The 108,761-nt window shown below is 43.3% G+C and overlaps 8 protein-coding genes and 1 long non-coding RNA gene across 14 annotated transcripts in view; 5 read left to right on the top strand and 4 right to left on the bottom strand.

Annotated features, from left to right (window-relative positions):
* Positions 1–1,894: 1,894 nt before the first annotated feature.
* On the top strand, positions 1,895–3,334 carry LOC308121834 (polyubiquitin-B; the record flags this gene model as incomplete). The annotated part of the gene is made up of 2 exons (XM_080483360.1): positions 1,895–1,976; positions 2,585–3,334. 2 exons carry the CDS (start codon positions 1,895–1,897, stop codon positions 3,280–3,282), a joined length of 780 nt encoding a protein of 259 aa, XP_080339486.1. The 3' UTR covers positions 3,283–3,334.
* A 2,368-nt stretch (positions 3,335–5,702) lies between these two features.
* p2rx5 (purinergic receptor P2X, ligand-gated ion channel, 5) lies at positions 5,703–14,067 on the top strand. The gene is made up of 12 exons (XM_080483177.1): positions 5,703–5,860; positions 6,904–7,054; positions 7,238–7,309; positions 7,422–7,497; positions 7,648–7,732; positions 7,888–7,968; positions 9,968–10,109; positions 11,500–11,633; positions 11,746–11,839; positions 11,925–11,990; positions 12,429–12,517; positions 12,615–14,067. Exons 1-12 carry the CDS (start codon positions 5,730–5,732, stop codon positions 12,883–12,885), a joined length of 1,392 nt encoding a protein of 463 aa, XP_080339303.1. The 5' UTR covers positions 5,703–5,729; the 3' UTR covers positions 12,886–14,067.
* On the bottom strand, positions 13,551–17,404 carry emc6 (ER membrane protein complex subunit 6). Its single transcript, XM_080483178.1, has 2 exons — positions 15,712–17,404; positions 13,551–14,707 (listed from the first exon to the last, which is right to left on the bottom strand). Exon 2 carries the CDS (start codon positions 14,671–14,673, stop codon positions 14,341–14,343), a length of 333 nt encoding a protein of 110 aa, XP_080339304.1. The 5' UTR covers positions 14,674–14,707; positions 15,712–17,404; the 3' UTR covers positions 13,551–14,340.
* Positions 17,405–18,328: 924 nt separating this feature from the next.
* Positions 18,329–24,456, top strand: shpk (sedoheptulokinase). Its single transcript, XM_080482701.1, has 7 exons — positions 18,329–18,545; positions 18,621–18,762; positions 20,108–20,282; positions 20,388–20,540; positions 20,830–21,005; positions 21,139–21,339; positions 22,880–24,456. Exons 1-7 carry the CDS (start codon positions 18,408–18,410, stop codon positions 23,275–23,277), a joined length of 1,383 nt encoding a protein of 460 aa, XP_080338827.1. The 5' UTR covers positions 18,329–18,407; the 3' UTR covers positions 23,278–24,456.
* A 491-nt stretch (positions 24,457–24,947) lies between these two features.
* On the top strand, positions 24,948–38,424 carry trpv1 (transient receptor potential cation channel, subfamily V, member 1). 4 transcript variants are annotated; one of them, XM_080483732.1, is made up of 18 exons: positions 25,215–25,289; positions 25,470–25,524; positions 25,637–25,773; positions 28,949–29,167; positions 29,276–29,430; positions 29,517–29,669; positions 29,736–29,873; positions 30,801–31,099; positions 31,725–31,901; positions 31,993–32,148; positions 32,228–32,323; positions 32,411–32,481; positions 33,380–33,545; positions 33,625–33,691; positions 34,383–34,714; positions 34,803–34,924; positions 37,034–37,146; positions 37,236–38,424. In XM_080483732.1, exons 4-18 carry the CDS (start codon positions 28,971–28,973, stop codon positions 37,319–37,321), a joined length of 2,328 nt encoding a protein of 775 aa, XP_080339858.1. In that variant the 5' UTR covers positions 25,215–25,289; positions 25,470–25,524; positions 25,637–25,773; positions 28,949–28,970; the 3' UTR covers positions 37,322–38,424. The 4 variants fall into 4 exon arrangements, with proteins under 4 accessions (XP_080339857.1, XP_080339859.1, XP_080339860.1 ...); XM_080483731.1 differs by lacking the exon at positions 25,470–25,524 and having other exon boundaries at positions 24,948–25,289; positions 25,585–25,773; XM_080483733.1 differs by lacking the exon at positions 25,470–25,524 and having other exon boundaries at positions 25,132–25,293.
* Positions 38,425–40,762: 2,338 nt separating this feature from the next.
* On the bottom strand, positions 40,763–73,878 carry fam222ba (family with sequence similarity 222 member Ba). The gene is made up of 3 exons (XM_080483176.1): positions 73,751–73,878; positions 53,376–53,503; positions 40,763–43,391 (listed from the first exon to the last, which is right to left on the bottom strand). Exons 2-3 carry the CDS (start codon positions 53,455–53,457, stop codon positions 41,668–41,670), a joined length of 1,806 nt encoding a protein of 601 aa, XP_080339302.1. The 5' UTR covers positions 53,458–53,503; positions 73,751–73,878; the 3' UTR covers positions 40,763–41,667.
* Positions 73,879–80,832: 6,954 nt separating this feature from the next.
* eral1 (Era-like 12S mitochondrial rRNA chaperone 1) lies at positions 80,833–89,740 on the top strand. 2 transcript variants are annotated; one of them, XM_080483503.1, is made up of 11 exons: positions 80,833–81,083; positions 83,695–83,853; positions 83,987–84,114; positions 84,205–84,282; positions 84,357–84,403; positions 84,495–84,556; positions 84,627–84,739; positions 85,047–85,352; positions 85,427–85,576; positions 85,778–85,858; positions 88,431–89,740. In XM_080483503.1, exons 1-11 carry the CDS (start codon positions 80,978–80,980, stop codon positions 88,551–88,553), a joined length of 1,353 nt encoding a protein of 450 aa, XP_080339629.1. In that variant the 5' UTR covers positions 80,833–80,977; the 3' UTR covers positions 88,554–89,740. The 2 variants fall into 2 exon arrangements, with proteins under 2 accessions (XP_080339629.1, XP_080339630.1); XM_080483504.1 differs by having other exon boundaries at positions 80,852–81,083; positions 83,780–83,853.
* LOC308121953 lies at positions 89,697–90,303 on the bottom strand. Its single transcript, XR_013936122.1, has 3 exons — positions 90,252–90,303; positions 89,994–90,064; positions 89,697–89,922 (listed from the first exon to the last, which is right to left on the bottom strand). It is a non-coding gene; the product is annotated as an uncharacterized lncRNA (long non-coding RNA).
* A 2,841-nt stretch (positions 90,304–93,144) lies between these two features.
* LOC308121951 (flotillin-2a) overlaps positions 93,145–108,761 on the bottom strand; it is a 17,133-nt gene continuing 1,516 nt past the window's right edge. Inside the window, exons 2-11 of one of the 2 annotated variants that reach the window (XM_080483501.1) lie at positions 106,641–106,722; positions 103,350–103,440; positions 98,490–98,613; positions 98,238–98,356; positions 97,997–98,110; positions 97,745–97,864; positions 97,446–97,660; positions 96,727–96,910; positions 96,491–96,640; positions 93,145–95,795 (exon numbers count right to left, since the gene is read on the bottom strand). In XM_080483501.1, the coding sequence (XP_080339627.1) occupies positions 95,745–95,795; positions 96,491–96,640; positions 96,727–96,910; positions 97,446–97,660; positions 97,745–97,864; positions 97,997–98,110; positions 98,238–98,356; positions 98,490–98,613; positions 103,350–103,440; positions 106,641–106,722 (1,250 nt within the window). In that variant the 3' untranslated portion in view covers positions 93,145–95,744. Of the gene's footprint in view, positions 95,796–96,490; positions 96,641–96,726; positions 96,911–97,445; positions 97,661–97,744; positions 97,865–97,996; positions 98,111–98,237; positions 98,357–98,489; positions 98,614–103,349; positions 103,441–103,978; positions 104,070–106,640; positions 106,723–108,761 lie in introns of both variants that reach the window. The other variant, XM_080483502.1, reaches the window with a different exon arrangement.

Genomic DNA, 108,761 nt, shown 5'->3' with positions numbered 1-108,761 from the left:
AAAACCGGTTCATACATCTAGTAAATGATCACTGCAGACAGTGGTTTATTTATAGACATTGTAATGGGGAAGTTTCATCCAACATAAGTGGATGTAGCCATGCAGTGTTTCAAAGTTAGGAACATAATCACTTCCTTATTTCAACTTTAAACTACTTCCTGCATTTCCTCAAAGTCAAGACTACATTGTCTCTGGCTCCTAACACATTCTGGTCAAGATGTGAATAAATTGTGGGCTAAGCGATGGATTGCTGTATATTTTTTAGTATATTCTCATACAGTCTTCCTATAGTAGCCAAAATGAAACACAAAGAGCATGCATGACACTAAAGATTAAACACTAAATCTGAACTTTATAAAGTGTAGTTCTGTCACTACTCACACAAAACATGTTGCAGCGCCCTCTTCTGTTCAATGCAGCTCGGTTATCAGTTTCATCCAGGCACGTTTCATTTTCATCCCATGCTGAACTTAATCACAGGCCAGTTATGAATAACGAGACAAAAAAATAGTGAGACAAGCACTGATTGACACATATTTTTACTATTATTTTAAGCTAAATTCTAACAAACATTTGCATCATCTAGTTTTCTGTCATCTGTTGACCCCATCCCGTTTATCTTAGGGTGGCAACCAACCATGATCCTCTCTTCACGTTTCCTGCACTAAGGGCCCAGTGTTGATTCGAGGCTGCACAAGAATTGTGTTGCGGTATTACTCACCTTATACAAAGCTGAACAGGCTCAACAATATCATCAGCTCTTCATCCTTTTAAAGGTATTTCTCTCACAGGACAGCGTACTTAACGAGAAGCTTTTAGTTTTCTTCACTGAATTTAGAAGAATGCAGAGCAAATAATTTGATACACACAGAACCGTTTCTCTGATAAACACAGAAGACTATGTGTACAATTTGTTTTCTTTCTGGAATAAGACGAAGCAACAAGTAAAGCTGTTTTGAAAAAACGAGCACTTTTCCTATTATAGCAATGACACTTTTATAATATTGGCCTGTTTGATCAAGCTTGGCGATGACAGTTCAACAACCTGGTTGCACAACTTGAGAGCATTAATTCCCTCTGACATGTATTTTGTTTCTTACGAATGTCCCAACCGTTTGACCAGACAGCCATGAAATATGTTGCATATTGTCACAGCATTTTGATGACAATGTAATATTTACATCAAGGTATACAATCTATTTACAGTTTCCCCCAGGTATGATATTCATTATTTGAGTTATCTGCTTCAGTACAATTGCCATTGTTTTTCTTCACTTACAGTCAAAAAGTCAAAGTCTGTTCCACCCACTGATTATTTGATTGTGTGCGTGTGTTTGTGTTGTTATAAACTCTCAGGTGAAGCCAACACTCAATTTTTCTGTTAGTTTAACTGTTTTTAAAAAAGTACTAAACATTCCTAAAATGCAATTTTTTCAGAAATTTGTTTATTTACTTTAATAGTATTTCAGTGACTATGGCATGTAGAAATAATCCCTCTTTAAACAGAAATAGGCCTGTTTTCATCAAAACTGTCTGGGATTTTTATTTATTTTTTAATTAACAAGATTATTCTTGATATGAAAAAAGAATTGGCGAAGTGGATGACGGGGCTTCGAAACGCATACGCCCGATTAGAAACTCGCTTTTATACCTTAATTTGCAGTAATTATATACACTATTACAGGCAAACATACAACTCGAAATTACCTAATCCGCTCGGGTAATTTAGGAAGTAACACGTATAGATGTAGAGTCACATATTTTATGAATTAATATGACGACTCGTACTAGTCTGAAAAAGCAAATTGGGTTTATTTTTAGATTTGTGAAGCCTGGTAAACGGACTATTTCCCGTTGCGGATGATTATCAATCCGTGACGTGTCTCCAATATAAATGCCTCTGTCCCCTTGGCAACAACAGTCAGACAGACAGAGGCGTTTCTACTCGATCTCACAAGACAAACCTGTCAATAATTGTAAGTACGAATGCATTTTGTTTTTTAAAAAGCTTTTACATGGAATATTTCGCGTTGTAAATTAGTCGTTCTTTCACCATGTCACATTTCTAGGGTTTGACTCTCTTTATTTGACAGCTTCATGAAGAAAAATGGCAGGGAAGTGTAGCCTAGCTAATCTAAAAAAACAAACAAACAAACAAACAGCGGCTCTGACGTTTGAGAAAGTGATACTACATAAATATGCTCGCTGTCTTTATCGATCGGCAGTTTGAACCAATTTTATATACGCAGTTTTTTCAACGAGGACACAGTATTTAGCTGTGTCGTCCAGTAGAGGGGGACGCTAACTATGGAGAAAAAAACGAAGGCAAACAACAATAGCACTGTTTAAAATGGCGCTGATGCTCGAATGACCGGCAACCTACCAGTATGTTCAGGTCAAAGGGTTTCCTCTTGTTTGCCATCCCTGAAGGGATAGTAACACAAATATTACCTGATTTCATTACCATTGTGAATTACTGACAGGAAGGAGACAAAAGCTTGAATTCAAAATCTTTTAGTAGCTATTTAATACTCATATGATTCTTTATCTGTGTATAATCTAGTGAAATGTTTATGTTTCACAGGTGCAAACATGCAGATCTTTGTAAAGACCCTCACCGGCAAGACCATCACCCTTGAGGTGGAGCCCAGCGATACTATTGAAAATGTTAAGGCCAAGATCCAGGACAAGGAGGGCATCCCCCCAGACCAGCAGAGGCTGATCTTCGCCGGCAAGCAGCTGGAAGATGGCCGCACGCTGTCTGACTACAACATCCAGAAAGAGTCCACCCTCCACCTTGTCCTGCGTCTGAGGGGTGGCATGCAGATCTTTGTGAAGACCCTCACCGGCAAGACCATCACCCTTGAGGTCGAACCCAGCGATACTATTGAAAATGTTAAGGCCAAGATCCAGGACAAGGAGGGCATCCCCCCAGACCAGCAGAGGCTGATCTTCGCCGGCAAGCAGCTGGAAGATGGCCGCACGCTGTCTGACTACAACATCCAGAAAGAGTCCACCCTCCACCTTGTCCTGCGTCTGAGGGGTGGCATGCAGATCTTCGTCAAGACCCTCACTGGTAAAACCATCACCCTGGAGGTGGAGCCCAGTGACACCATCGAGAATGTGAAGGCCAAGATCCAGGACAAGGAGGGCATCCCCCCAGACCAGCAGAGGCTGATCTTCGCCGGAAAGCAGCTGGAAGATGGCCGCACCCTGTCCGACTACAACATCCAGAAAGAGTCCACCCTCCACCTTGTCCTGCGTCTGAGGGGTGGCCAATAAACAACATGTTTCTAATGGGCTTTTACTTAAAGTAACCCAATAAAAGCTGAACATATAATGTTTTTTTCCCTTCATTTTCTTCAATATAAACATTCAGTGCTCAGATTAATACTGTATTACAATGAGCTGTGTTCTGGTAAATCTTCAAAAGCTTTTTAAAATCATTTGAATCAGTGCACATAAAAACTACAAGCTATAGTTTTATCCACACTCTTTCATTTGTCTCATATAATGATTATTCTTTCACAGCTGTACAAAATGCCCCAATCTTCAAAATATGATGACAAGGTAATTAAAGATAACTTGGCTATACGAAGTCCCCGGCTAGCTCAGTTGGTAGAGCATGAGACTCGCAATCTCAAGGTAGTGGGCACCACCTCCCCGTGGGCTCACCACCCGCAGGGAAGGTTCTTAATCGGTGTAATGTGATCTGGGTGACAGAGCTCAGACTGCCACCCCCGTGAAACGGATAAGCGGGAGAAGATGGATGGCTATATGAAAACAAATAGGACAATTTATGTTGTACTTGCCTAAAGTGTTTCTCCTAAACTGGTATTGGGTATAAGAGGAGAATTTTCCAAATAGCTGTGATGTGAAGCAAAGAACATTTACGTAAAGTTCACATGCAGATGTTCTCGAAGCTGGGAAAGGAGAGTGTTCATGTTGACCAATTACACCCAGTCATATCAAGGCAATAATGAGAACTCTTAAAAGTTAGCTGCTTCGTTTACACAATCCAAATAATGAAATAAGGGATCGTCAGTTTGAGAGGATATTGAATTTAAAATAGTGTCCATTGGCACCACTAGATGTCACTGTCCTACAAATGTTTAACTGAGAATGAGCCAAAACAAACTAAAACAACGAGATGACTTGTAGTAATTTGAGTGATTACTTCCCACATAATGAACTCAGTTTGCTACTGTGATATCTAACTGTACCTCAGATGTCAAAAAAGAAAAAATAATAAAGAATGATTTTTCTCAAATCACAAAGGAGATGGGAGGATAGAAATTGAGACGGGAAAAAGGATGCTCAGCGAAAACTACAATAACCAAAAAACTGTCGCAGAATTTTATTCTAATATTTTTTAATTCAACTTGATTAGATCAATGTGTGAAATGTGGAAACTACACATTAAATTATACTGTCAAAGAAATATTCTTCATGAAGCTGTATGAGGGTTGATGAATGGCTTTAACATTTGGCTTCTCTGCACAATAACCAGGATACTTTTATACATGCATAGGGAAAAATACAATGACAAAAACCAATTACTGTGCAGTTAAAAGACTTCCACTTTAATCCCTTGCAGGTTCATTCTTTTCATGCTCTCTGCTCCCCCTCTCTCAGTTTTGATGAGTACCTTCCTCCTGTCATGTGCAGCTCTTTCCATAGCAGTCCAACGGACTGAACAGCAGATATTCTATCAGGCTTTTTGTGTTTCATCCTAGTCATTTTCTGGCTGCTTTGGGTCATTATCCTGTTTGATTAACCATGACCAGCCTCAGAGATTAAGCTGTCTGACATACAGCCAAGAGTTCATGTTCTCCTGTGGCTGCAAAGGCTCCAATTCAACAAATCAAACTTTTATGCGTTTTAATAAGACAATCGACACGATGAGGATAAAATGACAACAAAAACTGTCAATAAATAAAGGCTGTACTGAGAGTGATTGTAAAGTCATGTTAAAAACTGAGTACTAAATGTGACATAAAATAAAACAAAGTAAAAGGCAAGAGAGATAATGTTTAATTTATTAACCTTTAATTAACCGGGAAAGTATAAACGCATTGAGATCAAGATCTCTTTTACAAGGGTGACCTGGCCAAGAGGTCCCCAGCACACATCACGTCGTTGCATTTATGACAAATAAAACTGAGTTAACATAATACAATGGTTAAAGTGCGATAGTGCATAATCAAAATTTAAATGACAAAATGAAGAGTTTAAGGCAAATAATAATAGAATAAAGAAAATAAAGAAATTCCTTATAAACTGGCTGAAGTATTGGTAAGTACCTGTATAGGTAGAGAGGAATTATTGAAAGTGAAAAAGTGTTTTGCCCCTGTCTCAGTGTGTTTTACCCACCTGTCTCAGTGGGTTTCACCCCCGTCTCAGTGTGTTTTGCCCCCTGTCTCTGGGTTTTTACCCCCTTGTCTCACTGTGTTTTACCCCCTTGTCTCTTGCTTTTTACCCCGCTGTCTCAGTGTGTTTTGCCCCCTGTCTTTGGGGTTTTACCCCCTTGTCTCAGTGTGTTTTACTGTCCTGTCTGAGTGTGTTTTACCCCCTTGTCTCTAGCTTTTTACCCCCCTGTCTGAGTGTGTTTTGCCCCCTGTCTCAGTGTATTTGCCCTCCTGCCTCAGTGGGTTTGCCCGCTGCCTGTCTGTATATATCAGCTGGAGCCTGAGCTGCTGGCTCAGTCGGTCTGACTGTGTTGGGGAGGAATGGCTGGCTGGGGGGGCTTCTGCATTTCTCTCCTCAACTACAAGACAGAGAAATATGTCATCGCCGAAAACAAGAAGATCGGAATACTATTCCGACTCTATCAGCTGGCTGTGCTGGGATACATAATCGGGTGAGGCGCTTTGAACCTCAAACTTTCTATTTTCCTCTTGCAATAACAGAATAGAGAGTGATTCACACAGTTAAAAATAGGCTTGACAAAGGTTTTCACTTTTGTTGGTGGTGTTAAAGTGGCAGTGCTGTGGTTGGGGAGGTGTGTAAAGGCTTGAATCATACATGCAGCTTTATCATGATGTGTGTAAAGGAAATGAGAACCCAGAAGCAGACTGCGTGACAGTATGTTCAGGGGTCAGTTGACCTCTTTTGTATGAAAGTTAAGACAAAATGTGACAGTCAGTCAGTGTCTGTGGTGTCACCGTTGACTAGTGGTCACTCACATGAGCCTCTCATGTTCATATTGTGTTCACTGCCACACCACCTCCCAGACATGGTGATATTTTGGTGCATTTCACTGGATCTTTATATGCAACACAGTTCAGGAATAGTTGTCTGATATTAAAGGTACAATATGCAGGATTTGAGTAATGCCACTATTGTGCCTGATGTGGCAGTAGTGAGTCACTGTAGCGTCTATTGTAGGATCCATTCTTCAGTTTTGCTGTGTGTTGTCAGTTTCTTGTGAGTTAATCGATTCCGAGGCCTTCCAAAATCAGTAAGATAGAGACACAGATACATCTGTGTGTTAGAAAGGTGGAATCGGTTTTGGTTCGATGGTGCAAAATCATAAACTCATAATGTTACTTAATATACAGTATTTTTGCCATGTAGAGTCTTGGCCAGTGGTTTCCAAACTAGGGTCTCGAGGCTTTGCCTATTCAGAGTTTGGCAAAATTAGATAAAAGCGAAAGCGAAAGCGTAATCAGACCCAGTGAACCTGGCCGGGAGTGGGTGTGTCCACCAGTGTCTGTCTTCACTGTATTGTTTTGGCAAATTAGAGATTGGACAGAGCGGTCCGCAACTTTTCCTGGAGACAATTTGTAGGGGGGTCAAGAGAAAATGTCTGGGATCATCAATGTTAATCCCACAGATCTGTTAAATGCTGGTTGATGAGTTTAGAAGAAATGGATTTTATTGATACGTCCTGTCACGTCTCAGGTGGGTGTTTGTGGCGAAGAAAGGTTACCAGGAGAAAGAGGAGGCCATACAGACATCAGTCATTACCAAACTGAAAGGAGTGACACTGACCAACAGTACCGACGCAGGGCCTTACCTATGGAGCGCCGAGGACTACGTCATACCTCCTAATGTGAGTCTATCTATCTATTTATCTATCCATCCATCCGTCCCTCTCATTATGGTCAGGAGACATCGTGAACTCATTCAGCGTCCCTGCTGCCTTACGTCATTAGCTTCAGCAATATTGAGCTTCTAATTTGTTTAACCTTTTCGCTTCCCAATCTCACTGTTGGCTCCTAATTTGATTTTCCAGGGTGAGCAGGTGTTCTTCATAGTGACAAATTACATAGAGACCCCCAATCAGAGGCTGGGGTTCTGTGCCGAGGTGGGTATATTCATGGGGGATGAAGAATTGATTTTATATTTTTTGGGGGGAAGGGGGGGGAGGGGTGTGCTGCTTCTTTTATAAATAACTGCTTTGATTGTGAATCACACAGAGCTTCAAGGTGCCAAATGGACGATGCCAGAGTGACGATGACTGCCTGGAGGGGGAGAGTGTAGCTGCGGGTCACGGTGAGGCCAGTTCCTTGCACCGGAGTCATGTGGTTACCAGGGTTTTGCCTCACTCATAGAAGCAGATGTTCATCAGTGAGGTTAAGGTCGTCTGCTTTATTTTGTTTTGTGTTAGAATCAATCACACTCAATCCCACCTCTCGCTTTCAGGAATCAAAACCGGCTCGTGTTTAAATAGCACCGGGACCTGTGAGATCCATGCTTGGTGTCCCGTTGAAAACAGCAAGAGACCCACGTAAGAAATTTGGAGATTTGCCATATTGTCCTCCCATAATGACACTCACAGTGATCCCTCACCCCGACCGAGACATTTTACAGGTTCTATTTATTACTGTGGGCTCAGTTTGTGTTTCATTTTTCACCGAAGCTGCCTGTTCCTTTCGCTTCCAGAGAGCCCTTACTGAATGAAGCAGAAAACTTCACCATCTACATCAAGAATTTCATCCGTTTCCCAAAGTTTGAATTCTCCAAGTAAGTGGCCGAAAGTGGCTGCCGACTGCTGCAGTCTACGGCTGCAGTCTACGGCTGCTGTCAAGGCGTCGCGGCATGGAGCGAGCTGCTGGATATACATGTTCCAATGGCCGCTTTAAATAGCTTTTAGGGTGCAGAGCACCTTCTATTTATACCGGCCTGTGCATTGCGCTCGGTGAGACAGTGAACCAGTCATCTGAGACGTCCTTGACAGCGTGCCTTGCCCTGGACAGGTGTCAGATCAGATGGGGCTAGCCCGGGGAGCTGCAGTGCTGCCTTCCCCTCTCTGCTGAGTCCAGCAGCAGAGCAGGGAGATGCCGCACGCCGGGGCTAATTCATCAATCACACTCCCGCTCTCATTACATCTCCCCTATGCTCCCTCACTCATCTTGATACGCTTATTGTTAATGAAAACCGAGTCGACACACAGCCCCTCGTAATGGCGGTGATTTGAAATGGCTGGCAAGGCTGCGTGTCTTTTATTGTAACGTATCTAGTTACTCTCTGTGCTTGAAGCCAGATGGTGTTACTGTACGGTTTGAGTGACACTCGCACGCTGCAGCTGAAGTGTGCTGAGAGGAAGCCTTCAAGTCCCAACACTTCAACCCTGAAGAGGGTACAAAGTTTAACACCGACGGATGTGAATGTGTGATTCGATGAGAGACCATGTGAGCCAAGATCAACTATCACATGCACACATGCATGAAGGGGATCCAAACCAAAGTGTGGCACTGTTCTCATTTAATGAAAACATGGGGACAGTCAGAATGTGTGGGGAAGCTCATATAAACATAAAGGGTTCTAAAAGGTACTATTATATATCCAAGCTGCAGTATATAGTACAATATAGTATAATATAGTACAAGAAACAAACAAAAACAGTAATAATTATTGAAATTGCAGGTTAGTCACTTTCTACTATATTTGGGCTGTTGTTACTTCTAAGCGGGCAACATGAAAAACAAGGACTTCTGAGCAATCGAAATATAAATATAAATATAGTATATTTCAGTAAAGTTCTTGTATTTCTTTCTTTGCTTGATTTAACTAAATATGGTGGTTCAAATTGTAATCTTCCAACACAGCAACAAGGTACGTAATACAGTAGGTACACTTAAAAAACAAACAAAAACAAAAAACCCTCTAAAAACAGCTGTTTTTCATGCTTTATGTGAACTAATTGTTTTGGTAATTGATGGTGGATAATTTATTGATCTCTTGTCAGTCTAGTCAGCCTGCACGGTGTCCAGGTCTTTTATAGAGTCTGATTCCTTCTATGTGTATTGAAAACAGTTTTACCTATAACGTGTCTCGGATTTTCTGTGCACACATCAACAGATTTATTTATTTATTTATTTATTTTGCCTTTACTGTCCTAGAATTCTTTTTGAATTGTATGGAATCGAAAAATAATTATTTAAAAAGAGAATTTCAATAATTTCAAGAAGTATAAAACGTATTGCAATATTGCCATTTAATGCTTACATATACATTTATTTATATATTTTTTTTTTTAAATAGTAGCTATTGTCTGTTAAAATGGTTTATGCTGATTACACAGTGAAATTCCTTGGACCTTAAATATTTAATAACAATAAAAAGTAAACAGAATATTGAGGTTATTTAAGATACATTTATTATTATTATGATTATTATTACAAATTCAAGAGACATTTGGTAAAAGAATATCATTTTACTGGAGTTTTTTTCATTTAATAACCACCTTGATTGAATTCATCGAGGATCAGGATGGAAGGTTTGCTGCCAGATTCTGAAACTAAGAAGAAGCAGCATGCCCTCCTTCCAGACATGCTCCATCTCCTGTCTGATTATTGAAAGACTCAGTGCAGCAGGAAAATAAGCGAACACACACACTCACACGCTGGCCTGCCACAACTGAGCATTCACACTTTATTGGTGAGCACAGAGACTAAAATGTCGAACAAGCCATGACAAAATAACTTGTTTCACAAACATATCTACGTTTTTCACTTTTAAGGTCCAACGTTCTTGAAACGTCTGATGATGGATACCTGAAAACATGCACCTATGACAGCGAGGAGCATCCGTACTGCCCCATCTTTCACCTTCGGGATTTGGTCGGCAGGACTGGACATGACTTCCAGGACATGGCCAAGAAGGTACAAAGTCTGAAAACATGTGACAGAGATCTAAAATAGTGCCATAATAACCTTTAGATTTAAACTTTAAAGTTTCCCTTTGTTGTGGCGCAGAGTGTACAAGATCAAACTGTCTATATTTTCATGAAACCAAACAATTGCTACTGAAAATGACCACAATGTCAACATAAAGCCAATTTTAATGAAACCTTCTGGTGCAAAATACAGTGAAATGTCAAGAAACACTTTTCCCATAACTGTTGCTTTATGGGTGTTGTACGAACTCATCCTGGCAACGTGGCTTTCGAGCTACTTTACTTGCAATTTGTTAAAATCTGCGTTTTTGTGGTAATTCTTACAATTTGCTTGCTGGTGGTGCGGGCCATGATTGCAGCTCACTGCAGGTTGGTCTGAGCCCACAGGTTTCATGTTCGATACCACTGGTTTACTTATTTTCCATTGATAAAACGTCCCGATGTCTGGGAGGTCATTTCAGCACTCATCTTTTATGAAGCCATACTGTGGTGATAAGGTACATTTTTCCAACAATGTCTCCTGGATGATCTTTCAATGAGTAAATCATTTAATAAAACCTCCTTGTTCAGTTTAGATGGAAACATTCCAGATGTGTAAGTTGTACACACTGTCGGTACTAATGATGAGAAATCCCTCTCTTTAGAGCCTCCTCACATACTATTTATTTAAATGAATCTATCAATGTGAGATTGTGTGTAAAATGAATTTCTATGGTGTAAAACAACTCTGGCTTGGTTTGTATGGTAAATTATTGTTAATCCACACTTTAATAAACTGAACTCCAAAATGAGGTTGAGAAACAACTGGTGTGAGAGAAGTGTTAAGAGTAATATCTATTTATTATTTATACGGTGTAATATAGTCAACATGAAACAGAGGACGACCAAAGAAATTGAATTATTTACAGTGAATCTACATACACAAACATGGCGGACCCGTAGTGGTATGACTCGCGGTCCGTACTGAAGTTTTATCATCCATATCAGTAGTTTTATAGTTGCGACTCACCCCTGATAGCAGCCGATGCGTCATCAGTCCATACGGAAGTCGTGTTCTCTCCATTTTCTTCCACGTATATAGCGTATTGTTCTCTGGACACATCTGTGTAGTTTCATTACAGAATCAAGCAACAGCGCCCTCGGGTGGCTCGGCAGACTGACTACATCGTTGTCAGTGTAAACGCACTCCTTTTTTTTTTTTTTTTTTAAGGGATTAGGTGTCACGTGAAACGCGGCCTAAATATAAAATGTTATCCAGGTTTTATGAGAATCACATGCCATCATTGTTGCCAATTCTTCATCAGTTGTCTTCCGTTTTTTTCTGGGGTCGGACGGCCAGAACCCTGTTTTTAAAACCCGCTGGTTGTTTCCTTCAGGGCGGCTCTGTTGGGATTCTCATCGAGTGGAACTGTGATCTGGATAAAGACTCTTCTCAGTGTAATCCACAGTACAGCTTCACCCGTTTGGACCTGAACCTGAACAACTCCATCACATCAGGATACAACTTCAGGTGAGTCCTTCTTCAATATAGGAAACATTTCTTTGCTTTCAATTTGCTCTATGTTTTATTGTTTTGGACCTTTTTCTTTGTTTTTTTTAATCAAGTCTTCATCCCATCACAGATATGCCAGATACTATAAGGATCAAAATGGTGAGACCTACCGCACTCTGTATAAAGTGTACGGGATTCGCTTTGACATCCTGATCAATGGGCGGGTAAGAGCAGTGAATTCAGCAGCAGGTCATCAAATCATGTGATTCTGCTCAGACACTCGCAGTGATTTTTATTGTTGATTTACAGGCTGGAAAATTCAACATTGTTCCAACAATAATTGCCATCGGCTCTGGTGTTGCTCTTCTGGGTATAGTAAGTAATTTATGTCAACGTTGTGTGAGAAGATGATCGATGCTTTATGGCAGACGTGACTCAAAGTTTGAAAAATGTATGTAATATCACTAATGAAACAATATAGTAGAATACAGAGAATGTGTACTCAGTGATATATATGTATAATTTATTTTTTTGCTTCAAAAATAGGCTCTTTTGATTAGCCTTTCATAAATTCAATTATGTTTCTCTTCCATTTTTCCCGTGTTAACATTTGGGATACCCAATCATGTATTAACACTCAATGTTAAATAAAACTTAATCTTCTGTTGGTTTTTAATGCAACTTCTTTAACGTAATCACTTGGATTATTGGAATAAAGTAAGTACGATACGGATTCAAATATTCTATTAAGTTATGTTATTGGCCATTAGTACGTTATTGGTTGCTACTGATACTTGTGATGTTTTCTTCCAGGGAGCCTTCGCCTGCGATATGATTCTCCTCTACATGATGAACACGAGCTCCTTCTACCGAGAGAGGAAGTTTGAAATCATCAACTTTAAGTACGACTCACTGTGTTTGCGCAGAACGTCCGCGGCGGAGATTTGAAATGAGTCCCGTTGAGTCACGCTGGTTTGTCCGTCTGTCCGGTCGCAACAGGCGAGATCGGACCAAACACAAGGACGGGAAAGCAGGACACCGAGACAGGCGATCCAGGAAGCCAGCCGCGGAGAAAGACGCCGCCAACTCTGTGAGGAACGCGGACGAAACCCAACTCACCGTGGAGTCGTCCCCCGGAGACGAGGGCCAGCCGTCCGCGGGGAAACGGGGTCCCACCATTCCACGCAACACGGGACAGCGATACTCTGCCCACATCCCCCAGCAAGGTGCAGAGACGAAGCCACACATCACTTTCTCCTCTCTCAACTAGGCTCACGGGCAGATGGGAGACCGATCACCCAGGAGGGTCACATGACTGATGGCAGGTTTCACCAGCATGAGTGACACGTTGGCCCAGACTGGAGATGAGCTGGTCCAGGGACAGTGCAGGAGGGACGGCAGTCCGCTGGGTCGTCAGTCACAGTTGGGATGTTTGTGGTCCACTTACGGTGAACATTGTTTGAATTAGCAGCAGAAGTTTATTATGGCACAAAGTTAATATTAGATTTAAAAAGAAAAAAAAAACGGAACCCTGGATGTTACCTTCTAAACACAAACATCTCATTCTCACTGTTTCATTGGTCAAAGACTTTCCAAACCTAATGAGAATAATAGATCAGAGATCATATCGGCTGCTGGGTGAAGTTGTTTCTGCCTTTCATATGGTCGTATGAACATGATCCCGACCGTCACCTCATACGGACATTTTGTATAGTTTAGTTGTTCTATTGTCAGATAAATATTGAAATGATTTACATCATTTTTATTAACATGTAACAAAGCATCCCAACTTCTTTAGAAAAAGATAGACGCAAGATAGATTTCTAATTTTTGCCATTTCAACACAGCAAATATAACACAAAAATCTATTATTCTGAGTCGTATCCACACTGGATGTAAATTAAGGTTTTATATTGAAAGAAAATTCAAACGAATGTGAGACGCATCAACCTGGGATCATTTTAGGTCCCGAGAGAAAAGCTTTTATGAGCAGGAGCGTCTCAAACAACTAAACTCTCAAGCAATATGTATGAAACTGCGATTGGACACATCAGGTGTTTGTGCTGTGAGGTTACCAGTAACCACCGCTGCCATGTTTCCCCATCTACTGCCATGTTGACGGCTCACGCTCAAACTAACTTGTGACCGTCTCCTCGTGTGATGCAGAAGTCTGCGGTCTGTCACGTTTCATTCAGGAGTCTCTCCCTCCTGTGAGCCGGTTTGCTGCGGCCGCGAGACGATTCACTGTAAAGGACTTTGAAGTGCAGGGACTCGCTTTCCTGTTTGCAGTTTTTATTTATTGAATGTTCTTCATTGTTGAAAACTAATGTATGTGACGTGTCTTTAATTATATTAACACATGACGACAGATTAATAATGTACACACAAGACTTGTACAGAGGCATTTGTTCTGATCAAATGATTTGTTAAAATGTCAAAGTGATGAACATTGAATGACATCAATATTTATTAACTCGGGCTCATATCCAGAAACCCAGGAGGAGAAAGGAGTTGAAGGTTAGAGGGGGTTATAATCACAGACATTTGTGTTAAAGGAGGACATTTAATTCATGTAGTAACTATTAACATCCTCCATCGTATCTTAACCCTACAAAGGAAAATCAAACATCTTACTATGAGCGTATCTACAAACAGCAGGGCAGACAGTATTCATATCATGTGTAGAATTGGACAAACATTTCTATGTTATTTGGGGTCAGCCGTTTCAGTACACATGAACCATCCCGTACAAGAAAGTCCAGAACAGCACGTAGGTGAAAAGACCTCCAACAAGACCCCCGGTGAAGAGCAGCCGCCGCGACTTGAAGCACTTGTTCCACCGGCGCCCGGCCTTGAAGATGAGCAGCACGGACAGGAGAAATGCGGAGAAGAAGTAAAAAACGAAGCCGTACAGTCCCGTCAGTCCGAGGATGCCGGCCGTGGCTCCGGACAGGGCGGACACGGAGGTGCGGCAGTAGTCCAGCACGGCGGCGTTGCCCCGGACGGCCACCTCACTGATGAACTGTGGGCCTTCACGCTTGGCTCCGACTCCCGCCATCGTACCTCTGGTCACCTACTTCAGAAAGGTGTTTCTGCAAGAGAAGAGACGAGGAGTTCTTTATATAACCTTAGAGTTCAGCTTTCTCTAGAGCTTCCAAACACATTCAGGTCAGGACTCGTTGCTGGTAACATCCAGAGATGTGTTTCCCCCAACAGACATCAATGCTCTACATTCCTCAGTCAGATTAGCACTATAGCTCAGCTTGAAGCTCTCTGACTGCATCCTCTGATAAACAGGAGACTGACAAATATCAACATCCTAAAAAAAAAAATACCTTAAGCTATTTTACTGATGCCTAATTACTTTTAAACCTAAGAGAGATTATCTTGTAGCCTTTCGATTCTACATGTTTTAAAAATAACTACACATGTGAGTTATCAGATACCACTCATGTCTACACCACAGAGGAAACAATCAGCTTGTTGAAGCAGTGAAAAGATAAATAAAAAGTTCATTAAATTAATTTAGTTCATTGAGAAAAACACAAAGGTGACAGTTGCTTGTTTTATAGTTCAATTCAGGAACCCATGTCAAGCATTAGATCTACACTCGCGTGGTTATTAACCTGGAGCACCAATTTAAGTGATGCTTTATTGTACTTTGCATTTATTTACGAGCATTTTCAACACAATCTATTGACATCAGGGGGAATTAATGCTTAGCACGAATGTAGGTCAAAGGTTAACAAATATTCAACAGAATCTAAACGTCTTCAAAGGAAAATGCCAACAACAGCCACACTAAAGAGGCAGTGAAGGCAGTAACAGGGAATCATAATATTTCTGTGTCTGTTTTGATGAGAAATAATCAGAATTTTCATTAAAGATTATGCCTCGCCTCGGTGATGGCAGGATCGAGAGAGAAACACATACGATGTATGATCACGGTAAAAAACAACAACAGCATAAGCACACCCACGGGAGCGTCCCATGAATTAAAACTTTTATCAAAAATGTACTTTAAATTGTCAGAGATTTTCTGTCTCCGCTATTGCTAACGGGCTTAGCATCGTTAGCTGCTAATGGAAGCTCTCACCGGAAGTACACGTCGGCCCGTCTGTGCTCCTCGCAGTGCGGCTACACGAACATGACGCGCAGCAGTCTCTTCTTCAACTGGAAGGTTTTATAATGTTTTCGGTGAATATTTGCACGGAAACAAACAAGTCATCCTCGTTTTGAATGACCGATGTTAGCCGTGGACAGCCATGCAACTTGCGCGGTGCATTGTGGGAATTGGACAGTCACCCAAGGAGTCCGCGTGGTGTGTTTGAGGCGCTTCAGAAAATAGGAAATTATAATACTGTAACAAAGAAAGGCCTAGAATAGAATAATGGTCAAGTCACCGGATAACCCCTTATACAACACTTACTCAAATAATTTGAAATACCAGGGTGTTGTTCAGTGGTATTTCTGTTCAATAGATTCTTGATTTTCATTGTAACATGTGCAATAATAATAATACTTCTTCAGCGCTTCACATCCTGGGGTAATTTAAATATGATACTTGGTGTGCTGATATTTAGCAATACAGAAATCCACAGCTGTTTCAAATGTTATTGAGACAATTATTCACTCTGCCTCGTTTGTCATGACACAAATGACAAGGTTATTTTGTTTTGTTTTTCTCTGGTGGTACACAAAATAGAAATGTACAAATACATGATCATGGTTCAAATGAGTGAAACATACAGTGAAGAAAAAACTTTCTAAATATTATCAAAACAATATCAAACAAGTTGAGGTTTAATAATGGCACTATTTATGTTGGTGGAGACAACACATATTCAAAACTTAGTTTTATTTTCTTTTAATAATGTCTACCAACCAATATGGTTACTTTAACTATTTTACTAAACTATATTACAGCTGAGGCCATGATGTACCACTATTTAATACAACATTTCCTCTTATGTGATAAAGTTAAAGCAATGTAACCAATTATTGAAAATAAAATATCAGGCAATTTATAAAATTTCCTATACCCTTCAAATATATTGAACGGATACTTTCAGACAACTGGTGTATTTTCTTTTGCACATTAGTGAAAACAATCAGCTCAAGTTAAACCAACAAAATCAATGGTTTACTCATCAGCACAGAAAACAGAAATATGAATCTTGATGTGTTACAGTTCAAATACAGAAACAATGAAAACTGAGATCTCTGTCCACTGTATATTTTCTGCATTTCTTTTCACTCGAGAGAAATGTTATTGTCCGCCCTTTTGATATCTTATGGAATACTTTGATTATAATAGAAAATGGCATGGTTAGCATTTGTTTTCTGAGGCCAGTCAACATTATGGAAATAAAGGTATGCTTAACACAGAAGTGACAGATGGAGAGCCATAAAACACAACTTAGGTGATCTGTGTCAACTCTTATCAGAATTCAAGGAAGCACCTTTTCGGTTGAAAACAAATGAAGAAACAAGGACAAGAACACAACGAGGCTGATATCTGCACATCGTAGTTTGATTAATATTACTCATTTGTTTACATTTTTTTCTGAGTTTGCTCATTCAACTAAACTAAGCAATGTTAGCTGTCCAAGCTAACTCAGGGCAAACTCTCACCGTATGTAAACAACGGCACGTCTCAGCTCCTCTTAACACTGTTCGTAAATATGTTATCCTATGAACCTGTTTAATTGCAGCATTTAATGAATATCTGTAATTAAATTGCGGAGTTGTTTTGGCTTTGACGACTCTCCATCAATAAATTCAGCCATGACACCTGCGCAGTGCATTGTGGGAACTGTTTCGTCATCGAAGTTAACAGATGGGGCGTTTGGTGATCTTTAAAAAGTAGGAAATTCCAAATTCCAAAATATTCAAACGAAAATCCCTTTTAAAACACATAAAAGCCACTATAGCTCATATCACAACAAAATTGATTTGAGATGTTTTGTTTTTTTTATAATGTGACATGTGCAAGTTAAGAAGTAAAATGATTTAGAAATGTGTGGCTGTAGCTCGAGGATGTCAAATGTAAGGCCCATTGGGCAAAACATGCCTACCAGAGGCTCTAGTCTGACCCACCAATCTACCAAACAGACTGTGGAAATTTCAAATCAAACATGTATTATTTAACATATTTGCTCAGAGTAGCAGATAGGACACAACACCTGAGCTGAGTTATCGGTGATGCTGCCATAAAACATAGAAAATTAGCATTTGCCTGAAAGCGATGCTGTCAGGGCGAGTTTGTAAAAACATCCATAATACAACAGCTATAGAAGTTTTTTTGGGACATTTTACTGTACATTGCAGCAGGAGGTGTCATTGAAATTGGATTTATTATAGCTTGTGGTATTTTTTGATAGTAATTGATTGGGTTTTTTTGTGAAAATATAGCCATTTTCATATACTCATCAAAAAAAAACCTTTAAAATTTAAATTTAAAGGTTATTATGGCACTGTGACACCGGTCCAGCCCACCCAGGATCATCTTGGGCTGGATGTGGCCTCCTGAACTAAAGTGAGTTTCACAGCCTGGCTCTAACTATAACAGGTCATCCCATTTCGCGGGATTCGTTTGAGGTCAAATCTGGTTTAATCTGGAATAACTAAAGAGAAACCCTCAATATCAACATTTAAATTCTTCTGGGGTAGCCAGATTTCCTATATGACATGAACGCAGCAGCATTACAACAACAGGGACCAGAGTCTATCCGCACGCGCCGCCAGCGGCTGGTTCGCGCCTCCATCCACGTTCGTGCAGCTGCAGTCATCATGTCCTCCTTCATCCTCGGTGTGGATCTGGGCACCACGTCGGTCAAAGCCGTGTTGTTAGACACGGCGTCCAGAGCCGTGGCGGCCAGCCACTCGTTACCGACTGCCGCGGATCTGAGCGACGACAGCGGGATTAAGGTGCGTGCAGGTGACGCTTTAACTTTAACACACTGCGGATCAGCTGATCCCCCCCTTGTTTGTGTGATGACTCAGGCCAAAGAGCAGCACACCGGGCGGATTATAGACACTCTGAACCGGTGCATGAGCCACCTGCCCCGGGAGAAGCTGCAGCAGGTGCGCAGCGTCGGACTCACCGGACAGATGCACGGGATTCTATTGTGGAAGGAGAAGAGCGGTAAGAAGTGCGTGCAGGAGAATTTCATCATGAAGTGGTTCACTTCACAACGGCGGCTGACTGGAGGCTCAGACCCGTCTGTCATTAATCAACCAGTGTAATAAAGTAGATCCATGTTGCAAGATAATAGTTGAACTTAGTGGAGTAATAAAATGTAATTCAGATAAATCAACCCAGTAAAGGATAATGTCCCCACATTTGTTTATGATTTTTTCTGTATTATATGATCTGTATCTTTGATCTCGACGGGATTTTGAGGATTCAGAACAAGTTGCATGAGATCTTAATGGAAGAGTGACTGGTCACTTTTTCTTTCTCGGGTATTAACACCTTATCACGTCATTATTGTAACCCAACTCATTTTGCAGTGACACACTAGCACCATTATATAATAGTACTGTAGTTACAGTTACTAAAGTCTCCATCTGCTTATTACATCGGTCTTACAGCAACTCTAAAAGCTCTGCTGCCGTCTTAACATGAACATGGACATTAGTCCTCAGTAGCCGTGATGTTTTAGTCCTAAATGAACATTAACTTCCTGTCTGTAGGAGCTGTATGCTCATAAATCTGTTATTCAAATCTGCGTTCATAATCTGACTCCAGTGCCATCCCTCCCTGAACTGGATAAAGTGATACAGAAGGATTGATAATTAACTTAAAAATACCAAAATGCTTTGCCATGTGTTATGAAAACAGGCAACTTTTATCACTGTCTGCACAACAGAAGGCCCAAACGGTGGTCAACCACATTTTACCACAAGAATATATGAGAAATAAGGATATTGATATAATTTTCATCCAGCCACTGTGGACGGAAACAAAAGTACCCAGAGAAAACTCAAGCCTGCAGAGGAAGAACGTGGAAACACCACACAGAAAGACCCAGATTCAAGTTACATTTATTCATTTTGTGGTGTTACAAATGCTTTTGAAAACTTTAAATATCTACCCAAATGGGCCGTCTAATTCATTTTATACACCTACTGAAACTGTGACCCACATGTCTCTGAATCAATCAGTGTAAATAGAAGCGACACACTCAGTGCAGATACAACTGTAACAGTACAGTTGTGCAGGCATGTAAGACGTGTATAAATGAGAGAGACGGCTAAAAGAATAATGTCTGGAAATAGTGAAGAAACCAGAGAGCGCCTTGCTTCCACACGTATCAGATTACAACGGAATACTTGGTACAAGGTGTCCTAAAGAGAAATAAAAGTCCTCACCAGTCATGATGTAAAGCCTTAACCTTTTTAAATGAAGTCAGGATCACGTTATCTTTGATCCAAACACACGTTTGGATCAAAGTTCCATTGTGTATTTTTGTCTCGTGTCGTCGCAGGCTGCGTCTGGTCCAACAGAGACGTCTTCACAGCCGGAGACACCAGTCAGCTGATCACCTGGCAGGACGGACGCTGCAGCAGCGACTTCCTGTCGTCCCTCCCGCCGCCTGACTCCCACCTCGCCACCGCCACGGGCTTCGGATGCGCCACAGTCTTCTGGTACTTGAAGCACAGGTCAGCAGACACGCAGGAGTAGAAACGCGCCGTCTGACTATGTGCCGGGGAAAGTGACGACGCATCTTCTTCTCCTCTTTTTTTTTTTTTTTTCTTGAACCGCAGACCCGAGTTCCTCGGTGACTTCACAGCGGCTGGTACCATCCAGGACTATGTGGTGTCCATGCTGTGCGGTCTGGACGGGTGTGTGATGACGCCGCAGAACGCAGCCAGCTGGGGCTTCTTCAACACCTCATCCAACCAGTGGAATGAGAACGTGTACGCAGAAAAGCTCAAACTCTTGCTCTTACTGACACATTAGAGACGCTGAGCGCACGAACAAATGTGCGGCTTGTGCGTGTAGTTTGGATCAACTGCAGTGAACTAACACTCTGTGTGTTTTCAGCTTTTAAATTTGAGCTGTGTGTGTGTGTGTGTGTGTGTGTGTGTGTGTGTGTGTGTGTGTGTGTGTGTGTGTGTGTGTGTGTGTGTGTGTGTGTGTGTGTGTGTGTGTGTGTGTGTGTGTGTGTGTGTGTGTGTGTGTGTGTGTGTGATTGTGCCGGTCCAGTCTGAGGAGTGCCGGCTTCCCGGTGCACCTGCTTCCTCGGTGTGTGCCATCTGGTGGCTTGGCGGGAAAGACGCGCTCTGCCTGGCACGGCATCCCGGCCGGTACGCCCGTAGGGGCCGCCCTCGGAGACTTCCAGTGCTCCGTGTACTCCTGCATGAGCGCCCGGACGGACGCAGGTGACGTCCAGGGATACACACCTCACACACTACGCCGTGACTCCGCTGCGTGTTGCACCGGTGTGCCTTTCACCCTCCAATGTTCTTTCATGTCTTTGCAGATTAGAATCTACTCTGCTCTTTTGTTTTCCAGTTCTTAACATCAGCACCTCCGCTCAGCTGACCTTCGCCATGCCAGCTGACTTCACGCCGCCGGATTCTCCCCAGCCTGACTCGTCCATCGCCTTCTACCCGTACTTTGACTCCTCGTTCTTGGCTGTGGCGGCGTCTCTCAACGGAGGAAACGTGGTCGCTACGTTTGTGGAGATGCTGACTGCCTGGATGAAGGAGCTCGGTACGCATTTATTCAACTCGTTCAAGTCAGTTTAGTCGAGGCGTGGGGTAAAGAGTACGTTTAAAAAAAGAAAAAAAAAAGGCTTTTCCATATTGCAAATGTCATCCCAGCTCACAGTGACGGCAGGAACAGGGCGCCGAGCCACAGAGAGACAAAACCACACACATATTTACAGGCGGTTTCACATTTAGCCGCTGGCTTTAAATGTGTTTTTAAGCTCTGAGAGCAAAACACTGACACTTAACAAGAACGTGCCGTCCTCCACACACAATAAATGGGAAAAAAACCTCAATAAAGTATCAAAAGACAGACATGACGTGTCTTTTAGACGCTTGTTCCAATAGTTTTTGACTTTGACCTTTACCGAACATTTTCCTTCAGCCTCTTCAACGCACTTTATCTCAGCCCTCTTGTGAAAATAAATGCACGACTCCACTTAACTCTCAGTCCTTATAGAAGCTGGAAAAAACACCCTTGAGCTTCTCCTTCTGCCTCCGTATCATTGACCTAAATAAAAAAAAACTAAAAAAAAAACTCCTTCACTCAATATTCTGTCTGAGGGGATGTTGTCAGTCTGAATTTATGCTGAGAGATATTTACTCAGTTTTTCAGAAAACAGAAATGATAAAACCGAGGATCTGTCCTATAGCCTCCAACTAGCCACACGTCTGATAATGCTTTTTAAACACGACGCTGAAATTCCCTAGAAAGTCACTTGTGAGAGATTTGTTCGTTTGTTCATTCATTTAATTTAATTTCAGACATAATGGACGAAAACAAACCAGTAAATACGATCAAAATGAAACGTTAACATTCTGGAGAAGGAGGTAGGAAGAAGCATATGCTTGTTGAATCTTGTCCAGTCAGCCTGTTTGGCTCCTGTGTTTTCTCTTTCAACCAGTCACATACTTAGAAACTTAAATAACCACAAAATGATCTCTGTCACTGCTGATACGAATGATGCTTGTGGCAGTTTTCTGCAGTGTAGATGGTGAATGTAGTGCACGTTTGCAGGTTTTGCCCCAAATCTCTGCTCAGTCATTTAAATATGGTGACCTGAGTAAAGACTGGAGCATATAGAAAATAAACTGTATTGAGTATTTATTTTTTTAACTTCGTACTGAAACATTTGGTGACGGTTTGATTAAACATGAAGTTGTTTTGTTCTTGTTCACCTTCACTGGCTGATAGTTGCAGATCTGCCTCTTCGCTACTTGAAATATTTGACGCGTTTTCTCCGGTTCTGTGTGAAATCCCTTAAAGTTCCCGTCTTAGAAACTTTTCAGGTGTTTTCTTTTCAGCGGTGACGTTCATAAGAAGTCCTTCTTCTGTTCTTCTGAGCTTCTAATAATAACAGGCTCCACTCTGTCCTTCGTGCACATCGATGTAAACGACTATTTCTTATCTGTGGCTTAAGTTGTTCTGAGTGACTCACCTGCAGGCGACCCGCGGGTTCCCTCGGGTCTTGCAGTTCTGCTCTGCTGCCGTGTTTTCTCCTGCGTTAAACGGTGCGTCACATCTCCATCTCCTCGTCTTGCAGGTGCCGAGCTCGGAGACTCGTGCCTGTATGAAAGGCTGATTCACTGCGCCCTGAACCAGGAAGCCAGCGACCTCCGGGTGAGTCCCACCATCCTGGGGGAGAGACACGACCCCCTCCGCCTCGGTCAGGTCACCAACATCTCCGCCTCCGGCCTCTCCCTGGGCCACGTGGTGCGGGCCCTGTGCCGCGGCGTCCTGGCCAACGTCACCGCCATGATGCCCGCCGAGCGCCTGCGGCAGGCGGGGGTCACCAGGATCGTGGGCAGCGGGAGTGCGCTTGCCCGCAACGAGGTGCTGAGGCAGGAGGCGGAGAAGGCGTTCCCTCAGCAGGTTGTGTACGGACAGACCGCCGACTCTGCGGCCGGCGTGGCCATGGTCCTCTGCGACCGCAGGATTTGAATGAAGAAACCGTGAACCGAGGCCAAATGTTTACATGCTGGATTGAAGATTTAATCACATTTCTGATGACGTTCATCAGAGGGTGTCTTGCACAGGCAAACTGCAACGCTGCTCCATAATTTGCTAAATTAAGCGAAGAGGAATCTTATTGTTGCCGCCGATCAGGGAAAACTCAAACGCTTCTCTCACACACTCGCACTTCCGAGCGTTCACATTCTCTAACCAGCCATATTGGCTTAATAGGTTTTGACCATTTCGTGTTTTATGATTAGCTTTGTTGAGTTAATCACTGCTTTTTTTTTTTTCTTTCTTAATTTTCAAAGCTCTCTCTTCAGAGGCTTTCACTTTATTTTTAATTAGATAAATATTCAAACTAATTTCGATTCGCTGGCCACATGCGGACTAATTTCAACTTGATTATGTTGGATTATTACATACATGGTGACAATAGGAACGTTTTCCACAAAAGGTTGAACTTTAAAGCACTTTGTCACGGGCAAATATCGACCTTTCACTTCTCCATCAGTGGACCAATTAACATCAGTTACTTATAATGAAATATTTGTAGTTAAAGTAGTTTATTTTTACACTTTACAGGGTTTACCCACAGTGGGCTTCAGGACTGATGCTCCAGAAGTAGGCAGTCACATGACATGAAGTCATTGACTCATCTGTCGAAATGATGAATATATTGACACCGACGTGCCTAAAATGTGGTCGTACACATGAGAAGGCAAACAGGCTGCCTCAGACATTACTTGATATTGAGCAAACAGAGAATAATCAATTATATAGTGATGTAATATTTGTAATTCGTATTATCTTAAAATGACATTCACATCCAAACATCAGTTTTTCAAGCATTTCTGAAGCTTCATATTTAAAAATATATACCTCAAACGCTCCCACAGTTATGCTTCCAGTTGAGCTTCTTGACTTCGCTTCTTCGCAGTCTTCCGCTTAGCGAGACCTTGAAATCATCAGCGAATACAAAAGTCAGAATAGTCTTCAGCATTAACAGGATTTTAGTGGTCAGTAGTGGTTGGTTCACATTCTGTACTCATGTTTCCATTAGAGATCGTCCTCAGTTCCTTCAGGCATTTGCTTATTCTGTTTTCTGTGGACCAGGAGTTTGCACAAGAAGTTATCATGGATCAAATAAAACTGTATTAATTATCTAATCTGGACTCTTTTCATCAAATGTTCCCTCTTGCCATGTCGGGTAAAGTTCAGACTTCAACCATCCATCAATCTACTGTACTGAGTCGTCCAGATTAAGGATTCAAGACCCCCTGCTGCACTCCTCACACTTACAGGCAATTGAAGTCACTAATAGCCACAGGCGCCATGCAGGCACAAGGAAAATATGTAAATTCTGCACAGAAAGGCCCCGAAACTCAAACCCAGACCAGAGACGTTCTTGGTGTGAGGTCAGAGGGTTAGACCGCTACGCCACCAAATAGCTTTTCATGGTGAAAATGTTTGATGGGCAACAGATAAAGCAGTACTGTGCCGCACGCGGTCACCGATGAATTTTGTTCGGTTTAAAATCGGTGCCCTGATCTGTCAGTTGCTCCATTTTGTGCCACCAACAGTCGCTTCACCCACGTGTGCCAAATTTGACTGAAGCAAAAGACATAAAGGAAGTGACCTCAACAAAGGAAATCATCACATCTGTAGAACGTAGAACACACACACACACACACACACACACACACACGCAGTCACACACACACACACACACACACACACACACACACACACACACACACACACACACACACACACACGCAGTCACACACACACACACACACACACACACACACACACACACACACACACACACACACACACACACACACACAGTCACAGTCACACACACACAGTCACAGGACTGCAGCTGCACTGAAAACACAACAACCCACACCCACTCACATGAAACACAAAACGACGAATCAGACGGGAAGTCAGAAGAACAGAAATCTGGAAGTATGAGCAGAGTATCTTAGTGGGTGAGTCTCTCTTTATGTGTATATTTGATCTTACATTTTGCTTTCTTCATCTGATCGATCAGACTGAATGAATTAGATTTGATGAATCTACAAGCAAACTGTAAAAGCTCCTCAGTTTCTGCTGAGCTCATCATTAAAAAAAACATTTACGTCCTCACTGGATTGGTTTCTGACACTCAGCTTGTTGTCCATGTATGTGGAATCCTTTGTGGTGCGCTTTGCCTCAGCAGTGGTGGTGAGTTCAGCATCCTTTCAAGCACTCAGGGCTTCAGTAATGAGCTCTAATGTTCTCCAGGGCGGGTCACTTTATCTCCCCCACCGTCTTCCTCCCGCTATCTCCATTCCAGTATGTTGAAGGAGCATCTCAGGACAAGACACAGTGTGATGCACACTCTGCGGGACACTGATGGGAGTACTGCCGTTTTCCTTTTGGCTTGAAGATCTGCCCTTTCTATCAAACTCGGAAGAGGACCATCTACATTTGGTGGGTCAAATTTTACATCATCTCTCTTTTCTTTCCTTTCATCAGTTTCCATTGATTATCTTGAATCTGTAGCACCGTGCACACAACCCTTTGTCTCAGAATACGTCGATCTCTCTCTCTTTAATTGTTTTAAAGGATGTCGAGTCGATGTTTGTAACCTTCACCATGTGTTCTGTTAGAATAAACAAGGCTCGCATTACCTCATGTCATGAATCAATACATCCATAAATACTGCAGCAGGACATAATGTTTGACACTGTGAAGCTGCAAAAAGGTTCACAGCTCACTTTAAATTCTTTAAAACTGAAAATCTCGGTTTATTTCGGTGCGGCTCTGTAATTTCACAGAATATAAAAACATGCTCCCTTTAGGGTAGAAAACTGTTGTACGTCTGTTTTGTTTAGTTTTTTTTTTAATTCTTGCCGTTTATTCCACATGATGTTCATGGTGTCTTAGTTTGAACTGAGTCACCAATTCCTTTTTTTTTTTGTTTTGTTTTCTGGCTGAATAAAAGAGGAAACGAGGAGCAAACAAAAGATCTCTGTCGGTTCCCATGATCCTCCACATGTCCCTCTGAATGTAAAATAAGAGTTATTTGTTTAAGTTTGGAGCAATACTTTCTTCTCATACTTGCTTAAGTATTGTTTTCGTCAACCTTGCGAATACATAACATTTCTGCAGAGAAGCAAGTGATCGGCGAGGACGGTAGCCATGGAAATCTTCTAAATAAACGCCTTTGTTAGTCACCGGGGGGGTGAAACATCACATGTCTGTGGCCTCGGTAGCGAGTCGTGAGACGAAACCCTGTGGTAAAGACGTTTCACACCCGCCTGAAACACACACGCACTCTGTCCCGCCTTCTTTACAGCGACGGCCGGCAACCACTTCTGGCTCGAGACCAATTCAACCAAAGTAATCATGCATATGTGAGCTGCGGACGCAGGTCACTGAAAGTGTGATGGTCGCTTCCCCAAACAGTTTGATCGACGACTAATTGAAGATGCTGGTGGTTAAAAAATGACTAAGATGATGATTTTAATCTATCTTAATTATTTAGTTTTTGTGTCAGTGAAACTGTAAGAAACAAAGTATGAATGTAGTTTTTGTAAGACGAAAAGCAGTGGTTCACAACCTTAAATCTCCCTATATTGTCTCTAATCGAGGCTGTGGACCTCGTCTTTAATGCTCAAGTTTAAGTTTATTGTCATGCTGTATGTACAAACACAATGGAATTCTTCCTCTGCTGTCCACAGAGGATGCAAACATTAAAATAGCAAGTACAATATGTAAACAAAAAGTAGTGCAGCGTAAATAAGCGTTTATACAAACATGACAGCAGGAGTAATCCGGGCAGCAGGGAAAGTGTTTTATCAGTCTGAGACAAGCACTGCTGGACAAATCCGATCTCACAGACACACAAGAGTTTAACAGACTTGACCATGGGGATGTGAAACTAAAATCTTTTTATGAGCCTAATTTCATCTCCAGAGGTCTGGACCAGTAAAATAACAGCATAATCATCTAGTATTAACCACAATTTCCCCTTTGTGTTTCTGTTTCAGTGCAACGAAGTAGCCGTACATTTTCTTTTTCTTCTTTTTTTTTTTTGAACAAGACCTGGAAATGTTAAAATTTTACAAAGAAATATAATAATAAGAATGACATCTTCTTGTGCAATATATTGAGAAATGTCCAAAAAAGCATTGCATATCTTCTAAAAATGCAACAGTATTTGTCTTCAACGTAACATTAGGAAAAGAATGACGCTGCTCAAAAGGCCATATGTTTTTAAACCAAGTGTCTTCTGTTCAGTTTGAATGTACAAAGTTCATTTTGACGACCTCAGAGCATTAAAAGCCACAAATCCCTGTTGCGATCCCACCCAGAGTGGCCCGTCACCCCAGATTGGGAGTCTGCAGTCAGATGTGACCCCCTCGACCCTGCCCGGGTCTGATTATGATACACAAATATCACAACATGAATCATTATCACAAAATAAGTATGTATTTACTTGTTGGTAAAAAGATTACTTAAAAAATATATATAAATCAAACCCAGTGGTTATGATTGATGTTGTCTCCATCTTTTACCTCCGGCTGAGCACACTGATCATCCAGAATAAAAACCACTGACAGTCGAGGTGAATCGCATTGATTTTCCCGTTTCAGTGACATCAAGTGTGGGAATATGACACGCTGCGCATCAACACCAATGATTGACATTCAGTAATTTGATGTGAAAAACAAAAAAGGAGAAGTCTTAGAATAAGTGATGAATACAAAAACCACACCAAAGCTGATGATTGAATATGTACATTAAGAAAAAAAATGTAAGATTGAAACTTAAAGCAGATATTGTGATCATCAGCACTGATAGCAAAGTTTGGACTGAACGGATAAATCCTATTTCCTGTCGCAGAATCACCAGTGAACCTTGAGATTTTAGTGGTCGTGACATTGAACCTTCCTATTGGTCTGTAAGTTTCTCAAATCGGAATCTGATTGGAAATCTGAGGAAGGTGCTGTATAAACACACATGCTGCAACCTGCAGGTCTACAGACAGTAACACAACGGGACCTTACGACCAGTTCACTGGTTCAAATCCCGCTGCTGCCGGGTTAACACTGTGAGTGCTGCTCAGGTTGCCAAATTTAAAAAAAAACAACCTGTGGATCACATGATCGCAATTCGATTCACTTTTGAACCACATTTCAGTTGTAATGTTCTTTATGTATTTCAAGCAAAAACACGACAGTTCAGTTGTGGAATCGCACTTGATTGAAAGACTCAAAGCGTTTTGATGTAAGTTGTTCATAATATGACGTGCAGGACAGACCCGGTCCCATCATGAACAATTCTTCCAGCAATAAAAAAATAAAGAAGCTATGCAGGGACTGTTTTACTTTTTTTTTTTGTTTAGAATCGTAGTAATAGTGTGACACAACACTGTGGCTCTGAACTGGACCACAGATGGCGGCCATTACTGGGCTCAAAGCTGCTTCATTATGAGAAATAGCATAAAAGTCTTGAGTCGCCTGGATTTGTTTGTCGATTTCACTTTAGGAATAAAGAATCTCAGAACACAGTTGAGCTTGTGGGATGTGAAACTGGTTTAATATTCCTCCTGCCTTTTCCACTCTTGTGTTTCGACACTTGCTCCACATGTTCTGTGCAGATCGCTGAGATCACGGGTGAAAATGAAGAAGTCAGAGATGTTTGGGTTGGATCTGGAGGCCGACGACAGGACGCCGGACGATATATCGAGAAACAGAGCGGCGCAGAAGAAAAGGGTGGGGAGTAGCCAGGAGGCCCCCAACGCCCCCATGGACACTGATTACCTGGAGGAACCGGTGGACACTGCAACCAAACCCTCCTTCAATCTCAACTTTGACAAGTGAGCTTCCCCATGCCAGGGATAAATCGTCTCCGTGGCAACGGGTGCTGTGTTTCATCAAGCCTCATTATGTTTATTGAAGCGATGCACTGTAACCCCGCTCCACAGAATTATTCGAGGCGAGCCGCTGGACGGGAAGAGGGACAGCAAGAGGTTCAACATGGAGAGGTTGTTTGAAGCGGCGGCCAGCGGGGACGTCAGGAAGCTGGACGGCCTGCACCCGTACCTGCACCAGAACATGAAGAAACTCTCCGACTCCTCGTGTGAGTGTGCGCCTCACTCCAGCCGGTTCCCTCGGCCCGAGAGCTGCCGCGTTTAAAACCCTCCGAACGTTTGGTCGCTCCCACAGATCAGTCCCTCGGTAAAACGGCCCTGATGAAGGCTCTGCTGCATCTCAGGGACGGCAAGAACGACACGGTGGAGCTCCTGATCGACATCTCGGAGAAGATAGGCGACGTCAAGAAGTTTGTGAACGCAGCTTTCACCAACAGCTACTACGAAGGTTTGTTGGGAGATAAAACATGACAAGATCTGGTCTGCATCAGTGATTCTAATATTTGGTTCACAGGCCAGACCGCGCTGCACGTCGCCATTGAGAGGAGGAGCCTCTCCTACGTCCGGCTGCTGGTCAGCAAAGGTGCAGACGTTCACGCCAAAGCCTGCGGGTTTTTCTTTCAGCCACACGACGGCCCCAGCTTCTACTTTGGTGAGTCTGGAGGAGGGGGCGTGGCCCTATCTGCGGCCTCATGCGCAGGTCACAGAATCAGCTGTGATTGGTGCTGTGCAGGTTACAGGAAGGTTCCTACACAACGTAGTTACTTTACATTCCCTCATTAAAAACAGCTGGTGCTCTGTGTCTGGCAGAAATAGATTTCCGAGTTTCTAACAGGAAGAACAGGCTGAGAACACGTAGTGCATTTATTATGTAAGGTAGTGGCCTGCAACCTGTGGCGACATGGCGCTTTTAAATTTAAATATGCATCAGACTTCAGAAAGCTATCCTTAAACCCCCGACAGACTTACAAACACTTTTCGTTTCCCCATTTTCAAATTTGAGGCCAACGGCCCTGTGCATCAAATGTCAGTGGATATCTGTTCATTCTTGGTCTCAATTAGAGTTTGGGGTTTGTTTTTACAGCTAAAAGCATTCCACAAGTTCTTCTTTCAGTTTTGGTGTGAGTAACATCACTGTATCAAACACGAGGCCCGTAGGCCAAAACGGTTCTGGTCCGGCCCACACAACCGCCAAGCAACTCGGGAAAATTTAAAAGAAAACATCGATTTTTTTCAACAAATTACTTTGGAGACATTTTTAGACATTTCACAGTATTTTACATTTTTGATTGGAATTAGTTTTATGTTGCATTTGTAGTCATTTTCAGTAGCAATTGTTTGGTTTGGGGAAAATATAGACATTTTCATCACATGCACTCTGCACCATAACAAAGAAAAACATTCAAGTTCAAATTTAAAGGTTATTCTGGCACTATTTTACTACTCAAGATGACGCTGGGCTGCATGTGCTGCATGAACACAGAATAAAATACATAGAGCAATAAGAACAGTGAAATAAACCAAACCAAAACGTTGTCTCGGCTGTGCAGTGACGCGAGCGTCTCTACGCTGTGTCCAGGTGAGCTGCCTCTGTCTCTGGCAGCCTGCACCAACCAGCCCAACGTGGTGGAGTTCCTCATGGTCAACGAGTACCAGCGGGCGGACGCCAAGATGGCCGACTCTCACGGCAACACCGTGCTGCATGCCCTGGTGGTGATAGCCGACAACTCTCAGGACAACACGGCCTTCGTCACCAGCATGTACGACCGCGTGCTCAAGATCGCGGCGCAGCAGCATCCCAAGCTGAAGCTGGAGGACATCGAGAACCGCAAAGGCCTGACGCCTCTGAAAATGGCTGCTAAAACCGGAAAGATTGGGGTGAGTGCTGTTGAGTTGATATGAGAAGTACTGGAGGACTGAAGACCTGTGAGGGCTCACTGGCAAAACACTTATTATGTATAATTCACTTTCTAATGGTTTTCCAGCAGTAATAATCGTCCCCATACCTGGAACGACGCCCCAGAAGTGAGACAGTCTGTCCTCTCTCTCCCTGGCTTGTTTCAGTTTTTAAAAAGTGTGTTGCTCCAACCAGCCAATCAGAAATCAAACCCTATATAGTGTCATCGGGGGTTTAGCCAATCCCAATCAAGGTAGGCCCTCCCTTTGACTCCTCCCACAATCAGGCAGCTCTGTTTAGGCACATGGCACCGCGAGAGGAAGTACTTCCTCCTCTTCCCAAGATGGGCATGTGTGGGCGGAGCCAGTCCAGCTCACACAGACACAGCAGATTCTGAATGCAGCTCCTATGATCCAATATTCAAATGGAGCAAAAGCTGAATTTGGGGCAATAAACTTTGTATACTGTATATCGTTTTTGTACCAACGACGCCGATGTGAAAGTGTTGAGAAGCTGGATAATATGACCCCTTTAAAACAGGTTCTGTTGGATCAGAACCCCCCCCCTGAATCGACTTGTTGTAACTCGTCTCCTCTTCTCGTGCAGATTTTTTCCCACATCCTGCAGCGGGAGTTCCACGAGACTCACACCAAACATCTGTCCCGGAAATTCACCGAGTGGGTTTACGGGCCGGTCCACTGCTCCCTGTACGACCTGGAGTCTGTGGACTCCCACCAGAGCAACTCGGTCATGGACATCCTGGTGTACGGCAGCGGTATTCCTGTGAGCTCAGCGCCGCCGCCGACCCGTTCGACGCTGCTGCGGTCTGCGACGCCGTGGAATCAAACCCGCGTCTCCTCCTGTCTCCCCTCAGAACCGCCACGAGATGCTGGAGACCGAGCCGTTGAGCCGACTGCTGGAGGAGAAGTGGAGGAGGTTCGCCGGTCGAATGTTCTTACTCAACTTCCTGGTCTACGTCGCGTACCTGGTCATCTTCACCATCGTGGCCTACAACAAGAAGAAAAAAGAGGTGCGCCGGAGGCTTCAGTGGAGCTGTCTCCATGCGGACTCGTGAGGATGTTCCTGATGTTTCCTCCCTTGTTCCACAGCCTCCGTTTCCACTGGAGCACGACGTGATGGGCTACCTGTACGTGACAGGCCAGCTGTTCCTGCTCCTGGCAAACTGTTACTTCTTTTTCATTGGGGTAACTTCTGGGTTTGAGTTCATTGTTGACTTTGCCGTTGTCTGTTGTTGCATCTTTGAAAACCTTAAGCTCGATCTGAATCCACAGATCGTCGACATGAAGAGGAAGCAACCGAAGCTGCAGACCCTGCTGATCGATGGATATTACGAGATTCTCTTGTAAGTAGGGAAGTTCTGTAAAACAGTAGACTCGACGGGCTCAGAGACCCTCCAGCACTCGTCGATGGCAATTAAAAAAAAAAAAAAAAAGGTGTAAAATTCTTTAGATTGAAATAAGGTGCAGTTAGAACCTGAGAATATTTAATAAAATGTTAGTATAAGTATGCCAACAAACATTTTTTTTAATGGAAAGTATAGAGGAATATAGTTCATTTTATACAAAAATGAAATGAAATTGATTTCTACTGAGCTGCATTTGGAAATTGTAGCTTCATGTGCAACTTTTATGGCTTCAATTGTTCACTTGTCTATTTACTAACGTCCATATTGTCCCTTTTTGGGTGAAATTCTTTCTGTGTTTAACCCGTCCTTAACCTTACACTACACTAAACTACACTCAGAGCCGTTTGCTGACACGGTGGGCGTCCGTAGAGCTGCTGGGGGGTCAAAGGTCCCGGTCAAGGAGCCACAGTGTTGACCTGCTGGTCACGGTGGGATTCAAACCTGCGATTAAAAAAAAGTCCACTTGTGTGACCTCAAGGCCGCCGCTGCCTAGAGCGGGGGGGGGGGGGGGGGGGGGGTCAAACGCGTTTCAGTTCAGGGGCCACGTACAGACCGATCTCATCCTGAGTGGGCTGGGCTTGTAAAATAGTGCCGTGACAACCTTGAAATTGAACCTTAAAGTTTTTCTTTGCTGAGTATAAGAATGTCTAAATTTTCACAAAACCAAACATTCACGACTGAAAACAACTAGAATCTCAACATGAAGACAATTTTAATCAAAATTTGAGTTTGAGCTCATATAGAACCAACAATATTAAAAAAACCACGGGAACAGTACGGAGATTTAGAGGCAATAACTAAAGACGTAATTTTAGCTTCTGGGTGTTTGTGGCAGCTTCGTGCAGGCCATCCTCTTCCTGGTCGCCACCGGGCTCTATGTGTGCGGGCAGCAGGAGTATCTGGGCTTCCTGGTCATGTGTCTGGCGTTCAGCTGGGTCAACCTGCTCTACTACTCCAGAGGTGACAAGCACATGGGCGTCTACAGCGTCATGATACAGAAGGTATCCGTCCTACCGACGCCGCTATTCCAGAAAGCCCGACACGATCCCTGAGACGCTCTCCTTCTCTTCTTCTTTGCAGATGATCCTCAGCGACATCCTGCGATTCCTTTTTGTCTACATGGTCTTCCTCTTTGGATTTTCTGCAGGTGATTGATTTGTCTTTAATCTCCTTTCAATACAAGATAAGTAAGTGATTTAACCTTTGACAAGCACAGTAAGAATAACATTTTCAAACAATTATTAAAGGGTAAGATGTGTTTTTTTCATATTACGCAAAATACATGTTTTCAAAAACTTTACATTTTAAAAGCTTTTTTTTTTCCCCAGTAGATTTTGGTTCTACCTTTTAGTTTTGTCGCTGTTTAGAAATTTTAAGTGCTTTTAACCGTTTTTATTCTTTTAGACAATCTCTGTTGACAATGCTCTGTATTCTTTTTAAGCAGGACACACGCGTCGTTTTAAAATGAAATTTATAAAATGAAAATAAAAATATAAATGTTAATTTTTTTTTTACCTAGAACTTAGTGGAAGGAGCCACTATGGGCTGAAGAGCCACAGGTTGGGTTCTCCAATTTTTTGATTGATTCAGTGAGATAATATCTATATTATTGTGTGAAAACGTTGTGAGTGGTGCTCACTGAGGTGTCGCTGCGTCGCTCCAGCTCTTTTTTTTTTTTTTAAGAAACCTCTCAGAAAGCCTTTACATCAGATCTATGCGGAGAACTGAGAAGTAGAATGAGAAGAATTTACTCATCATCAAGCTTCATTCAACACAACATTCCAGTGTTTCCAGCAGTGGACTTGTCCGTGTAATCAGATTACCGTTTCCCGTCACAGCGGTGGTCACCCTGCTCATAGAGCCTCCGGTTAGCAACACCACGGCGCCGGGCAAGAAGGGCCGCCTGTTCGGCCCCATGGCCTCTGATGAGGAGTGCCTGAAGCCGTCCTACAGGAACATCTCCTACACCACCATGCAGCTCTTCAAGTTCACCATCGGCATGGGCGACATGGAGTTCACCCAGGACTACCAGTACAAGGAGGTCTTCTACGTGCTGCTCATCGGCTACATCATCCTCACCTACATCCTGCTGCTCAACATGCTCATCGCCCTCATGAACCGCACCGTGGAGAAGATCACCATGGAGAGCGCCAGCATCTGGAAGCTGCAGGTGAGCGGCGGTAGAGCCGGAGCCGAGGATTCACCGAGCTGCTGTGGGTTTTATTTAAATTGATCTATTTCTTTATTTTTGTTATCAGAGGGCCGTCACCATCATGGACATGGAGAAGCGTCTGCCTCGCTGCCTCAGGACGAAGCTCCGCTGTGGGGTGGACGTAGAGCTCCGGACCACGCTGGGAAGCGACCGCCGCCACTGCTTCAGGTTCGTTTGAGCGACGCGTCGTGTTGACCCCGCCCAACAGAGAAAATCTGACATTTTGATCATAGCCTTCACATCTCCTCTCACTCCTCTGTGATGTGACGACTTTACAAGCGTGGAAATAACCTCAGAAGACGTTTAGTAGGACGAGAACTTCACTTACTCCTAAATATTTTTTATATCTTACTCATTCAACAACATGTAGTCGCATTAAACTCACATGAATCTGTTCTTAAGTGACAAAAAAAATTCAAAATGAATGAAATAGTGAATCTAAAATGTGCTTTACCAAATAGATATTTACATATTTGACTGCGTTAAACATTTCTGACATTTGGGACAAACCTAATGATTCTTTTCAAACGTCATAAATGACTCTGCTCACAAAAATATGTACCTGGATATAGTTTTGTAAGGTTTCTACATTAAATATTATTAATGTAAAGCTTTCTCAGTGTCATCCAGAAACTGCAAACATCTCAACTTTGCATTTTGAATACTTTGTTTATTACTCTGTTGTTAGTGCAGAGATGTCAAAATGCTTCTAGTTCCGGAGGAACACACAGTTTGATCTCTTCAGGCTCAGACCTCTGAAATGATCACGGTCTAATCTCATAAATACTCAATTTTCCCTGACTTTTAATCCCCCCCAAAAATAGAAATACCTTTTAAAAATTTTCACTTTTAATGCATTTTGTAGTAAATAGATTTTGAACAACCTGGAATTTCAAGAGAATTTCTTCACACTGATGAGGGCAAAAAGTTTCTCAGAACCGAGGAAATCACATTTGTCTCTTCTTTTTTTTTTTTCCTTTATTACATAAAAAAAAAAAAAATAGTTCACCCTAAAACTGGATCTTCCACCGAGTCTTTCAGTCGACACAGGATCTCTGCAGACTTGTTCAATAATTCACCCTCAGCATGAAGTTGACTGATGGTTGGGCTCTGAGAGCTGCTGCCATCTGCTGCTGAGACGCTAAAACACAATCACCGTCCTCATGAAGTCAGGACACCTCATGAGCAGGACAGGCTTTGGTTCCACGAGTTAAATCTTCGTCCCGCCGAGCTGCATGTCTGACCTCCTTTTATCAGAGACCTGCCATGAGTTCAGACAAACGTGCTACACATAATAACTGTCACAATGTGGGCCTGGAATCAGTTTTTGTACTTTTTACTTAATAATTCAAATCGAAGCACAAACATTTGACAAGAAGACATAAAGAGGGAAATGTCCATCATTTGTTAAAGAGCTTCAGTTTTCTTCAGGTTGAAAATATATTCAGATGCAATTTTTAATAGATGCACTTTTTGTTTATTGCATAAAGAAAATTGAGATTGTGAATTCAGTTAAATCTGTTAAACATGGTACGATCGTATCTTTATCAATGGTTGTCCATTATTTCATCTTCTAATTTCTTCATTTAAAAAAAACTAATATATTCTTGATATAGGTCAAATGGCTCAAACGCTTCACTGAGGATAAAATTAAATTAATTTACAGATGCATAAATAATGGCTCGCTAGGAAAAAAAAAAAAAAAAAGGCAAGATTAAACACACTTTTAAGTGATTATTTCATTAGTTTGTACCTCAACTTCGTATTGGTCATTCAGAATAAGTGGTGGAGTAACCTATTGAGTAAAAAACACGCATTTTGATTTGATTGTAAGCAAGTAAAAAAACTTCTAGCAGTTAAGACGGGTGCAGATTACATGTAAATACTAAATATTTTCAAGTCAGAATTTAATTAGTTCTGATTCTTATTGTCTACCATTATTCTTTAATATAATATAGGGCCTGTGAGTTGGGCCACACTTTGAAAAGCTCTGCTTTACAAAAATAACAACCCAAAAAACTGCCTCTTTTCAGATTAAAGAGAGGAGATCATGTTTGTTTTTTTCCTTCTAGATTAATCCGAACAGATTTGATGTAAACGTGTGACATCAGCACATTTCAACCTCACCACATGATAACGAGCTTTTAAACTCAGCTCGCTCCTTGTGGGATGACGAGCCGCGTGTCTGCAGGACGCTTTCATGTGTTTTGGCTGACGGCTGACTGATGTGCCATGCGGCAGGCAGTAATTGGAGCATGTGTCCTCTTGTCGTCTCAGAGTGGAGGAAGTCAACTGGAACAAGTGGAACATCAACGTGGCCAAAATCAATGAGGACCCCGGGTACTGCAACAGAGCCCAGCCCCCGGACGCCCAGGCCCCCCCGCGCAGAGGTGCTCCAACCTGAACACACGGGGCCTTTCTTTGGGTGTGGGGGGGGGACGGCGGCGGCGCCTGCTAAACATTTCTGCTTCCCCCACAGGGAGGAGCTGGAGAGTCTTCATCTCGGACAACAGTAGGCGGTGGCAGTCGCATCAGTCCACAGAGATGGACACCATGAATGTCTGAGGCCTTCGGACCTGAACCCGTCGCTCCGTCTCACTTCCCCCTGGAAATCTGCTCTTCTGACCGATGCTCCAGGAAGAGATGAGCAGCGAGGAGGGGGCCGTCTGTCTGTGCTTTAAGCTGAAGTACTGCTGTTAAAATGTGTATTAGTGCCTCAACAAGTGTTCAGCAGCTGAAGGGAATCAACCCAGAATCTCAGAATCGCTGTGACGTGAAAAGACAATAAAAATGGATGTGAAATCTTTCTAAACCTAAATGTAAAGAAAAACACAAAGACAATAGTTCAAACTTTATGTATTTGCCCCTTTCATATGCTGCTGACCCGACCTTTCCTGCAGTACAGAAAATGGATGGACGGTTGGATGAATGCCCATTTTGAATTTCATTCCAGCAGAATTTTAAGAAAAAAGAAGAAGCTGGAACTAGAGTGAAAAGAGAGGTTGATTAGCATACTTCCCAGAGATGATGCATTTATTAATCTGCGAAGTGCAAAAATTATGATTTTCCCTGCTTAAAACTAAAGAAATGAGGGATTTCACTACTAACACAGATTACAATACAATAATGGGATTTGGAGGAATCTTCAGTTTAAAGGTGTTGAAACAGGCATGACACTTCAGTTTATCATTTAATCTAGTAAAAACAAACCTATAGAAAATATTCTCACAAAGAAAAGACGAAAGCAAAAGACTCACCTGCGAAGTGTTAAAAAATATAATAATAATAAATCCCATTTGACTTTTTATCAAAGCTTGCCAAACATTCAGCTTTCATCACAACATGCACGAATTCAGGATTAAAGGCTTCTTGTTGGAGGACCTGCTGACGATTCAAAACGTTTTATCACACAAATGGTGTCATTTTTATTTTTTACTTTAACCGCTCAGCGCCTAAACTAAACATCTTCATTTTCTCATGCTTGGTTTGAGAGCCAATTTCACACAATTCATAAATCATTGCTTTCCTCGATAACGGTCGGCAGGACGATGGTCGATTCAAACATATTTGAATGGCATCAATTGGATTTACGGTCTTTTTTGATTTTAAGGTAGAAAATATCAAATACATGCATGATAAATTCAGAAAATAAAGAGTTTTTTTGTGATGAAAGTTTCCAAATCCCAATCTATAAGGCACCTCATCAGAAATAAAGGGGAGCTGCTGCTCCCCCTGGTGGCACAGTGGGTTATGTCTTAACCATGAAGGCGAGGCCTCGGGTTCGAATCCCGGTCCATAAGATGAACAGGCGAACCTGAAGCACAATGAGTCAGACTTCCTGTCCTCACACTATGTAAGACCAAGTCGACTGCAGACGTAGAATTTAATCCCCGGGTGTCCTCACATGCTGCTCCTGCCACATGAACAGGATGGCGCCGGAGCTCTTCCCCGCGAAGGCCACAACCTGCCGCACCTCCGACGACGCTCTCAATCCTTCATGGGGGGTGGGGGGGGGGTGATGCTGATCACAAAGGTTGCTGATCCCCGGCCTCCCGCCGGGTGCCCTTTATACCAGTCCCATTTTCAATCACAGCCAGACAAGCTAAATCTACCGCGGCCTGATAGTCCCGCGGATTTCACAGCTTGCTTCGTCTACCCCACTTCCTGTTGCTCCTTGGCAGCGACGAGCCCCGGATAAAGGGCGGTGGGGGCAGCAGCGATTGGTGGAACAATCGCCAACTTCAGCACGACGAGGCTTGCAGGATATACGCGGCCCGACGGGCCTTTTTCAGCGGCGACCTGACCTGTCACACCGAACACAGCGGAAGAGTTACCGTCGCTCTGCGAGGCTGCGGCGGAATGAAAGGGGGCATAAAAATCAGCGGCTCGGACGCCGTTGATTTAGAGCAGCGGTTTTCAAAGTGTGTGTGTAGGATCGTTAAATCAAAGAGGGTCCGGGGGGGTGGGGGTGGGGGGGGGACCTTTTCACAGCGTTAATTTCTATTGACCGGTTTTGAGAAGAAATCCTTCTAAAAAGAAAAACTAAAATCTATGCAACCCCACAGACGTCCGAGCAAATACGACCCCGTTGCCCGGGACAAACGACGACTCGTCGTCCCCACAACCGTCAAAACCTCAGATACAATGAAATTATTGTTCAAGGACGCCGAGTTTAGACTCATTTCAAAGCATAAATTAGAACTTTATTTTATTATTACAATATTACAAAAAGAGTAGCACAACTCTCACGCTCTCGCCTCGTATCTGTCGTACAGAATGACACAAAAGAAAGGCTTGTGGACCTTCTTCCTTTTCACAGCAATAGTACAAGAAACAAAGAGGAAAAAAATAAAATAAAATAAAAATAAATTTAAATAACAAGCAAATCAAGTATTATAAATAGTCACAACCGCAAACTTAAGCTTTGAAACTCGGGGAGGAAAAAAAAAAAAAAAGAAAAAAGAAAAAAAAGAAGTTACAGCTCAGTAACTACACATTGCTAAAAATATATAATTACAAAATATTACTCCTTTTCTTGCTTTCCATAAAGAATCTCTAAGGAATTGCTCTGTCTATTCAACAAAACTTCATTAAAATAAAAGAGATCGAACGGAAAAAGAGAGCGAGACCAAAAATTGCTGTTTCTGTGTATCCTTACCGACTTCTTTCTCCTTATTATTTGGGTTTTTTATTAAAACCATGCTCATTTTCAAAGGAAAGTCCAAGGACCAAACACTTAAGGCTTTTTAAGGGCTGTTAGGGAGTTAGGTGAACAAAACATGGGCATTATTGTGTTATTACACCCACACACACACACACACGCGCACACACATCCAAAACCGTACCTACATTTAGCAGGCAACATTCACACACAATCATTAAACTTTAAAGTTACAGTAGTTCTAGTAGGTAAGCCAGTGTACAATAAAATAAACAATGCATTTGCTGTTTCACTCTAAACTTCAAAATAAAATTAAATAAAAAAACCAAAAAAAAAAAAAGGGTTTACCTCCGAGCGATCTTGCAAGTGATCAATTTGGTCTTTTCAAGCAGACTTCAGAATCAGTAGCAACTACACATAAACTGGATTCACTTAAGTTCCCGTTGTGAGGAGGAAACCTCTGGCTATCGGCGCCGCAGTTAAGATTCTACACGACAATATTAACACTTACTTCCTCTAACTCCAGGGCTCCGTCCTTGTAACTAACCTATCCCTTTTTTCCGTCGCTGCGACACAGACGGTCTCAACATTCAAGTAATACATTGGAAATGGACACAAAAAAAAAAACAACAACAAAAAAACCAGAAAGAAAAGATCTGAAAAAGGACACGAAACGGAAAATGGCACAACTTTGTAACAGTGTGTCCTTGTTAACCTGACTTTGGCCATTTTAAGGTAGGAGAGTTAATCTTTCATGACCTTTTCTGCACTAAACTTTTCACAATCTAGTTGCCACACGTGGCTCTGACAGAAACTCAGCTTTTTTTTTTTTTTTCTTTTTTTTTAAATGTTTGTTAAAACACCTGAATTCATTGCAGCATTTGAAGCAGGACAGAGCGTCACCCTTTCAGCAGACCTGCTCCCTGCTGAGACTTTACTATGTACAAACCTGATTACCTGCTTCTGACTGACCGAGGAGTACATCTTGATTAGTCCTATAATACAAATAAATAATTACATAAAAAAGAATAATAATAATAAAACCTCTGTGTACATGTGCATACTGCAAGCTTTACCAGCTGTGTTTCTTTCCAGTGCCGCATGGCTTTTGTACTAAAACAAGATCGTTGCTCTCTCTTCTGTCCTGAAGTGATTGTAGTTTATCTTGAAGCGTAAAAAGTAGTCAGTCCAATGAAACTAGTCAGAGCCAAAAAATTCCTGACGTGATTCTGGTAAAAAATAAACGATGTTGCTGCTTTTCAGCAAGGAATCTTTTTTTTTTTTTTTTTTTCCACTTCTTTTCTTTTTTCTTACATGCATAAGAAAAGTTTACCAACAGGTCTGAAGTAGAAATAACACAGGATCTGTTGAGATCCAGGCACGCAGACGAGTTTGATCGATGAAGAAGAAGAAGAAGAAGAAGCAGGGAATGACAGTACGGATCTGTACACACACACACACACACACAACCCCCCCTCCCCACACACACACACACACACGTTACTTCAGAGTGCCGAACAAAAGCACCCGTTAACAAAACTTACAGTGGCAATTGATCACTTGCAAGATTACAAACAAACAAGGGGAACAAAACAAAACAAACTACTGATCTTCATTAAATATATGAATTTACCCTCTTTAACATTAGCAGTCATTTGTTTAAGTTATCAATTGACTTGTATTCTGTGTGTTTCCTTTCTTAAGACTAAACAAAGGGGGCTGATAACAGTTGTGGAGACAAGGCCATAGCTTATCTGTACCCTGGGTGCTGGATGAGAGCGGTTCGGCCGTCCCCGACCTCTGGACCTACCCTGTTCAGAGGAGGCCTGTGCATCTTGCCCATCAACCCTAGATTCTGATCGCGGAAGTAGGGCGTCTGGAAGTCCCCACCCATGTAATCTGCCGTTTGCATCAGATTAGTCTGGGCCGAGGAGGAGGTGGAGGAGCTCGTTCCAAGCCTATAATGGGGAGCCCCGGGGGGCCCGCAGTCTAGCGTGGTGCACCCTCCCGGGCCCGCACCGTGGAATGGCATGGCTACGTCCTGAGAGCCAGAGCTGTCACTGTTGGGTGTAGGGAGGATGCTGCTGTTCCAAATGTGGGACTGGAAGTAATGACCATTGGTGTAGTGGGTCATGGGCCCCGGCATGCCGTTGTTGGTGTTGACAGGGGGGGAGGGGGTGGGCCTCTCTACAGGGGGCTTCAGTGAGTAAGGCTGACCCACGCACACCTCTGAGGGGTAGCCCATGCTCTTAAAGTGGAAGGCGGGGTCCCTGGAGGGCTGCTTGCAGAGGTGCGGCCCACCGTTCTGAATGTGTGGCATGTGAGCCAACTGATGCTGATTCCAAGCGCGCATCTTCTGCTGCTGCTGCGCGTTGTGCTGCAGCTGCTGCTGCGTCTGCTGTGCATGCAGATGCTGCTGCAGGTGGTGGTGGTGGTGCTGCTGCTGCTGCTTCAGATCAGTGTGGTTGGAAGGCAAGTGGTTCAGAGCAGCCATGCTGGGCGGAGGCTGAACTCCCATGAGGGCAGTGGCTTTCTCTTGGGCGCCCATGATGCAGTTGGGCGGGGGGAAGCCGGGGGTGGCGGGGTTACTGTGCATGGACACCCTGGAGCAGGCGCTGATGAGCAGGTTGCGGCTGATGGGGCTGGGGTTGGCGATCTGGCCCTCGCACATGGAGGTGGCTCCCACGCCTTGGGCCCGAGCTTGGCAGAATTGGTTGATCTGATGCACGATGGTGCTCAGGTCGGCCTGGCGGCCCTGGTGCAACCCGGCGGCCATCGAGAGCGGAATGGTTGAGGTAGAGACAGTAACGTTAGGCGGTGCTTCGCCGTCCGGCAGCTTTCTGCTCCCCTGCAGGCCGGATGGTGGCTGCTGCTGAAGGTGCTGCTGCTGCTGAAGCATAACAGTGGGGGGGCCCTGTGGGTGGCCGAGAGCGGGGTGCTGAGACAGAGTCTGCAGTCCGGAGTGGCCCTGAGGGTGCTGGGCCATGGGGGGCGGGTGTCTGAGGCTCTGGGTGTGAGCCTGCTGCTGAGGGAGGGGCATCTGGAGAGTCTGGTCCTGCGACTGGAGGGTCAAGTTCTGCTGTGGTCGAGGGAGGTTCGGCAGAGGTGGGTGGTGGTTTAAAGTGCTGGTCGAAGCCACTTGATAGGAGCCGGTGGTCGGGTTCATAATGACTTCTGGATGCAAGCGGGCCCGGCTGCCGTCAAAATCCTTCAGGATGCCCTTGACTGTGGGCACCTTGACGATGGCGAGCAGGCCTGTCTTGGCACTGGCCTGAGCGGAGGGGTAGGGGCTGTAGCGCTGGCCTGACGTATCCAGCCCGTTCACCGTGCGGCGCACGTGGTTTCGCTGGGGAACCTTGACGCTGTTGGGGAAGATCTTGATGGTGAGGGGGTTGTTGGCAACCTTCTTAGCATATGCGTCCAATTCTGCAGGGGTTGGAAACGGAGCGGCTCTCATCCTTTGTGTGGTGTCCCCTGGGACGGAGAGGAGGACCGACAAGAGGTGACGGAGGAGGCCAGAAGAGACGGAGCAGAGGAGGGGAGCGAAGAGGGAGAGACAAAAGAGAAAGACAACTTAAGCCAGGCTGAAGTGTATATGGCACAAAAGAGCACATCAATTGTAATCAGAGTAGCTGATGGGAAGCTGATTTAGACGGCACTCTCATATTCCATACAGAGAAGAAAACGCTGCGTTCAGGCTGCTGAGGGAAGGTTGAGTGGGTAAGAGCGGTGAGCCTGTGTAACAGGTTGTAGATGTGGCTCAACATCGAGGCTTCATTCTCTCCGGGATGACCCCAAACTGTCTTTTTATTTACTAAAACAGTAAATAAAAAGACACACAACTACATAATTACAGCTGCTAACAGTTACTTGCTGGCTAAGTGATGCCGATAAAACCGGTGCGTGTCAGCTAAATGCCGGGGAGTGCTCAATGAGTAACACATAATAAACCATTTTGGAAAACATGACTGGAAAAAGGCCAGTGCCTATTAACAAGTTCCTAAATTACTTTTCCCAAAAAGACAAAGGTGCAAGTTGTAAACCAAGACGGAGCTGAGCTATTAAGCTCACAGCAAGTATGAAGTATGAGTATTAAACATTTGCTTTTCCTGCAATAATAAAAAAATGAAATCCTACATATTCTGTATTGAGGAAAGCAGAGGAATGCCAATTCCAAAGGTGGCTTTCCAAAACCTGCCATCACCAAGTCTGTCCTATATAACAACTCCAGCTTATACTTGACCTTCTTGTTTTTCAGTGTACTTTGCTATTTTTCGGCTAAGAAAAAAAAAAACAACCCTCATAGCTCCAATCTCACGGGGACAAAGGGAAAGATTTCCGATCTCATTCTCAGCAGAATTATTGCGGCCGACACATTCCCGGCTTGAAATCCAATTTAGTGGTATCGCTGGTGACTCGGAGGTCAGGGGCTTTTAGAGGCCTTAATTGATGTAGCATCCGGGCAAAAGAATAAGTATGCATCTGAGGGTGGGCTGCGCCGCTTCGCTAGTGAATCACAAACTAAACAAAGAACAAGCGAGGCAGCGACGGTCCCCCGTGGCTGCTATGGGGAGAAGGAAAAGAAAGAGATAGACGCAGAGAGCAGAGCTCCATGACAGCAGACAAGTAATCAGACACAGAAGCAGCGTCTGTGATCTGCGGGAACACCTCCCAGGCCTCAGCTCGCACACAGTCGTTACACCTGCTAAGCACTGCGGCTAAATTTAACAATGTCGAAGTGACAATCTCGACGTGATTACGTGTTTGTGCAATGTGCGAGTGTGCTTTTCAGTCGCAGGCTTGTTTATGATGTGCGACAAGATCACGCAGGTGCTGGGAAACGTGTCGGCATCCTGTATGTTTAATTTTTCAGTGCCGGCGACTCGGGGCTCCAGTGGAGCAGCTTGAAGTCTCCTTTGAAGAGCGTGAGTCATTGTGAGAGGACGACGGGCTCGGCCGGCGCTGACCTCCGTCACACCGTCCCAATCACCTGCCAGTCTGACCTACTTACCACCGACGGACGTGAATGGGGTGGGGGTGGGGTGTCACTGGTTTGAGTAGCCACTGGGTTAGAATGAAACCCTTCTGCTCTGATCGCCTGTGAGGAACAGACGATAATGTTTCTGGGTCAACCAGACTGAGCGCTTGTTTAGGCAACCAGAAGTAGTTTAAAGCTCGCATCCTTCTTGGTAAAATAAGTTCATTTAATGACTATAGTTTGCCAGCGTTGATGGTAGCATCTGCGACATCTCTGCTCGGGTCTCAGTGCTGTGTTGTTTCCACTACCGTAAAGAAATCTGTTTTCTTAGACATTTTTACAATTTATTTGGGTGGATTGGAGCCTCTTGCGGGCCGCTTTCAAGCATTCATAGTTATGTCTCCTTCAGATTATTATCCTCAATTCAGTTATTCAGCCGTTTGAAACTTTAACTCTTCCCCCCCGGGTGAAACTGACCTGAACCACATCAGATAAAAATATACAAGAGAGTTTGCAAAAACACATTAAAGTCATGACTTTTCTTTGACATGCTCTTTATTCTAAATTAAACTCCACAGAAAACTTTTCATGTTAGACTTTTAAATAACAAATGTCAAAGTAAACAGAACACGAGTTGTTTTTGTCTGAGCAGGCAAAAACCCCAAACTTTGTATATATGTCTAAATTCTTGTCCTAAACACCCAAACAGACACGGATTACAGGATTACACTGAGATACAGGAATCTGTTTTTGCATTGCTTTCGTTTTTCAGATTGTCGTTTGTGTTTAGATCTTCTTGTTTTAAGAAGTTGATGCTATTAAATGTAATTTATTGTCAATGTGCATAGCTTCCACTTCACATAATCATGATGTGATAAAGACAGAGACGTTAGTGTTCGTCTGCGTGCATCAAATATCAAACTACGTCCAAAAGCCTGCAGAATTGCATCTGAAATCCTCCACTCTCACGTATTGATGTAATGAAGACCGTTAAAGACAGTAATAAAAAGCTATTAGGTGTAGATATTGCATTTACAATAAAAAAGCAACATGAAGTCATGGAGACCTCGTGCTTCGCCTTTAACCACCCAAATGTTATCAGTTCATCTTCGAGTGTTGGGTGAACATGTCGGCCAAATTCAGAGTCCCTTCAGGCTTTTCTGGAGACGAGAATAGGACAGATGGATGAACAACCCGAAAACATAATGTTGCCAGGCGGAGGCAGAAAAAGATGTCTTCCTGCCTCTCTTCAATAGGACACATCAAATTCATCTCAATGTCATTAAATCAAATTATTAAAGTTGTCTAATACATGCAAAGAAAAGGGTTTTTTTTCACCTCAGTAAGCGGCTCAGGTGGTGCAGATTGTTCTCGCACACTGGCATCTTTTTGAGCGAGCGGTAAGTTGAAATGTCTGGATCTCTGGCTGAGGTCTGCGGTTTCACGCCGCCGTCTCACAGCAGGCAGACGGGGCTCGTGGGACGAGGCGCGGAGCTTAACTGAGGCCGTTGACACGACTGCACCGCGAGCAGTGCCAACTGGCTAATTAATTCCCGCTTTATTTGTGAACGGGAGACAATGGGCAGCGATGTGCGGGGCCGGTGTTGGGGCGGCACACAGGGGGCCGCTGTAACTAAGTGTTCAGTCTGCTGATGGCAGCCTCATTAATGCAGGGGTCCGGGCCAAGGAGCTGGAGCTTGACACCCACCATCACTGAGGCCTAATGTCTGTCGCTGAATAAATGCCAGGGTAAGCAAACACAGATAAATGAACACTTGCACACAAGTGCACAGACATGCCGGGGATAGGTTTCACCTGTCAAACACAGCAAATGATTAATGATTTGGGGCGAAATGATGTTCCACTGTGACGCAGAAACAGGCTAAGTAAATATAAAGTTAACACACTATCGGTGGAGGACTTTCAACACGGAGGATTTGATGTAATTAAACTACCCGTGAAAAAACGCCGCGTTTGAGATCAGCCTGGGAGATTCTGGCACGGTGTCTGTGGTCTGCAACTGTTGTCAAAACCTCATGTCAGTGGATCTGCAGAAAAGGGCTGTAAGTGGGTGGGAAGAGAGTACCATCATCTGTTGCAATGAATAAAACATCTTTTATCATTTCATGGGAGTGAAACCTTCTGGCTGAAAAACTAGGATTGTGGATGGCCAGTGTGAATATTAGACACAGAGATGTTCAACTTAGAATCCCATTTCAGTGTTTACAGCAGCTTCGCACACCGAGCTCACGGGGGTTGGGGGGGGTTATAGAGAAATAACAGAGTGATCCATTTATTGTATGTATTGATCTATTAATGCTAATAAAGCTGTTAAAGGCTTTGCCTGTGTTGAGGATGTCAAAATCAGTTTAGCATTTTCTAGAGTCTAGAATAGATCTGAGAAAACACTTTTTTTTTTCCTTTCTTTTTTTTAACCAAGGTTCCTGCTTCGGTATGTTTGTGACAGTGGGTGCTTCCGCCAGTGTTTGGCTGCACTGTAAATCAGCGATCAAAAGGGGTTCTACAGCATGTCTCATGACAATCTAGGGCAGGGGTGTCACATATTAGGTCCCGTGAGCCAAAACCAGCCCACAAGAGGCTCCAATCCGTCCAAACCACCAAGCAAATTGTAAACATTTCAAAGAAATCATTGACGTCTCAAACACACTTTTCTTAAGAGGAGCAGACAAAACACAATACTGCAACCTGAGCTGAGCTGAGGTTGCATCGGTGATGCTGCCATGAAAGCTGGCAAAATGGCACTAGCCTCAAAGCCATGCTGTCAGGGCGAGTTTGTAAAAACACCCATAATGCAACAGCAGTAGGAGAAGTGTTTTTTTGGACATTTCACTGTATTTTACACCAGAATGTTTCATAAAAATTGGCTTCATGTTGAGATTGTAATTATTTTCTATAGCAATATTTTAGATTCATGAAAACATAGACATTTTCATTATGTATACTCTGCACCACAACAACGAAAAGCTCTAAAGTTTAAATTTAAAGGTTATCATGGCACAATTTTACCAGTCTGGTCCACTCCAGATGAAATTGGGCTGCATGTGGCCCCTGAACTAAAATGGGTGTGATACTCCCGAGTTGGACAAATTGGTCACGATATCTATTAGAACGTAGGAGATAAACTGTGGCAGGGAGGTTATAGAGTTCAGTTTAAGACTAAAATGAGAGGAAAAAAAAAAAAAACAACTAGAGATGACAAATGATAAATTAGCCGCCAAACACCGAAGCAGCACTTCAACCACTAGAATACTGGATTGCACTGAATCCTCCTTGTGCCCTTTAATAGAAAACTGGTCCTTCTAACTATCAAGCCACTGCGCTGTCGACTTTTTGAAGAAAAGGCCTGAGAGGACAGCAAGGACTGAAAACCAAACAAAAATACATAGAGGTCAACAGCATAAGTGTTTGTGTATTCATCACAGGTTATACTCTGACTGCAGCATTATCATATATCGCAGGTTTAACAAATATTGTGTGGCGGTATATCAGGCAGATGGATGATTGAAGGGAAGACAAATAAGATATATTGAAAACTGAATTCATCCATTAATTGCCTTTGACTTAATTGACTGTACTTTTTATTGTTTTTCATGTACTTGTCTCTTTGCTATTTATTTGTCTTAAGAATGTTTTTGTAGCATTTTGACTCTGTAAATTTATTTTATGTACACACTTGTAAAAGTGATTATTAATCTCAATGTGGCTCTCCTGACTAAATAAAGGCTAATAAAAAAATATATAAAAAAATCTATTGAATTTGTGATGATTAAGATTGAAAATTTTGCTGAGACAAAAAGGAATGAGTAGACTTTTAAGAAGCAGGAAAAAAAAAATAGTACATTGACGCACAGGGAAGCAATGAAAATGCCTCATTTCTGAAGTGATGCTGAGAAATACAGAATTAATATAATACAACAAGCCTGTCACTGTGTATAAAGTTATTTCTCTGCCACGGGCACTTGTGTAGTAATAAGTTTGATGCTTAAGTTGTGAGGCTGAAGCAAACAGTAAAAAGAAAGGCTGTGTCAAATAAAAGTGACCGATTCATTAAATGGGAGCGGGGATTATGCATTGTTCCCAAAGCTGAGTCGGGCATTCTGGAGGTTGGAAAAAAAAAGAAGAGAGAGAAACCAATCAGAATGTAGAGTTCAACAGAACTGCGGTGAAATGTGTACTGAAATCTGTAAATTACAGTTCAGAGTACTTTTACCCCCCCAACAGTGGATAAAATCGACCTCTCGCTGTTTACATCTGTTTAAGGCCTCTGGCAGCTGTTGATTATGTGTTCTAGTAAGCAAGTGTAGCTTATTAGCATTTCAACCTTAACCTGAAACCTGGATTAGTTGAGGAGCTTAAAGCATCAAGGGAGGGTTAATGAGGAATGTGAGTGAAGTTTGTAGGCGGCTGCTGGTGGCTTCGAGCATATCATCTCTCAGATCTCCAGCTAAGCACGTTCCCGTCGAGGGAGCGGGGGGAAAGAGGCCAGTCTGGCCGCGCGCTAATTATCCCACAGCTCGCTCGCTGGTTGGAACACAAGTGCACAGTCAGCAGGCACTAATTAGGGTTTCTTTTATTCAAACTACTGTTTTTATTGAACAAGGTTTAAGCAGCGGGGAGCAGGGGCTCACGCTGCTGGAAATTGCAATTTTCACACAGGAGCAGGAAATTAGGTCTGAAGCGCCGGCATCAAATTAGACATGTGAATCTGGCTTCCCACATGAAGCCACCTCCTTACAATTTTGCAGACTTTTGAAGAGGGCCCCGCCATGCTGATAGAGGAAGGATAGCATAACCTTCAAATAAATGGAAACTATTATGGGGGGGGGGGGGGGGGGGGGAGGAAAGATGGCTGCTTTTGATCTCAGAGGGGACTGAATTGTGAAAATCAGCCAAGTGGCTCAGCTGCATTCACAGTTTGTTCTGCCTGTAAGAACTGAAGACCTGGGGCCACTTCCCGGTACTTGACTCATCCTGCCTGAAGGATGAGCAGTTTTCACAGTGACCCACTGTCTCTTAGTGTACCTGATCTATTCCTCCGACAGCCTTTACATTTCACTGCCGTCATCTGTTAACAGTCACTCCCCGGTGATAAATAGAGCAGCTGCTCTGGCCTTGCCTCTGACAGCAACCTGCAAGCTCGTAACTTTAAACGACTCGCCTATGCACAAATTCACCCACAAGAGAAGAGGCTGCGCGCAGCCTGCTTGATGATCTGGAGCTCTTGGTGAATACAGAGTGGAGGGAAAAGTGTCAAAGACGAGATTCTGTTACACAAGAGTCGGCATTAAAAGTGCTACCGAGTAGCTGAAAGGCTCGAGCTCAAGGATAGACGAGTAGGAAAACAAATAGAAGCTAATTATGTGAACTCCCTATCTGAGCCTTTTTTTGAGGGAGACTGTCAGTCGACTGAATAAAGATTTCAAGTGACATCTAGTCTATGAATTTCACCTAAAAGCAGTCGAGCACATCTCTCATGGAGTCAGAGCTGTCAAATTATCTTCTGTGCTGGGTAAGTGATGGGGCTCTGGAGAGGCAGCGAGTCCGGTGGACTGCCGGGGGACGGAGCGAGGGGGGAGGAGGGTGGGGTGGGGTGGAGGCAGCGTGATGTGACCAGAGGGTTCGGGCTTGCTTCTGGCTGTGTGTGGCATCGCTGGGGGAAGTAATACTTCAAAACATGACAACTGCACAAACTGCGGAGGTGATCTACAGGTGCTGAATTCTGGACAGGGAGGGCGGCAACCTCAGAACCAACCCAATTCTCTCCCATTTTTTATTTTTATTTTTTTTATTCAGCTCACTTTTGATGAAATGATTTGGTTGAAATGAAATACAGCCCTGTGGCTTTTGATGTATCGCCGCGTCTGTTTGAAGAACAGATGAAAAGGAAAGGCGTTATGAGAGAGCGATAAGGAGAGGGAGAATAAAAAAAATAAAATAAAAAAAAAACTGGATTGAAATTACACTTCCAGGAATGGCCGTGTGGTGGGAAGCACGCTCCATCACCTAAAATGGATTACAGCGCTGGACAGAAAAACAAATTGAACTCGGGTTGTGCCTCCTGCTCTGATGTGTCTTCGTGTGTCACATAAAGGAAGAGCCGAGAAACAGACTAGCTGATGGCTGTACCATGTCACAAGCCTGCCTGAGCGAGGCAACAGACGCTGGCACTTAGCAGACTCCCTCACGCTCGCTGATCTCCTGGGGGTTGGCTGATTACTGTGATTCTGAAATTACAGTCTTGATGAGCTGGAGCATTTTACAACAAAAAACTGCAGTAGAAATGGGTCAGGCTGGGGCTGAGCTTCCACTCAGGGAGAAGGAGGCAGGAGGAGAAAGAAAAGCAGACATTTTATGACTGACTATGTAAAGCCGAGTCGTCTGAATGGAACATAATCGACGTCTGGAAGGAGACTGATCTTTTTGGGCGTTGTAGAGAAAATGTATGACAAGTGGGAATGTGTGTGTGAGCGCTATCAGAGCCCCCTGTCTATAAAGTGTCATCATTAATAATTGTTGATTTACATTTGTGCAAAATCCTGCTAAGCAGACCGAGCTCCCATTGGCTGGTGAGTGTTGGCTTTCCTCCAAACAAGCTCTGGTACAAATTGATTAAGATACGCAGAATAAAGACGTCTTAACTGACCAAACACAGCATGCGACAGTCGACTGAACGGCGGTCTCCTTTATCTGTGTGAGTCACGTAATCCCAGCTCCGACTCGTTTACACACTTTATAAGCTATTGTGAGATTGCTGGTTGTAAAATACCATCCAAATAATCCCTGAGTGCATTAAGCTCAGCACACAGCACCGCCGTGCAAATTAGCTAAGTTCAGGTTTTATTCCCTAATAACCGATCACGTGAACGACTAAGCAAGGAGACTGGTATTGTTCCAAATGTTTCTTTTTTAGTATGCATTTTCATCATTTACACGAAAAAAGGAATAGAGATGGTTGAATTCGGCATACTGTACGTCTTTACTTATCACGCTTTGCAAAACCCAAAAATATCAGGTTTGACCCAGATTGTAACCAGAACCTTGTAGGGAGAGAGAAAGGTGGAATCGCTCTAAGTTATCATACAAAGACCATGAAAACACTTTGAAACCTTCAGAAGGGAAGTCGCGGCTCTCGTTGAGCTTGACAAGGCACTAAAAAATAATACCAAATAATCGAAAATCAATGATCTGAGTGCTGTAAATTTCAAGCAACTGCAGTGTTGTCCAGGATCAAACACTTAAAATGAGCATTAAAAATGAGAAATCGTTGTGATTCAAGCTTCAAATAGCTCTCAAGATATTATATTCCAGAGGCAATGCTTAAAATACATGCCTATAACCTGTGCTAATTTAAATTTTTTCAGCTTTACCACGAGGTGTAATTAACATTTTTGCTTACTTGACAAGAGAAATTAGCCAGTAGGAGCATCTCTTATTTCCACATCTTGGTTATTTAGCTGACATGGACAATTTTATTATAGATAATTTTAAGAGTCATTTGTTGGACGGTGTCATAATAATTAATCGGAATCATTTCAGTCCTTCAAATGTTTTTTTTTGTCCACATGAATGCAAGCCATAGAAACCTCCATATCTGTTGGTCCAGCATCACAAAGCCAGAATTCAATTAAAATGCAAACCTTTTCTTCCCTGCTTTGGTCTTGACTAAATAATCGAAGCACACATGAGAGCGGAGCGTCAGACAGCGACATGTCACTTCAGGGTTAGAAGACAAAGTTCACTTGAATGATAACAACCCTGACGTATTATTCATTCATTATGGATAGGTCTGCTCCGCTCTGACTCGTCGGAGTCGGTTAGTCTTGAGTGCTGACTCCATTTGTGCTGCTGCCCTTCACACCCAAGAGTGTCCAAGTTTGTCTGCAATTGAGTTGTAAAAGTTCAAACACATTGAATTCAGCGGCCTAGCAATGACTAGACTGCTGATTAACCAGGGCAGCAGATTGCGTCTTAAATTCAGTCACATTACAAGATCATGAGGGCAAAGCCACTCAGTCGCAATCTGTCTGCGAGTCTGACAGTTACTGGCTCTCCCTGATGGTGAAAAGTGCTGCATGTAGTCGTACTGAATGCACAAACGTGGCAGTGGTTGTGTTGTAGTGAGCACACACAGGACAACGCTCCTGTGGCAAAAAAAGGTCCTGAGGGGTGACGAGGGAGGCAGAGAGGGGGAGGGAAGGAGCCAGTTCACCGTTCATCAGCAAATTAATGGCACAGCTCATCTTAATTTCCCTTGAAGACAGATCTATGGTCCAGGAGCACAAAAATACTCCCTCTCTCTTTCTGGTTTTGACACGGAGTTGCAAAAGAGAGCCGGGCCAGGGTTGGCATGCGGATCTGACGGGGGGCGGCCAGCAGGAGCGTAACAGCTTGGTTTGTTGTGTGGGATGGTGGCGGTGGAATTATGGTGCGTGCATGTGTGTCCCAAGATCGGTACTTACATTTCTGAAGTCCAGTGTTCATCTGCGTGTGGGGGAGAAGCTGGAGGGGGAGGTCACCTGGCCCTGGCAGACAGGCCAGCATTTCACACAGACACTAATGCAACATGGGACACACACTTCTCCTCACACTGTGGAGAGAAAGGAGGGAGAGAGAAGGGGAGAGGTCAGACATGACCGCGAGGCAGCACATGGTGCGTGGTGATACAGAGGCTGGGTCCGGACTAATAGAACTTCGTCGACGCGCCCCAGGGGCACCGGGCTGAGGGAGACATAGTTACCTTTCAATTAGAAACTGATTCACACCTGAAGCATCAGGTAAGGTGACATTTGATGCCAATAACAACTTCAATTAAACATCAAACAGCTGAAGTAAAACGGGTAGACTGGGCCTGAGGGACTGGCAGCTTTAAATCAACCCAGTCCCACCTCCTCTTCTTCACCCTGCATGTTAGTCACCTAGTTGGACCTTGCTGCCCCGTGCTTTACCTCGCCACCTCCACCAGACCATGGCAGGGGAAATTAATGACTCCTGTATACCCGAAAAGAACACTCTCGAGAGGCCGCGGTGCTGACAAGTTAGTGAGTCTCAGATCGATACTGCAGTCCTCCAGACCTCAAAGAGGCCTTTTTTTTTTTGTGGACATTAAACAACGGGGCCGGCTCAAAACGTGGCGAAGAAAAGAAATGAATAAACACCGCTACAGCTTCCATAAATGCCTGCCACTTTGTGCGGTAACTTGATGTAACGGAGAGGGAGAAAGCGTTAGCCACGCTTCGCTTGGCTTACTGCTGTATTCAAAAACACCACAGATGCTTGCTTAATCAGCACTGAAGAACAGTCAGGGAGCAAATTAAGTCTACAGAGTCCGTGCCCTCCCCGTTTTGCCGTGTGGCATCAGAGATCTGCAAGTGTGCGCAGACAAACACCGTCTATGAGAGAGGCAATTACCCACAAAACAACCTTGGCATGCCTGTCTGCCGCAGGGTGATGGCTTTAAAGTGTCTTTCCCCCCCTGCAGGGAGCAGAGACAAGTGGAGGAAAGAGTGACAAAGCGAGAGACAAAAGTGGATAGAGAGAGATAGAGAGAGAGAGAGAGAGAGAGAGCGATAGAGAGAGAGAGAGAGAGAGAGAGAAGGGTGGTGGAGTTTGGGGTGGCAGTGGTGGGGGGGCTGAACCTGATTTAAAAAGCGGGAGCTCAAAAAGGTCAGGATGACAGCTCATTTAAATCCTCCCAGAGAGAGAGAAGAAAAAACAAGCCTTAATGAAGCTGCCAGTTCTACACAGATACCTGAGGGCGTTGCACCTCGGGGTGCTGCAGGGGCATGGTGGCATGGGGGGGGGGGGGGGGGGGGGGGGGGATGGCAGCTGCAGTCTTGAGACAGGTTGGGGGAATTTTGGGGGGGGTTTTGTGCTGCTGATGCAGCGTCACCTTTTCTGCTCCCCAACCTCCCACTCCTGGCATCCTCCTCCCCTTTTTCCCCGTGCTTTCTGATTTACAGCCTGGACTGCCATATGGCAGCAATCCCTGCCCTCGATTCAGCATGTCACCATGCATTAACTTTAATTGGCCTGATATGTTATTCTTCTCCCTCTGGCCTTGGAAGGATTTTAGGTACACACTGCCTTGATGTCAGCAGGCAAGATTTCCAGCGCTCTCTCATTTATCAGGGTGCCAAGATTTCACACAAAGATAACAGCAATCTCTTTTACAACAAGCAAGGTTTGGGGTGGAGGAAAATCAAATATCAGATACAACGCAGGCTTTGTGGATGTTTTCAAAAGCAAAATGGTTGCAGGAGAGTGAAATGATGTGCATGTGTGGGGGGGAAATAGATTAAAACAAAACACCAGCATAAACTGTCAGTTCATTTGTTATAAGAACACGTACATCAACACACCACAGGCAAAAAGCAGCCAACAGGCCGCCCCCTTCCTGCCTCCCCCACAGCGCCCCTGAATGTCAGAAAACTGTGCAGTGGGGAGTGCAGCGGCAAAGGTCAGCCTATGGTAATGCCCGAGCTGACACTCTGCTTTACAGTGCAGAGCGGGAAGGAGATGAAACCCAACAGACAGAAGCCTGACGTCTACTGACTTGCCCATCAGCGCCACTGCCACAGAAACTTCAAATATACATCACAAGCCAAACACTGGCACTTTCAACAAAAGGCTCACACACCCCCACAGAGGCTTTTTCTCAAAACAGAGACTATTTGTATCAGAGGCAGGATGGCTACACCTGACAGTCAATGCCAGACAAGGGACTGAGCTCAGAAAAGTTGGAGGTGCCGCTGAGCAGGTCGTTATCAGCAACTGATTATCTGGATCCAATGCAGGCCTCTGCAGAGTCTCACTTCCCTCTGACCACCAGGCAAGGCGGGAGGGGGGGACTGAGGGTTCACCCTGGTCTGGACCTGATTGAGAAAATAGGTATCATCCCCAAATGGCTTCGGTGGCCTTTGTGATACAGACACAAACCCCTCCTGTCAGGGGTGGAAACAGAGTTGCGTCTGTGGAGCCCCAGTCGAGCCAGCTGGGCAGGCCTGCGGAGCAGGGATTGGCTTGGTGGAGTTTAGCCAGGCGTCTCACACTATCACCCCCATGCAGACAGACACCACGGGGCTCCCAGCGTATTAGGGAGGGGGGGGTATGTGTGTGACTCGGCAAGTCTCCATTAGCTACTTATAGAACTGTAATAAAAGTGTGTGAATAACTGTGTGGCTTTCATTATAGACAAATAAAGGCAAGCAGACAAAGCAGGACTTGAGCAAGTGATGCGCATGGCTTGTGTCATGTGTCAAACTGCTCCCATAAAAGCTGACCTATATTTCTTTTCATTCCTCTGTGGGGAAGTAGAAAAAGAAATGCATCTGAAAGTTAAAAAAATAAAAATAAAATTGAAAAGAAGAGGGAGAACAAAATAGACGGAAGCCATTTAGGAAATTGGACCAGTTGACTGCATTTATGTGCTGAACGTTTTGATCAATATCCTCTCCATCAACTATGATCTGCATTTTCAAGGAATTTAGGAAAGGCATCAGGCTAATTGCATCGGAAATCATTGAATAAAATATCCAGCAGCTGTAATGCGGGAGGAGAACAGCCAGGACTGTGCACCAAAAATAAGCTAATTAGGAGGAGACATGAACAATATTAGAGGAGAAAAACAATGAAGAGGCAAAAAAAAATAGGGTGAGAAAGTACGTTTGGTTGCCGAATGAATATTAGCAGGTTTTCTATACCAATTATGAGCAAAAGCAATTAGGAGAACCAAGTCACCGTGTTGTACATGGTTTGCGCTAACGGCTGAAGGAGAGGAGAGCAGAGGAAAAAGCAGGCTGCTGTTATTTTAATTGCATGTTTACCCCCAGGTTATGGGTCTGAAATAGAGCCAAGAAAAAAATGTTGCAGTATAAATTCAATGCAACTTCGCTGTGTTGATTCTCTCAGGGACAGAGAGAGTGAAATTACTTTTCTTTGCAAGCCCGGTCTCTGAATAGGAGGTAAAGAAAGAAAAGGAGCAGGAAGATGAGAACAGCTCTTTACCCTTGAATACCAAGCCAGAGCATTCTGTCAAAAGAAAGGGGGGAAAAAAGCCTTGGCTCTTTAGTACGTTAGGAAGAAATAACACTTGGGTATGGCCTTCTTTAGCTCATCAGGCTTCACAAACAACAGAGAGAGAAAAAGGATTTCTGTTGCTAGCACAGGGCCATGGGCATGTTAGTCTATGACAGGCTGGTTCGCGATTTTGCACAAAGGATCTTGATGACTCCAGCACATCCCGCGGCGTTTGGTACGGACCGTTTGCTTTTTCAGTCAGCAGAGACCCCTCATCAACCCGGAGTGTTATCTCACACCAAAAGAGAAAAGGGTGAGAGAGTGGGAGATGGCCATGACATTGAGCAGAGAGCAAAGCAAGAGGGAGACGGCGACAACTAAACCGAACCTGATGCACACACAATTCCAGACTGTAAAATAGCGGTTTCCAAGTTGCAAGAAACAGTGTGTCAGGGATAAAACTGTCAAGCAAGGAAACTGCTGCGGTAGTGTGGGAGCGAGGCAGACAGCTACTTGAAACCACTACTCTTCGGATGGAGGGAGGGGTTTGCGAAACAACTGGGAGGAAGGATGAACGCTCAGTAACTAACTGATGAAAAAGTGACAGTTCCCTGAGGTGAGACGGTGGATACGGAGCGCAGAGAGACAGCATGCCCATGGAAAACCGTGGAGTCCACAATTGGATCGGTTAAATCTTTGCATAGGTGTAGGACGTTAGTCTCACAATGAGAACACACGCGCTCAGAGCTGCTGTGTACCGCGAAACAAAGTAGAGAGCACTTTCTGAAAAGTGTGAGGAATCTTCTCATTGGACTGACCTCATTCCTCCTCCTCTTGTCTTCTTGGCACTGGTGGCTCGGAGCCGCTTGGGTGATGACCGCAGCTCTCTCACAGTCGAGAAGATGACAGTAATAGTGGTGAGATGAGAGTGTATGCAATGATATCAGGCAGCCAGCGTCCCTGTCTGGCCGGGCTATCTCCGCCACAGCTATGTCATGGTCATTACCCGTCCGCTGCATCAGCGCTGGGAGGAGAGGACAGCCAGCCAAGGTCCATTCTTCAACTTGGGGTCAGTTTCACTAACGGCCACTTAAGCCCGCTCGGCTTCCCCGAAGAGCCCTACAAACGTAGAAGGTAGAGCGAAGTGTGCTCAGTCATGTCAAGGCTGGCCAAGGTCAGGCGGGCAGACAGAAAGTGCTGGCAGCGCCGCATGCGTGGCGTCATGAATGCCAAAATGCCCGAGCCCCTGACTGTGCCGTTTGACAGACATGTTTACACCTGATAGAAAACGCAGTGTGGATGGCCTGCCAAAACAGAGGGGATCCAAAGTGAGGGGTGCCAGACTAGTTATTTATTTATCTGCTGCAAATCCATCGAGAGCGCAGCCAGAAGTTGGGCATGCCTCAGTGAGGAAAAAGCCAGCCTACTCTCAGACATGACAGTCTTTAAACCACTTGAGGGTTAAGGGGAGAAAAAAAAATAAAAAATCTGATATGTAGTAAAAGAAAAATAGAGTGAGAATCTCATGAAGCAGCGACAGAGATTGGATTCGATTTACTCACGCTCCTTATACAGCTTGCACGGGCTCTGATTAGCACATTAAATTATTCAAATTAATGTGAAGCTGTTCAAAAATCACTGGTGATAAGGTTCAGATAGTGGGCCAGTCCTTGCTCAGCAGTGCAATTAAAACCGTTTGATTTGATAGTTGGTCTTGGAAGCAAATGGAAACGGGAGCCAGACTCTAAAGCTCCACCAGAGAGCCTGTAGTTCAGCTAAATGTCAACATCATCAGGGCTTGGCACGTTTACCATGTTCTCCATTTTAGTTTTCTGTTTCAGCAGGCTGATAATTACCAATTATATACATCGAAGTCACCAAAGTATATATAAATCCCAGTTTGTCTAAAACGTAGTGGCCAGACTCGTTGAGGAGATCAAAAAGAGCACCAGAGGGCATTTCAGGTCTTCTGGCTATTTGCACAAATTATTTTCTATTTTTGAGGAACTATTAGTGTCCAAAATGACTGATACATATATTTTAAGCCTTAATCCATAATCTACAATATCAACGTTGCTTCATCAAATAAGTATTTTACAGTGTTTGACTGTAAGCCTGCGACAACCCGTTTAAAATGTTCCTACACATCAAGTGACAGTGAGCAGCCTCACTGGTCAGCTGCATGCAGCTATTCTGGACTGGTTACCATCAGATCACACAACCAGAGATGGTCCTCACAAAGAACAACACTGCTCCTTTCATCTCACCGGTGGTGCCACCACATCGGCGTTATCTTCACATCACACCAGACAACAATGTGCTGAGTCACATGCTGCTGCGCCACACACCAGGCTGTGGAGTTTGGTACCGGACGAGGAGATCATGGTTGGATAAAGATACAGAGATTCAAGAAGGCTCTGTGTGTGTGTGTGTGTGTGTGTGTGTGTGTGTGTGTGTGTACGTACAGTGATAGACATCAGTCTGAGGGCGGACGGTTTTTCAGGTTTTCACGCTCTCAAAATGACGTCGGAAGAACAATACTGACAAGAGAAAACTAATTTGTTGTTGAACATTACCAAAATTGTACACTGAGCTACTCTGAAAGCACACTTTGCCGAGTAGATTAAGTATTTAGGCTTTAAGCATGAAGTGTTTTTAGCATCTAAAACTTTTGCCCATCAGAGTTTAACAGCCGCATTTCAAAGCCCATTCAAACTACTCGACTGTGAGCGAGCCGGGCCTTCTCCCCGGTTAGTGGGAAATAACTCTGGTTAGTGGGAAATAACTCAATGTGCGGGGAGCTAAAAGCGAGGCAGCATTGTTCCAGCTGGCGGAAAAAGAGGAAATGAAGATGGAGTAGTTTGATTTCATTTGTTAGCAGGTGCATCCATTTTGTGTTCTTCCCCCACACCCACCTCGCCTCGCTCAGTCAAAGCGCTTATCAGAAATTGGACACCCCAGTGACAAATTGAGCCTGCGATTAAAGGGAGAAAGAGGAAAGCTTTGTTAAGTGCTGCTGATTGGGATCCCAGGCTGCCCTCGCACATGTGAAGTGTGTGTTTGTGTGCGCTTGCATGTACGCCTGGTACGGAGCCAGGAGCAGAGCTGACACCACCACCTCTTCTCCCATTTTCCCCACTCTCCAGGTGTTCCCACGGCGTACATTTCTGCTCCGAGTACTCAGCAAACAAAACCAAATCAATGCAGCTGTTCGCCCATCTCCCACTCTCGCACACACTTATATACAGTATGTGCATAGGAAACCACACACACACACACACTGATATACGGTAGTGATTTTCCCCTGCAGGAATAATGACCTCCTCTGGTATTTCCAGTGCCTTCTTATTGACACATGTGCTGTGTTTAACAGAGAAAAAAGTTAAGTCTCTGTGTGTTTGTCCCACTCAGACCTATATTATTGACCCAGCATTAACCAGCCCCGGCCTGTTTGCAAGCGTTGGGCTGATTTAAGAGGAGGGGAGGGAGAGAGGGAGGGAGGGGGGTCACAGCGGATCTACTAGGCAGCACTGTGCGAGCACTGACTCTCACAAATCATCCTAAAAGGGCTTAACGCACAAAAAAACAGCTTCCAGTGTTACACAGGCCTGCTGTGAGAGATTTATCCACTGTGCCATTATACTAACTGGCCTCTTTCCCATATGAGCTGTATATATACCAATGCACACACACAAAAGAAAGACTGTAATTAGACTTATGCCTGATCCAGCTCCGCCGGAGAATTACCTCAAACAATTCCACGTCTTACTGTTCCACATAAAAACCCTGTTTTGTTTGCCAGACGTCTTCTTATTCAGCACTGACACGCCATGGTTCTGACACCTTCACTTTCTAAGTGCGACTTGTGACACAAACGTGTGAACCGCGCGAGAAATGCAGCAATTTACGGACTTTGAACGCTTTAATAACTCAATCATTTCTGAAAAATGACCTTTAAAAAGACTGTTTGTGAATACCTGGTTGCGCGTTTAACTCCGGTATGTGATCTACAATTTAATTTCTTAATGCTGGTTTCAAAAGGTACGGTGACGGACATCATTGTTATATTTTATGGTAGCGCTCCATCTCCGGGGTAAAACGGAGAGCTGACAGGTCTGCCGGTGATACTTGCAAGGCAAAAGACTATTCCAACATGCCAAATCTAAACCCTGCTGTTTATGTTGTTGAGTACAGGCTAATCCAAGTGCATGTGGTGTCTGTAGAAGGTTGGTAAGGTCAGCCGCCTCTATGGCAGCTCTGACATTCAGTTTGGCCTCCAGCGAGACCAAAATGAGCCCTCCTCATATACAAGAAGGGGGGCAAAAAAAAAAAGAGCTTTTCTTTTTTTCTTCTTTCCCCTTTACTGACTGGACGAGGCTGTGTGAGATGTGCTCCTCTTGCCCCTGGCGACACACAAGACATTTGCGGTCTCTCCTTCATCTCCTGCGTTTTCGCGAGCGCCTCCACGACCCGAGCTCTGCTCCCAGCACACAGCAGCTCGGGGTAGCAGGCAGCCAGGCGGTGACTCTGTGGAGAGTCGGGCAAACACAGGCTCCGCATGGCAAACATCTCACCTCTGTGTCTGCATGGGAACATCTGGCCCTCCCAGGCTGACAGGACCCTCCGTCTGTCTGCCTGTCTGCCTCGCACACACTGTGTATATTGGTGTTGTCATGGCGCCCGAGTTTTCCCTCCTACACAGGTGCTGGACTCATGCGAACGCTACAACACCAAACCAAGAGAGCCAAAAGTCCACCGAAAGTAGGCTCGGCTCGGAATTTCGACTTCAGAAATAAATAAAGCGGAATATCATAGATACACGATGAGATTAAATAATGCCAAGATTTTGTATGGAAATACATGTATTGCTATTATTTCAGACACTGGTGTTAATTTAATTTGTAATATCTGACATAAGAGTGTTCATTTGGATAAATTTTATATAAAAGAATAGAAAAAAAGCAATAGATCAAAAATGCCTGAGCAAAAAATACATACATAATTTACATAAAGAATAAATTATTACACTATACAGGTTTATATTGTATGAAACAGCTAAAAAGTTTTTTATTTTAATGAGTTCACTGATGCCAGACTTCAATACTAGGAATTTATCAGAAATTGTTGATGGTCTGATCCTTGTTTGAATATAATCTACCCAATAACATAAGGATATCAGAGGTAAGCTCCCTTAGCGCCCCCCCCCCCCCCGGCCTTGTGGCACTCCCTCTCCCTCCTGCTCTATTGCATCATTTCCCTCTCATACGGATCTCATGTGGCCGTCCAATGATTCAAGACTGATGAGGCATGCTCAAAGGTCTATGCGATTGAACACAGCATTAATGCACCCAGCAGCAAATTTTTTGCCATCGACCCCGGTTCCCTGCAATAAGGACAGAGCCATCAATCAGGCCAAGATAGGCGACACCAGACACAGGCTGATGAAGTAGGGGACTTTGGAGCTAATGACAAATGGATCCCTCAGATATGGTCACAGTATACTATGACAATCCGCCGAGAACACTTGACCTTTAGCGAGAAAAAATAAATAAATCCTCCGCCGTTTCCTTTTTCTTTTCTGGCCGACACTCTGCAATGCAAATATGAAGAATTTTGCAAACTGCCGTTGAGGTCAAGAAAGTGTGGCTATTGTGTGAAAACTCCCGAGGTCCAGCTGAGAGCCTCGGCCCCATCTCTGTCAGAGTCACTGCTGAGGAGCACGGCCCTCTTCTCTTTTCTCACACTAAAGCTCTCGGAGTGACCTTCAGCAGGCCTGCTTGTCCTGCTAATTGGGGTCTGCAGAGAGCACAGCAGCCCACCCCCGACACGCCACCGGAGGAGGGACTGTGGGCCAGAGGGAGTACAGATGGCAGAGGACCGTGCAGTCTGATGGGTGGGAAGTGAACAAAAAAAATTATTAAATTAAAAAAAAAAAACCTGGGACTTAAGCACTCAACTCTAAATTGGGTCTTTTTTTAAAGTACTTATTTAATCAATTATTTCATCATACAAACTTTTTCTCAGTTTATTGGGTCAGTTTTTAATATGCAAGTTGTATTTTCTTTATTTTGATCATATATATACACACACTATATGTATATATATTCAACACTTATTTATGTCTAAACTAGTGCTTCACAGTAAGAATTAAACATAATAATGTTTGAGTGTTAAAATATGACTTGTAATGTGCTTTGAAATAAAAGTGCCCAATTTCAACCAGTTTGTTAAATTTTTTTTTTATTTTTTGATAAATGAGCATCTGCAGTTCCCACTAGCAGCATGTTTTAACATATATATATATATATATATATATCATACTGTATATTTCAAAGAAAAAAACATTGCTCCACACCAACATGTCTGCTGCATGCTAAATTTGTGAACACTGTACTATAAGTGCAACCATTGTCAGACAAGAACAATTTAGGAAAGTGTTTTCTTTTGTGGACAAAATTTGGAATTTAAAAGGGATAAATGTTTTTCTCAATACTATTGCATCATGATAATGTCATATTATGGTGGTTTGGGTGATGCTAACCTTCAATACTAGTCTATCGCAACACGGTGGGCTGCGTAACCTTTTACCAAAGGTCTTCTCAAAGCTATGCATGATGCCCGTTTCCTCAAATAATGGAAATTCATGTTCTTAGAATGCATATTAATCCGTCGTATCTTCGAACATTTAGTTGAATCCACACACGGAAATTGAGAAAATACAGCTAGAATAATTTGCGTGGAGCAGCACATCGGTGTCGTGGTTATCCCTCACAGTGAAAAGTTCTCTGGTTTGATTCCGGGTTCGGGTTGGTGCCTTCTTGTTACCTCCCACAATCCAAAAAACATTTGTTTGAGGTTATTTAGTGAGTCGTGCGAGTGTGACTGTTTCTCCTGTGATGGTCTGGTGACCAGGTCAAGATGTAATCTGCCTTCAATCAGATAGCTTAGATCCTGCCACAGCGATATGGATAAAGAGATAGAAAAAAATTATATTATGCATTAGCAACTACAAAACTAAGCCTTTATATGAATGTTTGCTGCATTAAAGCCTCGCCTAGATTATGATTATGAAGCTTGTCTTTTCAAAATGAATCTCTGAAATTCACAATATACACATTTTCTACATCTGGAAACTGATATGATGTTCCCTTGCTGGACTAGTATTATCGGCGGGACATGTGCAGTAAAGACTTCAGCCAACTAATCCAGTTTTTAATTGCAGCTCGATGCAAACTATCATACTGCACGGCTCTACCTGACGTAAAGAAAGTTTATGGAAATAAACCATTCAAATTCTCCAAAAAGAAGAACTGAAGTTTTATAGCAACAGAAGCTAAAGAATAGAGAAAATACACACTTTAACTTGAGTTATTCTTCATAGGTGGAGGAAGAGACTAAAGTTTTGTCCTGCTTGAATAGACTTCAACATATTCATTGATGATTATTGATCAATCTGCTTGCTTGTTTTGCTCAAGGGATTTTTGTTGCGCAGACAAATGCACGATGAACTGCATCAAAAAACATCAGAGTACAGTTTTTGGCTGGTTGGTAGTCCGTCCTTGCAGAAAATCGGGATTTTCTGATTGCGGATGAATCAGTACATCCAGGTTTATTCAACTCTGGGATCACGTGTTGGAGCTGCTACCTGCTGAGTACCATAGTGAAGGTAGGATACACCCTGGACAGCTCACCGGTCCATCACAGCGCAAAGACGGAGACTAAAAAGGACTTCCGCACCTCACAAATTGAATTCGAATACGCAATGAAGATCCATGCATGCACAGAAAGGGCAGAGAGGATTTGAACCCAACTCAACTAAACTCTGCAATATTCAATATTTCTCCACCAAACCTAACAGGATGACCCAGAAGTCTTTATGGTCTCTGCGGGTGAAAAGTATAGTAGAATACATCACATGTGACAACAAGAAATGTCGATGCATGTGAGCTTGGCGAAGCTAGTTAGCGACTGGCGCCAATTATGCAGTGAATTGAAATGGCGAAATAGCATGATGATATTTGAAGAAGCACAGTCTTTCTCTGTGGGTCAGCGGGGTCGGCACTCTGCTCGCAGGAACGTGGAAATAACGGTGACACAGTTAATTTACTGCGGGCTCGGAGGCTGCAGCTGTGCACTTCGGCTTTTGCCAGCACATCATATCAGAGTGCCGCTTCCTATCAGTGATCGGCACGCAGAAAAAAAAAACAAAGAAAATGTACATGAAGTCATCCTGTAAAAACATGATACCGATAGCTTTTATGTTAAAAAAGACTCACTCGACTTTTCTTTTTTTTTTTTTTTACAGGGCGTTAAAGGGTAAAGGATACTTTCATGAAGAATTAGCGGACACACGGTGGACCTGGTAACCATTCTGAAGTAGGTCTGTGATAGTGCCGGTGAGAGAGCCTATGAGCGGGAATGGCCATGAATAGAAAGGTCTGCATTTAATTTGCTAATCCATCATTCCGATTGTACTCTGTAACAAAGGCAAAGGAGAGTGGCGGGGCATTCAGAGGCAATGGAGCATGCTGAGGGGTGCGTGTGTGGTTCTCCATGGAGCCGGAGAGGCCGTGGCCCTTGGCCCTAAAAGCTCCGCCAGCGCTGGGGGGGAGAATGGGCTCTGATGAGCTCAACGCAGGCAAGACTAATCCCTTCATGTCCAAAGAATTGTTTAACTATGTTTGACTGATTAACCCAAACCCCTCGATTCCACTTACAATCTATTTGTTCAATCAAGTCCCCCTGCACTCATCGTGCTGCAGTGTGTGGGTGGTGATGGTGAGGCGGAGAAAGAAAAGAGGAGAGAAAGAATGAGAGTGAGAGAGAGAGAGAGAGAGAGAGAGAAAAACAAAACAAAGGAGGATGCAAACAATCCATTTGGAGGAAGCGCACAGAAGTCAAAAAGACATCTTTTTTGTTCTACTTGCCAACTCTTTAAATGCATATAGCACATGAGTTCCTGTGAACCAGCTGTTGCTAACATTCAAAGGTCATTGAAGCCTTCGCCTTCAGAGATTTCAAGTAGAAAGCCAGCAGTGGTGTGTTAGCATACCATTCTGACATGCAGAGGTTTTTTTTACTGGCTTCATGGGAAAAAGGAAATTTAAAGGCACCCTCCCCTGTGTAAAAAAAAAAAAAGAAAAGAGGTTGCCAGGAAGATTAACCCAGCTTCCTTTTATAGCCTCTGACAAGAGGTTAAATCACACATTACACTGCCTGAAATGTCTCCTAGTAATTAGATCAAGAATATTATTCTCTTCTTTCCCCCCTTGCAGACTGCAGCTGATCAAAGCCTAATGATGGTGTCAGTGCCATTGGCAGTGCTGGCTGGGTAAATCTCCCCATCGGGATGGCAATCTGTCAGAGCCGCGAGCCCTGCTAAACAGCACAGGACATGAGTACAATGGTGCTTGACACAAAGTAGACTAAATGAACCATATCCTTTAACAGCAAGCTTTCCATCCGCTGTGCACCATTAAAATTCATCTCTTTGTTTTGGGTCTGGGACTAAGTGTTTACATGTACACATCTGACTCACATAGTGAGAATGATGTCGATGGAGGCATCTGTACGAGTTTTGTTTTTTTTTCACCCTCACCGATCACAGCGAAACTAACGACTGGCGGATCTGCTCTCGTCCCATGCCAGGGCAGATCTCAGCAGCACCTGGTCCCTTGATGGGGGTGACGAGGCTACCGGCTATTAATTACAGAAAGCTGACACGCAGAGAAGGCAAACCCTCGCAATTAGACCCTGGGACGTCACACAAAAACACACACATACACACACAGCAGGACGAATGCTTCTCTGTCACACAGCAACATGACCTGCCTCAGGACTCTTTACACTTGAGTACTTTCAAGTATGCTTTTCAGAAGTGTGGCCCACCCTTCTTCCTTTGCTCCCACCCGATCTCCCCCCTCTATCTCAATCACATTCTGCGGATGTTACACTACTTCGGGGGATATTTTCTGACTAATGCAAAATGGTTGTGCGGCAGCATGATAAAAGTTGACATTTTCCTTTTCTAATCCAATGCTTCCTTTGTAAACAGCCTCGCCTTTTAATGCGCACACACGCACGGGCTGCAAAACACATCGCACGTAATGGTCATTTTCATTATTTTACTCTCGACGGCTGCAAACAAAAGGGGGAAATGGCAGGCGATATGCCAATCATTTATTGTTGAAAGATGGCTGACAAAGGAGGTCTTAAAAACCTGACGGCTTTTCTTTTCTGTGTCAGTCCCCGGCACTGCAAGCTTCTGAAAAAAAAAAAAAGGAGGTTGGGCGGCAGGGGGGGGGGGGGCTGGGCAGACAAGAGACTCCTGCGAGAGGTTTGACCCCAATCTTAACCCCATACAGGTGGCACAGCGCTGACACAGAAAGCACCGGAGACATATTCCATTCTCTGGCCTGCTCTCAGAGATCGTTTAGACAAGCACAAAGACACCTCAATGCCGGCAGAGTGTATTTCGCTGAAAAGCAAAAATCCCCTTGAAAACATTCATGAGCGAAACCTCGTTCCCGGTGTGCACTAAAAGCAAATGGTTAAGGGTTTTTTGAGAGACATTATGCTGGATAAAACTTTACAACTGTGTAGCAACACTGTATTATGCAGTGAAGGCTGCTCCTCTTCAAGTGTCATCAGGAATGCAATAGTTGCGGTTCAAAGTTTAAACAGCAAGTTTTAAACCTCTTCATGAGGAAGAGGAAAAAAAAAAAAAGGGAACATGCCTCCATTGTGCAAAGAGCGGCGTTCATAATTAAATGCCTGTAAAGATAACTGTGGTGTCAAGTGTGGCGTTGCAGTTCAGGAGAATAATGCGGCTCCTGTGCGATTGTTGCTCAGTTGAGTCCGACTACATGGCTGAACTATGAACTGTGATTACAGCCAACATCCCCCCACAGAGCGACAACTGCATCTCTGCACATTCCAGGAAGCGCGGCCAGCTGAAGACAGCAAATACACCAGAGAGGAGGAGACATAAACAACGTAAGCTAGTTTGAGAGCTGCGCCGATGTTTACTGTCTCACTAAGTGCATTTCATCCCCGCAGCTTTCACAGCCGCGGCGGTATTTCAGCGTGCAGAATGAAGGTGGGAGGGGTGGGAGGGGGGGCACTGCCGCTGCTGATGCCACAGGTCTGTGTACAGAGGGCTCAGTCACAGGCTGGAGAGACTGTTTGGACAATGTAGGTGTCAGACACACTGCCTGTCTGGAATAACGATTCAGTTCAGCTGCTACGAAACAGCCTCTGGTTCCTTCATAGAGAAGTTCCAAAATATTAAGAAGAAGAGAAAAAACAACAACACAAACTTGACTGTTTATTCCAATGTAGCAGCGGAAAAATCTACATGGAATTTCTGCCTTGTTTGAATTGCTACATGGCTATCAGGATGAAAGGTCTGCATTTGCTTCAAACAGACACTGAATGACATGCCAGAGATTAGCCTCTGAAGGTCACAGTCTTAGCCTATCCTTTCAGCCGCTTTTCACAACAGAACCCCGGGCCCTTTTGAAAAACAGGAAGAATGTCATCTGGTTACTTTTCAAGGCACGGAGATACCATTCACTGTGGCCAACAATGGCTGCAAACAGGACCAGAGGGTTAGGAGGTTATAAAGGACCCCATTCTAAGCACTGCTCGCTCTCCGGAGCTGCTGCTGCACGCACGCAGAAAAAACACACCCACACACTGAGGCCTGGAGAAGTGGTAAAGGATGATAAAACTGAGGAGGGTCATGGCAAAGTGCTGTGCACTGACCGCTCTCTCCCGCAGCACTGCCTCCATCCCTCTTCAGCATAGATCTTAACGCTCACACCGAGCCTCAGAGCTTCCGACTGCTTTGTCAGGCCTTCAGAGGCGATCGCTGCTTTGTCACTGTCACCCTGAAACCCATCCTTCAGGTTACTGTGTGCCGGGAAAGATTACAGAGGGGGGCTTTTTTATTTTTTTTATAACTAACACCACACAAAGCCCAACAGTCAAGGCAGAGAGCATATGCTACCAAAAACACAGAAGATGGAGGAAAATTTACTTTTTGAAATCGTGTCAACTAAACACATGGACTTGTTTTCAGTGATAAGATTGAAAAATCACCTGCAATTATTCAGGTGGTACAGCTCGTCACAAAAAAAAAAGAACAAAATAAAAAGCAGCCAGAGCTGAAATACTTTACCAATTTGGTCTCTAATGAACCCTCTGAAATATTAAAAATAAAGCCCAATTAGCCGACAGCATTTTACATCTCCTCACTCTCTAATCCTCTCGTAGCTTAGTGTTATCTAATGTCTGCGCCAACTATGACACTTTGAGCTCGCTCTCCCTTTATCCCCTCTACTTGATATCCCCTACAGCTTTACTGGTGCTTTGTTGTGGTATTCTTTGTGACCCCACAGACCGGGTCAGCCTCGCGGCCTCTCCGTTGGTGGCTAATGATGCCCCGATATGTACAGTTGGCATGGGTATCGGAAAACTGCGGCAATAACCGCGGACATGTTAATGGCATCTATTAGGATTACTCAAAAGCGATATGGGAATTGCCTGGCAACCTCTTGTTACTGAGCGCCTGGTATTGCGGGGGGGTGGAGAGTGTCAGCGGAGGGTCAGTGATCTGATTGAGACGACCTTATCTCACGCCATGAACAGATAACAGTGTTTGCCCCGTTCTTCTGCTGCCCCTGTGAGATGGAGGTGGATAAACAGCCCTGTCATCTGCAGCGCCTCTGACAAGCCTGATCACACAGACACGGTCCTAGACCAAGCCCTGCTCATCCTGCTGCACCGGCGGCTGTTATTGCAGCGAATGTCACCGGGAGGCTTAGATTCTTCCATGATTACCCTCAGGGCGAAGACATAACAATTTCAGAAAGCCCTTTGGTCCTGGGGTCGGTGACGTCACCGCCTGGCTTTCAGCCCTCAGGTAGCTGATTACACAAACTTCCCAGCAAGACCAGCGCTTTCTTTTCCTCTAATTGGACCTGCCGGTGCAGCATGCAAATCCACGCTTGAAAACAGCCGGCAAAAACACAAAAATGCAGCGAACAAAGACACAAAGTGTCCTAAAACTAGGCCTATCGCCGGCAGTCATTGTGCACAAAATAAAAACAACCCACATGAATCAGGCTAAATCCCATCTAGCAGCTGACCCACAGCCTCAGCCCGGCAGCTTTTTTCACAGAGGTATCCACAAGGAGCGTCATGTCCTAAACACCTGATCTGGCTGTATCGCATATCCAGGGTTCTCTACTCCCAGCCCGACCCACGTTTGAACTCCACGCCAGGTCTCCTGACTTCACTGGTCCACACAAAGGGCTACCGCACATCTGTTCCCAGTCTGAACACACAAGTCACACAGCTGAGGAAGACACCGGGTGGCATGGCAGAAAGTTCTCGGTGTGGTGGGTGGATGAGCGGGCGAGCGTGGGCTGCCAGCTGCGCCGGTGACCGGAGGACTGAAAGGTGGAGCCGGCTGGCTGATTATCAGAACCTGGGAAATCTCTGCCACGCCGTCTCCCCAGACAGGGAGGGGCAGTGAAAAGGGCATCCTCATTTAGCAAATGGATGATATTCCGTGAATGCCGCTCATCTGAAATGATCGGGTGACGAAAATAAAAACCTGTTATAGCACATAAAAAATTCACTGGAAACACCTGCCAGGGATTTAACATACACAGGCCCCTGCTGGAATATGAAAGGGACAAATTTGTTGCACTGGGGAGAGCAAACGGTTACACATATCCAATTCAAGTACCGTCTCTAAAACGCTACATCAAATCACTGGCTTTGAATAAACCAAAATGAGCATCAGCCAAGTGGCTCATTCCAGCACGGAAAATCATCGCATCAAAAATATGTTGGTTAGCCGAGCGATTTCACAGTCAACAATCACAGAAACAGGACTGTTACTAATCAATGTATTTTAATGAGCTCCCTGTGAATCCCAACAACAGCTGAAACATAAAAGCTGCTCAAGTTCTCTGGTTCACTCTTTATACCTTCTGATCTGTTATTCATAGTCTTGTTCTGAAGTCTGTGGGAAATAAAGCAGAGCTTTGATGTTATCCTCTTATTACCGTTGTCTGAAACAACGTTGAGAGTCAGATGGTTCGGCTGTAATGTGGAAAAAGTCCTGACAACACAAAGCACTGGGGCTTTAGTTAAAGGTGCTTGCAGAAACCGATTCTGCTCCGTGAGGGCCAATCGTCACTCGGCGATCTCTGCGATTTGCTCGCGAGACGTACGTCTGACTCAGTGAGAACACTGTCCTGAAAACAGTGCGGGTGTGCAGTGCATTCACTGTGTATGCTACGGGTCACGTACAGCTCGATATTGTCTTAGTCTAATGAAATGGTGATACAAGAACTTAAGTAACTCTGAAGTTTGCCTTTGTTTTAGTGCACAGGGAAATTTGGGAAATCGTGTCTTATGCAAAATACATTTAAATATCCAAAAACACTTACCAAATTGTGACACCTAGCCCTAACCCAATCAACCATCACAGTACCACTTCGATGTTAACGTGATTTCAAGAAGGTAGCCTTAACTGCTGCGTCACAGATCTATTGGCTCACTGTCATCTGATGTCTGCAACGCTTTCCTTAACACAGACATCCACAGTGAATAAATTAGAAACTGCTATTTCTATTGAAAAATGTATGTTTTCTTTGCAAGCTTGACACTTTGCAAACTCATCCCATGGACTGAAATGGACACTCTGATGGGCCAGTTTTGGCCACATGTTTCACACTGTCGGTCTGGAGGCAACAGTAAGCCGAGAGGCTACATCAACCAAGATGCCGCGCAAGTATTTCAGAGGAAATTACCCTCCTCTGCCCACAACGAGGATCAATAGGTCCAAATGTATTTAGTCAGTGGCTGGCTGAGTGATGAAAACAGAAGCATGGCAAAGTTGCTTTTCTGTCCGTCTGTCCTCAGCAAAGGCTGAGGATTTGTGTGACAGGTCAAAGAGTCAGCACATGACTCACGGGCAGGGGAGGGGAGACACTTTGAAAAGCCAGGCAAAGATCTAATTAACACATACGTTCAAGTGGTGTTTCAATTTGGTGGGACGCTGTAATCTTCTCCAACGCTGACCAGCATGACATGAACAAATGAACCAGGAGCCCCCGGAGCCGTCGGGACTTATCTGCAGCTTTTAGAACTAAGAACAAACACGAGCCGTTCCCAGACTTAAACAGTAACGGTATGCACATGTGCAACCGCACAGTGATGTCACAGCTGTGGCATCAAACTTCTGGCCACATCACGAGCAAATAGAAAGGGATCGCCCGCCTTTGAAACCTTTTCAATCTTGTCCGTCGAGGTATCTTGTCAAGCCGCTGCCATTAGAGGTGAACTGCTTATTACAAATGAGGAGAGGCCTTACAGTAATGTCTTGCTAAAACCTAATTAATCTTCATTGTGCCGACAAACGTAGCACCCCAATGCAAAGAGGGTTTCTTCTCTGCGATAATTGCACAAAAGTCTAGGGGCCTGAGTTTCCCAGACAACAAGGGCTGAAATTTAATTATCTGCTCTTTGGAAAATGTAGAGGAAGAAAGCTACATTGCAAAACTGCACTTTCAGGCAAGTGATGTCAGGCTCTTGCCTGAGTAAGCACAGAGAAACTAAACAGTCACACCTTTATCATAGTGAGAGAAAAAACAAAAAACATTTCAGTTTTATCCTCTTACCATGTGCAGGAGGGGAACAGGTAACTCCCATAGCCTTTACTGCAGGGTGCTTTTTTAATAAAAGATCCGTCAAGCTCCATGACATTATAGAGCGATTGCTACAATAAAGACTGGCTGGGAGCGGGCAGAGACAACACGGACAGGCTGTGGCAGCATTAACATTCCGCCGTGTAAAGATCAGGCTGAGGAGGGGGGAGAAACATCGATAGGATCCCATTAGTTAAGTGCGCCCTTAGGATACCCGAAATTTGATCAGAGATGGACCTTTTCCTTCCAGACATGAGCCATTAAAAAATAAAAAAAAATTATATTTCAAAAAAAAAAGAAAAAAAAAAGAAAAAGGGCGCTCTGCTCGTGCTCTGGATCGACTCCTCCTGCACCTCCTCCCCGGTGGTCGAGGGTGTGCGGCAGGATCAGGCTCAGGACGAGCCCGGTGACGTCAACCTTTTGTTATCACCTTTAACACTTGCTGCCGCAGGTGGAAACACTTTTCCTCCTCCGAGAGGAGGCGGCGGAGGAGGAGGAGGAGGAGGAGGAGAGGAGGTGCTGTCTGCAGGCGCACACAACATCTGCACAGCCACTGGAGGCGACTACCTACTAATAATCACACAGATATAAAAACAGACAAACTTAACCACAGCTTTTTAAATAAGTGTAAAACACACACTCCCTTCATGCTCAACTTAATCTATCACCGGATCACTCCAGAAACTTGCAATTTTAACTGAAACTATCCACAGACGATGCAATTCGTTATTCGACAGAGGGAAACTATCTTTAGTGGCTGTCACATTGTAAAAATATAAAATGAGCTAACCACTTCACGCCAGAATCTGAGCCCGCGTTGATAAAACGGTCGCTCGTGATGAATGAATATGATTTCGTAGTGAATATCCAGGCGGCAGAGAGACACCGGAGCCGCTGTGAGGCTGCATCCTGGCAGTCGGAGCGCCAGCTGACCGCTCAGCCTCCCGGCTAGCTAACCTAGCCTTCCAGACTGAAACATACACAGTCCCATTGTTGCCTCCTCCACCTTCCCGTTGCTCTTCCCCGCCGCGGTTTCACGGGATGCCACGCGAGGGGTCGGGCGGCGGGCGCGATATGAAGATGCGGCTACTTACTCTCCGTTCACGTCTGCGAAAGGCATCGTTTTTAGTGCGTCGCCATGGTTTAAAACGGACAGATTTTCTCCCGTTGCCCTGCGCTGCCGAATCACTGCTGCTGTCTGCGGCAGCAACTTCCGGCGCATGCGCTGTGCCGGGGCCGTGCCAGACTGCGCAGGACGCACGGAGCGTTAAAGGGACAGGCACGGGCGCAGCTCATTGGATCGCGTGGCAAACGTTTCTGCGCGATGTTTAACAAGCGGATGGTGAAATTAGTGGACTAACATAGAACAGAGATTGGGTGCCTCATAATATAAAGATTATTTCTTGATATTTGATTGCAAGCATTGTAACTCATCCTAAAATTACAGCGCACCTTTTTTTGTTTAGTAAGGATCTAAGTTGTTATTGTTTTTATTGTTGTTATTAATGTCACAGTGTATTACTAAGCTGGATGGGGCTGGTTAGTGTTCTTTGTTCTGTAAAAGTGTCTCCACACATAGAAACAGTAGCCTGACAGAGCCTCAAGTTTTCAGTTTCTTCAAAACAAATAAAAATATAACTTATTGGGAATAAAAATGTAAAAAAAATCCTTTTTTTGTTTTTAGCAACAAAAACGATATGAAACATTTGAAAATTTCCCAACAAAAATTTGACCATAAATCCAAACAGATATCAAGACAAAAGTAAAAGGAAGACCATACTTGTTTGAAATGTAACGTTTTATTAGAAATTTACAAATAATAAAACTTTCTAAAAAAAGAAAAAGAAAATACGTACGGCTTTCCTTTACTTACCACTGAAGATAGTACTCTGGTAGTAAGTTTGAGAATATATTCCATAAAACAAATTACAGTTCATGTTGTCTCTAAATTACATGTGCTCTGTGGCAGTTTTGTTTCCATCAAGTGTGACAGGTAAAATATTGAAATATAACTTGTTGAATAATGAATATGATGATAAGCATATTAGCTAAAGTGCTGGAAAATATATCCGACGATTCATAAATTCTAATTTTGAAGATTCATCCATCCATCTTCTATAGCGTGTTATCCTGTGCAGGGTCACGGTGCGCTGGAGTCGATCCCAGCTGGCAATGGGCGAGGGAAGGATTCACCATGGACAGGTCACAGTCCCTCACAGGGCAAACACATCGAGACAACCACACACATTGACATTCACACCAAGGGGCACTTTAGGGTTTAGGTACTTTAGGTACCAATTAACCTCACAGGATGTTCCTATTAAATACAATTTCAGTGGAAAGTAACAAGGTATTTGTACTTTGGTGCTATATTTAAGTATGTACATGTATTATTCTGTATTTTAATTACGTATATTTTTCCGATGCAGCATGTTTTCTTTCACATAATATGATTGTTCAGGAGTGTATTGATTACCTGAGAATAGAGGATGGATAGATGGATGATTATAGGAAACAATGCACCAAGATGCATTATGGGAGAAAAAAAAACAATATGAGCAAATGGAAGTAAGGTGACGTAAATGTTCTTTAGTAAACTTTAGTCCTGAACTGGAAATTTCTAGAGAATATTTTGTGTATCTTCTTCTCCTTCAATCTCGGCATCTCCATGGCAACATAATTAGATCTCCTTTCATTTCCTCCATGAGGTGCCTCTCCCATTCGCTTTGTATGGGACGTTTTTTTGCAGTTGTTTTGGGAAACGATTTCCCGAATCTTTAACAAAACATGGAGCAACCTATTCCTGAACGTTCCGTACGTTTTGATGTGCTTTTAGTGTCCGTGCTCCCAACGATGAAGGACTAGTTAAGTAGCAAAAAAAAAAACGGCAGAAAAATAATAATAGAATATTTAAATTGCCGTCTTGGATTGGAATCTTTACGCCTTGTCACTAAGGCAGGCTCAAGAATGATGAGTTATGGCTAACCGTAGTTATTTTCTTTTTTCAATAATCTTTTCTTAAGTCCATTGCTCATCAAAAGTCAACTGCGCATACCTTTCTAATAGATAAATATCTTATATCAGTGTAAAGGTGTGATTATTGTCCTTTGAAAACCATTTTGCTTGTTTTTGCAGACATAATGAATCTTTGGAGCGATGAAGTACCGAGACTTCGCTCATCTGTTTTATTGATAATGTTAATAAAAAATACTGTCTTTCGCCTCACTCCAAAATACCAAATATTTGCCATCGATTCATGTATTTTTTTTTTTTTTTGTTTCGTGAGCTTTTGTCTTGTGTATGGAAGACTGGATCAATCAATCAATAGCACTTTTAGTGTAAATACAATGTGACACAAAGTGTTTTTCACAATGAGAACAAACAGTAAACCTTTTCACACACACACACACATACGCACACACACACACACACACACACACACACACACACACACACACACACACAGGTAATGGCAATGATGACTCGTACCTCAAAACGCAAACCATTTGTAAATCACCAGGGAAGCGGCGGTAGTTCTCACTCTTTCTCAGAGTCTAATGGAAAATCTGCAGGATGTGAAAAGCTCTGACAGATAAGCTCGCAATCTTCTCGTGATGTTGTCATGTACCGGGTCTAATCTGTAGTCTATATACATAGACACACTTTTAGTGTTTCCCCCGCAAGACTGCTTTAAAAAAATGCCTTTCGTTGAAGTGCCCACCGTGTGCAATGACACGGACGCTGACCTGAGCTGCATTTTGCATCATTGTCCTCTACACACTTGGTATAATGAATCTTGTTGCAGAAAGATGAAACCCGGTGAGAGGACTCCTGGTCAATAGTGTCACATGCTTTGTGATTTGATGAAAGGTTCTATTTGCGCAGCATGATGTGTATAGCTCTCTAATCAAAGACTTATATTTCTGTGACAACTAAAATAAATTACTCCATTACAATCGCCCACCTGCCCTCTCCCCAGTATTGATACCTTTTTATTACTAGAGAGAGACAGATGGACAACACTGAAGATTGTGGCGAGAGATGGGAAGCCTCGAGAACGTGTTGCCCGTGGCCATGTAATGTCATGTCATGTTGGAAAACTGCACAAAAGTAATCAGATAAGATGATTAGGGGGAAAATTACACACGTTCAGCCCCGCAAACATTTCCGACACGGAGCGTTGTGAAGGATAACTCCGTGGCCAGGGCTCCAGTACAAGCTGGTCTTATTACAATACTTCAGCCAATTTGGGCCTGCGAGCTTCACTTCCCCCATCAGCAAGTGAAAGAGGGGAGAATTTGGTCTGAAAGCCCAATCACACGCGGCGCTCTGAGTTCAGCAGGTGGGGAAGTAGCAGCAGCAGGCTCCATCAGGCAATAATACAAAGTTAATGATGCAGAATGGTGTCTTTCTCCATACCAAAGAAGATGTCAATACAGGATGTTTAAGAACGCTGTTCCTAATTACGCTTTTTAAATTCACCACTGGCGTGATTGATGATTTCAAAGGGAGGCATTATTGATCCACTTCACAGACAAGTCCCATCGATTGCAAGTCTAGAATGAATAAAAGTTTTTTTTTTTTTTTTTTTTCCCCCCTTTATCTCCCCCACTGAGAGGGAGATTGTACAATCAGAGCATCAGTGTGACCTATATGGGTAGTTTGGGAGCTAAATCACCTCTTTTAAAAAGCAGTCTGAGCAAGGACGAACCTAGCAGTGATTGCTGAATCGAGGGACCTTGGGGGGACCTTCGGGGCGTCGCACGAAATGTAACAGTTAAATCTCAACGCCATCTCATTTATCACATGTGGGAATTCATCCATCCGTTCATTAATCTGTGGGATCCTTTACAAATAGCCTGTCTATGTTGGAGTTCTCAGCATGATAAAGTTCAGGAGCGGCTGTTTTATAGACAGTCAGCCGGCTGCGCACCATCCCGCCTCTCACTGCAATCAGCGGTGATGGAGTGATGGATGCACTGAAGCACTGACAGATTGTTTTTTTGTTTTTTTTTTCCTCTCCCCCACCTCTGCGCCCTGTTGACGTGCCCCATGGCTTGTGCTTATAATTCCATGAACTTTGTTATTTCTCATGAGGAGCGAGGTCTTCTTATTAGTGCAGACGCTGCCAGTTACCGCATGTCTAATCCCAGCCAGTAAATCAGCAAGAGAGATTGCTGGGGCCAAAAAGCTTGGTGTGGCAGTCTGTCACTGACTCCACCCGGTTCAAGAAGAAAAAAATCTAAAAAATCTGCATATTCAGGGAGATTTGACCTCCTCCATATCAATGCAATGTGTTCTATTTGAATTACAGAAAACAAGATTGATTAGATCCCTGAATTGCGGCAGTGAGGAGAGGTTTTCCATCACACCACGTTGAATCTCATTGGCAAGTGCACTTCAAATAGCAAAGTGGGCTACAGCTTATGATTAAATGGTCTGCAGGCGAAGCCTTTTTGTCTTCTTTTTTTTTTTAGAGGGAGAGAGAGAGAGAGAGAGAGAGTCAGAGCAAGAGGGAGAGGGGTGAGAGAGAGCGCTCTTTCTGAAGGCCAAAGTTAATGCAGTCATAGAAGGAACTCTGATACACTCCCACGTGAAGCGGCCATGTGAGGAAAGCCCGGAGGGAGAAGAGGCCTTGAATGAATTTAAGAGAGAGAGAGAGAGAGAGAGAGAGAGAGGGAGGAAGAGAGAGATAGCGAGAAAGTTCAAACATTGCTGATCCTCAAATATCCTTTTGGTTTCTGGTTCAATTGGAATTTGGCTGTAAGTGTCTACTAAAAGCTCCATTTTTTTTTTTTTTTTTTTTTTGTTGCCCCTCCATTGCCGCTGAGCTTTTAGAGTTGGATGATGACAGATTGTGAGCTACCTGATATCCTTCATCATCCTCCCCCAGTGGAGGTGTTTGTTCCACCCCGAGCAAGTCCTGGAGGACTAACAAACAGCAGCCGTGTGTGATGGACTACGGGGAGACATCTGCTCTGCGTGGCTCTGCCATGCGGGGTGAAAACAACATGTCACAGTCATCTATCAATATACAAACTCTGTCCTTTCAGTCTGATGATTAACCTCACAGACTCCACACTTATCAAGTCATTATATCAGCTTGCCGATGTGAATTAACATTGAGAACTCACAGACAATGCAGCAGACAGCATGCAGCCTTTTCTTTCCTCAGGTTGGCGTATTGCTTTAAGCACCGATGCTCAATATATCCTCAGCAACATTGTCACAACTATGCTTTGAGCGCCCTCGGGGATAAGCTCTGTTCTGTGTACTCAAGGGACAGGAGGGAAAGGAAAAGTCTGCACGGAGCAATCTGATTTGCGGTTATAGGCGCAGCATCCCTCACAAAGTAATCTAGAGAATATTACCCCTGCCAAAAGACTCTTTGAGCACTGTCATCCATTTTAAACTGCAAGTTGCTCATGTCAGCAGATGTGTTTGTGCATTGTGATGAGCTGATTTGGGACTGCTGCCGGCTGATTCCAGTCTCTGGATGTCCTACCTGCTGTACACAGGTGGCTCCCTCGCTGGGACCCTTGCGTGTCCTCTAGGAGTTACACAGGGTTTGCTGCAAAATGACGCACGCATATGGCGTTATGAAGTGGCTCTGTGTTTTACTGTAAATGTTAAATTACCTTGTAGTTATTTTTTCATGTCACAGTGATTCCAGGACAGCTCACGTGAATGATTGCATCTCCGTACACTCACACAGCTCCACTAAATAGGATTATCTTCCATCTCGTTCTGTTTTTGTTTTTTTGTTCTTTGTATCTGAGGCGTGCAGCTCTCATGCCGTCATTCTGTGTTCAATACGACCCTGATCTGTCATTTTTGATTCAGGCAGTGACACTTATTCAATTATTCTGCTGCTGCAGTTTTTCTTAAGTCATTGGAAATGTAAATCAATGCCACCGTGCAAATGGAAACAGTGCAAATGCCGTAAATCAAGTCACGAGCTGCTTGTGACAGAACATCTCAAACCATTGCACGTCACAGATGCACTGTCTTGATCTCTTTTTAAATCAAGTTTTGGCTTTTAACACTGTTTATATGAATGTATTTATTGTTATATGCCTTTTAAAGTTTTTATTGTGTTATGTACTTTGTGTAGAAAATCCCTGTAGTTGTTTCAAAGTGCTTTATAAGTAAAGATGGATTGGATTTGGGGCTACACTGTAGTGCTCTTTGTTAGTGCTTTTGCCTCATAGCAAGAATATCATAGGATAAAATACTGGTTCTGCGGGGAGTTTGCATGTTCTGTGCATGTTAATTGATGGCCCTAAATCAAAAATACAAATTAGGTTGAAAAAAACATGTTCTCAAAGAATTGTTTCTGTTTTTAGTGGAATAACCACAAACCTGTGGTGAAAATGCTCTTTTATTAAGCAATGCACAATGTTTTACATTTATTTGGAAGCTGTTTGATTTCGAGAAGAAGAAGAATGCTTTAATTATGGTCTCGGGGTCCTCGGGAAGAGGTTACTGTTCCCAGAGTCAGAAGAAACAAGGTGAAGCAGCTTTTAGTTCCTATGCTCCTGACAAACTTCCTGCTGACACACACTTATTTTAAATCAGGCCTTAAAACACCTTTATTTGCTCAGAATTTCCAACAAACAATTGATTTTACTTATTCTATTGCCTTTATCTTAATTAAGCTTTAACCGGTACCCTAATCTTTTTATGCCTTTCTTAATTGCAATGTTTTAATGTATTGCCTTTATCTCCATGTAAAGCACTGTGGATTGCTTTTTGTGTCTGAATGCTGCTCTATGAATACATTTTCCTTCCCTTGCCATATTTCTCACAAACATACCGAACATACAGCAACATTTTTATTCAATCCATCCCTTGTGAGCAGAGATGTGCAGCACCCAGGGAGAAGTTGAGGGTCTTGCTTAAGGACCCACAGTTGAGGGATTTAAACCGGTGAACCTTGGATCCACTTCTCTACTGTCGACGCCACCACTGCCACATGATTCACAAACCGCATGTTTCCAACCAAATTACCCAAGAACTAAATTCACAATGTTAAAAGTCTTCTTAAAGAAACCTGTCCTCTCACCTTTAGGTATGACATCCTCTGTGAGGCGCAGGATGCAGGGAGGTGCAGTTACCACAGCAATCGCTAGGGGGAGGTGTAGTTTACACACTCACCCTCCTATGGACGCTCTTCACACCGGAAACGATTTCTCGTTGGTCAAAACAATATGGTGCCACCCTGCTGTCAATGTGAGAGCGAAGAAGCGCTTCGGAATTTTCGCAATTAAAGCAGTTTTACCGGGTAAAGCGGGCATAAGCAGCTGGTTCAGGGGGGCGCCATGGCTCTCAGAGCGTGCGCTCGGTTCCTCAGTGACTCCGCCGGCGTGTCCCGGCGGCTCGCAGTGTCCGCCCCGCTGGAAAGTGCGTCACGGCTCCTCGCCGCTGGTCAGTTCTTACAAAACCTTTCTCCATCCTTCTTATTAAGGGTTAATTCACCTTTTTCTGTCACGCTGAGGTTTACTGAGCTGAGTCAGGAGGCGGATTTGAGGGTCGTGACAGTTTATCAATAAAACTGATGCTTTTGTTTAACGCCAATGAGCTCATCGCCTGAGATGACCTGTAAGGGGTTCATCTTTGTCCAGAACATCCTGTTTTCATCCATCCATCCATCTTTATCCATCTTCTGTGTGCTGGACATTATCCCAGCTAACTGAGTAAAAGTCACAATAGAATCGAAGTAACCCAAGAGGGAAATTCCCTTAAGCATTGGTCACACATAATAAATAGAGAATAAAGTTAAATATCAAAGAAGACAGGATGAAATGTCTTTGTATACCCAGATAACCCCCCCTGCACAGGCCACCAGTCCTTCACAAGGGAAACTACAGTCAGACAATCATCAGAGGAAACGACAGTACCCAGAAAACAAACAGCCAGTGGAATAATATGCAAACTCAGGAAGGCCTTTCAGCCCGTCCTGGATTAGATCCACCAGAGTTCTCACGCTGAGGCAAAGTGTTCCACCCCCTGTGGCTTCAATCTGACTATGATGAGATAATGACAGCAATATAATACATGAATAAATAGTTGTGCTGCACATCTGAGACAAGAGCTGTACACTCCCAGTCAGTATAAAAATATTGACCATAACCTTCAAATACAATTAGTGGAAACTATATTTATCGTTTTTTATTTGTAGGTCTTGGAGTTTCTGTTAAGTCGTGTCAATCCTCTTTAAAGGAAAAATCAGACTGTACCGGGTGAAATATCTATGATTTTAATCAGTTTTTACTAATTCTTTCCCTTTTTATAATGAATGTAATGGTAATTAGGCTGTACGGTGGTGTCGTGGTAGACACTCTCTCATCGTGAGTATAGTGTTTTCTCGAGGAGACTTTGAATTTCCAGTAGGTCTGATAGAGAGTGACTGCGTGTCTCTTTCCTGTCTGGGATGCAACCTGCAATCAGCCGGGATCAACAGCAGCTCACCGCAACTCTCACTTCAATAACACAGCATAGAAAATGAATGATTGTTAAGAATTACATTAAAAAAAAATGTGCACAGCTTAAACAGTAAATCAGTCTTTGATCTCCCATCAGGTTAGAATTTTATATTTCCAGGTATTTAGTGTACTGCCTTATAAAGACTTACTAGGGTTTCTGTTAGTGGTTGTTTCTCACATGCTATGGTGTTTTTTTTTTTTCTAAATCTTTGTTCTGGTATTAAGGTACTACAGGAAAGTATTATGCCCCCCTTTTTTAGTCTTAAATGTGATTATCGCGACTCATTAAAATTAAAAGCCTAGTGTAAAAAAAAAAAGTACAACAATTTGTGATCTGATTTAAGAAGATTTTAAAATACACATTTATTAATATCTGTCCTTTCTTGCACTCGGTATTAGTTCAGGCCTCCATTTGCATGACTTCTTGTGTGATTGTACTGTGGAATGAAGGCTTGCGGCTCTGCTGCTGAGAATTTGTAGAAAGTAAAAACTGTTATTAGCAAAGCGAAGTTCTGAGGAGTTATGTAGAGAGATATAATGTGTTCCGATATGATCCAATTTATTTGAGTGTTGACCGTCCTTGACTGTATCAAACATACCTGTAAATATAAGTGTAGTCTCTGTCAGCACAACAATGAATCAGATGTGAAAGACCCTGAACACCACATTGCTCGAGCACTTTGCTTGTTAGCTGGCAGTCGTGTATGATTGGCTTTATCCATCTTCTACACCCGTACATTAGTAGATTTTCTACACTGCTTCATACTGTTTAGGGTTGTATGGCGTTGGAAGCGATCCCAGCTAAAAGTGAGTGAAGGCACAGGTCTGTCATGTGGAAAAAAAGAAGAAGAAATCACTCACATTCATACTTACAGTCACAGTCTAACGTTAAACGTGCTTTGGGACGAAACTGGACTGACTTCAAACGTGCACACTTTACGCAGAAAACCCCAAAACAGCCTTGAACCCGGGAATACTCTCACTGTGAGGAACAAATACTCACTGCTGCACCACTGAGGGAGTATTTCTTTAGGTGTCTGCCAAATCCTGTTATACTTCGAAGATACAAGAGCAGCGGAGTTCATTTGCATCCATAAAAGAGCTCCGAAATATGTTAGACACACACACACACACACACACACACACACACACACACACACACACACACACACCCTAAAACATTTGCATAATTGTTTATCTTCAGTTTCATCATTTTCTCTGGCAGGTTTTGTAGCTGTTACTTTCACTGACTTCATAAGTCATAAAGCGCGACTGGAAACATTATTTTGTCAGTCCTGGGAAATGGCAACAAAAATTTCATATTAAAAACATTACAATGTCCCATCATGTTGTTCTGGTGATAAACACGTTTAACTTCTGTTGAGTACCAGACTATAAAAACAAGTAAAAAAAAAAATAAAAATTTTTTTTAGAGGCAGCGTCTGAATGCATCATTACACTGTGTCATATTTCCAGCAAAAGACGCATAATCCGTCAGTTGCCGTGCCGCCCTGCAGGCAGCGGGGCTGATGGAGGTGTTGATGTCTTTACAGGAAATGTCGCCTGCAGCCGAGGAGGGAGGAACGGATTTATCTTCACTCCTGCTTGTTTTATTACATCAGAGGCATTTCTCAACAGACTGATGAAAGGCAAAGCAGCAGAGGCAGACGGCAGCATTCATCGCCTCCCGGCCTCCGTTCCAGCAGACAGCGGTAACTCCAACTCCGCCTCCCAAATCAACACCTTGAAAAAAAAGAAAAAAAACCTGCAGATAACGACCTTCCGCCAGTCGGGTTTCTTTTTTTTTCTTTTTTTGATTGAATTACTTCTTTTTTGTCCTTCTAGGGGAGCATCTATCTTTACTACTAAAACATCCAGATCAGCCTGACGATGCAAAGATTTTAAAAGTGGCCGTTATCGGGGCGCCAAACGCCGGTAAATCTACATTGTCCAACCAGCTCCTTGGCAGGAAGGTATTGCTCCCTATTTCTAATCTGTCTTTCTGAGGACCAGTGAAGTCCAATTTGTAAAGTCAACAATCTTTTTTTCTTTTGTTATTTAAGGTGTTTGCTGTGTCCAAGAAAGTGCACACGACACGATCCCGAGCCCTGGGCGTCCTGACAGAAAACAACACACAGATAGTAAGCATTTCTCACGCCTCTCATCAGATCATACTTTTACAAAGAAACATAATAACTATGTGTTTTTTTTGTAGATTTTACTGGACACCCCCGGTCTGACCACCCCATCAAAGGTCAAAAGGTGCCTTTCTCATGTCGAGGCTCTTATTTTTTTTTTTCCCCGAGTTTGTAGTGTTGATTATTGTATAAATGAACGGATCCTGTTTTCACAGACACCAGCTGGAAAAGTCTTTACTTGTGGATCCGTGGAACACTGTCAAAGAAGCAGATTTGGGTAAGTTGCGATGTTTTAATAACAAAGGACTGAGAGCAGTTTCTTAAAAAAAACGCCTGTCTGTCTCCAGTGGTGGTGATGGTGGACGTGGGCGACAGGTGGATGTGTAGCAGGCTTGATTTCGAGGTGCTGAAATGTCTCGCCCAGCACCCGAATATCCCAGCAATCCTCGTCCTCAACAAGGTATAATTGTAGTAAAGAGTATTACAGTCGTCCTTCACATAAACAACACTGTGACTGACTGGCTTATAGATCTGTGGTAATCTAGATACCCCTTCTGTCCACACATCATATTCAAGCCTTTGCTATATATCTTGATAAAAATGCACTACGAACACCTAAGATTGACTTCCTATCGTCTTGGGTCCCAGCTGGTTGACACATGTCCTCTATATGCATCTCGCTTTACTCTGTGGTTTTGCTTGAGAACCGACCGAAGCGCTTAATTGGACTGTTGGCGGGATGGTCACTCCTTTCCTTCGCCTCTCAGGTGGACCTGGTGAACACTAAGGACCGCCTGCTGGATATCACGGCGCTGCTCACGTGTGGAGTGGTTAATGGGCAGAAGATACGGGTCAGGCCAGTGATCAAGCCGCCGTGGGCTGAAAGGAGGTCAGGGAGGGATTCGGAGCCGCCGGCTGACGGGGATGATGCAGTGCCGGAGGACGGCGCCGAGTCCTGCTCGACGCTAAACAAAGAGCAGCTGGTGGCGCTGAGGAGCCAGCAGGGCTGGCCTCACTTTAAGGACGTCTTCATGGTCTGCTGCGAGGATAAAGACGACGTGGACTCGGTCAAGGTGCCAAAACACTGGGAGCAAATGGAGAAAGTTCTTTGTGGTAGTTTGTCTGATGTTTTGCTCTGTTCTCGTAGGGCTACTTCATGCAGGCCGCCAAGCCGGGCCAGTGGGAGTATCACAGCCAGGTCCTGACCGACCAGAGTCCAGAGGACGTCTGCAACAACATCATCAGGGAGAAGCTTCTGGAGTATCTGCCCCTGGAAGTGCCCTACTCAGTGACACAGGTGACTGACGAGGCGACGCTCTGGCGTCAATGAGAGACTGACTGAACGGTCGTCGACCGTTTCATCATCCGAACCCGCACCAATTCTGCTTTTATGTTGTTTGTGAGCTCATCCTGTGGGATTCAACAATTTACCAAGACAACAGCATCTTATAACTTTTTGTCCACATACACAAATAACAGCCGACATCTCTACTTTCAGTCTATCGAACTGTGGCAAGACGGAGAGAACGGGGAACTGGACATTTCTGTAAAACTTTTCACCAAGAAGTCCTCTCACATGGTGAGCACGCCCACTCATTCAGGAGTTTTCTATCATTGATGTCTCATCCACCCAATCTGACCATTTCCTGAGATCTAAACACCCTGTTGTCTCACCGTTTTTTTCTTTTTTGCTGCACCATATTAAATTATTTGTCTCTGTCGATGTCCACCATCACTCAGCGAGGACAAACTTACGTCTGTGTGCAGGAACCAGGTTCACCTCAAAGATGTACCAGTGGAATATACATGTGCCTTATATTTATTACACATAAATTCAAATACTTTTAGTTTTTCGTGTTTAATTTTTTATTATTTTAGCTCATAAGTCAGGAAAATTAATTATCAAGTATCCTGAAATGGAATATCTCGGTGATTATCACAATCAAAACTGAAAATGCTTGAAGATTTTAAGTTTTTGTTGTGAGTGTCAAAATAACTTACATTTTCACGGATACAAATTTTTTTGCATTTTTAATAAATGTGACTATATCAGACAAATAAGTCCACAGAGAAATGATCCCCGCCCATGTTCAGCCTCTGTGTCCAGTGATGTCACGTGGTCAAAACTGCATGAAGTTTTCCACAAGTGCAGAAATACTTGGTGAATCCGAATTGAATTAATAATGAGGTGTCTGCAGCGCTGCAGCTCAACGCCCAGTATTAGAATAAAAAACTGAGAATCGAGTGTTTTTCTTCTTTAATATATAATATCTGTTATTGTTGTCTTAGTTTCACTGTGGCTGAAATGACAGAATGAGTCTGAATCAACTCGTGTGTTCGCCGCTTTGCTCACATTGAAAAACTGTTTTCCTGTCACCACAATCAGGATGATCTCTTTTTTTTTTTCTTTCTTCTTCTTCCTGTGTGCTGCTGTTTGTTTTCTCCCACATGTGACTTGAGTCGACTGACTGCATGTGTGAATCCGGCCTTGTTTTTTCCGGCACACATCAGCAGGAGTGCGACTCTCTCCGTGACACCTGTAGCCTCCCTGATGGCTTCGGAAGTTATTCTCCCCTCCACATACGTCCAGATTGCCTCTTCCGTGTGTTTTTACCTCATAAATGTTTGAGCGGCCTCTCTCGCCCATGCATATTTGATGGCAAAGATTATTTGAAGCTACATCTTTGGTGCTAAAATGTTTCGAGGCCAGTGACCTTCCGAGAGGTGGTTTCTCGTGCCGCCGCCGTTCTTCAGATTTCACCTTCAGTACAGGAAAAGCGATGGAGCAGAGTACAGCTCACATGGATGGCCACAGTCCTGCGTCCTGAATCCAAGCTGGAGCTGTTTGAAAAAGGCACTAAAGTTTGAAAGTTTAATACGTCCTGTAGATAGAAACGGAGGCGCAGACTTGGTTTTTTACTGAATCAATCACTGATCTCAGACCATGCATATCTAAACAGTGTTTAAAGTCAGGTTCTTCTGCAGTAAAAAAAAATATTCCTGCACATATTCACTATATTTAAACCACAAAAATATATATTTGTTTCTCCCAAATGTAGTTATAAATATAGTTATTTTGTCAAAGTGCACTACAGACACTCAAACCCTGCAACTCTTTCTTGTTTATTCTCTTTTTACTGTGAAGCCTTCACACATATATACTGTATTTATTTAATAGTTTATTATTTTCTATATACTATAACTCGTCATTTTTATTATGTGAGATGTATGTTACATTTATTTCTTGGTGTCTTAAACTCACAGCCAAGTTACATATGTAATCGTCACACGAGCACAAATAATACCCAACAAAAGACTCAAATATTAGCTGAAATATACCCATAAGTACACATACTTGTGTAATTTTTATCCTCAACAAAATGTTCTTCTGGAGTCACACAGATTGAACATGATTAAGATGCATTTCAACACCTTAAACAAAATTTAAATCTTTGCAGTTGTATCTGCTAATACAATAAAGTTTTGTCTGAGACCTCTCAAATCTTTGTTAAAGTCCAAATAGATCATCTATTTGGAGGTTAAAACATTTAAAAACAGTTTAAAATGAAATCCAACAAGGTTCATCATGACGTAAGTTCAAAGGTGTATTTTTTATTAAGTGGCACAGAAAAGTACTAACCAGTGAGCCATTAAGTGTCCTATCCTGCAATACCACTTAATGCCAAAAGGTGGTGTCGTGAGTCACTGAAGCGTCTTGTCCAAAGTGTCCAAACTTAAGGTTCACAGGCCAAGACCGGCTCATCACAGGGTAGAGTCCTGACAGACAGTTTGATGTAAAAAGCGTATGAAAAGGTTTTTAGAATGTTTTTGCACTTTGTATACAATTTACGATGAACTCTTCATACTTCCTGAAACAATGCAGCCCCAGAAGACAAATTAGAACATTTTACTGAAAAAAAAAATCAAACTTCATTCATTATTTCTCTGCGAGTTCTTCTTGTGACCAGGATCAAACTCTCTGCAGGTTTTCACCTGCATGTTTGACACCTTCGCTCTAAAATCACCCAACACTCAAATTGTGGCATTAGCAAACTCTTACATAGTGCACTTTGGAATTAATTAGTTAAAAAAAAAAACTTTCCTACTGCACATATTTACTGTGCTGTGTCTTTTCGCTGTCATTTCTGTAGAAAATGGTGATCGGCTCAGAAGGAAAGACGATATCGCGGATCGCCCAGGAGGCGAGTGAAGACCTAGGCAGAGTCTACCTGAGGCCCGTGCGCCTGAGACTCTCAGCCAAGCTGAAGAAGTGACCAGTCTTTGATGGACGTCAAGTCAATCACAGGATTTCACATGCAGCGCATCCCCAGTCCCAGAACGCCCACGTGCATCCACCGCCTCCTGGAACAAAAGCAGCTAAATTATGACTGTTGCATTATCTACTTAAATGCAGCCGCGGCGTCGTTTCACACAAGCCCAGGAGACGTTATTAAACACGTTTATTTAAAGATGTGACCCCTTGTGATGGGGAGGTGTGAGAGGAGCTTCTCGTAAGATGTTTGACTGTTAAATGTTCCATAAAGTGCAGGATGATTACGTGTTGTTGTGTTGTTTTAAATGCCGTGGTGTATTCTAGGGAACAAAACGTGACGCCGGCTCTCGTCAGATGGATGTTTCCACACAAGTTTGACAGTGTGTTCATGGCCGAGCCGGTTTGGCGAGCCGTGAAAAGGCCGATGGTTTATCTTTGGCTCTCAGCGCTCTTTACTTGGCGAGCGCCGCGTGCAAACACGGCGCTGCAGATAAACCGGAGTGGGACCTGCACAGTCATGTTCACTCAAATGTCCCTGATGTACCATCCAACCCTGTTCCCTCCTCTCCCACATCACTTTAGCCTTTGAAGTGTGGCCATCCATCCCTGCGATGATCACTTTTTATTCCGCTGCTTTCTTCTTTTCTCCCTCTATCCTGCTCCCCCCCGTCTTCCTCCCTCTGCTTTTTTGGCTCTTATAAAGCCCTGCTCTGCCCCTGAGGGCTGAATTGTCTCCCTAATGGATGGCAAAATGGAGCACTAACCTGATGCTAAAATGGGTCAGATAATGGTGATTAGATTCATTCCTGCTGCCTGTGAGTTAACTCGACGGTTACTCTATCCGGGGCATCTTGATGAATAACCAGCTAGTGGCCTGAAGCGGGGGGGGGAGGGGGAGGGGGAGGGAGAGGCCTTGAATGTCTCACAGAAGCTGTGTCGGCCCCTCCAGCTCTCGACGACGGCTGCTTCCCAGTGATTAGACGAGCCGGTTGCGCGGCACAGATCTCCCCTCAGACAAGCCAACCGCAGCCCGCAAACCCTAAAGCTGATGCGCATCAGCTGCGGCATTAAAGTAATCCCCTAAACACACAGTGTCTGTAATGAAAAGTCACGTTTTCCGAATAAAACAACGGGGGCACTTAAGGAGATTTAAGCTTTTATTTTAGATGCAGCTGAGAACTGGAATATAAAAAATGAAGAAAAAAAAAAGAAGCTCTTCACACGTCAGCCACCATTTCCTTCGCCGTCCTCGCGGTCTCTCGGCGACAGCGAGCGAAGGCCGGAGAACCCTTACCATTACTAAAACTCAGTAATGGTAACGGTTTGACGGCCTCCCTCTGAGGAGTGTTCAGAACTTCAGTGTCCGCGTCCTGGTACGGAGGTGGAATGAAACCCTGGATAGTACATCATCTATACTGTAGTGTCTCTTTAATAAACTTACAGTATAAGATGATATCCTGTCCAGGGCACAAGACTGAACCGTGAGCTGCTCCGCCTCGCTGCAGCGGAGACCTGGAAGCCAATAGAGAAGAAGAAACGGTCAAACCAGTGGCGATGTTGCTGTTGTGCCTCTCTCTCTGATATTACATCAAAACCAAGTGGTTCAATTTAAAATACTTTAAACATTAAGTCAGGAGAACCATCTTAATTTGAGGGAACGTTAAAGGAGTTAATATGAGGTCATGTCCTCAGTACTCACCTCTTGGCAGCGGTTGGTCTTCTGTCCACATCTGGTTCACGGCCTCCTGACTGCTCTGCCTGCTGTGCTCCGACACTTAAAGGCCCCCCTGGGCTCATTAGCATACTGTGATGGCATCTCGGGTGGACCAGATGGCAACCCCCCCCCCCCCCTTTTTTTTCCTTATCTGGTCCTAACCTGATTGCCCCTGTCCAGCAATGGCCCCCCACACCCTTACTACACCCAGCTGGACTTCTCAGAAAAGTTGCACAACAATCCTGTTGGGCCATATGGGCTTGTTAAATTATTATTTTTTAAAGTATTTTTAAAGTATTTGTTTAACCAACAAAAACATGCACCAAATATGGATCATTTAAATGGTTTTATTGTCGTCGTGGCGGTACGGTGAAATTAAAGATCCTCCAGAAAAGCCGTTAAAAAGCGTAAAGATTTAACATACGAGGTCATAAACAAAAAATACCAACCCTTTGGCAGCATAAAGAAAAGTTAAATAAGAACAAAATTTACCACGGCAATTCCATAAACCACAAAAACTTTATTTCAAAGAGTGCAGCTTTTTTTTTTTTTTTTTTAACCTGCCTTTTATTTCATTTGTTCCTTTGTGTCTGTTTTGAGGTCAACAGCAGGCCTTCATTCCTCTGAAGTTATTTCATTTATAACCGTCCTTCACATGCCAGTGTATTTCTTTTTATCTATCAGTTTTTAGTTTCTCCTGATAAGAGTTTTGGTGGTGTATTTTTGTGGTCACGGCCAAAACTGTGATCAAATGTAGTATTTCTATTTCATACATTGAAACAAAAAGCTTTAAGGTTTCGAAGGTGAAATTTAAACGTGCAGCTCCAGACTTCAGAGGGCAAAGTGTTTGTTTTTATTAAAAATCAAAAGACTCCTTTCAGTCATTTGTGATATCCAGCGCCTTCTTTGTCTCGTTTCCCAAAAGTTCTTCCAATTTAGAGCGTGCGGTTTGCAAGTATGACCTTTTCTCGGTCACGCCCAGTTAATTAAAAGATCCCAGCAGTCAGCCAAAACAGCCAGTCTGCGCCATCTATTAAAAAGTGTGGAACTTTATCTCACAATGTGGCCATAAATCCATTTGCTCACCATCTCCTCAATCCTCCGTATCTGGTGGTGCTTTGGATTTATGTGCGATGGCTTCACGGATTGGAATTTAATACTACGATATGTCAGCTGATGTCATGTTATCTGACTTATTAAATGCAGTGTATTTCTTCTTCATACGCTCAGCCAGATGGCAGGATATGCAGAGCCGATATGAAATTTTTTTTTTCCCTTCTTTCTTATTAGATGTGTCACATAAGACGCCGCACATCAAATTCACAGCTTGGAATTACGACCGGCCCGCGATGGAGCAGGTTCGCTGCAGGGGTTTGTCTTTTATTCCTGACAGCTTGTCAACATCCCAGAAGGAATTGACTGTTGTGGAAGAGAACAGGGCTCCTGATGAGGGTTCAGCCCCCCCTGTCTCATTAAAGCAGCCCGTCTATCCATCCAGCTGTACCGCTTCATCCAGCTCAGGGGTTAAAGAAGATCTCAGGTTAGATCCAGGACGGCTCGCTCGTCCATCGAATTGGTGAATACACAGAGACAGACAACACACACTCGCATTCTAGTCTCCAAATAACCCTGAAACACATTCTTGAATGGGAAATAAAAACATTAAAGTAAGTATTTTAACACCTCAGACTTTAAATGAAGACGTTGATTGTTTATTGTGAACTTGGACTTATTTTTTGATTCTCCACATGGATTCTTAAAAAATAGGATTTGCAGCCCTGACCTGGACTCTTAACAACAGAACTGAATTTTCCTAATCAGAACCAGACTGTTAAAAACATCTTGGATGTATCAAACCACACCTGGAAGACGTCTCGTATAAATCAAATTGAATTCTTCACACCAGACCTGGAGCTCTAAAGCTACACCATAACGACGGACAAAAAAAACCCCAACAACAACACATTATTGACCCGTTTGTTAAAGGGTGAAAGTCCTGTGTTTGGACTGCAGGAAGACAGTGAACCTGTTGTGAAGTGGTGAGCAAGACACAAGAACACACAGTGGGGCGTCTTCTTTATCAGGTGAAGCCGCACTGACGACTGCACCTGCTCCAACACCGAGTCATTAATACAGAAATATTCACAGTGCGCTCACGTATTCGCTGCACCGCTATTTTAAGGTCAAATTCATTCATCACAGTTATGTGCAGCGTGCACACCTACAGCAGGAACAACTGCCGAGCTTCTTACACCCCCCCCCCCCCCCTTATCAAAGATCCAGTGATGAAGCTGGGAGGTGACATGCTCTTCTGCATCAGGTCTGGGTGGGACATGGGTAAGGCGGTTGCCATGGCGACACTTTTAAAGCACACCCCAGTCAGGGTGTTGGCTCTGGTTCTGGGTGTGAGAGTTCCTCCTGTGGGCACAGATAAAGATGGAGGTGGGATTATCAGCATGGGAGGGGTTTGGTGTGCCTCCAGTTTTTTTTGTTTTTTTTTATCATTATCTGCTTCCCTTGACGTTTGCTCTCACAGATAAGTTCTCGTAAAAAGAAAAATGGAGAATGCTCTCTTTTTGGCTTTATCTGTAGTAACCAGGGAACTGTTGGCTGTTAGGCGAGCTAAAGTTTTCTATTTTACCATCCATTGCATCATCTAGTGTCCCCTATCACACACACACGTGTGTGAGACACGTTACAGCTGCCGTCCATAAGGACACATCTCTGTGGTCACAAGCAGCTCCAGAGCGAAGGCCTCATACATCCACAGCACTGGAGCGTTCTTTAAAACCTATCACTTTGGAAACCTTTTATGTTCTGAAGCAGCGTTCCACGATCTCGGCAAGAAGCTGCTCTAATTCCACAGACAGACAGAGGCTTACAGGAAGTGGTATAACTTTTATTAGAGGGCGGCACACAGGACACAGAATAATGTGAACACATGCTCGACATGCCAGACTGGATCAGTTCTTCCCCAGGCGAAGTGTTACATGAAAGCCACAAGATAAACTCACAATATCCCTCTAGGAAAGCTTACAGATTATCATCAATGAGAGACAGGGGGTGTTTGAAATGGAGATGAGAGTTAAGGCATGGGTCTACGTTTGGTCATTCTCCTCTTGAAAGTAACACAAAGTGAATAGAAATGAAAACACTTTGGCACCAAAAAAAAAGAAAAAAGACGATGGTCCAGATTCCAAAGGAATCCCATAAAGCTTCCTAAAATCTTTTACAATGTAAATATATATAGGCTGTATATAAGTAGCTGTGTGGCTTCCCTTACAGGTTTTGTTTTACATCGAACAAAAACAGAACGAGGAAACATTTACAGTTAAACAGTTATATATTCATCGATTTCACATGACCTAGACTGGGTTCTTCATCCTACAGTAAATCCACAATCAAACATCCCAGAGATTATGAATACAGTCCATAATCTGCACATCCAAGCATGAATATCCTTTTTGTTTAATAAAGGCACTGTGGACACAAATCTACTTTTCGAACTAGAAGCATTAGAGTAGAAGTGGTAGAAGCTGTCAGTCATTTTGTGGGTGCGAATGAAATTTTGTCCACAATCACTTCATTCAAATGATTTCACTCCTGTTTACTATCAGGTGATCTTTTTAAGATACCAACACGTTCAGATCACATTCATGGCAAACCGGGAACAAACAGAACGTGTCAGGAACAGGAACAAGTCAGTTTTATTTTACAGGAAAAAAAAAAAAATGTGGCAACATGGAATAAAAACATAAAAAGTCACAGATGTCTGAGTGGTTTATAATAATTCACAATGTGGTGGATCAGAAACTTTACAATGTGTAAGAAAAGCTCAAACCAACAGAGGATGATATATTAAAAGAAAAAAAAAACCTGCTAAAAGAAGCATCAAGAAAAGGCTCAAATCTGTTCACATTCTGCCCCCTAGAGGTTGAAACGTGAACTGTCCAAGGTTTGGATTTGTGTAGAATTAAAATAACCTTGCCAGTGACAACTTTTTTTTTTTTTTTTAACTTTACTAAGTTTGAAGCTTTGAGGCAGTCGTGTTTCATCTCAAACTCTAACCGCGTGTAGATAATTGACCTCACAGCAGTTTACGTTCACCGAATCGCACGCTTCACGACACATTCACCCGACCGGGAACCACCTGAGCACAAACACCACTGACGGTGTTTCCAACCTCATCACGTGTCTGTTTTCCATCGCAACTGAACGTAAAACTGACCTACTGCTTCGTCACAGCTACGGACACAAGCGGCAGGTGTGGACATTTTAATAACGGTGTCAGAGAAAGATGCAGGAAAGAGAGGAGTGACAAAATGACCTAAAGCTCAGACCTCGAACTTCCACCATGTGCTACTTGAGGTAATACAATAGTGTTCAGCAGGCCTGGCGAGCATCCAGGGTCTATATTAAGGCTAATCTTCTCTACGTATGGCTTGTGTTAGTTTGCGTAGCTGTCTAACGTGTTAAAACGTGTCTGAAGTGAAGCGCTACTGTTAGTGTAAGCAGATGTTAGAGCCAGGAGCCACAATTAAACATTGTCTTTCTATAACAGGGACACACACACACACACACACACACACACACACAGACACACACACACGGACACACACACACACACACACACACACACACACACACACACACACACACACACACACACACACACACACACACACACACACACACACACACACACACACACACACACACACACACACACACACCTGAAGCCAAACCGCGGTCCTATAAGGTTTGGGCACTTGAGTGATGAACAGGCACTGCACATCAGAACGAGGAGACATGACAGACAGAGGTAAAGATAATCCTACAAGTGATCCACACATCACTGATGTAACATTTAGAATCACAGTGAGTACAGATTGAATCAGCCTGAACAATAACAGTTGATTATCCTTTAGTTCAGGGGGAACTAAAGGAGGACAGAGAGTAAGAATTTAATGAATGATTTCAGTCTGCTGTGAGCGACTTCACTAAATGACTAATGAAGAGCTCGGGTTTGTTTAAAAGGGTTAAAAAAAGAATTTAAAAAAAAATGTCAAAAGCCCCGGATGGGAAAGCAACAGCTCTGGAGTCCAATACTCAGCTCTGTCCTTAATATTTCTGGATTATTTCGTTCCCTCGTTACTCTGACATCTGCAGCTGCTTTGGAGACTGAACAGAGCTACAGCATATAATCCTGACTAACTAGTGCAGTACAACAACAAGTAGTTTCTAAGAACAAAAGATTTGTACAGTCTGGTCCTTGAGAAGAAAGGCCCCAGAAACACTTCCTGTAGAAAATTAAAAACTTCTTAAAAATATTTAAAAAAAACAAAAAAAAAACCTCTTGGTTGGTGTCAATTGTTTGTGGTCAAAGGCAGTTGCATAAGGGGTCAAAGGCTGAAGTAACTGTTTTCATGCTTGAGGCAGATAGACATTGAAAGAGTGAGGAGTCTCCGGCCTGATGGATTACACGGCTGCTTGGCACTGTGAGCTGGTCATCTTCTGGAGCAGAGGGATCTGCGGATCAGAGGACACAACCACAACAATCAGCACCGCAGTTCATCTCCTCCGTGTACGTTACAATCACACATTCACTCACATTTCACACTACTCTGAAACTCAAATGTGGGGGAATACAATGCAGGTATTTGATATCCCTACAATGTTAGAGGAGAATAACGGTGAATCACTAACGATGACAGTCAGTTATAAACTATTAAAAACACCATCCAAGCTTATCCAGACTCACGAGATTGTTTTGTAAAATCAAAATGTGACCAGATCAAACTGCTCCTGCTTCCTCTTCGGGCTACAAAACATGAAGCCATGAGCAGCTGAGCAAGCTCAAAACAGATCCCACCAACATCTCATCACCTTATTAGGTTGCTATGGCGACCATGTTAGCAAACAGGTTGGCTGTTGACACAATAGGAGCTTCAGTTTTCACTACTTTGTTAATGTGTGGGAGGTTAAATTCTCCATTTTACTCCACCTCAAACTGTCCAGATTTCAGTTGTTGAGTGTTGGTGGGTGTTTGTGCACAGTCTAAGAGCCCTGTGGTCATGTGTTGCACTAACGCTTCATGGATGATCAGCAGTTACTAAGCTGTTATTCTTTTTTTTAGCTCATTTGAAACACCAACAGTCCAGAACACAAGGTGAGATGTCTGATGATTATAATAAGACGCTTGTTAAGAACCGTGCCACGCCCACCTTGGTCAGATCCACTCCGGTGAGGGCGTTGACGGAGACGGGGAGCTCAGCTAATAAACGGTTCACCTCTCCGGTCACGCGGCTGTTCTCTCCACTCAGGATGACGATCTCGTTGGTCCTGGACAGCGGCGCGGCGATCTTACTGGCAATCTGAAAGAGCAGAGTAAACCGTTAAACCACACACACCGTACAACATTGATTTTTATTTATTTTCATTAAAGCCATCAGTGCCAGACCTTGGGCAGCGCCTCCAGGACCAGAGCCGTCTTGGCGGCCTCGCCGTACTGCTGGTAGGCTTCGGCCTTCAGCCTCATCTTCTCGGCCTCGGCTTTCCCTATAGCTTCGATGGAGCCGGCCTCGGCCTCTCCAATATAGCGGATCCTGTCGGCCTCGGCCTGAGCGGTCAGCACCTTCTTTATCCTGCGGTCGAGACAGACAACCGTCACAACGAGTCTCAATCAGAAACCTTTGTTTAGGGGATCACCGCTGTATTCACAGACCTCATTTTTGTATGTATAACTTTAAATTACAAATTCAAAAAGTAAATTTGTGGCAACAATTCAGTACTAATGTAAACATACTTCTATAGCATCAGGAAGTTTTGTTGGATAAAAACAGTTATCTGCTGTAATTTGTGTGTTTAGAATAGAAATAGAGGAGTGAATCATCCGTCTTTAAAGGATTCTTTGTACAATAATGCATCTTTCTTTACAACTATTTAACTCTTTCGCACTTCCATTCATCCATCTTCTCGCTTCTTCTTCAATCCTTTTCAATACATTCCTGCAGTTTTCTCCCTGAATCTTTCAATCTGGTTCTCTGCTGAAAGTGGCTTCTCCTCCAGGAATTGGGTGTTAAATATTCAACAAACTCTAGAACCACTTTAAACACAATGACAGTCCGTCCTGTGCAGGCAACAGTGAGAGGGATTTCCTGCGGTTTGCGATGAACTCACTTATGTCCTTCAGCGAGCTGCTGCATCTTGTAAGCTTCGGCCTCCGCCGGCCTCTTCACGGTGGCAATCAGCTCCTTCTCTGTGCGGTCGATCTCCTTCTCTTCAATGGTGATCTGTTTCTTCCTCTGCACCACCTCGATCTCAATCTCCTCCAGACGGATCTTCTGCTGCTCTTTTGCCGCCTGCAGCTCGTAAGCCAACTGCGCCTCCGCTTTCTAGAGAAGCAGCACAATGTTTTACAAAAACAGACGTCCATGCCGACGTACATTCACACAAGAGATTCGTATTTAGCCTGATACCTTCGTGTTCACTTCTTGATTGAATGAAGCCTTCTGCATCTCCAGCTCTCGTTTGGAGTCGGCCATTTTCGTGTCCGCAACAAACTTGATGTCCATCATTTCTTTCTTACACTCGGCTTCCTGTAAAGGAGAAATGGACGAGGAGCATTTTGTTGGCGTCCTGAAGTCATTACACAAATTAGCTGTGGAACAATGGATGTCATCTAACTGAGGCTGCATGTGGTTTTAATTGCCTCGTAAAGCTCCTCTTACCCTGATGCCAGCGTCTCTCTCTGCCTCCGCCACTCCGATGTCCGCATCCCTCTGTACCGCAGCTGTCTGAGTTTTACCCAGTGAGCTCAGGTACTCCACTTTATCATACACATCCTGTCAGGAGGAACAATGACGATTGAGGCGCAGTGTGAAATGACGCAAAATACCACCAGCATCAGGATAGGAATGGTCATTAAGACTATGTCAGAGTGTAGTGCAGTAGGTCTACTGTGTTTCATACTTTGATGGTAAAGCTGAGGATCTCTATGCCCATTCGGCCCACATCGGGCGCCGCCACTTCTCGCACCAGCGTGGCAAACTTGTCTCTGTCTTGGTAAATCTGCTCCACAGTCAGGGTGCCTGAAACATTCAACGTCATATGATAGAGCGATCGAGACATCACAACGGTGATCACAGTGGAAACTCGGAGAAGAAAAGTTCAAATCAACCGGCTTCTGATATCCTCTCCTGTCCACTTAGACAATAAACCCACCCAGGATGGCGCGCAGGTGGCCCTCGAGGGTCTGCAGGATGACGCTCTTGATCTCAATGACCGACTTCCCCAGGAACTGCTCACAGGCATAACCCAGCAGCTCGTCTTCTGTCATCACCTTCACCTGGCGCCAACATAAACAGGGATCGTCAGCTGAACACACAGTCACAAGTACAAACACAGCACCGCCACAAATACAAAGGACACACACACACACACACACACACACACACACACACACACACACACACACACACACACACACACACACACACACACACACACACACACACACACACACACACACACACACACACACACACACAGAGGCGTGGCACACATCAGCTTTGTGGTATCAGCCACCTAATTTTCTTAAAGTATCATTCTGTACTGTAAAACTAAATACCAGCAATACCAAAACAGAATACTTCTGAAAATCGACTTTATCATTTGTAGTTTCAGATAAAATGAACTTTGAAATGCTTTACAAAAGTTGCACAGCGTTATTGACAAATCTACATTTTGCAGTGTCTGGAATATGTGTGCCAAACCTCTGGTAATGCAACATGACATAGAATCTAACATATTCTTATTTACAGTTACCACATGTGTGTTAATGAAGCGTTACATATAGAATTACTGGCAAAGCAGAAATTCTAAATTCAATCAAAATTGGCTGAGTCATCATAAACATTTTTGTACTCAGCTCTCGAGATGTCTTACACTATGCATTAAATGATGACATGATAACGTCACAACAATATTCATGATCCGTTGTTGTGTTCTGGTGATCAATAATTATTGAAAAAAATGTATTTCACTTCAAATGTATTCAATAAGTTTATGATGACAAGTCACATCTATAATGTAAAAATACACTGACCAGCCACTTCATTAAGCACTTTCGTAATATCTAATGTGATCCAGTACAACACATTTGCCTTTAAAAAAGTAATGACATTCAGTTTGTTGTTGAGATAATCAGAAGGGTTTTTAATTTAACTATCTATCCATCTGCAATTCATGGTTGCAGGGCGCAGGAGGTCAACAATGGGTGAAGGGAACGTTATTTTTTAGAGTTTAAGAATCTACCTCTCATATGTTAAAATATAGAAAACAACAACCATTCATCAAGGAGAGTAATCACACACAGCTCAACAAAGCTGTGTGTGATTACTCTATTGCAGTTGTACTAGATCACATTACATTGTAGAAGGGGCTGGCATCGATTTTCTCTTTGCAAGAGTCCAGTTGAGAGCAAAAATGGTCAAAAATGAAATTGAAATTTGAGTGAATCAAAGAGGGAGAAAAACCAAGTGGAGATACAACGTTAAAACTGAGCTATCATGACCTGAGGTTTACAAGACATGGACTGTCGGCACAAAAGGAAAAAAGAAAAAGAAAGAAAAAGCTCCCTTAGAATTGTCAATAATAATTAAAAGGGGTTAAGAAGGCTTTGGGAATTGGAGCTGTCCACTGGAGCTGTAAAGGAAAAGAGAGAGTGAGCTGGGTCCTTAGGCGAAGGTCTGCACATGGTTTACTTGAACAACATGCACTCATACCAGGAGAGAAAATAAAGACAAATCAGGAAAGATGGTTGTCATTCCGATGAAACACTCGTCTGAAAACAGGAAAAGGCTGCAAGCCAGACGAACCAAACACAGGCCAACTCCAACAGACAGCAGGGGGAGCCATGCCATGGCTGAGGCTGGAATAGCACTTTTTAAAGAGGTCTTCTTGGCTTTAACTCTCGGTCCACTACCCCGTCCCATATATACATAGATAAAGTTAATATACCAGATTCAATATCTGTTCTAGTTTTCCTTTAATTCAAGCAATGTAGAGTTTCCTTAAAGCCTTCACTCTACCCCCAATATTTATATCTCTTGCACTTAAGGACACACAACTCCTGTTGCCATGGGACACATGCTCCACAATGGCTTTGATTTAGGTTTGGACCAATCAAACAGGGGCCACGACGAGGCTTTCTGGGAAGGGCACTGTGTGAAAGTGAGGGGTAGTTTAGCTCCAGACAGTGGGCTCATTGTCAGCATGCATGTAGGAAAAAACAGAGGAGAGGAACTCTGCACGACTGCGGTCAAAATAGAGAACTGATAATGAGGCACATCTCTCAAAGGCAAGAACAAATGCTGGCATGCAGATACAAAAAAAAAAAAAAAAAAAAAGGGAAATGAATAGGATGAACTCATCTGAAATGGAAATGCATGAAACAGTCGAGGATCATGTAACATGTTAATGAGAAAATCCACCACAAAAAAACCCCTAAATACCTTTTTTAGACTTTTCACGAGATGAGACATTTGTTGGTCACTGAAGTCTCAGTACTGAGAGTGAACTCAATTTAAACTTCTACTTTCCAACAACAGTTTCTTCTGGGTTTTGATTAAACTATATTAAACTTGGACGTTATCACTGACACATAATGATGAACTGCATACAATAGATTGTATCCCTCACAGTATTTTACTTACTTTAGTTCAAGTGCTACTACAGAGTTTACCAAGATATTCATTGTAAAGGTTAATTGGTAGGGATATATTTATAAAATAGAAACGGTGACAGAGAGCAGGTGGTTTGCTGCAGGTCAAATGTTTTCACCATCAACAGCTTCTTCTCAACACGACTTTGATGGACCAACTGACTTCTGTTTACCTCCATGGCGGCTTTATTTATGTATTTACTTTAGAATGTTTTGCTTCCTACACATGAACAGTGTAAACCTTTTGTATTCATAAGCTATAGAATTAGAATCCGGTATTGTAGCGACAAGACTTGCCGTTACACACTCATCCAAGTTACACACTCATCTGCTTAGTCGGCACAACTCAGTATGTCACAGGAAGCTCAATGCTTTACTGGGTTTAGCCCGTTTGTAATAGAAGCTGACAAACCAGTTTGCAAAAACATCTTATCTGCGCCAACGCATAAAAGAAATGCTGTTTAAGGTCACTTGCCTCGGGGGGAAAAAACAATAATTCTGCGGTAATTTCTGGTAGTTGTCTCTTTGTGCGGCTGTTTGAATAAATAGTTTTGTGAACTCCCTCTCAGGGCACCAACATGTGATTTGGATTATTCGAAGACTCACAGTCAGCAAGTGGCGAGTAAACACTCAGTGAGTTGTCAATTACACTTTTCTGTCTTAATTAGTTTTTGTTTTTGTCATGTAATTAGAAAGTTTAGAGTCCAATGACCCAATAGAAAATCTATGAGGTCACTGGACCGACTTCATGGCGGTGGTGCATCAATACCAAACACGAGCTCGACACCTATGTTATTAGCTTTTACGCATGTATGACATATATGATGGTCAAATATTTGTGAATTCTTCTGAGTGGCTTCATTCCTCTGGAGCTGACTTCAAAACAATATGGTTCCACTTATCAGATGAATTAATACAGATAATCAGGGAATCGTTAATTTTATGGTGGATTTTCTCTTTAGTTTAATAATCAACCAGACAGACTGCTACTTTCATCCAATCAGGTTTTGTTGACTTTGGACTGGAAAAACTATGGAGTTACTTTCAACAAACTTGAGACACCATTATGTATTACTCCTATGCATGCTGCTGCATTATAAGTTTTGTTTATAGCTTACAACAGGAGTGTCAAACACTCAGCCCACAGGCCAGAATTGATTCAAAAGATGATCTAATCCAGAACACACGACGACAAGTTTCCTATTTATTTGCTCAGTATGGCTGACAACACCGAGATCGGTGGCCAACAGAGACCGTAAATGTGAAAACATGCAGACTGAGTGCTGCAGAAATCCTGTTTTGTCGAGAGTTAAAAGTGACGGGCTTTTACCAAAGGAAAGTCATTTGTTGCATTCTTTGAAGCAACAAAATTCAAAGAGAAAATGTGATTCACATAAATGGTATTTGTACATTGCATTGGGAGGCATTGTTAAAAACGGCACTTCATTTTAATTTAAATATTGTAAGTTGCTCATCGGGCCGACTCAAGATAAATTGAGTGCTATGTGGGCCCTCAAACAGAATGGGTTTTAAACCCCTGGTCTAGACTGAAGCAGTCCTTTACATTTGTGACCAGCTTAATTTACTGAGTTTTTCTGATGCAACCTTGAATCTTCACAGATGAGACGCTTTACTGTGATAAACATTTGCTTTGTCTCCAAGCTGTAGTCAGTGGAGGGAAATTTAGATTCAGTCATCATCTGCATTATTTAATTACAAATTCGGCCCCCCCAAAAAAATGACATTTCATATAAATCATGCCTGTTCTTAAACTGGTTCAACAAACAAAATAATAAAAAAAAAACCAATTAAAACTAAGTGATTGATATATATCTCGGATATATATCCGAGTTCGATCGAAACGGTGTCGATCGGACACCGTTTCGATCGAACTCGGACCAAGACTCAGTATCACTGTGTCAACAATACACAGGGTTTGTGCGGTGTTTGGATGCTGCTGTAAGTACCAGCAGCAACACAATCAAAGCAAACCCGCAAAAATACTTTGGAGTCAACAGACGTCACCAACTGAGCTGATAAAATTCCGCAGTCTCACTGAAAAGAATGAGAAGGTTGTGACACAGTGCTACTGTTAGTCCTCCAGCAGTTCGGTCTGATAAGACAGTCGGTACTCCGCCCAGATCCGACAATAAATCATGCAGACACCAGTTTGATCCAACAGCTTTGGAAAGACGGACCTTGGTACATTCAGGAGAAACACAGGAAGAGATGGGAAACTTGAGCCCTCTGAATGAAACCACCTCACCTCAGTGATTATGGGCTGATGCCAAAGAAAGGAAGGGGGAAGGTTGGGTTAGTGGAGTCTGAACTGGCATTCCTAGAAAAGTGTGGTGATTTACCTGAGCCACCCCAGTGACAGTAATAGCTACACCCTCCGCTGTCTCTACATCCTCACACTTGGGCTGCAGGGTCATAATCTCAAGCGTTATCCTGTGAAGAATGTGGAAAAATATAAAATAAAAATTGACATGTTCACAGGGGAAGGAAATGAAGGGAATGAACAGAACAGAAGGGGGAAAAAAAAACAAGACAAAGTGAAACCATTCACCCAAGGACTCCAGATCACCAACAACGGAGCAAAAATTAAATGCTACCCACACCTCAAATGTCTTTGAGCCTTCAACTCATTTTTAATTGGATAATCGTCAAATAAAATACATTTTCTTTAGCATTAGGGCCCCCAACTTCTCTTTTTTGGACACAGTGAAAGCTTTCATTTAGTAACCCCGTTGCAAAAGGTGACTCAGAGCTCAGTTTTTAAGGTGAAGCCAAGTTAGTGTCAGCTGTTTGCCTCCCTGTGAGACTGCAAGGAGAAAAAGAAATGAAGATGAGAGCACACACAGACACGGTTAGCTTGTAGTTTCAACCATTTTGCTTTGTCGTCCTTTGGTTCGGAGCGCCGGCCACTGCATTTTCTTTTGCGTTTTTTTAATTTATTTTTTCTCGGGTGGGGTCTTGAATGCATTACCTGAGCCACCCCTGTCACATCCAGGGGAACACCCTCCGAGGTTTCGATATTCTCACAGCGACAGAGGATGGTCATAACCTCCAGAGACATTCTACGCAGGCGGGCAGGCAGCGGGAATAGCAGAGGCAGAACAGTAAGTTGGACAACAGCTGTTAGGAATGTCAGTAACCAAGGTCAAAAGGAAGAAGGAAGACAGGGGGCAAAGGACACAACCTGACCTTCTTCTCTCGCTGCTCCGCCGTTTGTTTAATGTGTGTTGTGTCAATGGCGACATTCCTCAGAAAAACAGCATCGTCACAGCTAATCTCACCGTTAAATGATTAGTGACAAAAAGCTATAGATCATTGTCGACAGGATTCTTGATCCTGGAGGCTCTCCAAGATACATTAGCATGGAGATTACATAAAGAATGTTCTCTACTAAACAGTCATGGTGTCGCCTCAGTGCTGCACTGCTAGTAAAGGATTGAATTTCAGCAGTGACAAAAGACACGGGGCAGCGCTGGAGGCCTTGTTGTTCATGTCACAGTTTTACAGGCGAAGACACAGGCTGCAGACAGGAAGACTTGGAACAGGAGACTCTCTGGTTCAAAACTCCGCCTCCTCTACTGGATCAATGAGTCACAGGCCTGGACATTAACGTGATTACTGCATCACGAACAGGACACCGCAACACCCCCCCCCCCCTGCTTTTATAAGGCTGTGCAGCCCTTGGTTCGTGCACACGGGGCTTTTAGTAGATGTGGTCATTACTCTGGAGAGTCTTTTTCATGTTCTGATCATCCAAGGAAGCAGCCAAGATGCTTCCAAAAAGAGTAACTATAGATGTGAAGGGATTACTGGGGCACCGTCCCTTTACATGGAGATAAATCCAGACAGGTGGCAACGTTTTCTTTTGGTTGCCAAGGCCTAGCAATATGTTTCCTGGCAACTCGAGATAAGGAGCAGCGTGGATTGAGCAGCGCAAACAAGAAAACCCAGGGCTGAGATCAATACCAGACAGAGCAAAGCAAGTTGGCAAAGTAGAAATAAAGAAGAAGCAAAACAAACAGATTATTTAAATACAAAACAAAAACTCACAAGAAAAAATGTCAGTTTATCTTTGAAAGTTAGTTTAGTTAGATCACAGGTTTAGATTACAGGTTTATATTAAGACACTGAAAAAGGATAAAAAGTGTGGCAGACTAAGAAAATAATATACAAACTCAAAATCTTCATTTCAGTTTTTTAAAATTTGCTTCAGCAATTTAAGACGTGCTTTCGGCGCACGACAACGTTCCATTAGTTTAGTAAATCTGTTTGTACTCTTTGCTGTTATTGCGCAGCGTCTGTTTGTCTTTCCAGAGTAATCAGTGAAGCTGGTTATTTGGGGCTTAAGTTAAAAACAGCAGACACTGCTGAGTCGCTGTGTTTACACACTCTGGTAGAAAGAGTAAGAAACAGAAAACCATGACTTGCATTTTAGTTTAGGAAAAAAACCAAAACTTAATTAGTTACACATCATTTGATCTGGACAGTGAACCTTTCCAACGTGTCTGTGAAGCCAAATCTATACAATTATTTATTAACTGAAACAAAAAAACTCTAAATGTTAAAGGTTTAAATCTTAATCTTCTAACAGTCTTGATAAAACACGACATTTTTTGTTTCTAAAAATGTTAATCATTAAATACAAACTGTTAATTTTTCCAAAACACTTCCAAGTAAATATCAGTTTCTGTAAGCAGAATTAAATACGATATTTAGGCGCTTTTGACATTATTGCGTAAGAAACATTTCCAGGGTGTGCGTATACTTAGTACATTTAAACAATGTAAATGTGATTTCAACATAAAACACAGGATCATGTGATGATTCATGCCTGAATGAACTTTTGGACAATGAATCTCTGCCACACAAAACTATATAGATATCATAAAACTATGTGGATGTCAGACAAGGAAACTCATGAGAAGAATTTGTTTCATACATACGGAAAAGTTCAGTTCAAATAACTTTGTTAAACAAACTTTAAGAACCATGTACTTACATACTAAAGGAGGTTATCCACATTTCTCCAACAGAGTAGAAGGGTTAAAAATGTAAAAATCTAGGATAATTTCAATGTCCTCACATTTAGCTGTAATAGATAGTTGCCTTTGATGTTTGGCACATAAATGTAACATAAAACCAAATCATGACCATTTATTTTAATAATACAAACATATATGAAAAGAACTGTGCCCACTATAAAGCGAGCTCAAGTTCTTATTTCAAGATCATTTTACCTTTAAATAAGGTTAAATAATCTGACAATAGAACAAGTGACAGTTGTCTTGGTAAGACTTCTTGAAATAAGATGAGATCTTAAAATTAGCAGGGAAGAGTTATCTTAAGCTTTATTTTACCAGTTTTCTCAAGCTTGGTGTCTTAGAATAAGAATAAGCCACAAATGCTAAAAACAATTATCTATCTTATGCAAATGACACCTCAGCTTGAAAAATGTCTGAAATCTAAAATAAATCTTGTTTCTTCAAAAACAGAACTTAAAACAAGATAATTTCAAGATTGTCTGCCTTTCCAAGATATTTAAGCACTTTGTCTTTCATTTTTCTTCTTACAAGTTTTCTAACAACGTTTGTGGGCATTTGTTTGGGGTTGAAGCCGAAGCAGACAGGTCTTACCTCTGGATGTCAGAGATGAGCCACCAGGCCCAGGACCAGCCTCCCACTACATACGTCTTGGAGTCTGATCCACAGCAGCCACCTTCAGAGGAGCACAGACCAAACGGATGTCACATGGCAAGAAATGCAATTAGCCGGCTCATTACAGCAGCCACTAAGTGTTTGTGTTATAGACTTTTCAATTTACTGGCTCACAGCCTCTTCCAAACAAGTCTAAGTGGAAAACAACAGGCCTTTGAAATGAAACAAAAACAGAAAACTGTGATTTTGTGTTCAAAACATCCCAGAAATGCTTGTCTTTGAATTATAGCATTTCCTGGATGAGACATAGGAGGGTAGTAAAATCACATTTCCAGCAGCAGATTGTGTTTTCCAGCCTCTTCTTTGGTTCAGTGCCTGTCTCCCTCACCGTGCTGCCACTCCATGTAACCTCACTTGTAATCCAACAGTCAAGTTCTATATTGGAGCCACGGCAGTGAACATGTTTCTCACAGTGACTTGGTCTTCACGCCCTTTGAAAGGGTTTCTCTGCAGGATGATCATGTGCACTTCAGAGTGCATTGCACCATGTTTTAAAACCACATCTCCCATCAGTTCACATCCGTTTTCTCTGACATTTCAGCTTTGATTGAACATTCAATGTCACATTTCCACTCTAAACAGGTTTTTTTTCTTTCCAAATCAAATAGATAAACAGTATATATATATATATTTTAACCACATATATCCACTCTGGTTCTGGTTTTCTTCATCACCAACATTGCAGGTGCAGGTGGTTTATCAGACTTGTCGGTGATGTGGTAAAAAATACAACCCATTCATTTAATGTATTTAGCTTCCATGTCAACGTGCTTCAGGGCAGAATTGTCTTATTTCAAAGTTGTTGTTTTTTTTTTTTTAAATGAAATTACACTTCAAACTACAATTTATACTGACAAGACTTTGGTTGCTAAAGGTGAGGGGTTTCTAGATGAGGGTGAGTTTGGTCATGCGACACAGCGACCTCCGTCACTAGTCCCAGGCTCAGAGTTTAATGTGTAGAGTTTGGTGTGACATTCCCAGCTGCCACTTGTTGACAGACATGAAGAAGAGGCGGGGCAGCTGGACTATCTTTACTAATGCACACTCCCAAACCTGCGACCCGCCGCCCCTTTAGGGAGGACACACCGTCACAACCCGACAGGACATCTACAACTGTGTTATACCATCTCCAGATTGGAAATGTCACTTTCTAACATGTTTTCTCGAACATCTACGTCACACAGAGAAAGACATTTCCTGCGATTGAATGTCACAGGAAACAGTAGCTTTTTATTGTGCAAACCAGGAATAACTCACGGCGTATCCTGGAAAATTGAGCAACGCATAAGATTGAAATGTACATACAGGCCATGTTGGTCTTCTAAGCGAGTCAGTCAAGCAACAGCAACAAGGCAGCTGTGTCAGCAACACATTCATCACCACACTCTTTAAAACTGGAGTTTTGCTGATATACCAGGAAATTTTAATTGAAGCCTGCTCATTCAGATGATAATCAAATTAATACATGTGCTTTTTTTTTTAAGGAAGGAATGTGGGTGTGACTGGTTTTTACGATAGAAATCAACCTCAATCCTCAGCTCACCTCTCTGGAAATACAACACACTATTTTAGCCCCACGGATTTAGCAGCAGCATAACTGAGATTCCTAAAAGAATTCAGTGCACAGAGGAGGGGTGGGGGGGTGGGGGGGTGGACACAAGTCAATGAATGACTAAAAGAAAAAAAGCCCATCACACCTGAAATGTTTAACTCAAAGCAAGACAATATTTAGGTATTGTTTCACAATTGACCTTTGTCATAGCGTGGCAGAAAGCTGCACCTGTATTTACATTGAGCATTTGGTTTATTCACAGAGGAATGAACTGGTCTTGGTATTTTGTATGCACGCCCACTCACTTCTGGTCTCAATCTACACTGCACTATGTGACGACTGACACGCTCTTAAAAGTTTGTACACAGTGGAAAATCCCAAAGCCGTCGTACTCGGCCTCGAGCTCATAGCAAGTGGATTTATACAGGAAACAGAGCTTACAGCTCAAGTTACTGTAGCGCCAAGGGAATATTCTTACTGCTCAACAG

Source organism: Lipophrys pholis (genome assembly GCF_963383615.2).
Source record: "Lipophrys pholis genome assembly, chromosome: 16".
In the NCBI taxonomy this organism is placed as follows: domain Eukaryota; kingdom Metazoa; phylum Chordata; class Actinopteri; order Blenniiformes; family Blenniidae; genus Lipophrys; species Lipophrys pholis.
This window is presented reverse-complemented; position numbering and strand designations above follow the sequence as displayed.

What these genes read in the sequence shown, in the direction of transcription:
- p2rx5 (XM_080483177.1), top strand. Translation starts at nt 5,730, where the DNA reads ATGGCTGGCTGGGGGGGCTTCTGCATTTCTCTCCTCAACTACAAGACA. An exon ending in GAGTGTAGCTGCGGGTCACG is followed by an intron (nt 7,498 to 7,647) that starts GTGAGGCCAGTT and finishes TCTCGCTTTCAG; the next exon opens with GAATCAAAACCGGCTCGTGT. An exon ending in TTTGAAATCATCAACTTTAA is followed by an intron (nt 12,518 to 12,614) that starts GTACGACTCACT and finishes CGGTCGCAACAG; the next exon opens with GCGAGATCGGACCAAACACA.
- emc6 (XM_080483178.1), bottom strand. Translation starts at nt 14,673, where the DNA reads ATGGCGGGAGTCGGAGCCAAGCGTGAAGGCCCACAGTTCATCAGTGAG.
- shpk (XM_080482701.1), top strand. Translation starts at nt 18,408, where the DNA reads ATGTCCTCCTTCATCCTCGGTGTGGATCTGGGCACCACGTCGGTCAAA. An exon ending in ATTGTGGAAGGAGAAGAGCG is followed by an intron (nt 18,763 to 20,107) that starts GTAAGAAGTGCG and finishes GTGTCGTCGCAG; the next exon opens with GCTGCGTCTGGTCCAACAGA. An exon ending in AACCAGTGGAATGAGAACGT is followed by an intron (nt 20,541 to 20,829) that starts GTACGCAGAAAA and finishes GTGCCGGTCCAG; the next exon opens with TCTGAGGAGTGCCGGCTTCC.
- trpv1 (XM_080483731.1), top strand. Translation starts at nt 28,971, where the DNA reads ATGAAGAAGTCAGAGATGTTTGGGTTGGATCTGGAGGCCGACGACAGG. An exon ending in CGGCCCCAGCTTCTACTTTG is followed by an intron (nt 29,874 to 30,800) that starts GTGAGTCTGGAG and finishes CGCTGTGTCCAG; the next exon opens with GTGAGCTGCCTCTGTCTCTG. An exon ending in ACAGCGTCATGATACAGAAG is followed by an intron (nt 33,546 to 33,624) that starts GTATCCGTCCTA and finishes TCTTCTTTGCAG; the next exon opens with ATGATCCTCAGCGACATCCT.
- fam222ba (XM_080483176.1), bottom strand. Translation starts at nt 53,457, where the DNA reads ATGCTGGCCTGTCTGCCAGGGCCAGGTGACCTCCCCCTCCAGCTTCTC. An exon ending in GAACACTGGACTTCAGAAAT is followed by an intron (nt 43,392 to 53,375) that starts GTAAGTACCGAT and finishes TCTCCGTCCCAG; the next exon opens with GGGACACCACACAAAGGATG.
- eral1 (XM_080483503.1), top strand. Translation starts at nt 80,978, where the DNA reads ATGGCTCTCAGAGCGTGCGCTCGGTTCCTCAGTGACTCCGCCGGCGTG. An exon ending in GTCACGGCTCCTCGCCGCTG is followed by an intron (nt 81,084 to 83,694) that starts GTCAGTTCTTAC and finishes ATGTCTTTACAG; the next exon opens with GAAATGTCGCCTGCAGCCGA. An exon ending in CTCCGTTCCAGCAGACAGCG is followed by an intron (nt 83,854 to 83,986) that starts GTAACTCCAACT and finishes TTGTCCTTCTAG; the next exon opens with GGGAGCATCTATCTTTACTA.